General features: G+C 38.0%; 2 protein-coding genes and 5 non-coding genes across 11 annotated transcripts; 3 read left to right on the forward strand and 4 right to left on the reverse strand.

Annotated features, from left to right (window-relative positions):
• Window positions 1-3468: 3468 nt before the first annotated feature.
• si:ch1073-224n8.1 (zinc finger protein 628) lies at window positions 3469-11345 on the forward strand. The gene is made up of 2 exons (XM_007261034.4): window positions 3469-4676; window positions 6657-11345. The coding sequence occupies exons 1-2, from the start codon at window positions 3950-3952 to the stop codon at window positions 7634-7636; spliced, it is 1707 nt and encodes a 568-aa protein (XP_007261096.1). The 5' UTR covers window positions 3469-3949; the 3' UTR covers window positions 7637-11345.
• A 23559-nt stretch (window positions 11346-34904) lies between these two features.
• Window positions 34905-110714, forward strand: ltbp3 (latent transforming growth factor beta binding protein 3). 5 transcript variants are annotated; one of them, XM_007261023.4, is made up of 30 exons: window positions 34905-35628; window positions 74381-74529; window positions 75774-75894; window positions 76224-76384; window positions 77881-77986; window positions 81754-81840; window positions 83186-83305; window positions 85211-85360; window positions 87733-87858; window positions 88174-88187; window positions 88293-88356; window positions 89058-89144; window positions 89435-89560; window positions 90324-90455; window positions 90877-90999; window positions 91439-91558; window positions 92108-92230; window positions 92424-92546; window positions 93753-93872; window positions 93989-94117; window positions 94469-94639; window positions 94810-94893; window positions 96411-96539; window positions 97617-97754; window positions 102313-102453; window positions 103321-103473; window positions 103938-104099; window positions 105624-105713; window positions 105851-105982; window positions 107089-110714. In XM_007261023.4, exons 1-30 carry the CDS (start codon window positions 35361-35363, stop codon window positions 107232-107234), a joined length of 3795 nt encoding a protein of 1264 aa, XP_007261085.3. In that variant the 5' UTR covers window positions 34905-35360; the 3' UTR covers window positions 107235-110714. The 5 variants fall into 5 exon arrangements, with proteins under 5 accessions (XP_007261085.3, XP_049332407.1, XP_007261084.3 ...); XM_007261022.4 differs by having other exon boundaries at window positions 34906-35628; window positions 97617-97763; XM_007261024.4 differs by having other exon boundaries at window positions 34906-35628; window positions 97617-97763; window positions 103345-103473.
• Window positions 98038-98110, reverse strand: trnam-cau (transfer RNA methionine (anticodon CAU)). The gene has a single exon. It is a non-coding gene; the product is annotated as a tRNA-Met (tRNA).
• trnam-cau (transfer RNA methionine (anticodon CAU)) lies at window positions 98577-98649 on the reverse strand. Its single transcript has one exon. It is a non-coding gene; the product is annotated as a tRNA-Met (tRNA).
• trnam-cau (transfer RNA methionine (anticodon CAU)) lies at window positions 99297-99369 on the reverse strand. The gene has a single exon. It is a non-coding gene; the product is annotated as a tRNA-Met (tRNA).
• On the forward strand, window positions 99723-99795 carry trnam-cau (transfer RNA methionine (anticodon CAU)). Its single transcript has one exon. It is a non-coding gene; the product is annotated as a tRNA-Met (tRNA).
• trnam-cau (transfer RNA methionine (anticodon CAU)) lies at window positions 100350-100422 on the reverse strand. The gene has a single exon. It is a non-coding gene; the product is annotated as a tRNA-Met (tRNA).
• Window positions 110715-121896: the final 11182 nt, after the last annotated feature.

A 121896-nucleotide genomic window follows, 5' to 3' on the forward strand; every position in this document is an offset into this window, starting at 1 on the left:
TAAGTTTACAGTGTAAACAAATCATTAAAAAAAGAAAGAAAACAGATTGAATGAGAAGAAATGTGTCCTAACTTTTAACTGGTACTGTATATCCGCTTTACTGTATATAGTGGCTCCCTGTAGACCCTATTTACAGCTGGTTTATGGAGAGCCTACCCATTCCATCTCTACCGTTGTTTCATAAAATGACTGCGAACCGCTAGATGGAGCCCGCGAGTACGACCCAAGTGAAAGGGGGTAAATGGAGCTAAACGGCTAAAACATCAAATTAAAAATAGCAACTACTTGTCCAAGATATATCTTTAATTTTGGAAAGTATAATTGTGTATTTTACTAAAGAAGCAAAAAAATGTACCTTTGTGTTTCAGTTGTTCTTGAATTAACTAGGTTTACTTGGTAAATATGCTAGAATTACTGCTACTGTGAGCTCTGGAAAAAAAATAGGCACATGCTATTTGCACCCGGGTGTATGCAGCAGTGTGTGCTATTTGCACCCGGGTGTACATAGCAGTGTGTGCTATTTGCACCCGGGTGTACATAGCAGTGTGTGCTATTTGCACCCGGGTGTACATAGCAGTGTAACCCTAGCTAAATTAATCAGAATAAGCAACAAAATACAAAACTTTTTACTTAATAACTAAGATAAGGTTAGATACAAGTTACCTAACTGCCTCAAACTTTAATTCAATCAAATAACTTAAACTGAGATCCACCAAAACACTAGCTTAGTTTATTCGTTTTCAGTCAACAGTGTTCGATAGATAATAATTCTCACACTCTGTCTTAAAAATTTATCTTAAAATGTAGAGTTAAATTGAGTGATGGGCCTTTTATACATAAATAATAACCAAATTCTGCTTACCATTTCCTATGGTCTCCGTTTCCCCATCTGTGAATTTGCGCCTTTTCGCTCCCTCGCATTGAGTTCTCTTTCTTTTTTTTTTAATTAAGGGGTGAAAATAGCCTTGCTGTGTGGCACGTGCTATTTGCACCCGGGTGCAAATAGACACTCCGAAAAAAATAAGAGACCACTTAAAAATTATCAGTTTGATTTTACCAAATTGAAAACCTCTGGAATATAATCAAGAGGGAGATGGATGATCACAAACCATCAAACCAATCTGAACTAGCTATAAATAGCAAAATCAGAGAAACTGATTCAGAAACTGAAGTGCTCTTATTTTTTTTTTACAGAGCTGTATATAAAATTCAAGTTAAAAAACAAGTGCTTAATCAAAAAGTGACCTAAGTAGAAGTTGATGTGTTTTTTAAAGCTCCACATTTAAGTAAAAAGTAAAGGTTTTTGCACATAAGTATTACAAGGAGTTAATTCTAAAATATAGTACTGAAGTACTGAAAGTAAAAGAACAGTACTGTGTGATGTAGTTATTAAAGAAAGTAGTAGTTTGCAGATCTAAAGGCAGCACGCTCTTTTTTATAAGGCAGCTTGATCACTTGATTCACTCAATGATAAACATATTCATCAAAACCGGTGATAGTGCAGAGCATCTACCGCTCTGGCTTTAGTGATAATGTGGGTATAGAACGATTACTAACATTTTTAGAATTGTAACGAGTATCGATGCAGCACATAAAAAATGTATCAGAGTAAAAGTATTAAACTCATCGAAAATATGTAGTAAAGTAGAAATGGAAGTAGGAGAAAAGATTTAAATAATACTCCAGTAGATACAGACACAGCATTTTAATACTTAAGTACAGTAGTAAAGTAGTTCTACGTTGTTACTTTACATCTCCGCTGGAGCCAGGGCACTGAGTTTAAAAGGTTTATAACCTTAAAAGTTTAAATGCTTTAAAAATATGTCTGCAATGCTAAACCGTTTGGTGTGTTTAAAGAAAATGAGAAACATTTTCAGCATGAAATGTTTGTAACTTTTATAAGATCTGGTTTTGCCCAGATTTTCCTATATATTAAGCACTGTCAATGTGTATGAACTGTACTACAGAAATATATTTGCCTTGGCTACTAAAGTTCTGCCAAAAAATAATGATTTTGCAAGTATCCACTGTATTCAGTACTGAAACTGATATTTTAAATATTTAATCATTTTCATTCTGGAAATTGTTCACAGAACAGTATCACATAAAATTAATTTATAAACATGAGTATTATGCTATACCATATGTCTGTCTTTATTAAAGAGCATAATATAAAGTATTTAAGCATGAAAGCTCATATTTGTAATGTGTGACAGCGTCCTGAATCATTACTACATCTCGGCTGTTTATAACAAACCAAACTGTGTGAAAATCGGGTAAAAATTGGTTATGATTATTATAGTTGTATTAAACACCTTCCTCAGTGTAAATTAATGCACTCAGGGTGCAGGGTTGCCTCCTCCAATATGGCAGCCAGGCAGGCACGCCAGGAGGCAGGGTATGCGCATCTACGTATAAGATATCTATAGACCTGACTACCCAGGGCCCAAGTAGGGAGAGGATGTCTATGGTAGTGGGGGGAAAAGTGGACCTGACCACGCAGGGCCCGAGAGAGGGGCCCATTAAAATCATGATTTTTTTTATTTATTATTAAATTGGGCCCATCATTGGAGCTTTCAAAATCTTGGGCCGGCAGGGTGGAAAGGAAATTCTCTAAAACATTTAACTAGGTTGATTTTTTTATTTTATTAGCTAAAATAATAATTCATATGCTATGTTTAAAGAACACAACAAAAATATAAGTATGAAAAAACAACAATTGTGTATTAAATTAAAAATAAGTATTTTTCAGTCTTTATCATTACTTTATACAAGTATAACATTATTTTTTTTTTTTACACACATAGGAAGATGTTTAATCAAATTATTTTAATATACTTTAAATTCTTTGAGAATACCTTTTCATAAAAGTACCAAAATTCTTGTAACCTTTGCTGGCACTATTCCTCATATGTCACATTGAAAACCTCTGAAATGTAAATCTATAATTGTTTGCATGAACATGGTTTTTTTTTGTATTATTTGAGGTCTAAAAGCTCTGCGTCTTTTTTGTTTTTTTCAGCCATTTCTCATTTTCTGCAAATAATTGCCCTTAATAACAATATTTTTATTTGGAATTTGGGAGAAATGTTGTAGTTTGTAGAATAAAACAACAACGTTCATATACCTACATATAAGTAAAAATGTAGCAAAACCAGGGAAAATTAAGAAGTATTTTAGCATGGAAGCCGGTATGTGTGATGTGTAATAGCGGCCTGTATCATTACTACATCTCTGTGGTTTGTAACAAACCAAACCGTGTGAAAATCAGGGGTAAATTGCTGGAGTTGTGATTATTATAGGTGTTTTTTACACTTTCTTCAGTGTAAATTAATGCCCTCGGGGCGCAGGGTTGCCTCCTCCAATATGGCGGTCCCGCAGGTACGCCAGGAGGCAGGGTATGTGACGTCTACGTATAAGATGTCTATGGTCTGATCTGCTGTGCACGCATGTGTGTGTGTGGCGCGCCTGGTTTATGTCATCGCTGTGCGGCGAGGGTTTTCGGGGCCAATCAGAAGTCAGAAGTGGCCTCGGCCGTTTCTGTTGTTGTGGAGAAGGGTCGTGTTTGGGGTCGAGGCGCGGGGTTATTGGGGTATTGTTGGTGGAGTGAAAGCAGCGTGTTGACGGCGGGGCCGCGCTTGAGGAGCGGGGGGTCGGTGTGTTCGCGGGGCTGTGTGTGTGTGTGTGTGTACGCGGGGGGACTGGAGGCTGGCTGACGCTGTGGTTGAGCGGACGGGCGGGCGGGCTGTCTGTGTTGATTTGGGTTGACGGGTCTGAGAGGTTGTTTTTTTAGAGACTGTGGGCTGATCTGCTGGTCAGTGCTGGACGCTGTAAAGACTCGCAGGGCGCTGCTGTATGGCTTTATCTAGGTTAGCCAGTTAACTGCTTTATTCACACTGCAGCACGTCGAGGCGAGGCCGCCGCACTGAGGAGAAGCAGCAGCACCGCGATGAAGCGGTCCAGCGCTGGAGAGAACGCCGGGGGAGCGGCCGGCGGCTCCGGCTCCCACCGCAAGCAGAGCATCATCAACTCCTCCACTAAATGCTGCGGGAAAGCCGAGCGGATCGATCACTTTCACGGCACGCTGTCCATCACCTCCCTGCGCTCCCGCCTCGGGCCCACCATCCGCTCCACGCTGTCCGCGGCCGTGGACACGCTGCTGGGTGAGATCGTGGCCGTGATGTCGGAGACGCACGGCGAGCTGCGCTGTAAGGAGCAGGAGAACGAGAAGCTGAAGGTCCGGCTGGAGGTTTCTGAGCGGGAGCTGAAGACCCTGCAGGACTGCCTGTGCAGCGCGCAGAAGCTCATCGATCAGCTGCAGGGCCCCTTCACCAGCCCGCCGCTGCCTCCCCACCATCACCACCACCACCACCACGGCTACCCGTCCCCGCAGACCAATCCCGTGGGCCCCGGCCGCCTGGGCCACCGCGGTGCGGGAGACGCCACCCCCGCCGCCGACCCGCGCTGCTTCGCCGCCGCCCCCGGGCCCCCCGGCCCCGCTCCCGGGGAGCCGGAGCTCAGCGGGGCTCTGGGAGACGCCATCCACGGCTTCGACTCCAGGGACGACTTTAAGAGCTGCCACCTCTCCATCCAAGCGGACGGCACGGTCACCAACAGCTACTACGACCCCATGGCCGTCCACTCCGCCGGCATGTGTCACGATGTCAACAGGACCGGTAAGACCCTAAAAGTATTATCCCTTTCAAACCACGTGTCCATTAAAATGGACATCATACATTACCTTTTTAATGTTTGTTGTTCATAACACTAATTGAGACTAACTGTTGTCCATTAGAGAAGAGCATGAACCAGCCAATGAATAAGCTTACAAGCCATGAAACAGTAGCGTAGCCCCGCCCACTTTACTGGGGAAAAACGGCAGTTCAGGCATATACTAATATTATTATTAATAATAATAATAATAATAATAATAATAATAATAACAATAAGAGCATGACAACACTCTAATGCCAACAAGGCAAAGTAATAAGAGCTATTTTTGGTAATTATTATGTGATTTAGAGTTTATTTTACTGTGTAGGAATGGTTTGTGACAAAAAAAGGTCAATATCAAATTTAAAATAAACATTAAACACAGGCTTCCAATACAGTAGACATAAATATTTTAGTCAATTGGATTTAACTGGAATGTTTCTATTAGAGTACTAGATTATTCTTTTGTGTGCATTACAGGCAGAAAATAAAAACACTTCTTCACTGGAATTTAAGGCTAAAGGCGACTGTTTACCTTACAGTTCAGGGCCGATGTACTGTCGATTTGTGCTACCTTGTCAAACCGTGCTACCCTAGTCTATATTTAATTGTAAAAATACAAAAGAACATCCATCCATCCATCCATCCATCCGGTCGTTACAAACTGCTTTGGTATTTGTTTAAAATAATTATTATTGTATTTATTATTATTATTAATTTACATGTACGCTTCTATGCAATGACAGTGAGTCCAGGTTGTTCAATGCACAAAAAAACATATTTATAGTAAAATTTAAATGATCCAAAAAGTAGGTCAGCACCTTGCCTTCAGGAAGCATGTATGGATGGGTAACATAACTCAACAGAACACCCTGGGTTCCCCTGCCTTAGTCCTTAGTTAACACTTAGTTTCACTTAGTAAACAGTCAATTTAAAACTCTCCGTTTACTAACTCCAGCTGCACAATAAACCCGTATATCGTGTTTTATATCGTAGTAAAAAGTTGCAGATTGTCACTTGTACAGGACAAAAACAAATATATTACATGTCAATCAGCACGTTGCCATGGAAACGTGGCATATATGAATGATCTGTTAGCGTTATCTTGTGTTATAAGAAGTAGCCTGTCTATCAACACCTGGAAAGTGATTTGTTTATTCATACTACTCATATTTAGGATCATTATATATCATTAGCTAAACGTTTCAGTAATAATGCTATGCTTTTTATACGCATGTCTGATATTTCAGAATATATTATTTACATCATCCATCACTGTCTGAGTTCATTGCATACCTAAATTTACCAGATTACCTCTCCTGGATTTCCTGTTGGTACTGTATTAAATAGAATATTGCTAGAATGATGTTTAAAGTGTCCATTAGTTTTTTTACAGAACTAAATTAAATAGCACATTCCCTGAACATACATGTATCTTTTTATTCCCTTTAATTCCCTTTGTTTAGCAAATTTGTTTCTGTGCACCTTTCATACACTTCAATCATGCAATTCAATGTGCATAAAGGAAAAAGGTTTTAAAATATTCCAGAGATGAACATTTCAGAAAGGCTTTATCAGAAAGCAGTTAGTTACAGCAGTTAGCAACATAAAGTGCTTTAAAATCTTGGAGCTAACATAAAATTATTGTTAAACAAACTTAAATCCAGTAAAATAAGTTAAAACATAAAATGATTTTCAAAAGGTGCCAAATCAAGACCTCAGTTGTATGCACGAGAAAAGAGCTTTTAAAGGAGTTTTTAAGTTGAATTTGAACATATTTTGTGCACATATATAATACTTTCTGGTAGTCTGTCCCAGTTTTTCTTCTTCTTCGAAATTCCAGGGAAGACTTTTCTCTGTGTCTGTAATCACATCACCTTAGTCAACAGAGTAGTTAAAGATGAAACTGTACAGTGTTAACAATGACTCTGCTCTGCTTTCAGGTGAGATGAGCGATAGGCGACTTTCCCACCCTGCCTCCCACCCACCTTACCCAGTTAAAGAAGAACAGATTCCCAGTACGTCAGGACCGGTGTGTGTGAGGGGCAATGACAGCGAACGCTCAGCTCAGAGCGTGTGCGACCTTGGCTACATCCACGTAGTTGAGGAAGAAGGAGGTGGCTCCCGTCCCCACAGCCATCCACCCAAACCTACGCCCACTCCCCCGTCCTCTGGCTCTCACAACGGCCCTTCTTCTCAGAGCCCACCTCCACAGGGGCCGTCCGGACTTGGAACATCCCAGAGGGACGCATCTGGGGCAGGAGGACGGAGCCCAGGCGCGTCTCCTGAAGTCCGCAGGCGCCGCTCAGCCTCGGAGTTGATGGGTGAGGCACCGGGGGATCGCCCCCACCTGTGTATGGAATGCGGCAAAACCTTCCGACTAGTGTCCAGCCTAAAGAAGCACTTGCGTATCCACACGGGCGAAAAGCCGTACCCCTGCGCAGTGTGCGGCCGTCGCTTCCGTGAGTCTGGAGCCCTCAAGACACATCTGCGCATTCATACCGGGGAGAAGCCCTACTCCTGCTCTGAGTGCGGCACTCGCTTCCGTCACCTGGATGGCCTGCGCAAGCACCGCCGCACACATACCGGCGAAAAGCCCTACGTCTGCGCCGTGTGCGGCAAGCGTCTCAGCCGCCTCCAGCACCTCAAACAGCATCAGCGCATCCACACGGGCGAACCCCCCACACGCTGCCCGCTTTGCCGCCGTGCGTTCCAGGATGCCGCTGCGCTCAGGAAGCATCTGCGACACCACCAGGGCGAGCCAGGTCTGGAGGAGGTCCGGGATAGGCTGGGACTTGAAGCGGACGAAGAGGAGGATGGTGACCCCAACCTCCAAGGCCCTATAGAGGATGAGGAGATGAGGTTCGGGATGTGGGGTGAGGAGGAGAGGGAAGAAGGAGAAGCGCCAGTGGATTGTGTGTAGGAGCTAAAAAGAAAACAAAACAGCATTAGTCACCAGCCTTGCTCTTGGATTCCTGACTTTTTGTGGGGTATATTTTGAACTCTTTTCTGTTAAATCCGATCAGCTTCTTCAAAAGTACTTAAACTTGGAGGTATAATGCTTGGTGCACCTGATCTCGCTTCAGAAAGGCCTTTCAATTATGTAATGTGTTACATTATGTGTGTTAAGGTAGAGAATATTTCAGTTTCCAGCATCAGGCTTAGGAACCACAGTTCTATCATAATCCAGTTTCTTCTGAAGAGTCTAAGGCTATGTTCAGACTGCAGGCAAAACATATATTTTTTTTGACCCTTCAGACCTGTGGAGATGATTTGCAAGTTTTCAGATCGGGTTTGTGTGTCTAGACATCACAAACATGCAGTGAGTAGATTTTATGAGGTTGTTTGTTGCTGATTTGAGCAACCAAGACGAAGTCCAGATGGAGGCACAGCTGTATAAATCCACTCTAAATGTGGTTTAGATCAAATTGTTAAAAATCTGATTTACATGGTTTGTGGCTGCCCAGACTATTAAAAATCAAGCTGGATACATTCTAGATATGCCAAAAAATTAATTTGGTCTGTCAGACCTGAACACAACCTTATGCACCTTGATCAGGTGGAACAAATCAGGGTTCAAACTAAACTCTGCGAAACAAAGGCTGATCTCCAGAAGGAGGGCTGGTAACCGCTGTCTTAAAGCTTTAAAAAAATGTCTAAGGTTTGTGCAAAGACTATGGCTTTTTGTGACTTACTTATGAACCGATCATACAAAAGTCACTAGCCATAATTACGGACACCAGGCCTTTCTCTAGTTTAAAAAGAGGGTCTTCTCAAAATTGCGACGATTGCTGTTCCCAACACTGTGTGGACACTGACCATGTGGGGAAGAACTGATGAGCCACAGCAAACATTCAAGCTTCTTTTAAAAGATTACATCTGTGTATATACAAATTCATTTTTTAAAGTCAAATGTAAGGAGGACATGTTTGGTTTGGTTTGGTTTTCCTGATGGACCAATTAAAATATTGTTCGTGTTATTGTAGTTGTAGCTACAGGACTTCACAAGTGAAAGCTCTAAACAGACATTCTGGTCACAGTGGGACATCTTGTTATGATAGTCATCTTGTCGTGATGACGTTAAATAGTTGCAATTGGCATGTTAGATTAATGTTATAACAGAAGGCTGGAGTTAGTAAGCATGTTTTTTTATTCATTATTTGTATTACATTCTGAGGAATGAAGATCACAACAGGAGAACTGTTGGTATACCTTGACAGTTGGAATTACTTTATTTGCTGGGTAAATGTTTCTAACAATAGTGGATTAATGCTTGTTGGTTCATTTTTTTGTGGTGACATGTATGTTACAAAGATCTTCCACTAAGCCCAAGAAAAGTCAAGGATCCAACTGTGGAATTCTGGTCTCAGCAGGTAAAATGGTTGGGGTTTTTCCCGAAATCCAGAGGTATTCAACTCCAGACCTTCAATCTGATTAATGGACCTGTGTTTTGTAGTAGCTGATTGGCAGCTGAACTTTTGATGTAAATTATCTGATCATCTGAATTTCATAGCTAAATTATTCAAGTGTTGGATTAAGATAATTGGGTTGGGAAATTTTAAGACCTAACCCTAATAGTTCTAATGCTGGAGCTGCAGAACCTCCATTACCCTTGACATCCTGTCAAAAAATCCAGGACAACCAAGAATAATTACATGAGTACATGTACTCAAAAATGTACACATAATCAGATTATTGCTGTTATGAAACGATTTAATTTGTCAAGTTAATCGTAAAGTCAAATGTCTTAGATTGCAGTATGATCTAAAATGCAATTAAGAAATCCAAGAATGAGAACTGGATTTTAGCTCAGTAATCATATTTCCCAGTGCATGCATACTGTAAAGCAGAGTATTCTGGGATTTCTCATTCTGTAGATGTTGGAAACAGATCCTGGTACTGGAATGAGCAAGCATTGTTTAACACAGCACCTGCAAATTGGTGAAAATAACATTTTTTAAAATATTTTTTACTATTTTAAAAATCTTTTAGCTAATTTATGTTCATATTGCAGTTTGATATACAGCTTTAGTAACCACTTCAGTTTCTGAAAGAGTTTCTCTGATTTTGCTGATTCTCTGATTATAGGTTTAAGTAAAATGAACATTGTTGTTTTATTCTATAAACTACAGACAACATTTCTCCCAAATTCCAAATAAATATTGTCATTTTTATTCAAGTTTTAAGAGTTCAGAAATCAATATTTGGTGGAATAACCCTGTTTTTTTGCATTGCATGTTCTTTTCCATCAATTTTACACATTGCTTTTGGATGCCTTTAGGTCACTTCTGGTGCAATAATTCAAGCAGTTCAGCTTGGTTTGATGGCTTGTGATCATCCATCTTCCTCTTGATTTTATTCCAGAGGTTTTCAATTAGGTTAAATCAAAGAAACTCATTTTTAAGTGGTCTTTTATTTTTTTCCAGAGCTGTATAAAAAAAATGGTGTGGTGTTTTAACATGACGATCACATATTTAAACACTGATCTCTAAAAAACGGATTAAAATTGGATTCTAGGTCTGATGTTAAATGCCTCTGCAAGTTTCATTCAGGTGGACTTTAATGATGCTGTAAGTTTTGATGTTTCATAAAAGTTTTTGGATGGTCGTTTGTGGTAGTTAGTGTTGATGTAACATAGGTATTTGTGCAAGTGTGGGGGGAAAAAAAATAAATTTGACCAATTGACCAAATTTGATTTCAGGGCGGCATGAGAGCCTTAACTGTAGTTTATCTGATTTCTGGCTCCCCTTCTCTTTCTTCACCCAGTTGTTTTTTTTTCCCACACACAAGAATGAATAAGCTGTCAAAGAAAAGGATACTTCACTTCATAATGCTAATGCCCCTGTTATCTTTAGATATGTTTGGCTATATACTTTTACTATTGATCCATATAGAGAGATATATGTATGTATGTATATAGTGTGTGCGAAATGTCATGTTATCTTTATTTTTTTTTTAAACTCCTGGATACCTGACCATTTTAAGTAGAACTTAAACCTGTAATGTATTTTTGAATTTAAGTTACTTTTTTATGCTGTTTACTTTACTAGTTCACATCAGCCATTCAGCTGTACAATGATGTGTTGATCAATCAGATGGATATTAAGTTACATTCAGTGAGTAAAACCCTTTCCAGAAATCAGTAAACAAAGTGGTGTGCCAAATTGAGAAGCAGAAGAAATCTGCTGCCCTCTTGTGCTCAGAAAAAGGCTTTGCAGTTGGTATTGGTTTTGACAGATTAAAGACTTGTTTTAAAGATTTCTTTGTTACCATTCATATTGCCGTTCATACTGTATTTTTTGATGACGTTTGCCTCTTGACCCAGTCTTATGGATAAAGAAGACCCTTCTAATGTCACGACGACAGACTTCGGATGCATTTGTGAAGCGTTTTGGACTCATAAGTGTTTATTTTGTTGTTGTGGTTTCCTACACTTCTTTGTATTGAGAAATGTCCCCCCTGTATATGGGGTGTAACACATGTAAACATCATTACCTAGTGGATAGTCAACCCAAGTATACCTGGGGGAATTAATAACTCTTTCAAATGTTTCAGTAACTTTTCATGCTTTATATATATTCACATGTTCATTAAAACTAGCAAATAAAAAACTTTTATATTGAAACCTTAAATCCCTGTTGTCCCAGTGTTGTGTTTTTTTTTTTTTTTTTTTTTTTTTTTTGAGATACTACTTCATGTTTTTACGTAATTAATTTCTCAAAAGGTGTTTTATAATCATATAAAGTCCATATTAATTGTCTTCATGTTATGGCTAATGTATATAGTTTTTGTCATCTTTTACACAAAATAGCACATAAGGATAATGTTTTTTTTAATAGGAAAAAGGGAGAACAGAAGTGACTGAGTGCAACGTTTTTGACAAAGCCAGTTAATAACATTAATACAGTTACAGTAAGTCAATTGCTTTTTTTGTCCATTGTTTGCGTGATTAATAAATGATTGAAGGCAATGTTTACACAGGCTTATTTTGTTCCTAAGTTAAATATGTTTAAGTGCTATAAGCACTGTATAAATAAAGTAAAATTGAAAGAGGTTGATAGGGCATTTTGGATAAATTAGGCCTCATATTGGGTATGTGTGCACAACAATCCACATTTTGGACAATTTTTAAGCAAATTGAAAATTCACTACCATGTTATTTTTTTTTTTCCTAACTGTACACACTGTAATTAATCTAGATGCGTTCTGGGGGACTGGCATTTGCTTGCATCATACATAACCTGGGCTGTTTTTCCACTGCAGAGACAAATATTTACCACTTTGTACCTTGCTGTACCATTCGGTAGCCCACTTACACATTTTCTTCCTATTTAATCAGGACTAGGAAACGGTCTTGTAATATTTAGGAGATAGTTGCTGTTGCTGGATGTGTCCAATCTCATATTGCTGCTCTGATTTCACATTTAGCCAATTAGCATGATGAAAAAAGTACATCTGCAGCCAGAGTTGCCAGGTTCGCGGTTTTCCCGCCTAATTGTGCTTGTTTGAAAATCCAGTCGCGGGTGAAAATTCAGGGGTGTCTTGACTGGGATATAAAACTTATAAAATACACTATGTTACAATATCAGTAATGACTTTAAGATAAATAGTAATACTGGTAATAAATCCCTTATAAACAAAATTCTACGTCGTGCACTTGGTTGTTTTGACTAGTTAGTTTTGCGTGTGACAGACATATCTTTGGGCTAGTTTAAGCTTCTGAAGGGCGGGTTCTAGACTGAGTTTGGGCTGGATATTATTGTTGGACCTGGCAACCCTGACTGCAGCTAGCCAATTAGCCCTCATTTACGAAAGATCCTGTTGAGGTGCACTGGTTCTGCTGAGGTACAACCTTCAGGAGACGTTTTCTGATGTTGTGATTGTTGAATATTACAACTTCTGAGAGAATAGAGAGATTCCTGTGAAATGAGACAGGAAGGAAGGTCTGAAGGAACTGGGCATGCTTTCTGTGAAGAGGTTACTAGTCAGTACCGTGCTTGACTTCAAGTGAGATGGTAAATAATCACCCAATTTCAATAAAGTCAGTATTCATTTATTGTATCTCCCCAACTCATTAATTATACATCTCTTAGTCATTCCACATCTGCCAATTTTATTGCCATTTTTTTCTCTGCTGCCCCTAAAATAAAACCAGTCCTCTGATAAAGACAGAATTTAATAAATGTACAATAGTTTTACGACAAAATTATAGATATATCAGTCCCCTACAAATACTGTACAGATATAAAAAATATAAAAAAGTATATTTATATTGCCATGCAGTGGTTACTGGAGGTAAAACTACATAAGGACACCAGAAAAAAAGCAAACAAACAGGTCAATTCAAGGTGCCTGTGTTAAATAAGTCATCTAATTAATATGCATTGTGTGATTTGACGATTATCTAGTAAGATAGATGTTAATATAGCAATGTTTGCCTTCCCGAAAGACTGGACTAGATCCTCCACCTCATCTTCAAGGCATATTAATCACACACTCCACATTTATGTCTTCTAAATGATGATTCAGATCTCCAGGTATCTTTAATAAAAAGAAAGAAGTTATTTGCATGTTTCACAGCCACCAAGAAAACGATCCTGCAACTTTGTATTTTTTCCTCAGCTTTCAGTTATAAATTTATGGATCTCTAGTTTTTCAAAATATAGTCAAAATGAAATATTTAACCGCTAACTTTAACAAAGCTACATTTCTTAACAACAATTAGTAACTGGGTGAAATTATATGAGTCTATCCAGGATTGTGTAGCTTCTTGATGAGCTTTTTGATTTATATTCTGTTATCTGATGGTTCTTTAGTAATAATTTTATCTTGAAACTGTATATTGTCAGTGTTAAATGTACAGTATGATTTTGTCTGCTCCCTCTTCCTTGTTGTTAAACATTTATAAAACATAAAAAATGCATATTAATCAGTGACAAATGAATTATTCTCAGACTTAAAACTTAAATATTTGAATTATCTCCAAAGTTTAATCAGTCTCACTTTAATCAATCCAAAAAGGTTATTCTCGTCTATAACATCCAGATGAGCACATCCAGGGTTGGGAATTCCAGGATTTTTTTTCTCTCCTTTAAGGAATGTCAGCAAGTTTATTTACAGGAGCACAATAGCTTTTCCATACAGATCTAGGTGCTTTCAGCTCCCTCATACCCCCATTCAGTTCCTTTCAGAAACTCACAGACTGATTAATGAGGCTTACATACTCTGGCACACAGTCATCTAAAACATCAGTAAACCCTGTTTTTCTTTAGTATAGAATGAGGGATGCTTGGTTAATGTTAGTAACAAACATTAAAGGTTCACTGTACTAGACTAACACAGCATGACCAGCATGATCAAACACTCAGGAGATGGTCAACCAGTTACAGGAACGTCCTCTACCGGCTAACCAGCTTTTCAACCATCTTGCTCATCCAGAACCAACTACCAGTGTTCTGTCTGATTTTAAGATGAATCCTTTGGTCCTGACAAAATGTTGTAGTTTAGAACTTTATAGTAAGACTCGCTTAGGCATTAAATGTACTATAAATAAGTCTTAAATTCAAATCGGTCATAACATTAACACCACATTGTTTCTACACTTTCTTACTCATTATGCACATTTTATTATCCTCTTTTGACTCTGTACTTCACTGGTCAGGACCATCACAGAGCAGGTGTTATTTTGGGGGTTTGATCTTATTCTCAAAACTGCATTGAAACTGACACAGTGGTGGTGTGTGTTACTGTGTATTGTGCTGGCATAAGTGAATCAGACACAGCAGTGCTGCTGGGATTTTTAAACGCCTCAGCTTTCCTGCTGGACTGAGAAGAGTACATTAACCCTTTGAACCCCTGCTTATGTTGGTGTGTTTTTCTCTGTTTTTGGCAGTTCCCCTTTTACTTAACACAGTTATGTAAGGAGACAGCCACATGCTATTTTGTTTTATACCAGAAGACATCAAGCTGCTCAAAAATTTCATCGTTTGAGATGTAAATGCTTCCAGAAAGCTTGCAGAATTTGTACATCTTTAAAGTATTGATCATGTTACTTATTTTTGAATGTACTGCCTTCAAATAAGTTCACACAAGAGTTTTCTTTTCAGTAATAGTTAGATTACAGTGTATAGTAAAGGGTTTGATGATAGTTCATTAGTTAACTGTTTTGGTGTATTGATTATTAAATTGTAATGTAATTACATTATTATTGTACAAAAATACAGAAATAACTCAAATAAGGATGTTTTAGATTTATGTATTTATTCAGGGGCTCTATATAAAGTCAAATAAAAATTTGAATGCAGACTAAAGGAAAACATTTTGCATATGGTTCTACAGCTCACCAAAAAGAATTCTGCTTTAGTTACAAGTTGTTTTTGCTTAGAGTGCAACTACTGACCTTGAAATGGTTGTAGAAAATGTAAGATAAAGCGTTTATTTTATTGTTCTATTAATTTATTATTATATTGAAAATATAAAGGTGAAAATGTACATATGAAGTGGGTGTGTAGCTGCAAAAGCTACTTTTAAAAAGCTGCTTTTTGGAGTTCCGGGAGCTTAAGGCAGAGAAAGTGTTTCACAGAATACTTTCATGGAAGGAGTTCAAAACAACATAAATAAGTGAGGTGTGTGTGTGCATGTGTGTGGGTGTAGAGGGCGGGAGAGTGGTGATTACTCTGTGTTGGAAATCTTTCCTTCCTCCCCCAGTGCTGACCACAAACCTCTCTCTCTCTCTCTCTCTCTCTCTCTCTCTCTTTCTCCCACACACACACAAAACGACTGAGATTTGGCACACCCATCTCTTTCTCTCTCTTTTTAGGTCTGTGTTGGTTTGGTTACACAGACAGTATTTGACTCACAGGATATGATGCCAGAGGAAACGACCACATGACTCTTATTTTGAAAAACCATAATAGAGGAAAGGGAATGCCTGTCTTCTCACAGTCACACTATATATAAATAAAAAAAATCCATCCATCTCAGAGTTCCTTCATTGCAGTTCTTAACCAGTATGATGTCACACTTAACTTGATCTTATGGTCAACATTAGCCCTATCCGGACGGGATTCGTTTCTCAGGGGGTCCTGGTGTAATTTTCTCTTTTATGGGGGGTCCTCTGTGATTTTATTTCGTCCGGAATGACATGTATGTTGTTTTTCTTAGTTGTCCTCTGACAAAATTACAGGCTGAATTACCTCCTGTTTTTCGCTAAACTCTAAACGTGGAGTTTCAGCACCTCACATTTTATAAAATAGCTATTTTACCACTGCCACGCACTGTAATTACACTTTGGGTGCGCGTTTCCATGGAGATCCACGTAAACGCAACAGCGAGTAGAAATGGAGAAGGTACTGAATGCGATGTCATGTGACAAAAAAGCCAAAAAACTCATTGATACTCCTGGTTTTTTTTTTTTCAATTTGAGTCCTGATGCAGAAGTTTCATCACTGAGTAGAAATATTTAATATTTTTTTTATATAATATATATAAAATATATTTAATATATTTTTCTCACACGTCCCTGAAAATAAATATTTTTCAATGCAAATATAGTAAATAAGCTTAGTTGGCACATTTTGCTCAGACCATCTTCATACTAGACTACATACGTCTGCAATGTCCTTGCTGGAGTATGGGGCATGACGTGTGCAGGTCAGGTTCACTCTGGATGAAGAAATTTATCTGGGTGTTTTTTTTTTTGCTGGAAGTTAAAATGAAATAGGAGTAACAAGGCTATTTTTAAAAAGGAATGCAAGGAGAAGAAAGTACAGATGATTGTGTGAAAATGTAAGAAGTTGTCATGATGCCTGGCACCTAAAGCACCCCTGTCTCTCCCACACTCAGCTCGGCCTGAGATCTCCAGTCTCCAGACTACACTACCCAGAATGCACCATACAGTGATATCATGCACTCACCTTTAAAAAGTAAAGAAAGTTTGATAAATAATTACTTGCGTAAAGTTGTAATTGTAAAGTGTATAGAAGTTCATTAATGTTATTTAAGAAAGAAACCATGTCACATTTTACAGTGTATCCCTCTGAACAGTGTAGTAACACACATAAAAAAGAAACAAAAATGATAAGTGAACCTTAAAGAAAAACAGTCGAAATAATGAATACTAGTAATTTACAAAATAGTTTGTGGCCCTATTTTGAATGGTCTTTACAAAAATATATGAACACACTCCTCAGTATTTGAAATAGGTTGTAGTAATACCAGACAGTAAAGCAGGAGCACAGTGTTTATACTGGCTCACTCACACCCTGAGCAAGTCAGCAAGAGCTTCAACCCCGGTGTTTTATCTTAGACAATGAGATGTTTAGCCAGCGTCTGACCAGAGCTGTTTTCTCCTCATTCTGCGGTGTGGCTTATATCCGGATAGCCTCAGAGAAGCCTGCCTGTGACGCTGTGGCTGTTCCTCCCTCTGTACCCATGTTCAGACCACATACCCTCTTCATATCCCTGAGGCTCATCTGGTTAAAATACACTCATGCCACAGATTAGTGTTTTGTCCAGTTGTGTTCAGAGTAGTGTTGAGTCAGGTCTAGTAGACCACAACAAATTGAGGACTGCACAGGACCACATTTTTCCTTTAAACCTCAATTAAAAAGGTTTATAATTATGAATAACTGAAAAACAAAAAGCGTCATTAAATAAGTAATGGTTCATTCTTCTGCAATATTTCTAATATAAGCAAATTTTTTTTTATATATGTTAAGGACTTTATATGAAATGACTTGGATCTTGTTTGTGCACAAATGTGCTGTGCTGTTATTTAAAATTAAAGAAATACCTATTTTTTATCTGTAATTTAAATTCTCTCTTTTTCAAATTTTCTTTCCAATTTACACAGGTTATTATTCAACCCACTCATTATGACTCCCCCTATCACTAGTGATGCAGCAATACCTGGAGGGTGAAGACTAGCACATGCCTCTTCCGATACATGTGACGTCAGCCTCTGCCTCTTTTTGAACTGCTGCTGATGGGATATTGCCGAGTAGCATCACAAGGAAAGCTCAGCTACTCGGTTCCGATACATCAGCTCACAGGCGCCTTGTGCTGATCAACATCACCCTTTGGAGTGATGTGGGGAGAGAGCACCATCTACCCACCCAGAGAGAGCAAGGCCAATTGTGCTCTCTCGGGGCTCTTGCAGCCGATGGCAAGTGTAGCGCTCCCTAGAGGTGACTACAGGTAAGTTTAATTTTAGAATGGACAAAGGGAACTGATGGACCAGTTTAGGTTCGCTCGTGAAGCAGCAATAATAAAGACACAAAATTAAACTGGGGTAAAATTACAGAAATTGTATTAAAACTTTAAAAATAGGGGTCTCAATAGGTAAACAGGGTAGGGGGTAAGGAAATAAAATAAAAAAAAAGATCAAAGAAAACACAGTATCACAATAAAACAAATAATAAACAATGGTATTCACCAAGAGGTATGTATCAATTTTGTTTCCCTCTTTCTATAAATATTTTACATAATACCCAGTGTTAGACGTTTATAATATTTTAGATATATATTTAGAAAGTATTTACTATTTTATTACTCAGTCCTCAGTGTTAGTATTTTAGGTTTTATTAGGGTTTTTAATCATCGGTTTCTTTTCCTTATTTTAGGTTTTAAGTTAGGGGTTTTGGATCAATATCTAAGGTAAGTATAATTAGGGAATTATGGTAAGTATTTAAGGTAGGTATTGTCTATTTTGCAGGTTAAGAGGTAAGTATGGTATTTATATTATTCTATAATATAATTTACACAGTTTTCAGTCTCAGATTTCTTTTTCCAACAGAATAAATGATTCCCAATGTTTCACAGTAACAATATAACCAAACAATTAACCAAAATAACAAAATAACAAAAATAAATGATTCAACAGTAAATTAAGTTCAAAAGAATTCAACCCAATCATTCAATTAAATTCAATAAAAGAAATATAGTAAAGGTGTGGATTTCAACAAGATAAAAGTCTCTAGTGAAGGTTTAGCGCTTCCAGTAACCTTTAGAGATTAGAGAACTTCAGTCTATTATGTTTAGCGCAGTGTAACTCACTCAGAGTAGTTGGAAAAACAGTCCAACCTCAAAAATATGGGATACTCAGAATCAATGCTCGGGTACGAAGTTCCGTGGACCGTGGCTCGCCAGCTCGTGTCCCACTCGACTGGACTCTCGCACCCAGGCGGCAGGTCAGAGCAGATCAGTAAGATTCATCCCCAGGGAAACTGGCCTATTCATATGAAACATGGCTTTTAGTGCTCAATCAGAGTTTTTTTCCTAACATTTAACAACTATTTACAGTAGCCTTTTAGGTTCTTATGTCTCTGGTTACACATCTAACATCCCAAACTTAGCGTTAATATATCACAGCACAGTAGTATTAAACATTACAGAATTACAGCCTTAACTCATCAGAAAAAAAAGGGTACAATTGAAAAAGATTTGCTTAACCCACTCTTATTAGCTTAGCTAAACAGTTATACCTTCACCTATGCACGTAAAACCAACCAAAATACCAGCTTTTAAAGTGTAGAACTCACCAAATCCGATCCGGAATTCTTTTATTTTTTGTTAGTCTGGGATCCGCGTCAAGGACTCGGCTCCCGCTCGGGCGACGAAACGATTCACAGCGAAGAATCGGCTCCTTGCGGTGATGACAAAGCGATCGCGGTGAAGACTCTGTGTCCCGCAGCGATGACTAAGCGATCCGCTGTACAGACTCGGCTCACCGCGGCGATGACTAAGCGATCCGCGGTACACTCGGCTCACCTCGGCGATGACGAAGCGATCCGCTGTACAGACTCGCTCCCCGCTCGGAATAACTCCGTCTCTGTTACAAATCCTCTCGCCGGTTTACACGACCGAACTGCTTGTTAGCCGTCTAGCGTTAGTACCGATGGCTAATAAGCATTACTCACGTATGAGGTACTTATATCTCAACGTAGCTTTCTATTCTCAGCGCGATAGCTGTGCCGCGATCCGCACGGTTCAGCTTCCAACTCAAGAGTGAATACGTTTTCCACACAGGGGGTACTAGACTAACTTACTAAGCTGCTGATTGGTTGGTCTTCCCGCGCAGTAGGCTGCTTCAGAGTTATCTATTGGTTAAAATAGTGGCGTGATCTGTTTCAGGGTTTCTACTGGATAAAATTGGCGCGATAGGGGTTGTCCTATTACCACTGCTGGTCAGATTTAAAGAAATAGTTGCCTTATTTTTAAAATAAGTATTTTCTGAAATAATTATTTAGTTCTTTTTTTTTCTAATTTCAATTCACAAAGAAATTCCTATTAATTATATTTTTAGTTCTTTAATATTTTAATTAATTAATATTTTATTATTTTCATCTTATTCGTTAGGACTTGATAATCTATAATACTTACTAGGGGTAATTTCTCTAAAGGGTGTCAGCTTTAGTAACCTGGGTTACATCCTCCCGCCTTAAACGGTATGCACGTCCCTGTGCATGCGAAGGGCATGGTAATCAGGTGAATCTGGGTTCCCATAAGGGGTTTCTAGGAGGGACTGGGTAAAGGCAGTACTTAGGCCTTGAAATAGTGACTGTACTACGGAGATGAGGGGATTCCCTAACTCAGGGTAGGTTAATCTTTTGGCTCTTGTTCTAGACCTAGTAGAGTGTCTCACTGGGTTTTCCATTTCATCCTCTTCAGCTATACAAGACTGTTGATGAATTTCTGTCTCTTCTTCCATCTTGCTTTCAGGTTCCACTTGTTCGGGTGTGTCCTTGGAGTCAGTTTGGTGTACAGTAGGATCAGTAGCTACAAGTGTGATATGTGATGTTTCTCCTGGTAACTCGGGAAAGACATCCCTATCCTCAGGTGGGTTTTCAGGAATCATTTCAGGTAAGTTTTCAGGAATCATTTCAGGTAGGTTTTCAGGTAAATCCTCAGAGATTACTTCAGGTATGTTTTCAGAGGTTGTTTTTGGTGGGTTCTCAATAGAGCATGTTGCTTCTATTGGATTGAATCTGAGTGGGTATGTGTAGTAGTGAATGGGGCTTTCATCAAAATCTGAATCGACTTCAGATTCTTCAGGGTCATTTATATGTGATGCTGCTCTTGTCCTAGGTTTTGTTACCTTGATTTTGGGAGTTACATCTTCTGTCGACAAGAAGTTACAGGGTCGCAACAGATCCCTGTGTAGTGTGCGCAGCTGTCCTTTTTGATTTTCAGGTCTGACAGTGTACACAGGAAGTTCCCCTGCTCTCTTCACAATAACATGGACTGTAGGTTCCCATCTGTCAGCCAGCTTGTGCTTGCCTCGTAGCTTTACATTCCTGACCAACACTCGATCTCCCTCCTCCAAAGTAGACTCTACCACTCTTTTGTCAAATCTGGTCTTGTTCTTTTCTGCCATCTTAGTTGTGTTCCCCATGGCTAGCTTGTAACTCTCCTCTAGTCGCATTTTGAGATGTTTCACATATTGAGAGTGAGATTTCCCTTCTGGCTGACCAGGAAAGATATCAAAGATGAGGTCAATCGGTAATCGTGGTCTTCTCCCGAACATAAGCTCGTAGGGTGTAAATCCGGTGCTTTCATGTTTGGTGCAGTTGTAAGCGTGCACTAGAGGTTTTACAAAGTCATGCCAGTGGGCTTTTTGTTCTTCTCTTAGGGTTCCAATCATACTTAGTAGTGTTCGGTTGAACCTTTCTACTGGATTCCCTCTTGGATGGTATGGTGTGGTGCGAATTTTGTGTGTACCAATCACTTCACATAATTCTTTTATTGTCTTTGATTCAAAGTCAGGACCTTGATCGCTGTGGAGTCGTTCTGGAATGCCATAGTGAACTATGAAATGTTCCCACAAACATTTAGCGACTGTCTTGGCTTTTTGGTTTGGGGTAGGCACGGCTACAGCGTACTTGGTGAAGAAATCGGTGATGACCAGCACGTCTTTTGTGTTGCTTCGGTCAGGCTCAATCGAAAGGAAATCCATGCAGACTAACTCTAGAGGTCTGGTAGCTCGGATGTTGACCAAAGGGGCAGCTCTCTCCAGCGGTGCTTTACGTAGGATGCAGCGGCGACAAGTTCTAATCTTGTGGCTGATGTCATGTGCCATTCCAGGCCAGTAGAATCGTGACCTTACTAAATCTAAGGTGCGTTCTACACCTAAATGACCCATATTATCATGAAGGCTTGTCATGACCATGTCTCGCCACTGTTCAGGGAGGACCAGTTGGTACTGCATCTCCTGTTCTCCTTGGCGTCTCCTATACAGTATGCCGTCTTTCAAGAACAGTTTGTTCCACTCTCGACACAAAAGGGACAACTGTGGGATCTCCTTCTTTACTGACGGAGATGGCACCCCTCCCCCCTTTAAAGAAGAGATTATTTCTCGAATAGCCACATCCGAGTTCTGTTTCTCACGGACTTCTGCTGCAGGCACTCTAGAATTTAGCGGGAACCCATCAAGGAATTCATCTTGTACAAAGTCATCTGGTAGGCAATCCGGATTTGAAGCCAATGATTCTACAAATGGGATTCTGGAACCTTCTGAGGATTTATTTGAAGACTGGCGTACTAAGCGAGCTTCACAGATGGCGTGAACTACTTCAGTGTCAAGTTTGGTGTTGTCAGCAAGCTCTGGCAAATGCTTCAAGGTAAACTGACGGATTCTATCCTCTTCCTTCTGTGAGATGGGGTCATCTATTGTATGGTCGTGAGGACGTCTGGAAAGAGCATCAGCGTCTAGGTTCTGTTTTCCAGGTCGGTACCGAAGGGTGAATGAGAAAGTGGATAAAGCAGACAACCACCGGTAACTTGTGGCATCTAGTTTGGCAGAGGTTAGGATGTAGGTTAAGGGATTACTGTCTGTGATGACTGTGAATGTATTGCCATAGAGATAGTCGCTGAACTTCTCAGTTACAGCCCACTTGAGGGCTAAAAACTCCAGCTTGTGGGCGGGATACCTAGACTCACTGTGTGAAAGTCCACGACTAGCGAAGGCGATTGCTCTTAGTTGTCCATCCTGTTCTTGGTAGAGTGCAGCTCCTAAACCTGTGGTGCTTGCGTCAGTATGTAGAACATACGGGAGTTTGGAATTGGCATACGCTAGCACAGGGGCTGAAGTCAATTTGTCGATGATTGTGGTAAAGGCGGATTGACATTCCTCTGTCCAACGGCATCCAAAGGGTTCTTTAGGCTTAAAAAGAGGAGATTTCCCAGAGTTCACTTTGCTTCTCTTCGCAGGACCATAACCAATGGTTAAGGAGTTCAAAGGCTTCACTATTTTTGAGTAGTCCTGTATGAATCTTCTGTAGTATCCGGCGAATCCTAAAAACGATTGTAGCTCTTTAAGGTGTCTCGGACTTGGCCAGTCTCTAAGAGTTTTGATTTTTTCAGGGTCAGTTTCAACACCATTCCGGGATACGACATGTCCAAGGTACTTGACAGATGTTTGGAAAAATTTACATTTTTCGGGGGACAATTTCAACCCGTACTCTTTTAACCTTTGAAGGACCCTGAGCAGCCGTTGCTCATGTTCTTCCAGGGTTGCAGAGAATACTATAAGGTCGTCTAAAAAGACAATGACTTCTTTTAAATTCAGGTCAGATACGCATCTCTCCATGAGCCTCTGGAAAGTACTAGGGGCGTTGGTAATCCCCTGCGGCAGCCTGTTAAATTCCCAGAACCCTAATGGACATACGAAAGCGGTCTTGTGTTTGTCTTCTTCTGCTAGTTCTATCTGGTAGTAACCAGATTTCAGATCTAGCACTGAGAACCATTGGGAACCACTCAGCACCGAAAAAGTCTCTTCAAGATTTGGCAGGGCATAGGCATCCTTCACTGTCTGCAGATTCAACTTGCGGTAATCCACGCAAAGCCTGATGTCACCATTCTTTTTTCGGACTACGACAATGGGAGATGAAAACGATGACTCAGATTCTCTAATCACTCCAGCTTCTAGCAGTTCTTCCAGGTGTTGGCGCACAGCATTGATGTCTTGGGGGTGTATGGGTCTGGCCCTTTGTTTAAAGGGAGTCTCATCATTTAGTCTGATGTGGTGTCTTATTTTGCTTGAATGACCAAAGTCAAGATCGTGGTGTGCGAAAACTTCAGGGATGGCATTAAGCTTTTGAGTTATCCTTTCTTTCCATCTTTCGGGAATGGGAGAATCAGCAAAGTCAATCTGCACTCCTGGAGTAGGGGTAGATGATTGGGATTTTGAAGCTAATTTCTCTGCAGGGGTTACACTAGGGACAACCTGCTGCACTGCATGTAGCTCAGCTATAACTCGTTTGGGCATAAGCACTATGTCGTGATCTGATTCATTCCTCAACATTACTGGCAATCTGGCACGGGGCTTGCTAGGTAAGGTAAGTAAACTACTTGTGATTATCAGCCCTCCTGGAAGAGGAGTAGTGGGTTGTTGTATGACGACTCTGGTCTCTGGGTTTTTGGTGGTCACTGAACCCTCTAACACTAAACTTTGACGTGCAGGAATGACGCGTGGTTCTTGGCTGGAGAGTCGTACATCTCCTACTCGGCTGTCGTCTGTTTGCTTGTGTCGGATTTCAAGCGTTTGCAGTACCATCTTATACCCATAGCGATGTGGAAGAGTTTTTTCTGGGCTACCTTCACAGTAGCTCTCATAGAGGGCATCTAAGGTGTTGGTACCGATCAGTACAGAAGACTGGGTTGAGCCATTTGCATCTGGAACTACCAGGGCTAGGGTGGGGATAGTCAGAGTGGTGCCCAATATCTCTTTGGGAAATGTGATGGTCAGTTCGATGTATCCATGATATGGTACAAGCTGTCCGTTCGCTGCTTCTACTTCAAGCAAATCACTAAGGGGTTTAACACTTATGTGGGGCAACCAGGTTTCATGAAATGACTGAGGAACTGTGGTGACTTGAGATCCGGTGTCCAGAAGGCAATCGTGGCTGTGACCATTGATAGTTACTCGGGAAGTACATTTGGTTCCTACCAGCCTATGCGGTAGTTGGTTTTGTGAAGTTGCATGAACAGCATTACTCTTTGCTGACATCTTGTAAGGGTGGGGACTTTTCACATGGTCAGCCTCCATCCGTCCCTCGACAGAGCCTGACATCAGTTTAAAGAGGGTTCGGAGGTTTCTCCCAAGTCCCACGCTCGTTGTTTTTCCTTCAGATGTTTTCTTTTAGTGGCCACTAAAGATGGATTCGGGACAGACTGGCATGAAGCAGCTATATGTCCATCTTCGCCACACGAAAAACAATACCAGGCTCTGGGCCTCCCATCAGCTGGCTTAGAGACAGTGGTTGGAGGATTATGTCTCACAGTTTTGTTAGGTCGTCTCACCTTGTCATCCTGGCGTAGTTCTTTCTTCTCAGAGGTGCAACTGGTTTGTAGACGTGCTACTTGACTCTGAAGCTGAACAACTTGGTTTCTCAACTCGGACATATCTTCAGAAGGAGTGGGATTCTTTTGAGATCTTAAGGCCTTGAGGTGTCCATGAAACTCACCCATCTGTGTCTTTAGCTCCTTCACCATCTTGGTCAGTGATTCTTCTTTTCCTTCAGCCTCATTCGTTGCCTGAATAGCATGAGAGCCAATGCGGTGCTTAACAGCTCCAAGGTGTTTTTTCATCCGTCTCTCCTTGGCTACTTGCTTCTCTTCTTCCGTACGTAGCAGGAGTAACATTTCAGAGAGTGGTGGGGGCTCATGTTTCCTCTGCTCTAACTGGAGGTCAGCGATCAACCCATTGTCCCAGCATCCGCAACAGAACTGACGCAGTATCTGTTTATCAGCTTCAACAGCAGGTACAACTCCTTGCTTCGTAACTCTATTCATCACTGAATGCAGCCTCTGGAAATATTCTGATGGCTTCTCGTTTGCGTCTTGCAGAGTATTTAGAAATTTTGCAAAAAGTTCATCGCCCTCCTCAATCGTGGCAAAAGCTGAATCAAGCAACTCGAGGTAGGCCTTGGGTGCAGACATCGGGCCTAAATGCTTTACAAGGTGGGCGGCTGGAGGCAGAAGACTATCCAGAATCTTACGGGCTCGGTGTAAATCTGACAAGACAGGGTCTCTCAGGAGAAGTTCGACATTGTTACGCCAAGTGTCGTAATCTACCTCATGAGCGGGATGAGGAATTCTTCCTGAGAAGGTTCGGAGTTTTATGGTTGCATGGGAATGAGAAGCAGCTTCTTCACTTCTCACTATATGCTCAACGACGACGCGCTGTACTGCAGGTGGGTTTGCATCGCACAATGGGATGTTTACACTTGCACTGGCTTGTGTTCCAGAGTCAGTTGATACGGCACTTGGGCGGTGTGAATAAGAAGGTGCTTGATGAATCGATGGAACATCACTCACAACAGCAGCTGCTGGGTGTTCTACACTGGTATCATCATGAACTGGTTTAGGTATGCTCGACTCACTGCACAGGGAGAGGTGTTCTTGTAGGAGTTCAGAGAACGGTTTACCACTCTTATTTGAGAGTTTCCTTAATTCTTCCAGGAAGCAGTGGGTGGCGCGTTCAGCGGCTGAAGGTGCATACACTGTGGCTAGGGCTTTTAGGTGATAAGCAACACCTTCTTGGCTAGGGCTATGATAGGTGTGTGGAAGTGCTTTAAGTGTTTTCAAAGCATGAGCAGTTTTGAACTCAACTACTGCAGCTCTATGAAATGAGGATGTTGGGTCATCAATGCGGAGTACTCGACTGATGGGACCATGCTGCTCTAAGTAGGTAGTTAGATCATTATCAGTTTCAGTTTCGGTTAGACCACTAACGAGGACTGAGTTTGCCACCACAACAGCTTCTTGTTCTATTAATTCCATGTTGGCTATTTAGGTTATCTGTTAGTTGACAAGGCACTCTAATTTGAATAATTATAGTAAGTTGGGCAGAGGCTTTTATTTTAGTGTCTTTTAGTGTTAACTGCTCCTGGCTGGCTCGCCAAGCTCTGTAGCGCTCCCTAGAGGTGACTACAGGTAAGTTTAATTTTAGAATGGACAAAGGGAACTGATGGACCAGTTTAGGTTCGCTCGTGAAGCAGCAATAATAAAGACACAAAATTAAACTGGGGTAAAATTACAGAAATTGTATTAAAACTTTAAAAATAGGGGTCTCAATAGGTAAACAGGGTAGGGGGTAAGGAAATAAAATTAAAAAAAAGATCAAAGAAAACACAGTATCACAATAAAACAAATAATAAACAATGGTATTCACCAAGAGGTATGTATCAATTTTGTTTCCCTCTTTCTATAAATATTTTACATAATACCCAGTGTTAGACGTTTATAATATTTTAGATATATATTTAGAAAGTATTTACTATTTTATTACTCAGTCCTCAGTGTTAGTATTTTAGGTTTTATTAGGGTTTTTAATCATCGGTTTCTTTTCCTTATTTTAGGTTTTAAGTTAGGGGTTTTGGATCAATATCTAAGGTAAGTATAATTAGGGAATTATGGTAAGTATTTAAGGTAGGTATTGTCTATTTTGCAGGTTAAGAGGTAAGTATGGTATTTATATTATTCTATAATATAATTTACACAGTTTTCAGTCTCAGATTTCTTTTTCCAACAGAATAAATGATTCCCAATGTTTCACAGTAACAATATAACCAAACAATTAACCAAAATAACAAAATAACAAAAATAAATGATTCAACAGTAAATTAAGTTCAAAAGAATTCAACCCAATCATTCAATTAAATTCAATAAAAGAAATATAGTAAAGGTGTGGATTTCAACAAGATAAAAGTCTCTAGTGAAGGTTTAGCGCTTCCAGTAACCTTTAGAGATTAGAGAACTTCAGTCTATTATGTTTAGCGCAGTGTAACTCACTCAGAGTAGTTGGAAAAACAGTCCAACCTCAAAAATATGGGATACTCAGAATCAATGCTCGGGTACGAAGTTCCGTGGACCGTGGCTCGCCAGCTCGTGTCCCACTCGACTGGACTCTCGCACCCAGGCGGCAGGTCAGAGCAGATCAGTAAGATTCATCCCCAGGGAAACTGGCCTATTCATATGAAACATGGCTTTTAGTGCTCAATCAGAGTTTTTTTCCTAACATTTAACAACTATTTACAGTAGCCTTTTAGGTTCTTATGTCTCTGGTTACACATCTAACATCCCAAACTTAGCGTTAATATATCACAGCACAGTAGTATTAAACATTACAGAATTACAGCCTTAACTCATCAGAAAAAAAAGGGTACAATTGAAAAAGATTTGCTTAACCCACTCTTATTAGCTTAGCTAAACAGTTATACCTTCACCTATGCACGTAAAACCAACCAAAATACCAGCTTTTAAAGTGTAGAACTCACCAAATCCGATCCGGAATTCTTTTATTTTTTGTTAGTCTGGGATCCGCGTCAAGGACTCGGCTCCCGCTCGGGCGACGAAACGATTCACAGCGAAGAATCGGCTCCTTGCGGTGATGACAAAGCGATCGCGGTGAAGACTCTGTGTCCCGCAGCGATGACTAAGCGATCCGCTGTACAGACTCGGCTCACCGCGGCGATGACTAAGCGATCCGCGGTACACTCGGCTCACCTCGGCGATGACGAAGCGATCCGCTGTACAGACTCGCTCCCCGCTCGGAATAACTCCGTCTCTGTTACAAATCCTCTCGCCGGTTTACACGACCGAACTGCTTGTTAGCCGTCTAGCGTTAGTACCGATGGCTAATAAGCATTACTCACGTATGAGGTACTTATATCTCAACGTAGCTTTCTATTCTCAGCGCGATAGCTGTGCCGCGATCCGCACGGTTCAGCTTCCAACTCAAGAGTGAATACGTTTTCCACACAGGGGGTACTAGACTAACTTACTAAGCTGCTGATTGGTTGGTCTTCCCGCGCAGTAGGCTGCTTCAGAGTTATCTATTGGTTAAAATAGTGGCGTGATCTGTTTCAGGGTTTCTACTGGATAAAATTGGCGCGATAGGGGTTGTCCTATTACCACTGCTGGTCAGATTTAAAGAAATAGTTGCCTTATTTTTAAAATAAGTATTTTCTGAAATAATTATTTAGTTCTTTTTTTTTCTAATTTCAATTCACAAAGAAATTCCTATTAATTATATTTTTAGTTCTTTAATATTTTAATTAATTAATATTTTATTATTTTCATCTTATTCGTTAGGACTTGATAATCTATAATACTTACTAGGGGTAATTTCTCTAAAGGGTGTCAGCTTTAGTAACCTGGGTTACACAAGCTACATGAACAGGATTCAAACCGTGGCATAGTGGCAGTGCTTAGCCCACTGGACCACTCAGAGCCCCAGACCTGTTTGTTTAAAAAAAAAAAAAAAAAAAATATATATATATATATATATATATATATATATATATATATATATATATATATATATATATATATATATATATATATATATTATACACGACTTAAGCATAACATTATAACCACTTCTTGTTTCTACACAAACTATGCATTTTTTTCATCTCCAGTGAACATATAGATTGCAGTCCTTCTGTTTCCCTGCATACTTTATTAATCTCTTTTCACCCCCTGACCACCACAGAGCAGGTATAATTTGGATGGTGGATTATTCTGTTAGTGTCTGCATTGTAGTGACACTAACGCAGCAGTGCTGCTGGGGTTTTTAAACACTGTGTTCACTCACTGTCCTCCACTTTTTAGACACTCTTACCTATAACTGCCCCATCTTGTAGAGGTAAATTCAGATTGTCAGTTGTAATGATAAAACTACAGATTTCTCCTGTATGTTCAGAGGTACTAAAAAAGGTAGATATTGGGTGTCAAAACAAGGAGGTGGTCAGAATATTATGCTTTATCTGTTTTTACTGAATGAGAATTATATTATTGAGTTCAAGTAAGGAAACAAAACTTGTTCTTCTGTCTTAAAGCTAAAAAGTAACAAAATGATTCCATTTTCCGAAAGTAGCAATATCTTGTCTAGACATCTTCTGACCTTGAAGAGCCAAGAGTTCTGACAGTCACTAGACAAAAAAATACACACTTCTGAATGAAGAATGTAAAACTTGATCCAGACCAGATAATAAATGTGACAAAAACTCTGGCTAAGATTCTTTTGATGGACATTGATAGACATTATTGCCTATATGCAGTCATGGGGCTCACCCAACTACAAAATAGAACTCAGCTTTAAGATAAAAACACACAATTCAATTTTTTGTGAATTGTGACGCTGTGTATTTTTTTTTACAAGCCCCTATATGTAGCACCACTGAGTAATGAGCACTCATGTGGAGGAGGAAATCGTGTGTCAATAAAGTCCAGAAGGTTCTCACTCAGTATGAAATGGCCTTAAGTCTCAGCATCAGCTGCTAATATTTATTTGTTAAAGTAAATCCATACAAAAAAAGTCAGATTCAATACAATTTGAAATATCAAGCTTTGGATAAAGAAAAAACTCTTCAGTGTGAAGAACAGAGCAGTAAAAGCAGTGCTTACCAGAAAGTAGATTAAACCATTAAAATAAGAAGTGTTTTGGTTTGTATAACTGGAATGCTAGCCACTTAGCGTAACAGCTAAACTAGTTTAAGCTAGTTTAAGTCAATTTTAAGGTTGAAAATGAAAGGTTTCATTGCATTATTTAGGCTAGAATCATACTGTCTTTGTTCTAAGTCTGAAACCTTTTCAGTGTTGAGACCAAGTTGAGTCACAAGTCATTTCAAACTGAATCTTATTTTAGGCTTTACTGGATGACTTGCAGCAGCACAAGGCCACCACGTTTTAGCATATTTATTTTTCTACCGACTCAGCAGTGCCACTGCTTTCTTTTTTAACCAGTATTGCCGCTTTAAATACTACTTATACTACTGTCATCATTCTGTAATGTCTGTAAAAGCTATAGGTTCTGAGTAAATGTTTGCATTATGCCCGCTAGCTGTGTGTTTATATAGCCTGCTACCTGGGGCAAAACATTTCACATGAGCAGCCAAAACCATTAAAAAATGGTAAGGCGCTTATCCCAGTGGAGTGTGTGGGTCAGTAGGCTGAAGCTCCTGCTTTGAGTCATCTGGGCGGCAGGTGTGGTGGTCAGCCCACAGTCTGCCGCTTTTCTTGTGTGATTGACCCAGTTTTGCTCCATCCACTATGACTCAGATGCCCACTGACGCTTGTCACAGTGTGCCTAAATTTGTCCCGTCATGTGAACTGTAGTTTTGAGGGATTCTGTTTTGATGATGACTAGGGGTATGTCTCAGACTGATGCGTTTTTTCCACATGTAGGGAGGTGATTGAGGTTTCGGATATTATGTATTATAGAGTGTCCACAAACAGTGATTATGCTAGTGCTCTGGAGCTTTACTACTTTAAATAATATACCCACATAATATATGAAGGACAACAATTTCAAATTTCATGGCATTTCATTGAATTTAAATGCTGAAATATGTAATATAAACACAGCTCTGGAAAAAATTAAAAGAACACTTAAGTTTCTGAATCAGTTTATCTGATCTTACTATTTATAGGTACATGTTCATGTAAAATGAGCATTGTTGTTTAAATCTTATAAACATTAGACAATTTTTTTTCCAAATTCAAAGCATTTATTTGCAGAAAATGAGAAATGGCTGAAATAACAAAAAAGATGCAGAGCTTTCAGACCTCAAATAATGCAAAAACAGTTGATATTCATAAAGTTTTAAGAGTTCAGAAATCAATATTTGGTGAAATAACCCTGATTTTTAATCACAGTTTTCATGCATCTTGGCATGTTCTCCTCCACCAGTCTTACACACTGCTTTTGGGTAATTTTATGCCACTCCTGTTGCAAACATTCAAGCAGTTCAGCTTGGTTTGATGGCTTGTGATCATCCATCTTCCTCTTGATTATATTCCAGAGGTTTTCAATATGGTGAAATCAAAGAAACTTATCATTTTAAGAGGTCTCTTATTTATTTCCAGAGGTGTACATATATTGGTTAGATGTAAGATTCGTAGGTTGTTTCCCCAATGTTTGATACAATAATCTATATAGATAAAATCTGCTTCATTTATTGCTTCTTGAAGGGTATTAAAAATGTATCCCCCCACCCCAGTTCCCCAACTTGTCCTAAAAGTATTGGTTGGTGCCAACAGGTTTAGGTTTACTTGCTTTAGAGAGTCCTATTCTACTGGCAGCACTTTACAAGGTCCAGACTTCTCTACAGGGACTGTTTGTTGGCAGTTGCCCATTAGCAGTGGGTGCAGTGTCAAGTAGCTGAATGTATTCATTAGAAGGTGTGTTCAAAAGCATTCAGATGCCCAGTGGTCCAATGGTCTGAAACTGACCAATGATCTATCACTGAAGTTTAAGACTTTAAATACTGTTCAAACTTTCACTTAGGCTGGTTGCCTGGAATCAGAATAAGCTTATTTTTCACTAAAAGGGTATTTAATTGGTAAATCACATTATGGTTTGTGTATTTCTTCTGTCTGGCATTAGAACACATTGGGGATTTTTGTCTTTTTATCCTTCAGGAGAAGTTTAAACAGTTCAGAGTGTTGGCAGACACACACTGCTCTTTACTTACCTCAGGCGAAACGCTTGACTTCAATTTAAGAAATAAACACAAGGTTTATGGCTAGAAAAATAAATGTCTGAGGTATATAGGAATACTGTAGATATTTATAAAGAACATTTTCATTTCAGCCGAATGTAGGTCTGAGTTATTTGCACAGTTCTTTAAGAGAGGTTTAGATAACGAGTTACTGGATTATTCAAGTCTTACATTGCTGTGTGCACAGTAAAACAGGCAGCTACACTGTATAATGAATTTCTTACTTTTAAAAGTAGATATGTGCTATATGTGAAAGTAGACAAAAGGTAGACACTCATTGAAAGAAGCTGGCATTTAAAAGAACATGCAATGTTAGTGTGAAAGTAAAGACAGTTCACTGCTATTGATCTCTGGTTGCATTATTGCAGGAGCTGCATGACTCTGCAGGCAAAAATGTGAGATTTGTCTGCGAACTCTCTCTTCTGTGTATATTTGTAAGTATGTGCATGTGTGTGTCTATGTGTGTGTGAGAGAGAGAGAGAGAGAGAGAGACTCTCTGGATCCATGCCGTCATTTCCTTAGTGACTGCAAGCAAACACTCTCACTTTTCTCAAAGGAAGTGACTCAGTTCACTTTCACTTTGTCCAACTCCTGCCCTGTCTCCATCTCATTCTTTTTCCTTGTGTCTGTCTGTCTGAGCACATTTAGCATCTTCAGCATATGTGCTATTTTAAGGAAAATTACAGCACTAAAATATCTTAATCTTTGTAAGCTTCTGTGCTGAACCATGTCCATGTCGAAAAGTTATTTGGCCCTCCAGTAAAAAAAAAAAAAAGACGCCAAAGGTCCCCTGGGATAGTAAATGTATTAATGTCTCTTTTTTAGTTTAAAACTGTCCTAGAATGGAAAATTTTACGTGTACTGTACTTGTACTGTACTTGACCTTGGAGAAGTTGAATAATAATACTTCAGTACATGGAAGTGACCCACCGTAAACATTGGAAGCAGCCGTGGTGTCTGGCAAATCACAAAATTAAAAAGATATATAACAGTCCAATGACAACAATCTCTATTTATGGTGATTTTAATATCTGAACACACAAACTGTCACCTAAGTTTGCCCCACTACATAAAATATTATTCCATTTGCCAATCTAACCTTGAAATCTAGACTGGAGTAAAAGAACAAGTGCTCTGTCAAAAAAGTGACGAGTAAAAGTTGAAGTGTTCTTTAATCGCTATACTTAAGCGGAAGTACTAAAGTATTCAACATTTTTGATACTTGTGTATTTCAAGAAGTTAATTCTTAAAATGTGCACTGAAAGTAAAAGTAGAGTACTGTGTAATGTAGTTATTACAGAAAGCAGTGGAAAGTGCTCAGAGCTCAAGGCAGAACGGGAGCAGCACAATCTTCTTCTAAGATCAGCTTGATCTCTTGTTTAATCTTAATGATGAGCATCTTTATTCAAGGAGATTTTATTGTCATTTTACATCACATGTGATACATGAGATGGAACAAAATTGTATTGTCACGGTCCAGTTTACACCCAAAGAGCAATTTTAAAATAGATAAATATAAAGACAAAATAAAATAGAATAGAAAACACAATAATAAAATAGATAAGAAAAATACCCAAAATATGAAGCAGAAGGGAAGTAGCAGCATCATAAAATCCAAAATGCAAATTGATATAGCAGCATGGATGATTATGAATTGATATCAGTAACATGAAAGGTGATAAGCTGTCCCAGTGAGAGTAAAGTGACAGGGTTGTTGTAAATATTAATTGTCCTTGTAAAGTGTCAGTGCAGTGTGTTGGCTAGGTGGAGTATAAGAGTCTTACAGCTTCTGGAATTAAGCTGTTTCCCAGTCTAGTCGTTCAAACCCAGTGACAGTGCACAGAATCTACCACTCTGGTAGTGGGCCACACCGCAGAATGAGGAGTGGAAAGGGAATGATTCCTAACATTTGTTGTAACAAAATGTAGTAAATGTAGTAAATGTGGAATAGGAGAAAAAATAATACTCCATTAAATATAGATACAGCATATTAGTACTTAAGTACAGTATTGAAGTAATTCTACTTTCTTATTATACATCGCTGTATTTAAATATCCACAATAAAAAGCTTAAGTCTTAAGAAGGGGAAAAAGCATGATTTATCCCAATTAATTAGTTTTAAATAACTTGTTTAAGCCCCAAACATTCACAGCCTCGAAATGAAAATTGATTCAATGTCAGTATTTCAACACTTTCTATAATGCCTACTAGACAATGTTAAATAAGGTCGTTTACAGGTTTTGTTTCCATCATCAACATTAAAAGATGATGGAAAAGACCCAATGTTCTTTTTTATTAGAGAGGTTATCTGGCTAACTGAGAGTTTCTTGTTTGTGAAACATCCCCTGCTTTGCTGATAAACTTTTATTATCGCAGGTAGCCCAGTTCCCTCTGTGTGTGTGTGTGTGTGTGTAGCTGATTGCTGAACTTTTCCATTGCGCTGAGAAACAACAACATTACCACTGTCTGTTTCAGCGGCTTTAATCCTAAACCACTCGTTTTCCCTACGACGCCCTGCTGCGCTCTGATTGGCCGGTGTGTCAGAACTGCCCTGTGCTGGACCAGAGCCGTACAAACCCTCAGTCCTCACAGGCGTGGCTCGAGTTGAGCTCTCAGCTGATTGGCTGCTGCTGATTAGCTCCGCCCCTACAGCTCGACTCCTCCAAATCTGAGCTCCTCACAACTACTGAAAGAAGAAGAAGAAGGAGAAGAGAGAAGAAGGGAGGAAAAGAGGAGAAGAGCGGGCAGGAGAAGTGCAGGAGAGCGGGCTGTGGAGTTGAGTGGTTCGCGTGTTTTTTCTGTAGGATGAAGTTCTTACAGGTTTTTACAGTTTTTCGTGATTTGATCAGCAGATGACGGCGCGCGAGTGCTTTTGCGCACGTTGGCCTACCTGGAGCGAGAAACTCACAGTCTAACTTTTTACACACACGCGCACGCACACACACACACACACACACATAGACACACTCACACAGTGTGTTACTCCAACCCGGGACTTCACACTCGCTCATGTCTCGCGCGCGTGAGCTCGTGCGGCGCCCGTGACCGGAGGGGACGGGTCATCCATCCATCCATCCATCCCTCCCACCCTCCATCTTTCCATACATCCCTCCATCCCTTCATCCATCCACCCGCTCCGTCATGTTCGTTCCGCTCGCGCTCCGTCTGCTGCTGGCCTGGCTCGCGCTCCACGGGCTCGGCGGCGCGTGGGCCGAGCAGCAGCAACAGCAGCAGCAGCGCGCTCTGGCCACGCGCGAGCGCTTCAAGGTGGTGATCGCGCCGCTCATCTGTAAGCGCACGTGCCTAAACGGACAGTGCAGGGACACCTGCGAGCAGGGCAACAACACCACCCTGATCTCGGAGAACGGACAGTCCGCGGACACGCTGACCGGACACGGCTTCAGAGTCGGTGAGTGACCCGTCTGGAGGCTCTGCTGGGGTGTCTAATCTTCCCAAATCAGTTTTCCCAACAGGGTCGGTATTAACCTGCTGTATAAATGGCAATGTGGGCGGTATGAAAAGATAAATGTAGTTTATTACTCTGCCTGGCAAAAAAAAAAAAAGTAACTAAGTAAATGATGTGGGTTGATGCTGGTCAGGTCTAGGTTCAGCAACAGTATGTGCTGAAAGAATGAGGTCAGCTGACTAAATTACCTTTGTATACTGAATATAGACCAGGTTATTCCATCAATGGATTTTTTTCTCATGATGGCACAGGCATATTCCAAGATGACAATGTCGGGATTCATCACGCTGGAATTGTGAAATGTGATTCCGGGAGCATTAGATCATCATTTTTTTTACATATGGATTGTTCCCCACACAGTCCAAACCTTAACCCCATTGAGAATCTTTGGGATGTGCTGGAGAAGACTTTGTGTAGCGGTCAGACTCTAACATCATCAATGCTGCAAGATTTTAGTGAAAAATTAATGCAACACTGAATTAAATGAAATCTTGTGACATTGTAGAAGCTTATCGAAACAATGCCACAGTGAATTCTATCTATCTATCTATCTATCTATCTATCTATCTATCTATCTATCTATCTATCTATCTATCTATCCATTGGCGTAGCCAAAAATATTCATACCTAGAAAAGTAAATTAAACAAACTTTTAGGAATGAAAATACAGTGCAAATAGTAAGACCCACTTTCTCTCTGCCATGTGCTGAGTGTGCACTCACATGTGTGCTCACTATAAAACAGCACCCTTTATACTGTCACTGTCTATATGTACTGTATGTGTGTGTTCAGTTTTATGTTTTCTTTTGATGAAAAAAGTGAAAGTAACACACCTGATGTTTGTGTGTCTGACCATTTTAATCTAAATTATTTTATTTCTTTTGCTATGACACACACTTGCTCTAATATCATAAGGAAAGTCCATAGTTATTAAATAAAGGGGGGTGGGAAGGCTGCGTTCATTGGGTGATCATTGGGTGAGCACTCCTAAAACTGATCCTAGAATCATCCCTGTTTCTGTGTACCCCTGTACACGTCTGTCTGTCTGTCTGTCTGCTTCTTTTTGGATGACTGCTGCAGTTGCTGCAGTCCAATTTTTCTTATCTGGAACATTTTTCATTCTCCTTCAGCCGTTCAATTGTCTGATGCTTTTCAGTGAAGCAATTGCGCTGCTTTAGGGAACGCCTGAAAACAAACTGTTCTTGGTCTGTGCCGTGCACTGAAGTTCCTGTTTGGGTTGTTTGCTAAATTAAGGGCTATTGAATGTGGTGGAGAGTAAAAAAAAGAGCTACTGAGACCAGTAGTGAGTGAACAGGAGCAATTGAGTTTGGTAGAGAGTGATTCATGCCCTACAACTCAAGTTTCCTCAAGAAAACAGCAAGAGGAACACTTACAGATACACAGAAGAAGATGGAGACTCAGTGTTTTAAAGTAATTGATAATATGAGAATATTTTACAATAATTGGTGTTGATTAAGAGTATTTCAGAGTAACTGGTGTTGGTTGAGAGTGCTTTAGAGAAATTGTTGATGATTAAGAATGATTGAGTATTGATTGAGAGTGTTTCAGAGTAACTGGTGTTGATTGAGGGTGACTTGAGAGTGTTTCAGAGTAACTGGTATTGATTGAGAGTAACTTGAGAGTGTTTCAGAGTAACTGGTGTTGATTGAGGGTGACTTGAGAGTGTTTCAGAGTAACTGGTATTGATTGAGAGTAACTTGAGAGTGTTTCAGAGTAACTGGTGTTGATTGAGAGTAACTTGAGAGTGTTTCAGAGTAACTGGTGTTGATTGAGGATGACTTTTGAGTGTTTCAGAGTAACTATTGTTGATTGAGAGTGACCGAGTGTTGAATGATGGTGTTTCAGAGTAACTGGTATTGATTGAGGATGACTTGAGAGTGTTTCAGAGTAACTGGTGTTGATTAAGAGTAACTTGAGAGTGTTTTAGAGTAACTGTTGTTGATTGAGAGTAACTTGAGAGTGTTTCAGAGTAACTGGTATTGATTGAGGATGACTTGAGAGTGTTTCAGAGTAACTGGTATTGATTGAGGATGACTTGAGAGTGTTTCAGAGTAACTGGTGTTGATTGAGGATGACTTGAGAGTGTTTCAGAGTAACTGGTATTGATTGAGGATGACTTGAGAGTGTTTCAGAGTAACTGGTGTTGATTGAGAGTAACTTGAGAGTGTTTCAGAGTAACTGTTGTTGATTGAGAGTAACTTGAGAGTGTTTCAGAGTAACTGGTGTTGACTGAGGATGACTTGAGAGTGTTTCAGAATAACCGGTGTTGATTGAGGATGACTTGAGAGTGTTTCAGAGTAACTGGTATTGATTGAGGATGACTTGAGAGTGTTTCAGAGTAACTGGTGTTGATTGAGGATGACTTGAGAGTGTTTCAGAGTAACTGGTGTTGATTGAGGATGACTTGAGAGTGTTTCAGAGTAACTGGTATTGATTGAGGATGACTTGAGAGTGTTTCAGAGTAACTGTTGTTGATTGAGAGTAACTTGAGAGTGTTTCAGAGTAACTGGTGTTGACTGAGGATGACTTGAGAGTGTTTCAGAATAACCGGTGTTGATTGAGGATGACTTGAGAGTGTTTCAGAGTAACTGGTATTGATTGAGGATGACTTGAGAGTGTTTCAGAGTAACTGGTATTGATTGAGGATGACTTGAGAGTGTTTCAGAGTAAATGGTGTTGATTGAGAGTAACTTGAGAGTGTTTCAGAGTAACTGGTGTTGATTGAGGATGACTTGAGAGTGTTTCAGAGTAACTGGTGTTGATTGAGAAGGAAAACCAGAACTCAGTTCTGAACGACCTCTGAAGCCCACTGTCATCACATGCTGTTAGCACATGGTGACGGATGTTTCACCAGTGGCAGCACTGTGGGCAGTTCTGTGGCACTACAGGCATCTAGGATTCATTTCAGGATAAAATTGTAACTGTAGTTTTTACTTTTTTTAATAATTTGCATTTTTTTTGCTAGCGCTTAGTCCTGAGTCTCCATCTTTGTCTTTTTTGTCCTCACTCTTTTTCTTATTTTTGTTACTCACTATCTCTCTCATTCTGTATTTCCATTTCTTATGTTTCTGTCAGTGTTTCTCTAATTTACTAATTTCTCCTTCTCTCCATTTCTTTCTCTCCTTCTTTTACCTCTGCCTTTCCTTCTCTATCTCACCCCTTTCATCTCTCTTTCTCTCTCTCTTTCTCTCTGTAATTGTTTCTCCATATTGTGTGTGTGTGTGCATGCTGTGTCAGATTGTGCTGGTGGTGAGGTGTGGTGCCACAAAGTCTACCCAGCAGGGTCTGTGCTCTTACACAGACACACACACTGCCTTAAGTACAGCCAGTAGTCTTCTTTCATTTAATTTCCCTTTTTTAATGTTTATTCTATCGCCGCTTCTCCAGCAGCAGTTTCCACTGCAAGAGCACTGAAATCAAGTCTGTGTTATCTTAGTGTGTAAATGTTGTCACAGGGGGCGTGTCAGAGGGGGACATGTCAGACTTAATCTGTCCCACCACTGTTATTTAAAGCCATGAATGTCTGGGACCAAGGAAGAAAGTGTGTGTGTCTATGTGTGTGTGTGTGTGTGTGTGGTAATTGCCCTCTGTGATCAGACTTGCCATGAGGGGAAGTTTTATTTTGCTTTCCTTTCTCTCACAGGGTTATTTTGGCTATTCTCTCTCTCTTGCTCTCTCTCTCTCTCTCTCTCTCTCTCTCTCTTTCTCTCTTTCTCTCTCCACCTTTTTCTCTCTCTCCCACACACACATACATTAAATGTAAACCTATGTTTAAAAAAAAATTACCTATATACAAAATGATATACTATGATATACTACGAAATATTACAACATCAAATCATACATGTTGGGACCATATGAAAAAACATTAATTTTAATGTTTAACTTTTTAAATAATTTATTTTTTTTAGCTTATATTATTTAGCTAGTAGAGGTGTGCCAAAAAATCGATTCACATAAGAATCTTGATTCTCATTTACTACGATTCAGAATCGATTTAAAATGTCCCAAAATCGATTCTAAGGTCCAATCCCATTTCTTCCCTTGGCCCTACCCCTCACGGTAAGTTCACACTGCAGCGGCACGAAGCGTTTTTCGCTCCGCCTCCCACTGCCCAAAGCGACCGTGGCCGCTGCAGTTTGAACTTACCGTCAGACCCACACAGAGCGTAGGTGTATGAGAATCACCGGTAAGATGGCAGAACAAGCACTATATTACCTTAGATTAACGTGTAGTTTTAATGTTTTATGGCAGAATGCTTCATAACAAGCATAAAAAAGATCGCTAGTAGTTTCAGTTTCTGTTAGCTAGCTAACTAGCTAACTTTCCAGTTCCACCTTAAATAACGCTACAGGTGGCAGCGGGCTGCAGCATTTAAGGCGGAACGGAAAAATAACAATAAGCTAATCAGAGCTAATTTCAGCTCCCCATCACAGAGGAATTAAGGAATGGACAATATGAATTAATTTCTCCACCTCCTGCCCCCTTTCTGAAGAAATACAACGACCTTAAAGTTAACTAGTTAATCAGCAGCTGCTCCTGAACTTTAGCGCTCCACTGCTATCATCACATCAGCCCAGCAGCGTCACCTACACACCACCGCTAGTAGCCTTATAATAAAGCAGTGTTATTTATTATTTATTTATTGTTCATTAACGTCATTGTGATATCCCAGTGATTCCTCTGTCACTGAAGACCCACATTCCTGCACATTTTATTGTTTTTGTAACACATTACCTTCTCCAGGACCAGTGTATATTTTGGAGGCTTTTTTTTCAATAAGTTTTCAATAAATTTTTATAAATCAAATCGTTTTGAATCAAAAATCGATTTTGAATCGAATCGTGGCCCCCAAAATCGGAATCGAATCGAATCGTGAGATAGTAAAAGATTCCCACCCCTATTAGCTAGGCTAACTGTCCCATCTATTTAGCACCATCTATTCACCCACAGAGAGCAAGGCCAATTGTGTTCTCTCAGGGCTCCGGCAGCCGATGGCAAGCTGCATGACCGGTATTCGAACCAGCGATATCCTGATCATAGTGGCAGCGCTTTAGATGGCTGGAAGTTTACATCGTTCCCCTGACCTCTGACCCCTCGGATTACACTGCATTAAACAGGTCAGAGCCTGGGATAGGCCATCACATGTGTGTTGTGGTCAGATGAATCTGTAATTCAGAGTGTTTATGGAAATAATAGTAGTTGTGTGCTCCAGACCAAAGATGGTATGCAAAATCGATTATCAGTACAGTGTCAGCTTGACTTCTGATACATATTTAAGTTCAGGTTCTACAAAGGCATGCCTGTGGGAAAAAATGGCACAAATCTGACTATGATTACCTCATACTGTTGCATATTTGTTTTGTTTTGAGGTTGTATAAATATCTAGTCCCATATAAAAATGCATCTCCCAGTGATCGACATTGACACTGGTTGGTTTGTTGAGAGCTGTGTGTCTAATGTCAGCTAGTTGCCTTTCCAGGTGTTGTGCTGAACAAATTACGCTCGGATTATAGTGTTTATAAACAAGTGTTAATCTACAGTTACAGTGGATATGAAAACATAGTCTGTTGTATCAATACTGCTGCTTGACTCGCACACATATGAAGAGTCAGATTTAGGCGTAATAATAGTTTCTTTCTCTCTTAATCCCCCTAAAATAGTTAAAAGTATTTTTTCAGTATGAAACTTCTTCTGCTTGCTTTAATTAGTTCAATCAACATATAATATGAAAATGCTTCATCTCACACATTTGCTTTCACTCCCTGCAAAAACAAACACTAAAACAACATTGTTATGTTATGTTTCAATGTTATGTAAAAGTATTGTGTTTTATATGTTGGTCTTTCAAAAGTAATAAAGTAGTGAACATGTAACTTTTATGAAAAAGGAGTGAATTATCCTAATTAAATCATTACCTGTTAGAGGAAAGGAACATCATTTCAATAAATATTGATAGAAGATTCAAAGAGTTTCTTATCATGTGCACAGTAAGAAACAAGTTTCCTCCTACAATAAAATTCTTTCTTTGCTCCTCGCCAAGTATGCCGCTAACTAAATATAAATATTAAATTGGTGTTAAATTGGTGTTAATATATACATTAAAACAGTAATGTTTTTTGGATATTATTTACAAGTAAGTACATGTTATCTACAGCAGTGGAATATGAAAAAAGTGCAAAAAGTTTGGTAGAATAATTATTAATGGTGTTATAAATGAAATATTCACACTGCATGTTAAGATTTATTTGGTTTTAGGCATCTTTTGGACAATTAAACATGCACCGGGACAAATTGACTCGGGAACATCATTGCTGTTCCTGAAAAATTAACATAACATGAGGGTTAAATTGTTTAATTCCTGTTAAAGGTCTCATTCTCTAAAACATCCCAAAAACACACCTTTCACACCTTAAACAAAGCGAACCTTGGTTCAGTTGATCCGTACTGAGACACTCTTTTTGGCTCTTTCGAAGGGTCCAAAGGGACTGTAGTCTGCGTCACTTTTCACTCCACACCTGCTGTTGGTTCAGAACAAATTGATAAGTCTGAAGATCTGAACCAAATGGTACTTTCAGGCCATTAACTTACTGAAAGTAAGAGAAATTTTATTAAAAGAGTAGATTCTGAACTTTAAATCCATCCTTTTGTATATAAAAAAAATAATAATTTGGTGAAGTCTTGCTTCTTGTTAGTGAAGTACTGCTACATACCACAACACTAACAGATCTCGACTTTAGTGGTTTAGGTAAATTTTCTGCGCTGTATCTGAAACCCTCTGGCTCTCTGTGGGCTGCTTGTGTTGAAGTTTCACTGCTTGTCTAAGCAGTTGAGTGGGCTGGAAAACAAGGCTAAGTTTGCTGCAGCTAGCCTACTCCACATAGTCTCCATTACCAGACGTTGACTCACCACCACTACACACACATCAGCAATCCCTCCCAAGGGAGGGGAGAGGCTATTTTAAATATCGTTTCTCACCAGCCAATCACATTACCACACTGGCATGAGCCAGGACCTGGCAGGCGTGCTCCAGAACTGTGTTCATCACGCCCAGTCCTGCAGGGCTTAGTGTTTCCCTGCTGTGAGTCTGACACACCTGATTTAGCTCATTAGTGTGGCTTCCGAGAGCTGAGTCAACTGAATCCGAGTGGTGAAAATGCCAAAATATGCAGAGAGGAATGCTGAATTGGGCATGGGTTATGCGCACCCTGCTAAATGATTAATTGACCCAATTATGTTTTATTTGTTTTTGTAATTATTTTGGGGGTTTAATAAAATGCAATGTGGTTATATTTAGTTAACAAATGTTAATATTTAGTTTAATACAGAGCATTCAGGATTATAAAAGTAGGGTTTATGAAACATAATCTTTGTCACAATACCAGAATTTTGACTTTGTTACCGATACCAACAGTAGTATCATGATTCTCAATACCAAAACGATACTAAGAAGAAGAAAAAAACACAACAATAAAATTGTCCAAACATTAAGTAATTTCTGACAGGGATGCCATGCTTTCCGTTTAACTGCTGTATCAGATTTCTAAACCTGATTTTCTCTACTGTATTACAGGCACTTGGTCCATGCAGATGTATTGAGCTACAGCTCTGTTCAGTCTTTCTGCTTTTTTGGAGGATTTATCACATTTTTTGTGTCTGTGCAGCAGCAGAATGAGCATAATAAATCACCTTCAGATTTTACAGTTTTACAAGAAGAGTTAATCTACAGTTATAGTGGATTCTTCTTCAATTGTTTAATGGGTGATGATAATCTGCCTCAACTTCTTGTTATAGGTGTGAAAGTCTGAGCCATCAGAGAAATCTTTTCACACCTCAGACTAAGCGAACCATGGTTCAGTTAATCCAGACTGAGCCAGCCTTTTTGACTCTTTTAAAGTGTCAAATAAAGAAAAACAATGACCAGGTGAAACATCTCATTTTAATATTGCTGTAAAAAAATTCTGATTTAAGAAGCTAATTGAGGCCCTGTTCACACATATTTTTTATAGATTTTTGTAGATATTTGGTTGAGAGTTTTGACCACTCTCGACTGAGATGGAATTGATGGATTAGATTTTTTAGTTCTGTCAATGTTCTCCCAATAGTGCAACTGATATTTTGATTGGTTGCTGAAAATTAGATTTTAATTAATTATTTTGCTTTGTTTGACCACCCCTTAGCGGTAATGCAGATATTTAAGTGTCTAATCAAGCCCCTTCTGTTAATATAGGCCAATATTGGCTAAAATAACCAGAATACACACTAGAAACTACACAGCAGGGTTTATATATATGAGTTAAAATTACGCTTTGAGTGTGAAAATCAACTCTCAGCTGTTTAACTCTGAAATTTCAACTCTCCTGTTTTTGCTGTGTACACATAGTCTGAAGTCTGGTGTGTAAAATTACTTAAATGTAATGCATAATGTCGTTAGGACAGTGGGGACCTGAAGTGTGGACACGCTTCTCCTAGTTGGACAGTGCTAGGCTGTTTAGTCATTTACACGAGAAGAGAAAATGACAGAGCTGTTCAGCAGCTCTTGAGGTTTTTGCTGAAGTGGGCTGTGTTTGCTTTGTGTTTGGATTGGTCAGCTGCAGATCCTCTCTGGCTTCCTGCACATAAATGGTGCAAAAAATACACTCAGCCCAATGTTTAGTGCGGCTGTCAGTACACACAACCTGCTTTCTTTTGCTTATATAGAAAAAAATCACATTGAAGAAAGCACATACAAACACAAACACACCCACACACACACACACTCGGTCAGTTCTCTGTTTGTGCAGGTACTGTCTCAAAACATACACACGTCCTTTCTCCCAGTTTTTGGGGTTGTGGTAGGTGTTTGATTGAGTGGTCAGTGTTTTCCCAGCTGTGGCTGAGCTGCTAGGTGAGCTGACCCCACATTGGCCTGAACGTCAATGGTGCGTGGCCAAGGGCTTTTTCTCTAAGCCACTGGTGTACCAGGAATTTTAACAGCTTTGCTATTTTTTGTTTTAGATGTTTGTTATTGAGCTGCTGATGGTCTGCTGAGAAATGTGTGCTTTCGTAGGTTGGATAAACTCTTTTGGAATTTAGATTTGTTATATAACATCTTAATGTTGACTTTAAAATGCTACAAATTAGGTTTAAGCTAACCATACATACACAAGACGACTTTGAAAAGACTCTGACAAGACTTCTGTCTTCTGTGTCAAGTCTGACACCCTTTCACATCTAAAGACTTTTTAGACACATGCTAAGATTTTGCAAAGACTGAGGATCTTGCAGGTTTACTATTTTGCAAGACTGCAACTAGATGTTTTCTGAGGTTGTTTTACTTTTATTTATGATTCTTAAAATCGTGTCACCTTATCAGGGCTGCAACTAATGATTATTTTAGTAATGGACCTATTATTATTTTTTCATTATGAGTCGATTAGTTAATGATCATTTCTGCTATGCCCGCCATTGCATTTAAATTAAAGAAAGAGCTGAACAAGGGATTTTAGCAACTGCTATTTAGTAAGTCAATATGTAATCTGTTGTGTTTGTGCTCTTTCGGAGACACAAACCAAGTTAAGTGTAAACTGTGTTGATTGAACCAATTACCCCTCTCCCATCTTCCAACCACAGCACTTCATGTAGTGCTATGCTGTTACAAATTAACAGTTAATCAACATTTTTTTTTTATAATTGACATCGTTGATTATATTGACTAATCATTGCAACCCTACCCCTGATAAGAAAATCGTGTTAAAAAATAAAAAGGTGTGCACGGTATATTCAGGGTTATGGCTGCCGGTGCCAGTGACTAGTAAAGTTAAACACAGCAGTAGCAGCCACCTAAAGCTTGAAATTGATTTGTTTTTATCCATAATTATAGATAACCAAATGCTATAGTGTCAGAAACCACAAAAGCACGTCTGGTGGAGATTACAGAGTGAGTGTATCCATATTTAGGTTTACAGTTTAAACAGTGCTAATTAAATTAGCCTTGTGTCTTTGTTTCTGCATAAAATGTACTGTATTATTTGCACAACTTTAAAGGGTAATGTTACACCACATACTTGTATTTACCAGTTTAAAACAGTCCTGACTTCCCGAGTTGGCGGTGTGTAAAATTTAATAGAGATTTATAATGGTTTACCTTCACCCACACATGGAAAAATCTGATAAGTGATACTTTTACTAATTGTGATTGGTGGCTCACCATGTCAGTCAACTGTGGAGCTTCAACAGTGGCAATGGTAAGCAGGGATACTGCAAAACTCACTGGCTAATGATGGAATTGCGCTTTTAAGAATAGTAGATGTGGACAGACTTCAAATACAAAAACAACTGATGACGTCATGGCAGTAGAAAAATATGCAAATAAATGTAAAAGTTAAACACATAATAATTTGGGATGGACAGTTTTTAGTTTGGGATGGTTGACATATTGCTTTGGAAAGGTTGTGGAAAAAAGTTGGTCTAGAGCCCTGACATCATACGTACAACCTTTAAAGTGATAAGTACAAATTTCTGAGATGGACTGTAATGTAGCATACATTTCATAATGCAGATTTTGTAGAACACATCGAATGCAGATAGTTTTGTTCCAGCTTTCTCTCTCTCTCTCTCTATCTCTCTGTCAGTGTGGTACCTGGTCAACCTCCTGTAGTGTTTAGGTTTTTTTTTTTCTCCTGCTTATTTCCACTCTCACACATCTGCTCTTCTTCACACATATATGCTACATACTTGCTTTTTTGGGTCCTCTTTTCTGGGACCCATTGCTTTTTCCAGCTTCTATATTCTACTGATCTGCCTCTATCTTTTCTACCACCTTCCTCTTTCTTTTCCTATTTCCATCCTTGCACATTTTTAAGGGAATCTCCTTCTCTCTAACTTTCTTCAGTTTCTCTCCCTTTTCTCTTTCCACTCGCTTCCCTCTCCCCCTCTCTCGCCCCTCTTCACTGCTTCTGAGTAATATCTAAAAGTTGTGTTCATGGAAAAATTGCAAGCTGTTCTGAGCCTGGAGAATCAAGCAGAAGAAAACAGAAAAGTGCCTGCTTGTATGTGTTTATGTATGGTGTGTGTGTGTGTGTTTGTGTGTTTGCTGAGCGTTCTGCACTAAATGAGATGCCGTGGGTGTGTTGAGTTGCTGTGTCATCAGCCTCTGCTGTAAGCTGTGTTTAAAGTCTTTATGAGAATGAATTTGGCAGTGCTTTACACACAGACACTTGCATGCATGCACAGAGATTAGCTGATATGATAGATGTTTGTTTGGGTGGGGGAGGTTCTCCCACCACTATCCTCTACAGAAGTTGAAAGCCATGCTTGTTGGGTTAAGATCTTGGGAACATCCCATGCTAATACCTTCCATTTTTGCCTACAATTACTTTTAGTTTATGTTTAGTTGGCTCACTGCTCACAAAATGTTTTCCCAGTTAGTTTTGGTAAGTTTCTCTGTATATTGGTAGTGATTTATCATTCCAATTATTTTTTAAATGTGTCACAGGCATGAAATGCCAGAATGGAAATTAATGTATGAATGAGTATGAATAAATGAAATAGGATTGAACACAAAACTTGAAATATCTTGGGATCATATTGTCTTTAATGAAGTGTTTCAGTTGCTTTACATTGTACACAAGTTTCATGGCTGGACATAACTCAGACACCCACAAATGCAAACAATGTACTTTATTAAATAAAGTAGAGGGCAAAAGAGTAATCAAAACAAACAGGGTCAACAACAGCAAGAGAGAGTAAACATTCCATACATGATAAACAGTCCAAGGGTAATACACAGGCAAAGCAATATCAGAAGGCAGGCAAAAATAAGGGTTGGAAAATACAAAAACAAAACAGGTTGGAAATGAGAGAGCTAAAACAGGCAAAAGCTATTACTGTCTAATACTAGCAAAAAAAAAACTTAGTACGAGGAAAAAAATGTCAATACTCTGCGAGGAGTAAGTGAAGTAAGGAGGTATATATAGTGTGTGTAACACGTTAAATCAATATTCGGGTGATTGACTTCCTGAGAGTGCCATGTGCAGTGTCGTGTGATCGTGAATGGGAATGATGTCAGTGTGTTGTGCATTCTGGGTATCGTAGTCTGGAGAATGGAGATGGCAGGGCAGCTAGAGCTGAGTTTGGTAGAGACTGGTGTGACAATAAGATTATTTATTTCTTAGACATTTAGTTTGGGGCATTTTTCATCTTGCATTTTTTATAAAATTATTATATTATCTACTCAGTGTATTAAAATTCATATTAAAATTAATTCAAATTAAAATATGTTGAGAATGCCAGCATCTACAGATAGTGGCAATTTAAACTAATCTTTGTGTTACTTTGCTTTATTCATCTGCAACCAAACAATGATCACCAGCCAGTGAGAAAATTAAGGTATACTTACCTGTATTACTTCACAATATCGGTGCCAGTGTCCCGTAGTATAGCTTTCCATTTTGTGTATTATTGCTCAATCATGTGACTGAACATTTTGATGCTGCTGGTGCTTTTGTTAGTTTTATTGCTGTTGGTATTTGCTGTTGGTGTTTGTTTTGTGTTTCGGGTGGTGATAGTGTTAGTTTTTATTGGTGTTCGTAATTGGCTTTGTTAGTGTTGCTGGTTTTATAGGTGCTGCAGCTTTATTGTAGCTCATTAGCCAATGAATAATGTGTTATACTGCAGCTTGCAGCTTGTTTAGAGTGTGTTAGATTGTAACATTAAACATAGCTTTGGTTTCAGATGTTGTGCTTTTGTATATTTACATATTTAAAAATATATATACATTTCAAAAACATATTTCAGCCACATTTTCAGGTTTGGGTCTCTCTCTCTTTCTCGCTCTCTCTCTCTCTCTCTCTCTCTCTTAATGTTTACTGATATCTTACCAGCCCCCTATCTAGGCCTGCTCCTATGAACTTCCCTGTTTGTGCAGGTTTTAAAGGGGATTTCTCAAAGGCCTCTCAGCTTCACTCCCAACCACAACTCCCTCCTTCAGATTCACAGGAAAATTCCTACCAGCTTCAGTAAAAACAAATCTTAAGGTTGGAGGGGGAAGGTTTAGTCTGCTCTGTAAGGATCTAGGCTGTAAACAGCGTCAGAAACCAAATACAGACAAAAACGCTCTCTCAAGAATATGGGAAAGGAAATGGGTAATGGTATGTACACCTGCTGGGAAAGATATTAGAAAACATTATTGAGACCAAAGCTTTCTCTCAGTCAGAGGCTGCTTTCTCAACACTAGCTGCTTTGCCCACAGAGGAAAAGACCAATTATTTACAGCATGCATTAAAATCTATAGGGTTGCTGCCATGCACATTAGCAGAAATTTAAAACGTGTGGTAATATGGTTAAAATGTATTAATATGGTTAATACTATGTAGATTAAGGTGTATAAGAGTTTATAATACACTGTCTGTCCCCTGAAATCTCCATGTGTTAGTGTTGTCATTATTATTGTGCTGATGGTTTTGTTAAGTTAACTTAAGTTTTACTGCACTGATCCATCTATTATGCAACAGGTATTTTGCAACCTAACAATGCTCTGTTTACTTGCTGTACCAGCGAACACTACAAACTTTGTTTGGTGCTGCTGACTAGGGCTGCAACAATTAGTCAACATACTTGACAATGTAGATGTTGGCGAAAGATTACATATTTTCTCATTAAATATCAGAACATTACACATTTAAATATCTTAAGGGCATTTAAGGGGCATTTAAATCCTATGTGCAGCTCTTTCTGTGATTATTAAGTGATAGAGAAAGCTTGAAACAGGAGTTGTACCCACAGAAATAGAGTTTAGATTCTCTGCTTGAGCCCAAGCCCGAATCGATGCTCTGGCCGGGTCAGGCCAAGATTTCCCACCCCTTTCCTCATGCCAGGTCAGGTAGGGCTCAAGAAATTGGTCTGTGACATAGGCTGTATTCATTTTCTATAAAGCTATTGCGTGATAATCAAAATATCGCAAAGTAACAAATCAAACTGTGCTTTTAAAAAATAAATAAACTGGCTTACAGGTTGTGGAGTGAGTGTTTTTAAAAACAAAAGTTGCTCAAGTTAGAATGTTATAATCATGCAGCTCTGGTCTGCACACTGCACACATGTGAGCTCCTCCACTTGTCTGCAATACTCACTTGACTTACATCACTACTGTGTGTAGGTAGCTATGTAGCTTCGATGTTAATTAACATCATTCTGAACAGATTTTGCTCTTTAAACAGCCTGAAAATGTTTTTTTAAAAAGCTCAGTTTTTACGCTCTACTTACAGAACAAAAAGTATCAGATTTAAATCAGGCTCGTAGTATGGCAGTTTATGGGGCAGTTTATTGAGCTTAGGCAGAACGTGCACAGGCTTGGGCCAAGTCAATCTGAATTTTATGGGCTCGGTCCAAGCTCTACACAGAAAGCATAGATGGAGGGCATGGCAGGGATTTATCAACACACAAAATAATCATTAGTTGCGGCTCTATTGCTAAAACTTTGCTTACATTTTTTGAGTTCTAGTATAGCTGGTGTTGGATGTTGATGGATGGTATTGCCATTGTTGGTATCAGCTTAGTGTGGCTGGTCTGATGTTGCTGCTTTTGTGGATGTTGCAAGTGATGACCTTGTTAGTGTTGGTTTTCCTGGAGTTGATGGTGTTGATGTTGTTGGTGTTTCTAGTGTTGGAGTTGCTGGTGTTGCTGCTGTTTGTAACGCCAGACAGAGTGGAGCGACGCTTGCCGAGTAAAATGAACAAACAGGTTTATTTACAGGCAGATAACCAGATAGTACAGATGTTAGAGCCCAACAATCAATAATCTTACCAGAAACCAAAGCTGTAGTAGTATAAACAGTCCGTGTTCGTAACCAAAAGACAGTCCAACCGAGCATTTAATCCAAAAGGGGCAAAACAAGAGACATAAACCGATAAACCAGAAAAGAGGGTCGTAACGAGAAGGCAATAGAAGAAACCATGAGAAACGCTTAGTATGCAACCAAAGTCGACAATACCTCGTGAAGACAGAAAACATAATGCAGCCTTAAATACAAAACACATGATGAGCATAACCCGGAACTTCCTCAGAACACAGGTGAATCTGAGCGTCGGAGCGTAACGTGATTGGGCGAAGGAGAGCGACTGACGGTGACGTCATAAATCATAGGATTCTGGGAAACGGAGTCCGGTAGTGTGGAAGGAGACTCAGGCTGCGTAACACTGTTGACATTTCTTTGATGTTTCTAGTAGGGGTGGGCGATATGGCCCTAAAAAAATATCACAATATTTCATGGTATTTTTGCAATATGGCGATATAACAAAACACTGAATTAAAAAAAAATATTTCAAGAATACACTACTGCAACAAAATGAAAATTAAATTTTATTATTGCAAACAATATGATGTGACACACCCCTAACTGAGATATTAAAAAATACAAGACTTTTTTATGAGATTTGTAACAGAATGATCCAGTGTCCAGTGTCCAATGATCCAGAATGTCTTGATACTAATAATAATGCACTCCATATATCTCAATATGTCCAGCATTAAAGTAAAATAAATGATACCGGACAGATAATCTGTCTCTAGTAGATATATAATATAATTTTTCTTTTGTGAAAAACAGCAAAAAAGAAGCACCCTGATGTGATAATTAGGGGAGGGTGATATGGCACGATATTTCATTAAAAGATGTTGGCGATATTATTGCGCAATTTGGCACACGCCTAGTATCTAGGGTTGGCTTTGTTGGTGTTTCTGCTATTGATGGTCCTAGTGTTGGCGTTGTCGATGTTGGCTTTTGGTGTTTCCGTTGTTGGTGTTGGATGGTGGTATTTTTGATGTTGGTGAGTGTTTTTGGTGTTGTTAATGTACAGTAGGTATTGGAAGTGGTTTTGATACTGTGTCACTAGTGTTGGTTTTGGAAATGCTTTGTAGATACAGTGATTAAATATAAAGGTGAATGCATGAATGAATGCATCAGGAAAGACAGACTTCAACAGGATATAGGACTGTTTGGAATGTTAATTATTAGTGTGTCTTATTAGGCTTAGGTGTTTTATTAATAAGCCTTATATTGATAACACACTGCAGCTATAGCCATACATACATTCATTCTTCCTTTCATCAACCTTTCTTCCTTTCTTCTAAGTGGCTCACACCTGCAAGCACTAACCTGACCTCACTTGTGCAGCTGTGCACCAGGTTCTTAGCTCTGGAACTAGAAAGAGTGGACAGGGCAGATGGCTTTGGTTTAGGAGTTAGTATGACACCAGGTTAGAGCAGCAGAGTGCTAACGTTTATGGCCTGGAGTGAGAGCAAGTTAGGTCAATTTAAGAGAGCATTTTAATGCTTTAGTAATTGCTTTGTTTGCCTGCTTGTGTTTTTGATGTGGCTGAAGTGGGAATTGATGGAGAAACACTGTGAAGTCCTTCCTTTTCCGTGGTGTTTCCAACAGAAGTGGGGGTCATTTTAAATATCTCATATTTTGGAAGTCAAAGAGAGCATTCTTTATTTGTACTGTATGTGAGTGTGAGGGTATGTGGTGTGTGAGTGAGTGTGAGTGTGTGTGGTGTATGTGTGTTTGGAGCACACACTGTTTAAACAGCTTACTCACTCTGTAGTGCTTTCCCAGTCTCCACCGGATACCAGAGCTTCTGAGAGAGAGTTTAGTGTTTCTGTTTGAATGTATGAGTGTGTGTGTATGTGTGTGTGTGTGTGTTTTTATGTACTTTCTACCAGGGGCCACATTGATATATTAGTGTGATTTTGAGCTTCCACAGATGTACTGCTGTCATGGAAAGTTCTTTTAAGTTGTTTGTTCTTTTTTTGATTATAATAAAATTCTAAATTATATTATAAATTATCATATCATTCTGCAGTAATACACAATACATTAGTAATACATTTGTACTTATTAACTTTTCACATATTTCTTTACTTGATTTCTTTCTTTCTTTCTCAATGTTTTTTTTCCCTTCTTGTTTTTTTTTTTTTACTTTTTTCTCCATTTGTTCTTGTTTGTTCTATTCATATTTTTTTGCTCTTTCTTCTTGCACTTCTAATTGCTTTCTTTTGCATTATTGTTATATTTCATATTTGCTTGCCTTATTGTTTTCTCTTTGGTACTTGTTTTTTCTTTTTTCTTTTGCTCTCTCCCTCTCTCTCTCTCTCTCTCTCTCTGTCTCTCTCTCTCTTTCTTCTGATAGCTGACGTATTATTTGTGCTGGTTGTAGATTAAAGAATATTTGTGGTGAGTGTCATTCTAGTAATAATTAAATCGATAATCACATCACTGTGTTTTGTTAATGTTAATGTTTTTTTCTATTCATGGTTGTAGTGAAATTGGCACAGCTGGATGTAATATGCAGATCAGTTCTCTAACCAAACATTGTTTTGGTGTAAAGGCGTTCTGACCAATCACGGCTCCTGTTTTTGGGGGTATTTGTGCATTAGGTAATGGGTGTTATGTTTGTTTAGTTTGATGCTGTTAAGAATATAATCACTGTACAAGTATTTATATTTTTCAGGACACACACACACACACACATCTTGGGAGATCTGTTTTTGTTGCTGGGCCAGTAAGAATAGAATGTAGCAGTGACATCATGAGAGGGGAATGTCCCTCTATTAGAACTTGTTGTCCAGTTCACAGCACTTAGCCACTGTGACTGAGAGAAAGAGCACCATCATATATACACATATACATTTGTACAGTACACATTACATTGTACTGAATTATTTGTATCTCAATAAAACAAGCAATGAAATAGTGTGAAAAGTGCAGACAAGATACTTTTAATCCACATTCATATTTGTAGTTCGAAAAGGTAGAAATGTATTCTGCATACATTTGTTGAAATAGTTATTCATCATGAAGTTGTGTAATATATAATATCTAACAAAAGTTTCTGGTAATAACAAATTGACACACCAAAATTAGTAGTACCTAATTAAGTGTTCAATCTCAAAGACATCAATTTTTATCATCAGTACTCAGGGTAAGCAGTGAAAACAGCTGTACTTGACTGTCCGATACTCTGTCTGTACTGGAGGTTAGCTTAGCTTGTAAGCTTCAGAACCCAACACCTTGTAAAAAAGATGTTAATGTTTGTGCTCTGTCCGTCTAGTCACTTCTCATAATTCCATCATTCTCGTCTAAACGTTTTTAAGTGGAGTTTCAGTCAGACAGACTTGAGTTTGTTCTGTGGTGAACAGAATGTTAGCTATTATGCTAGCTAGGCTAAGTGAAGTCCTCAAAATAGCTGTGCTAAACATTTTTTATCGTCAAACTGGTGGTTTAACTATTACTTCATGACTGACTTAAACATGTGTGCAGTGTTCACTTAGTCTATAAACATTTTAAACTCAGTATATGATAATTTTTTCAGTCAAAATAAACCAGAATGGGACACGGTATGACGGAACGAAAAAATGGGAAAACACCCAACCCTAATGAGAGTTCCAGAGACATGGTGATGTTTTTCTGCTCCTGAGGGTTCTATTCTATTGGCAGTGCTTCTCTACAGGGACTAGACAAGCTGTGTGTGTGTGTGTGTGTGTGTTTGTCCACAAACATTTGCACATATAGTTAGATGTGTAACTACAAGGGCAGCGTTATTAATTGCATTCTGCAATTACTGGTGCATACTGGTGCACACCATACTGCTCTGCTTGTAATAAACTGTAAAAGCTCTCATAACGTGAGCACGCTCTGTATGTCTAGTGTTCTGCAGGAGAACACAGTAGCCCCCCACCCACCAAACTCTTTCTTTCTCTCTCTCTCTCTCTCTCTCTCTCTCTCTCTCTCTCTCGCTTACACACACACACACACTGCAGGTGTTCTGGCTTATCATCCCTCTGAGTTTAATTCACCAAGCTGAGGAAACATGACTGGTATTAAAATAGTGTGTGTGTGTGAGAGAGAGAGAGATAGAGAGAGTGTGTGTGTGTGTGTGTGTGTGTGTGTGTGTGTGTGTGTGTGTGTGTGTGTGTGTGTGTGTTTCGAAGTTGGCAAGCTTTGTAATGGTGGCAGGGTTTATAAGAATGGCCTGAAGTATTCCAAGCTTGGGAGATTTGAGAAGAATGGCTGTGTGTGTGTGTGTGTGTGTGTGTGTGTGTTATCTCCATCTGAAGTGAGAGCTGTCCTGCTGTGCATAAATAAACCAATGAAAACAAATCACTCTACGCTTTACAGGATATACTGTATTTATGTGGCTGGGAATTACTATAAATAAATTAAAGATTTAGTAAAGATTACTGATTTCATATCCACAAAACTGCACTGTGAAACTGTTCATGCTCAGTAAGTGCTCTCTAAACAGGCATGAAATATTCAGTTAAAAAAAAAAAAAAAAATATATATATATATATATATATATATATATACAACTTTGTGAAACCTATTTTAACAGTTCTATGACAAGATTACATTACATTACATTACATTTCATTTGGCAGACGCTTTTGTCCAAAGCGACTTACAATAATGAAGTACAAAGTAATAGGAATTTAGATAACCCATTTTTAGATAGGGCTTAGGGCTTGACATGTGCCTAAATGGGAATTAAGCCTCATTTTCTTACCTATGGATTTTAATAATCAAAGCAAATGTGCTGTTTGGTAAAATACAACAACAAATAAATAATAATAATCCAAAATGTAAAATATTTTATTTAGTTAGTGAATGGTGCGTGCACTTGAGAGTGGTAGTAGCAGATTTCATGTGCTTTAAACACTTTTGGACCAAACAAATTTGGTTCAGTACAAGTTTGGAACATGTCCACACATTGTCGTTAGATGAAAGTATTTAAAGTGAAAAATTAAAGCCTGAATATCTTTTTATTTTCAATGTTTTTAAATCTAAATGTACGAAAAGAGAGAGATAATTAATAAATAGGCATAAAATTGAGTGTATAAGTCACGCTCTACACACTGCATCCAGAGGAAGAGAGAAGAAATTAAGAAAAGGGCGGAGCAGGGCAAACTAAATTATTGTTAGCATAGCAACACTGCTCAACCATTACAGTTCCCACAATATTTGCAAATCCAGGAGGCATGCACACATGTGTACCCTGTATACGCTGTGACTTCTGTAACATACTCAAATCTATTTCAGATTTTTATTGGAAGCTTTACGGTCAGCTTCATTCATGTGAAATGGGCTTTATATATCTATATTGGAGTATTATTTTTCTCTTACTGCCACTTATACTTCACTACATATCAGTTTACTACTTTTACTCCAATACATTTAATATGTGCTGCATTGTTACTTGTTACTATTATAAAAATGTTACAAATCATTCCTAACCCATAACTTCATTATCACTGACTTATCAGAGCAGTAGATGCTTTTCACTGTCACCAGGTTTGATAAAGCTCCTCATTATTGAGTAAATTAAGAGATTAAGCTGATCTTATAAGAAGACCTCGCTGCTCCTGTTCTGCCTTTAGCTCTGCTGCCTGCCTGCAAGATGATATTCAAACTTTCTGTAATAATTACATAACACAGTACTTGTACTTTTACTTTTAGAATTTGAGTATTAAAGTTTAGAATGAACTACTTGCAATACTTAAGTACAAAACATTTTAAATACTTTAGTACTTCTATATTAAGTTTTTCTCTTCTATATTCCTTCATCAGTTTATCTCCCTTCTAATCTTGCATTTTATGAATCTGGCCCTGTGTCACAAAACGCGTGTTGTTAGCACAGTGATTTTCATCAGATAGCTTGTTCTAACAAAATGATACCATGATATTATGAGATAGTGTATGTAAACATGCCAAGATAAATATTATAGAGTGTGTGTAGAGCTGTCTGAGCATGACTGCCTGGCAGTATAGGTATGCCAAGAATGTTGGCCTAAAAGCCGAAGTCCTCTTTCTTTCAGTACAGTTGATCAATTATGACAGTGTTCAATGACTTTATATGGTGTAATTGTCATGTAATTTAAATGTATGGAAGTTAAATGATAAACACCTTTTCAGGTTTATAAATCAAGGTTTGATGATTTATTTGCATTAAGTGATAAGAGCCTTAGTGAGATTAGGATGTTGGATGATCATCACCCAAACTCATTCCTAACTCAGTGGTCAATGCTGGGGGTTTATATCTTTCAAGCCTGTCATTAATCAAACAAAGTCCTATTCTTCTGGCAATACTTCTCTACAGGAACTATCCATGCTGTCCCTATCTAGGCATGGACCCTTATTTAGAAATAATTCACTAATGTCACATGAGTGTCACTCTGTATTAAACACAATAGATACTTTGAGAATATTGAAGTAAAACTATGGGTACTATCGTACACCCTGTGCAAGACACAATGCAGTGCTCTTTGCTATCTAATACACAATCAACAGTCTATTTTCATTAAAGTTTTGATTTCCAATACAAAAAATTATTTTCTACCAAATAAATAATTTAAAATATCCCAAAAATCATTAAATTGACTTTTAAAATGGTGCAAGATCCCCGTTAAAGGGAATGACTACTGGCACACTGATTGGTTTATTTCACATTACACCCAAAACACACCCATGAACACCCTAAATCCAGCTGTGAGATCTGCGGTTGACCAGTACAATATAGATCGCAGAAATAAATCTAATGCTAGGCTGATTGAATAATTCATTGCTAAGCATTGATTGCTATTTTCCTGCAAAACTACAAACACTATATGGATACAGATTTTGGAGCATTGCTGTGAGGATTTGATTGCTTTAATAACAGTAGCATTACCAACATGTTGGATGATCATCACTCCAACTCATCCCCAACTCTATCTCCTATTCCAGAGAACACAGTTCTACTGCTCCACTGCTCAGTGCTGATAAGCTTTATACCCCTCTAGCCCATGACTGGCATTAGACATGGTGCTAATAAGTTCATGTTAATCTGTTGTAGAAAGGCAAAACTTCTTCTGCTACACTTTTCATAAGGAATTGCTTAAAGAGCAGCTCCTGCAGGTTGACAGAAGCAGAGTAGTGTGTTTGATGTACAGTACAGTGAGTGAAGCTACATGTGCATACACTTCCCCTGCTCTCTCCATTACAGTAAAGCTGCAGAGCAACTGGACCTCTGCTCCAGCTTCACAACCTTCATACCTGCATTCTTCTGAATCTTTAACCACATGTGTGTGAAATACTTCAAAAAGTAGCATACTTTCCTCCTCCGTCCACCCTGTTCACACACACTCACACTCACAAACTCTCCCTCTCTTTCCGTTGCTCTCACCACTGAAGAAAAATATTCAATCCTGCTTTTATTTTGGAATGCACGTCCGCTGCCAGTTTTTCAGCTGGAGGAAATCTCCTTTAAAGATTTTTAGGTTCTATTTAAAGACCTACAGTCATTTGCTCAAAACTGCAGCAGAATTAATGAGGGCTGGTGTATCATATGTCAGTTCTATTTGTTCTATGGTCAGAACCTTTATAAATGAAATATTGGGAGTGTGTGTCTAAGAAAGAGAGAGAAAAAAAGAGGTTGGGTTAACCCAGCTGCTAACCCTACTGCTGTTTTTAGCTCTGCAGTGTATATTTGTCCATTTTTCAGATGGCGTACAGTGTGAGAATGCACATACACTGTCTGTTTGAGATTACTTACAAACTCCACACAGTTTGAGGCGAGTGAGTGATGATTTAGGCGTGTGTTTAGGTATGGTGGCCATATTTTTGTAATCACTGTGGTTAGGTTATTGTGGCCAGGAGACTTCAAATAGGCCCAAGTTTTATAACTGTGGTGAATGTGTGAATGAGTTAAATAATACTGTACCTCTAAAACCATGCAATATATATATACTATGTTACTGGAGAAGCTTCCAAATTGAATCTCAGTAGATAGACATTTGCTTTTGTCAGAAACCTGTAAAGAAATCTTTTAAGTGACAGTGATTTACATATTTTACACTAAGTGAAATATAAGGAGGTTATGCTTGCTTACTTAAAGGCTGCATGTACATTTGGAAAAAAAAAATAATGTAAGGAAACAATAAGTTGTGCGTCAATTTAAATGGCACTGTCTGTTTCTAAATGTTATGTAAGAACAATTGTAATAGTATAAAATTTGTATAAAAATACAAATACAAAACATTACTAACAATATTCAGCCCTGCTAGTGTGGAATTGTGTGTATGACAGAAATTCATTTCAGAATATATTGACTACTTGGTTTCACCGAGACAAAACCTCAGGTTTGTTATCTAATAACTGATTTTAGTTTTTTAGTACTTGTGTTTAGGCATTTTTAGACTGTGGTCAGCTTTCCTAGTAATGTTTGGTCACCCTAGCTTAGCACCATGCTAATATTAGCTTCCGCTACTTGTTAACTACATTAGCCTCTTAGCTTCAGCAAAAAGCTAAAGAAGCAGAATTTAGACGTCAATCATATCGTTACTGATTAACTGCATTGAAAAAACAAGTAAAGAATATTGCTTTATTATATATTTAAAACCTGGTGCCCTTATTGTTCTGTCCTACATCTTGCACAACTTTTCAGACCTCAGAACCAGAAATGCTGCATCAGTTTGGATGGGTATCATACCAGTGTCAGCAGAGAATGCTGGCTGGGATATCTGAAGAAAAAATGAAATTTCCTGGAACAAATTTACCTTAAAACAGCCCACACTCACACTGTGTTGCTCTTAGCTGTGTGTATCTTCCTGTGCGGTGTTTGTATTCTTAGTAATGAAGAACATCAGATAAAAACAGCTCATTTATGTGTTTTAATAAAAGAACACTGGATCTGATTTGGCCAATAGGTTTCCTCTACATTGTAATATCATGCCATGATATAATGATGTTAATATAATCATACATTTATTCTAGCCTTCAACAAGAATGTAAGTACCGTATTTTTCGGACTATAAGGCGCACTTAAAAACTTTTAATTTTCACAAAAATTGACAGTGCGTCTTATAATACGGTGCGCCTTTTGTATGGATTTTACTCGTCAGGTTGTAAGGAGCAGTAAACACACACTCCGTGCAGCGTTATAGAGAGTTTCAGTGCTATACAGAGTCCAGAGCCGTGCAGCTCCGAGGCTGAGCAGCAATAGCATTAGCTAGATGCTAACCGCTAAGCTAGCTAGCTTATTCACTGAGATCAGTATTATCTAAATTTTACTCGTCAGGTTGTAAGGAGCAGTAAACACACACTCCGTGCAGCGTTATACAGAGTTTCAGTGCTATACAGAGTCCAGAGCCGTGCAGCTCCGAGGCTGGAGCAGCAAATAGCATTAGCTAGCTTATTCACTGTTCAGAGATCAGTATTATCTAAATTTTACCCGTCAGGTGTAAGGAGCAGTAAACACACACTCCGTGCAGAGCCGTGCCGCTCCGAGGCTGGAGCAGCAATAGCATTAGCTAGATGCTAACCGCTTAGCTAGCTAGCTTTTTCACTGTTCAGAGATCAGTATTATCTAAATTTAGTACTTTTAATACTGCTGGAGCAGTATTATTAGAGTTAGATGCTAATCGCTAAGCGTTCACCGTTCAGAGGTGAGTTATCGGCCTGTAAGTCTGTGCTGCTTTGCCTGGCTAGCATTAGCTAGATGCTAAGCGCTAACTCTCTCAGAGGTGAGTTTTATCAGCCTGTAAACTGCTTGTTTACCGTGTTAAAACAAGCTACGGGGGACAAATCGCTAGCTAATATCTCACTGTCTTACCAGAACACGCAGGATTACTCAGTGTAACGCTGTCGTTTAAGTTTGGGTTAACTTTACTAGTTTAGGTGACTAGCTAGCGTGCTAGCGGATAGCTATGCTAACGCTGGTGCAGCAAGCCTTAGTGGACATCTGGAAATCTAAGCTTACTGTAAATAAACTGAAGCACGTTACTCACCCAAATAAACAGTTTTCAGGAGAGGAATCTGTGTAGATTAATATCCAGCACTCGTTTGACTTTGAAATAGCTAGATTTGTATACTGAGACGCTCCACCGGCAAGCGACCACCCCCGGTGGGGGAAGGGAAACATGGCGCCACCCCTGTTCACTTTGATATAGGCACCCTTTCTAGTGTCACTTAACGCGCCTTATAATGCGATGCGCCCTATGTATGGAAATATAGCAGAAAATAGGCGTTCTTTGATAGTGCGTCTTATAATACGGTGCGCCTTATAGTCCGAAAAATACGGTAAGTTAACCTACAGGTAGTTTATGTCAGTGGCATGAGCTTGGTGATGCAATAGGTATCATCTTACAGGGCTTAAGATTCCATACATTGTGTTATATTGCAATTCTGTAAGCTAGTATTAAATATTGCTTTTATTTATTAAATTTAAGGTCTTAGTAAAAAAATTGTGGGATCTAATATCAGAAAACAACAGAGATTTTTAGCAGTCTACACACAACACAAAATAAATCACTGTCATCCACCGGTCCTGTAAGTACCTATTAATTAGAAAAAAATACTTTGGGCCTGTGTCATATCCTTGCCCTCTTCCTGTCATTTCCCTTTTTGCCCCTAACCCTAAATCTACGTCTAACCCAAATATTCACTAAATCTTAATCCTAAACCTACCCCTAAAATGTTAAAGAGGCACTAAACCTTCAAGCATTTGTTTCAATAGTAGCAAAAATGTGTTCTTTTAAAGTATTGAAACATTTCTGATGCTTAAAATTTTATAAACATTTCCAAATCTTTAAAAAACGCGTTTATTGCAGTCATTTTCACCTTGGTAGCACCCTCTCAGGTTCACTTCTGTAATAAGCAAGGATAATGTTTCCATGTAGTTTGGTACGCTGACACTTACAATATGCAAATCAATCAATCAATAATGCCCCCGCCCCCCTGCTGACAACCAACAATCTGTGTCTCACCACCACGTCTCACTGCTGCTGCAGCTCAGCCAATCACCTCTGCTTCCTGCCCTGCCTCTAAACCCATACATCACTGCAGTGCCCCTCCCAAACTTCCCCTCCCATTTTTAAGCTGTTTTTTAGCTGAGGGTAGTGACCCTTTAAGATATGAGCCCAGGTTATAGTAAGGTGTATTGCATTTAATAGACATCCAGTTGAATAATAATTGAGCATCTATGAGGCGTATACAATGGATCATCCAAATAAAGTGCTACTGTTTTCTTATATCTCCTATTAAAGTGTAATGACATCTCTAGCCTCTAAAATATTTATTTTAAGTTTACAATTACAATTAACCAATAATATCATATTTCACTTCTAAGTATGACGATGGCATATTATTTATCACGCCATCGTGATACGGTGCTTCTCATGAAATACATCATGGAGTACGGAAGGAAAATGTGCTCAGATTTCCCATTAAGCTGATCACAGTTACGCAAATGCATCCTGAACAAAAAACCATATGGAGTCTGTCTGTCACACACACACTGATGAATCACGCTATACTCTTTATAGTGTCGCAAGTTTTGGTTCACAGGAGAAATCTGATCCTAAATATTACTTTTACTCTCAGATGCTTCGTGAATTCTGTCCTTGACTTTAACCTGGCAGACTTCTGTTGCACCCCTCCCGTCCCTTCTTTCGCTCGCATTTACACACACACACACACACACACACGCACAGCCTGTAAAATCCATTAAATCCAGTTGTTGGCTCAAAGTTAGAGCTAGAAAATTCAGCCTGCATCATCCTGTGTGTGAGTCTCTGTTTGCAGCAGAAAAGCTTCAGATTCTAAAAGTAAGCTTACATTTGATCAGGGCTCTGAACCAGTTTCAGGAATAAAAACAGGAATTAATCAATATTTTGCCAAGAGCAACAAATTACATGTATATTAATAGCTTCTTTCCACAGGCATACTTGTGGTCAGTAGAAAAAAAATGCTCTATAATTTAGGCTCAAACCATGTATTACAATATAATAAAAATATATATTTTTATCCACACTGAAGTGAAAAAGCAGGTGGAAAAAATGGATTTTGAATCCAAACAGAGTTTTATATTTTTGCAGGGAAATAGTATTTACATGTATTCATACTCCCAATATCTAAAATCTAGTGCTATCTCTGTGTTGATATTGTAGATTTAGGAGTTTTGTAGTTAATTTTGCAGCATTTAAAGATGTATATGACATTCAGCCAGATACATGCATTGTGATGTCAGCATTTTCATAAAGCTCCATTTTCCCTGTCCACATGAAAACACTTTAAACCTATTTTTTTTATTTCCTTTTCGAAAAGCTCTGTTTTCAGTGACCAAAAACAAAACATTTACATGGACAAAGGCTCAAAACACAGACAAAAAAAAACATTTTTTTTATATTAGATTTTTTTTTATTTCCAGTTCCCACGCCCTAGTCAGGACTCCTGTCGCATTATGTTGCCAGCACTGGAAGGTGAAGGCTTTCACGTGCTTCCTCCAAGTCAAATAAAGCCAGACAACAGCTCCTAATGCAATGTTACTGGACAGCCGAATGCACTTGGAGGAGAACACCAGTTCAGTTACATCAGCTCACACTGAGCAATAGCAGAAAGAAGGAGGCCCATCATCAACTCTGTCATCATTTTTCTTATTGCTTATTTTGTTCAGCTTATTGTGAGTACTTCAAAACACATAATGGCATATGTGAATTGCTACAGAAATTAATATTAAAAGCATTGAAAGTTAGTCATATACACACAGTCTTATCTCATGGCTGCATTCCAATGGGTATATTTGTGGTGTGTAGATGATAGTCTTTTTTTTTTATCTCGTTAGGATTTTAGCTCGGGGCTTCAGGCTTCTGGTGCAGTGTGGGTGTGTGCTGGATGTTGGTAGAAAAACCACAAGCTTATCCCACACACATATTTTACACACCTTATTTTACAACTGAAATGTAAGTTAGTAAGGAAGGTATCACATATAGGGAAAAAGCTTAATATGGACCAGTACCTATATTGTATCCTGATAAGATTTTAGTCACATATATTTCAACTTGGTAGTCAAATGTGTTTTCAGTTAGTCAGACTGAGGACCCTATTTTAGCAATCTATAGGTGATTTGTCTACAGCACACCATGCAGCTAAATTTAGGGAGTGTCTGTGTGTTTGCTATTGTGAGGACGCAAAAACATATGTCTCACTGGGCTTGAAACTTGCAAAAGGCATGAAGAAATTATTTTAAATAATCACGGATGAGTTTTGTGCATAATTGTGAAATAAACAAGAATCAGTGTGTCACTTGCCATTACCTTTAAGAGCCAGGTGCGCTGTGACCTGGGCAGATTGATATTTTCACTGCGCAGCACTTCTGCACTTTTCCTCAGCAGAGGAAACTGAGCTGCTTGCTCACACTGTGAAGGTGCACAAGCAGGTAGTTTAAGTGATCAGTAATGTTATTTTATTGTATATTCTATTTATTGTTGATGTAAAGGTTGGGTTTACGCACTGCAACGTGTCTGAGTGTGTGTGTGTGTGTGTGTAACGAGTGGGGTGTACACACATTAAGCTGAAATATTATTAATTGTCTGATGGTTGACTGTTGTGAGGGTTTTAATCAGTCAGTGGCGCACCTGTGTTTAACACCATCAAAATAGCAATACACCAGAAATTTACCTGAACACCTTACTTCCAGACTGCCACGCTCATCAGTGTAGATACAGTATACTCCATAGAAATACTCCATCACTATTGTAACCGCACAGATGCAAGACGTGAAGACTGCTGACAGGGTGTAAGATAGCAATGAGCATCGCAACACGTCTTAAAAGCAGGGTGTATAATAGGGCCCTGAAATTTACTTGGTGTGTGGAATGATACACACACATTTGCTTTTTCACATACGTTTTTTGTCTGTTTTAAATGTGTTTTGGAGAGAGGGATGTTATAATGTAACATTATCTGTTATATATGGTGAAAATGATCAGATTTGGGCCATTTTTACTGGTTGTGTGAATGTGGCCTAAGAGTAAGCTATGATATTTAAGCTACAATATCTTTGTTTTTTGTTCACAATAATTTTAGAGAAAACAAATAAAAGTTTCTTTTGTACTGTAATAGAGTAAATACAGTGGCAAAATCAAAGAAGCAAGACATTATTAACGGAGAAAAGATAGAATAAACAGCAGAATTGTAGATAATGCCTTACATTTAACTACATTATATTTGTTGCTGACTGAAGTTCAGAAGTTCATTTACTCACTTTAACTCACTTTTTCTTGTGGGTTCATGGCTGGAATATAGAGCTTGGAAAAAAATAGTCTTTCTCCAACCCCCTTCTTTCTCTTTCCCATTTCTTCTTCTTCTCTCTTTCTCTCTCTTTCTCTCTCTCTCTATCATGTCTATGTGGTTTTCATTCATGCATGAAAAAGGCTTTTGGGAGGAACACCCAGTTCAGGGAATATCTGGCTGCTGTGTGTGTGTGTGTGTGTGTGTGTGTGTGTCAGAGTGTATTAGAGAGTAATAGGCAGACACACACTGTTATTTGTAGAAAGTGGAATTCTTTTGATATGTCTTTATGTCTTGTTTCAGAGAGAGAGAGAGAGAGAGAGAGAGAGTGTGTGTGTGTTTGTGTGATTGAAAGAGGTTTAAAGCTGTAGTTTAGAAAATTGTCTGTCTGTACTGAACACAGTAATTAACCAGCGAGGGTGCGTGCTCGCACACACACACACACACACACACAGGCTGTAACCACAGTCTGACAGCAGAGAAACACCCCGGTTTTCTTGCCACTCTCTTGTGTCTGTGATCTCTACACCACTTTCACACTGTGACATCACAGGCCGATGGGCGGCCATATTGGTTAGGCCTCAGTGTCTGGAAGAACTGGAGACAGTTAAATTAGAAAATGATGGAGTGTTGGGGGCTTTCCTTTCTGTTCTCATCTTTCTGTCTCTCCACAAATATAACCACTTTCTCTACTCCCTCCTTTTCTTCTTTTTCCTTCTGTTTTCTTTCCCTCTAGTCTGCTGGCTATTTCTCTAGACCTCTGCGTCTATTATTCTTCATGCCCCTTAATCCGCTTAAACTGTAGACTTCTGTAGACTTATTTACACATGTACTTTCCAACCTAATCCAAACTTTCCAACCTAATCTCTGTCCACATTCTCATTACTAAAATATAAACACTTTTTTGGCTGAATATACATTCAGATGTCATGGGATAGCAGTCTGAACAGAACCAGTCAACTGTTTGGACACACCTTCTCATTCATGTTTTTTTTGTCTTTATTTCTTAATTTAATTTCATTTCTACATTGTAAATTAATGATTAAATGAAGACATGAAAACAATTATGTGACACAAATTGAATAAGTTAGTAAACAAAACAAGTGTTTGGCCTCCACAATCCCCTGATCTAAAACCAACTATGATCGGTTAGAGATTTGGTGATTTGGGATGAGCTGGAGGTTCACAGTGTGAAGGAAAAGCAGCAACTATTGTTCAGCACCTCCAGAAACTCATTTAAGATGCTGAGAAAACTATTGTTAGTGACTCTCCCTAAAATACAAAGAGTGTTCAGATATGTCCTCAAAGCTAAAGCTAAATCTAAAGTATAAATCAAATTCGTTTTTTTATGTTAAAAAGGTAACGCAGCATGTGTTTTTGTATAGCTTTAATGTCTTCATTATTAAATTTATAATGTAAAAAATCATAAAAAGAAAGAAAACACATTGAATGAGAAGAGGTGTTTCCAAACTTTTGAAAAGGTACAGCACAGTGGGAGGTAATGATCTGTACATGCATGTCTTGCAGGTCAGTGCAACGTTCCTTTAGCTTCCAAGAGACATGGAAGCATTATTTTACAAAAATAAGCATTTGCAATTTGTCTCCTACCATCAACATATTAGAATAGGTTTTTACTGTACTGCATTCAGAAAACCATTCATACTTTTATTCATAATAACTGACCATACAATACAGAAACAACAAAAAGAGACTGGGTTGAAAAGCATTACAGGGTTATTCCTGTAATCACATGATTTTTAAACTGTAAATTCCTCTTTTGATTGTAAGAATGAGAACGAAAAGTGTAAAACCATATCCAGGGCAGGTTTCCTATATATTAAATCTAGTTATGGGGTAAATCTCAGGTCAAAATTCTTTTCAGCCCAAGAATAGACCTTATTCATGTCTGAGAAACTGACCTTTGTTTTTTTATTGGGTTAAACACACAAACCAGTAGACTATTCTCAGCGGTATTATAGGGATTATTATTGTTTTATATTGGGATAGGATGTGGAATTGATTGGAAAGAACATGTAATTAAAAGCTAAAATTACATTTGTACACAGAGATGTTGACTTCTGTGGAAAGGGTCAAAAAAGGTTAAACCAGACTGTAATAATCATCTTACTTAGGCCTGGACAATAATTCGATATCGGTATTTATCGCGATAAGAAATGTTTCAATAACGGTGATATCATTTTTGTGGTATATCGATATGTATTATTTACAGAATCTGTCACGGACATGCGTTTTACTGGCGTCAGCTCGCCGCACAGCTGAACACAATCAGGTTCCGTAGCTGGACTATCTCTGTGCGTGATGACGTAATCACATAGGCATGTAGCCAGATAGGCTAGGCTAGGCTAGATTTGGCTAGGCTAGGCTAGGCTCGGGTCCGCTACGCATCTAAAATGCCTCGCGCTGGAGCCAAACGGAGCCGGCACGAGCGGATCCAAGGTTAAGGTAGGCTCGGTTTGCATCTGAAATGTTCCGCGCTGGAGTGGAACGGAACGGAACCGAGCCTAGCCTAGCCTCGGGTCCGCCCACGGGTCCGCTCGGTCCGCTCGGTCCGCCCACGGGTCCGCTCGGTCAGCGGTCAGTCGCGGGTCCTCTCGGTCAGCCGCGGGTCCTCTTGGCTCCCAGCGCGGGACATTTTTGATGCAAAATGAATGCCCCTGCCGCTTCCACAAGTGATTAATTGAAGGAGGGAGGTCTAATTCAGTGGTGAGGATTTGGTTCGACTCTCGAAGGTCTGCTAAACTTCAGTTTGCTGCTAATTGTGCCGGAGAGTGGAGCCGACCAGCAGCGGTAACGTTAAAACATCTAATCTGTTCCACCACCTCAATCAGTTCCACTACATACAATATTTTCCTTATACTGGCTGAAGCACTTTTATAGCTTATGTTGTAAGTTATTTAAGTTATTTAAAGTTTATGAATCCTTTAGGTTTGTTTATTTGACGGGGATATCATGTTCCTTTTATGTTCACAAAGAGTTGTATTTTGGCTGAAGCACTTTTGTAGCTTATATTGTAACTAAGTTATTTATAGTTGATAAAGCCTATAGGTTTGTTTATTTGACGGGGAAATCTTGTTGCTTTTTTGTGTATAAAGGCTTCTTGTGTTCTTTATCCTAGTTGGAACACTTTTGTTTTGATCTGTTAAATTTGTTTACAAAAGACTAAGAAGCTCTGCTTCTATCCTAATTTTAAGTTATTTTTTATTGGTAATAGTTATATTGGCTTATGTTTGACAGGGATGTCATGTTTTTATTTTGCTATATGCAAATAAAATTGAGCATTGATTTATCTTGACTATTGTTTATTTCTTAAGTATTATAATGTTTTCGTGAAAGGAGGTTTCAAAGACTTAAATTAAGTAGACAGTAGTAGGTACTAGGGGTGTGCCATATCATATATCACGATATTATACTCTGAAATATCGTGCCACATCACTCACCCCTAATTATCACATCAGGGTACTAATTTTTTTGCTGTTTTAAGCAAAAGAAAAACTCACACATTTCTAATTTCCTATTAAATATCTACTAGAGACAGATTATATCTGTAAAGTGTCATTTATTTTACTTTAATACTGGATATATGGAGATATTTGGAGTGCATTATTATTATTAGTATCATGTAATTCTCAATTATTGACTTATGTTATAAATCTGCTAAAATAGTTTTTTTTAAATATCTTAAAGGTGTGCAATATTATATGGTATACAATAATAAAAAAGTTTTTTGTTTTTTTGTCATATCGCCAAGAGTATCGTTCTCGCGATAATACCATGAAATATTGTGATATTATTTTAGGGCCATATCGCCCACCCCTAGTAGGTACGTATTTCCATTGCAGGGATTCTTAGCAGTTTTCTGAGGCCTTCTAAGTATTTATATCGATATCGGAATTATATCGTATCGACCGAAATTAAGGAATATATCGTGATATGAATTTTGGCCATATCGTCCAGCACTAATCTTACTAAATATACAAGTTAAGCCTTATTTATTGAATTTGTTTGAAATTTCCCAAAATAAAAGTGTGATGCAGGGAATTTTGTTCAATTTATTCTTCTGTGATCCTCAAATACATTACTTCCCCATAATTAATAGCAAGATTAAGTAAGGTGAGATACAGTACATCTTATTATTAGTATTAAACATTTAACACATGAAAATGATACTTATTTTAATCAAGCAAATTATGTCACTAGTGTTTTTAAATGTCAGCATATTAACAGCAATAAGAGCCATAACATTTAATACATAACATGCATGGGATGTACATATTAGACAGCACATGAAGAGTCAGTTAAAGTTGAGTTGTGGAACTTAAAGAACCTGCTGCTAGTGTCGCAGTATCAGATACCACAGGACATGTTCAGATGTCTTGTGCTGTCCATGACTTGAGTTGTTTGGGTGGCATCAGGGGGACCTACCCTAAACTGGAGGCCTCTCAGTATATTATATTAGAATAAAGACAGTGGTCAGTAGTCAGAATATATGTTTTTAATGAAAGTACTGATATGTTTGTTAAAAAAAAACAAATTTGGTTGGTTGTTAGTAAATTATTTGTTAGAAAATGGCAAAAAGCTCTTTCAGTGTTTGGTGGAACAAAGTAAATTGACTAGATTATTTATGTCAAACATGACTAGTTTATTTACAGTAATATTGCAGTGATTTTTTAGCAGAGGCAGGCCCCTACACCAGCACCCTCCTCCCCTCATGCTAGATATCAGTTTAATATCTCTATATCCCTTCACAAACCTTTACAAACCTCCAGCTGAAAGATGTCAGCTGTACAGGGTTAGGATAGTAGTTTTAGCTGAGCTAAGTTAGCATTAGCAATTGTTTGTTTACCAAAGACTGCCTTTTTCTATGTGAATTTCAGTCACATGTGACTTGAGTAGCATTACTGTGGTACATTTTTGATTAGAATAGCAGTGCTGAGGAAAACGTATTGTAGTTTTCCCATATGTCTGCTGAGACATAAAAGACAAAAAAAATTTAGGCTATTTTATTTTTGCCATGTTAAATTTCAAAATTAAGGAAACTGGCAAAGAAAAATGTTGGCTTCAGCCAAATGTTTAATTTTGCTTGATTTCATTTCAGTACATCAATAAGTGTCTCACCTGTTATACTTTATTGACGTTCTAATGAAGTGGAAGGATGAGAACTGGATATACTGGACTTCTTTCAAGAGAGCTCTGGAAAACACACAGCACCCCCAGTGTACATGTACTTATCATTTATTCACTTTTGACAGCAGAATGGCAGTCAAAAGGAATTGCTCAGATGTTTGTATGTTATACACTGATGCTTAGCAGCTGTGAACAGCAAAAAAATCCTGATCTGGAAACAAGACAAGACCCTACACTGCTCGTCAAGTGATGGAGTGGGTTAAGGTGTGAGGAAGTTCAGGTGATGTCTTGGCAACACACTCGGCAGATTTTTTGATGAGAGCTTTAAGATTTTTGTTCTCTTGTTCTTGTTCTTGTGTGGCTGGGCTCAGAAATGTGTTAAGAAGAAAAAATCAACTGTTGACGAATAAGAGAAATAAGCTGGTGTGAGGTGGTCATTAAAGTGTGACCACCAATGCTGTCTTATTTTTTGGATTATTGTAAGATTATTTAGGGTGTATTGAGGATCCTTACAAATGTGGTGTAAAGTTTATGTATTAAAGTTTCAGATGCAGTTTTAGAGATGCATGAATCAGACTTATGTACTATTCTTGTGCTCCAACTAAGCGCCCACTAGGCTCTGATACAAACATCTGGTACCTAGTGCACATTGCTGTGCTAATGAAGAGACAACTTGTTTCCAAAAATGTATTTGCTCAAGTCCACATTTTAAATATACACTCCCAGATCCACAACACAAGGGATGGCACAAGCAAGAGAATGAGAGAGGGATTAAGACAGTTATCAAGAGAGAAAAAAGAGAGTATTGTGTCTTACGACTTTTGCATATGCATAATGTACCATTAAAACTAACTAATGCTGCACTGACCTGCAAAATAGGCAAAATAGACTGCACTGTCCACTGTGGGTGGTAAGGCCTTCTATGATTTATTTTATGATTTATTATAAAACACTTGTGATGCTGTGGATCTTAAGGAATCAAGAAATGTTAAATGTCTGCACATCATCAGAATGTAAAATGTCCCATCTACCTGCACCCAACACCAGGCCTCATACAAACTCTAATAATTCACGTTGCCTTGCCATGAGAACACTTAAAGATTTCCTTGAATATTGAACTTTTTAAAGAAGTGAAATTACAGCTTGAAACTCACTGCAGCGCTCCATTGAGGTGTAATAGGAGGAATAGCGGTGCTCTCCTGTCTGTGCCGGAGCTCCTCTGAGCTCAAACCAGACTCTGTAAGTTTTCTGAGGCGGCCGCGACCAACGCTCATGAGAACTGCGACCTGCTTTTCGACCTTTAGTTCTAAGAGTACTACCAGGACTACTGGTTCATTCTTTAAAACTAACATACAGACATTCTGGCAGAAGCTGTAAAAAGATCCGATTATGTCTGTGAAAGCCAGAAAACGAGAAAGAGAAACTAATCCGCCTGAAACATTTATTACACTCTACAACTGTAGGGGGAGCCCACGAGCACAACATCTCAATCCTACCTAGTGGAGCTTTAACTAGTGTTCCTCCTCCCTTTACAAATTATACAAGTGTGTGCACTCCCATATCGTCTCCTGAGGTAAAACTTCATGCTTAATTTACATACTACTTTCCCATGACTTTTGGCATGTCAGTAGTTACAGATGAATTCCACTCTGATCCACTGTGTACCTGCATCTGTTTTTGTATACATGTATCTATACGTGCCCACACATGTACACGTGTGCCACACACACGCTCACACACACAGTTTGTACATAACGGCATGACGAAATCTCTTGCTAATCTTAGTAATCAGTGACCATGGTAACATATCCACTAGCAGTGCTGACTAATGACTTTAAGTGGAGTTTTAACTAAGGAAGACCAAAAGTCAGCAACACGCTAACGCTAACACTCCCACCTGGCAGGTGATTATCTTGAAGTCGAAGGCTCGCTTTAGTAGGATTAAAATTTAAAAAGGTAAAAGGCTGTGTTTAATCTGATGTGTGGAAACAGCCGTTTTGATTCATTTGTCTTTCCTTCACATGTTTCAGCTGTGGGATTTGTTCTGATGTGTACAACTTTGTACACAAAGACGTTAACTAAGGATGACTGAATTGTGCAAGGTGGTGATTTTCCTCCTACTCAGAGCGAGGTCAGGGAGTGCACGCTGCCAGCTTTCCTCTTTACCTCAACTGTAATTGGTCAGCTGAGAAAATTATCGGTCTGAATTTATATATACAGTGGCATGAAAATGTTTGGGCAATACTGATCATTTTCATGATTTTTCTTTATATTTCATTGGATGTTCGGATCAGCAATTTTAGTGAAATGTATCATATAGCAGATGTACACAGTGATATTTGAGAAATAAAATGTAGTTTATTGGATTTACAGAAATTGTGCAATAATTCTTTAAACAAAATTAGACAGGTACATGCATTTGGACATCTGTTGGACAATGTATTAATATTTTATTGTATTGTGATTAAAATTATTATTTATTAAAATATATAATATAATAATAATAAATATTATTATATTGTTATATTAATAATATAATGTTGTTATTAATATTATTATTGTATATATATATATATTTATTATTGTATCAGCAGTATGCCTATTAAGGATATCATCACTACATCACAACAGTACATGAACCAACAGCATATCTAATTAGAGAGTCTAAAAATCCTATTAATAGATGATGATTATTGATTATATACCGTAATATAAATTTTGGCCATTTAGCACTATCTAATAGGCTTCCTTTTGTGCTTTTAGACACTGTATGAATGTAGTGATGTATCACTTAGCTAGCTTAAATGCTAGCAGCAACCATTTTCAAGTCTTTACCTGTACTTTAGTCCATGTTTTTATATATATAACACATATATAATTATATATAACATTAGAGATTACCTATGAATTTCCCCCAGTATGAGGAAAGAGTGTGTGCTAATTTAGGCATTTACTGTTTCCACATTGCTAGCAAGTTAGCATAATGCTTTCACAACCTGATAGCTAGCTCGCTACATTAGCTTTGTAGTTCAGGAAAATGAATAAAGCAGTAAACTTTAGACATCAAGCGTGTCTTGGCTGATCAGCTTCAATGGTTGTAAGCGGAGGGGAAAAACTGTGAACTTGAACTTTTTAAACTTTAAAAGGAGTCACAGTGCTCTGCTTCTCTCCTTTTCTTGCTCAGCCGAGCAGCACAGATTCCAGCACAGTGACCGATGAGGCCAGTTTACTGGCTGATCCCCGCTGGAGCCTGTGCTGTGTGTGTTTGTGGTTGCGTGTGGGTGAGTGGTTGATTTTGGCAGTGTGTAAAAGTCACAAGGACGTCAAAGAGGTTTATTATGACAGAGAGGGTGTGGGTCTGACTCACAGTTGGCTAATCTGTGTCTCTGGCTCCTTTTTTCTTTGTCCCACAGTGACAATTTTGGTTGTTTTGGTGCTGTACTACAACACGCCGGATCTGAAAGCTTTTACATCTATACTGAGTGAAGTACAGAGAAGATTAAGAGCCCTGTTTTAACGATCTATAGACACTGTAAACTGTGCACCATGCAGCTTGATTTAGGCTGTATCAGTCTTGTTAGGTAACGTTAGGACACAACAATTATGCCTTGCGCAGCTTGAAATGTGCAAAAGTCATGTGCTTCTCTTAATTAAGAGATGTGCTCAATGCTTTGACGTTGGCAGATTGCAATTCTACCAGTGTAGCACTTCTGCGCTTTTCAGCAGAGGAAACTGAACTGTGCATTCACACTGTGAAGGTGCGTGAGCAGGTAATTTGCAGGAACACTAATGTTATTTTTATTTAGTATTCTGTCAATAAAGAGTGGGTTTGTATGTGTGCAGTCAACTGTGTTGCTAAGAGCAATAAACGTCTGACGGTTGACTGTCAGGGTTCAGATCAGTCAATGGTGCACCTGTGTTTTTTCCGCTGCCAAGATAGCAATACACCAGGAATTTTCCTGAATGGACACACCTTACTTCCACACCACCACAGATCTTCTTTTTACACAGATGTTTTAGGGGATTATACTGTAAGACTATCATTATGGAATGCACCCTCAAAAAAAAAACACTATCCAATATTATTATATTATTTTTGCTGCTTCTTCGGCATATTTAGTTTTTTTTTTTTTTCTTGTTATTTACTTTTTTATACTTTTTATACTTTTTTATAATGTTTAAATGTTTTGTACATATTATTAAGCTAAGAAATACTGACCGTATTCGTATCCGTATCCATATAAAATGGTGAGCACAAATGAACTGAGTGAAGGGTTGGTGTATTAAAGTATTTAATGAACTTCATTAAATCTTCTTAATGTAGATAGATATTAAAATCTGATTTTAATCCTGATACATTGATTGTGATTGTGTGAATTGTCTTTATAACTGTCATATTAGTTTTATAGTTTTAACTCTCATGTTCTGTTTCTGTTTGTCTCTCTGCAGTGGTGTGTCCTCTGACATGTATAAATGGAGGTGTGTGTAGTAACCGTACGCACTGCCTGTGCCCGCCGGGCTTCACTGGACGACTCTGCCAGTTCCCCCTCCGCACACAGGCGTCCCGCGGCAACAAACAGCCCGTCTACACCCTGCAGGCTCGTACAACTTTCTTTTCTTCATCATCCTGTTCACCATCTTCATCATGTCCAAGCTCATCATTGCCATCATTCTGTTTCAGCCTTTGACTTTATTTCCTCCTAGTTTTCTTTCTCCTTTTCCTTTTTTTCATCATATTTTACACCCTTCTCAATTCATTATTGGCATTCTCTTCCTCCAGTCTGTGTGAATTATTAGTGGATAGATGGATGAGTGGAGCAGTAAAAAAAATTATAATATATATAATACATGTTCTAAAGTACGCATATCATTTGATCTCACATTTCACCATGTCTTCCTAAGTTTATCTGTTGTGAGTGTGTTTACATCCGCTCATGGTGTCGCATTGGCTGCGTAGCACTGGCGCTAATCCAGCTAGCCATTCGCTACTTTCATCTACGCTTCATTGTCCTCCAAACTGTCCACACACCGTCACTGTACTGAAGACTATCACACTCTATATGGAGCTACACTAGAGTTTATTTCCTCTATTAAAGCTCTCAATTAAAATGCAAAGTCTCCTTCCCAATAATACAAGAAAATAGCAGAATTTGCAAAAATAAATCATGAATCATTTCATTATGATTAATTACAGAAAATTGTGGTTATTTATTTTTTTTTTATGAGTGACACCACTAAAATAAATATAACTTTTTTAAATATAACGCTGTTTTTTTTTTGTTACATTTAAACTTTATTAAATAATTTATTGAAAGCTAAAGAATATCTGATATGATTTACAAATGAACGTGAACTGTTTAATATTTGCACTGATTTTTATTTTTTGCATGTTGAAACTACATAAAAAAATGTCTTAAATATATAATTTTTCATTGAACATTTAACACCGGGGGTGTGAGGGGGCTGTGTCAGGTTGGCAGGTCTGCATGGGTGAACTCTAACTGATGATTCAGTTAAAAGTTTACTGTAGTAAATAGGTCGCTGAGTGACAGGCGGGTAGAAGAAATAAGTAAATGACATAAGTACTCGTGTTTAAGGACCAATTTGTTCATGGATAAATGAATAAAGTGTTGGTTTTAATAAATGAAGCCATTAAAGTTGAGTCAGACCCACCCCGTCCCTGCTATAATGAGGGCCTTACAGCTTTCACACAGTTCTGAACTCGACTGCTCACCCACACACACACTCACTCATTAATGAATGAGTACATAAATGGAGTAACTGAGTGAAAGAATATGTTTATAAATGTTCGAGTGGGTGAATATACAAATGACCCTTGCAGGTGATGCCTGACGGTCCAGGACTGTCTGAGTCGAGTGGTCCAGGTGGGCGGCAGCAGCTGACTCAGACACACTCAGTGTTTACCCTGCCGCTGGCGCAGGGCACTGGACACTCCTCTGAAGGTAATACAAATATACAAACACACTCACAAACATATATATGGTGACTATATGGAGGTGTTTATATACAAAAGTCGCCACAAAAAAAAAAGGTCATTCACTCTAATAATTAGTTGGACCACATTTAGCTTTTATTGCCGCACACATTCACTGTGGCATTGTTTCAGTAAGCTTCTGCAGTATCACAAGATTTATTTTTATCCAGTTTTGCATACATTTTTCAATTTTGTTTTCTTCCAGGTCCTTCTATTCCAAGCGTTGATGTACTATCAAGACAATTTTCATTTGTTGATGGAAATTAATGATCCACCTCTTTCTCTTCATCTTTCCAGTGCAGTTTAATGTCCGGGTCCACCACACGCCAGACACTTCAGTAGTCATTCATTCTCTTGACCAATCAGACATCAAGACTCAGAAAGCAGTGGCCCGACATCCTTCACAGACACAGAAGCCCAGGGGGCGGTGCTTTCAGGAGACCACGCCCAAACAAGCTGTGAGTGACAGATAACATATTTTAATAAACATGATTGAACTGATGTGACAATAGGCTTTATTCATGTTTTAAACCCTAATTTCTATCTATCAAATCTGAACGATTTGGAGACTTGTTCTAAGGCAACATCAGATATGAAAGGATACAAGGATTTCTGTGCCGAGATTAATAATTTGCCTTTATTAAACTGTAATGTTGTAATAAGCATATTCATGTAGAGAATAGTATATTTGAAATAGTGAAATAGTGTGGTGGAAGATTGGTATTTGAATGCTTTTACCACCACGCTATACTAATAAAGCATTTTAGGCAAAACTTCTAATACTATATTTATCTACATCGCAAGCCAAAGGGCTTCTGTAGTGCATGGAAAAAGATTTTTCAAAGTCTTCAAAGCAGGGGACCTACACTATTTTACCTATACTACTACATATACTTCTCTACTCAGATTTTTAGATTTTTTTATTAGATTAATTTGGTACCTGGTTCTATCAAGCTGCCGGCGCTCAGAGGGAGCAAAATTGGCCCTGCTCCCTCTGGGTGGGTAGATGGGGCTCTCTCCCCACATCACTCCTAGGGTGATGTCTGCAGCACAGGGCGTCTGTGAGCTGATGAATCAGAACCGAGTCACTGCGCTTTCCTCCGAGCACGCTGGCTGCTCGGCAATGCTGCATCAGCAGCAGCTCGAAAAGAAGCGGTGGCTGACTTCACATGTATCGGAGGAAGCATGTGTTAGTCTTCACCCTCCTGGTGTTGGGGCATTACTAGTGATAGGGGGAGTCCTAATGAGTGGGTTGGGTAATTGGCCGTGTAAATTGGGGAGAAAATGGGAAAAATTAGAAATAAAATTATTAAAAAGAAAAGTAAGTACCTGGTTTCTAGAATCAGGTATGTTTTTATGACCTGTTCGATCATGGATTTAAGTGAGCTGAGTAGGGAAGAAGTCTTTGGTGGGGGGTTGTGGGGGTGGCTATAGATGTGGACAATGAACCAGACACCTCCAAAAAGTGGTTTGGGTCCAGTAGTGTCAAGTATTGCAGGTGCCATGCAGTGAAAAAGTACATTAATTCAGGTACTTTTTGCTTCTATAAAGAGCCACTTACCAAGAATCTTAACAATTTGTGAAGCACCAATGAACCAAAAAACAACCAATAAGGAAATCCCTCTATTTTTTTTAGAGGGGGCATTTAAGTAACGTGTTTGAACTGTAAGTTGCTGTATATAAGATTGTCTTCTAGACTTTTGTATGACCTGTGTAATGCACAAAACTCTTAGCTTAATTTAACAAATATAAACCATCATGTGTGGCTGGTGGAAAATCCATGGTTCAAATGACATGCTACTTTTTCCAATATGCAGCATCAACAACTAAATCTAAATTATGTAAAAAGTGTGCAGAAACTTCCATATTTGAGGGTGTATACATTTTTCAATTTTACCTATATCTGTCTTTTTTATTCTGTTTCTGTCTTTCTCTCTCTCTTTTTCTGCTGTAGTGTAGCAGTAACCCTCTTCCAGGACTGACCAATCAGGAGGACTGCTGTGGCAGCGTGGGAAATTCCTGGGGTCAACACAAATGTTACAAATGTCCCAAACTCCCCTGTAAGTGTACGAACTCATCAGCATTTCAAAATAAAGGGCAAAACACCTATCCGTGACTTACCCATGCTCCGCCTACAGTGTATTCTGTCGTAGTTACTATGGCTACAATGGACAATTTTTACACCCACTAATAACATAAAAAATTTGGGAAAAAACTGAAATTTCAGCGTAGGACTCAAGCAGTTTTTTACACTTAATACACAATATGGCCAAAACATTGTGGACATGTGTTCATCCACAGTTTCCTATAAAATCAAGGGTTTTAAAAATAGGTCTTGCCTCGTTTTGCTGCAGAAAGATTTTATTTTGCATTTTAAATATATTGCTTTGACTTCCATCATGTCAGAGAATGAATTGGCAAGGTGTCTCCATCCAGTGCTTGCCCTTGGGTATGGTGACCTTAGACCCATGTGACTGCTCTAGAGAGTCCTTATCTAATTGGTCAGTGTCATGAAATGACCCAGGCAGGAAGACAAGGAAAGCGGACGCAAGTGCAGGTAAGGGCGAAACGAATAATTTAATAAATATATGTATATAAATAAATAACAAAGATAAACAAATAACAAAGAACACGGAATAATAAAGTAAACCAAAACAAACGAAAGAAACTAGTGAACATAAACTAAACAAACAAGAAGTACTAATGATAAACAAACAGGGAGGCTAACAAAACAAACTAGGAAAACAACAAGGAACTAAACTGGATAGATTATAACTAACAAACAAACTGGGGGTAAATAAACAAAGAAACAAACGAGGGACAGAATAAATACTAGAAGAATAAAAACTAAACAAGGCAGGGATATATACAGGGAAAGAACACTAAGCAGGGAACTGGGGAAACGAGGAAGAAACAAGAAACTAGAAAACTAAAAAAGAAATAAACACGGAGCAAGAACTAGGGCTATGAAACACAGAATAAACACGGAGAGACAAAACAACAGGGGTTAGTGCAAAGACCGACGAGGGACAAGTGGCACAGGGGATCTATTTAAAGAAACAGGAAACACACTAGGATTGGAAACACCTGGGGAAGGGGCGGAGCTACAAATGAGACATGTGGTGGAAAACTACTGAGACAGGAGACACAGAGGAGCACAGGTCACGTGGGGAAAACACACAGAGACATGACACAAGGCCAGGACGTGACAGTCAGTGTGTGCTTAAATAACTGTGTATTTAATTCCACAATACTGTGTGTCCAAATGTTTTGCATTCCAAATGCATTCCATTACTTTAAATTGAATCCTTTGCAACAAAGGCATTAAAAGGCAAACTAACACTCTGTCGATTCCCCAAAGAGAAGTATTGCCAATAGAGTAGGACTCTCTGGAGCAGAATAACCTACTAGACCTATAAGCACTATGCCTAATGCCATGCATGGGCTAGAGTATATAAAGCATTAAAATCCTTCTGATTTTACAGTTATTTTCTCCTTAGGTTGTAGCTGAGAAAGGGATGTCCTGAAATGCTTGGACTCACAGGTCGTATGGTAAAAGAGGTGGATTACGACAGACAAGCTCAGGCATTTTCTATTTTTCCTCTCTTTCTTTTTTTGTCATTAGTCTTATATAATCCTCCCATCACAGTTTGGCTGGTAGGAGTGCGTCACTGCAGGCCAGCAGATTACATTTCAGTACGAGCTCCAAGAAAAACCTTCTTTTCCCCTTTTCTCATTTTTTTCCTGCTGATATTCATTCTTTCTTTTCCCCGTCACTCTCTCTGCCAGCTTCCCTTCTTAAAGCCCCAGCACACAATATCAGCTCTGTTGGACGAGCCAGGATATTAAAAAAACAGCTCTGACCACCTCTGAGGCTCCCTCTGTGTGTGTGTGTGTGTGTGTGTGTGTGCTGCTTCATTCTTTTTTCCTATGACACACCCTCAGAGTCAGGAGGATACAAAAGCAGCAGATGAGAAACTACTGGAAAAATAATCACTACAGCCAAGTCTCTCTCTCCATCTCTCCTTCCCTGACTGTGTGTGTGTGTGTGTGTTTCTGTGTCTCTCTCTCTTTCTCACTCTCTCTGTCTGTCTGTCTGTCTGTCTGTCTGTCTCTCACTCTCTCTTGCACCCTCTCCCTGTCTGTCTCTTTAGCTCTGTATATCCTCTATCCATTTCACTGTCCTGAGTATGTATGTGTATGTGTGTGTGTAACTGTGTGTGGTGTGTGTGTGAGAGAGAGAGAGAGAATGAAAGAGAGACAAAAGAGAGATAGAGATATATTTAGCGGTGTCTATTTTCCAGACTTTTGCTAAACTTTCCTATTTGTTTATTGGCCAACTCTTTACTGATTTTCCTGCAAGCTGATTGGCTGGAGTCTGTGTGTTCCTTAGTGCCAAACGGAGGAGCAAAACATTTGGAGGAGAGAGAGCAAAAGAGTGAGAGTGTGGAAAAAATGTGGAAAAATCTAAAATCTCCCCATTCCTCTCCAGAATTCTTACAATTATTCTCCTTCTTTCACCCCCCTTTCTCTCCCCTCTCCTCCAGACCTTTCTTTTCTTTTCTGTAGTGTAGTTTATATTTTTGTTATTTTTGTGAATACAGTCGTCTAATCAATCAGACGTGATTAAAAGTAAACATTGAACACTTTAATTAAAAGACATCTGCCTAATATCAGTTTCAGTATGTTGAAATACTTTTTTGCACAGTCCCCTTTCATTAATTTTGGGGCACCAGAATATTTGGACATTTGTTGTAACATGTGTTAATGATTACTCAGCTGTGTTCCATTGCTTCATTACTGAAGACAAACGGTACCAAGCATGCTGTAAGATTTCAATCACTTTTGGAGTCTGTAGTTCTTATTGCTCAACACGAGGACAAGAACTGTGCCAATGAACAAGAGAGATGTGGAATATCATTAAGGAACACAACATTAAACTCAGTAATGGTAAAATAACTGCAGATACCGTTAAATTAAAGTCTGAATTGTGTATTTTAATCTGTCTGATTGATCTGGAAAATGTAAACTGGAGCATATTTTTTTTAATGTTTCTTTATGTGACATTCAGCTCTGGAAAAAAACTTTTGAGTTTCTTTGATTTTACCAAATTGAAAACCTCTGGAATATAATCAAGAGGAAGATGGATTACAAGCCATCAAACCAAGCTGAACTACCTGAATGTTTGCACCAGGAGTGGCGTAAAGTTGTCCAAAATCAGTGTGTAAGACTGGTGGAGGAGAACATGCCAAAATGCATAAAGACTGTGATTAAAAAATAGGGTTATTCCACCAAGTATTGATTTCTGAACTAAATGTTTTAATTTAATTGTTTTCTTTGCATTATTTGAGGTCTGAATCTTTTTTGCAAATAAATGCTCTAAATGACAATCTTTTTATTTGGAATTTGGGAAAAATGTTCTCTGTGGTTTATTGAAATACATTTTACTCAAACATATAACTATAAATAGCAAATAATTGCATTAAGGAAAAAAATTGATTAATCATGAGAAAGAGAGAGAGTACATATCAGTCAGAGGTTTGGACAAACTGAATGTATTTGTTGTTGTCAAAGAACTTCATTATTAAAATATAATATAATAATAATAATAACTATGAAGTACTTTTCTGCCATTGTTTTTAACTGAAGTCCGGTTTCTATTACAGACCCTTAGAGTTCAACAGATTAAAGGTTAAATTAGGATTTTTTTTCTTTCATGCTTCATTAACCTTCTTGTTTTCCTTCTCCCTCTTTCTCTCTCTCTCACTCACACACTCAATCTCTCTCTATCTTTCTCTCTCTCCCTTTCTCACACACACACCCCTAGATGCCGGAAAGCTGCAGACGATAATCGAGGAATTTGGCTCCACATGCCCTCAAGGTTACAAAAGACTAAACAGAACACACTGCCAAGGTAAAGTAAGTGCATGTGGGAGAGTGTGCATGTGTGAAGAAAAAGAGAGAGAGTGTGTGTGTGTGTGTGGGTGTCCATATGTTTTTGCTTGAGCACATTTAGATTGCTCAGACTAAAACACACATTAATTTCAAACAAATATCCAGTCCTTCTGTTACATTCAACGTTAAACAGGGTTCTTCTTGCCTTCTTCAAGGCAAGGCACATCATAGTGCTCATTCCTATCTTACTCCTCGCCACCAGTCTAATTTCACGCTTTGCACCTGTTGGATTTTAGGAATAAATTTACACAGATGGGCGTGGTGGGCTGGAGGTGTGTTCGGGTAAAAATCTGGTGTGTTTCTGTTTTAGAGGTGTGAAATACAGGTGCACCACTGACTGATTAAATCCCTGATAACAGTCAGCCACCCAATCCTGTCTTAGTCATACAGGAGCACAGAGCACACTGTGCACCCTCAACACACCCTCAGCATGAGTACAGTCCTGCTCGTTAAACACACACTGCTCAAACACCGCTCAAACACGTTTTTTACCTGAACAATTAACAGAATACAGAATAAAAAAACATTGCTGTTCACCTAAATGAGCTGCTTGCGCACCTTCTTAGCATGAACGCACAGGTCAGTATCCTCTGCTGACGCACAAAGCAGCTCGCTGTTAAGATACGAATGTGCCAAAGTCAAAGCACATCTGGTTCTTAAAGGAAATGAAGACTGGCACACTGATTTCTTTCATGTTATGCCCACAATTTGTTTCATGTTATGACCACAACACACCCACAATTAATTAAGAGAATTATTACATGCCTTTTGAGCTGCACAAGGTGTGCTTTTTGCACCCTCACGATACCAAAGACACACAACACATCCTAAATCCAGCTATGCAATCTGCAATGCACTGGTGCACTATAAATTGCTAAAATAGGACGCAAAAATTTTGTTTGTTGGGTTGGATGTGTATTATAAGTTCTGCTGACTGTCCTTTTGAATCAACTAAAAAAATAAGTTGCGTCGTTTACACAGCTTACAAAACTGTATATTTTTGCTAATTTATTTAGACCAACTTTTAACAAGAAACGTAAAAATGTTAGTTAAGGCAATTCATTTGCTGTAGTTTACAGTGCAGTTCAATATGTTTTGTTCAGCTGACTTAAAAAATCACATTAAAGAGAACTTTTTTTTTTTTTTACAGTGTACATGAAATTGTCCTTGCCAAACAAACAAAGACCTGAAAGCATTCTAAGCAGATTGATATATGATGTTGAGTGTTTATTTATTATAAGTAAAATGAATGACAGTGTATTATTGCCTAATATTCATAATTTGCTCTATCTCTCTCTGCGCAGATATTAACGAGTGTATGATGCAGGGAGTGTGTCAGAATGGTGAATGTTTGAACACCCAGGGGAGCTTCCGCTGCACCTGCAAACCTGGATACGTCCTGGCCGACAGAACACGCTGTGTTTGTAAGAAAACAAAAGACACACTACAGACTACACACTAGATTAGTGTTTACCAAACTGTTTATTAGACAATCTAAAACAGTGTTCTTTTCACGATGATCTTGATATAAGCACTGCATATTAAGAATCCACTATGATATTGGTAATTGGCCCTCTAGATTGGAAAATGTTCTTATCAGTCATATGTTTCTTTTTGATGTTAAACTTTTGATATTTTACTATACATTACCAGTCAAAAGATTTTACACACCTGCTCATCCAATGTTTGATTTTTTTCTACATTGTAATTTTAATACTGAAGTCATCCTGATATGAAGAAACACATAATGAATCAGGTAGTAACTTAAAAGTGTTAAACAAACCATAATACTCTGTGAAGCAAGAAAACTTGCGGTTTCTAAGGCTGATAACTCTGAATAACTAATCCTGTGCAATAGAGATAATTCTTGGTCCTCCTTTCCTGGGGCGGTCCTGATGTGAGCCAGTTTTATCATAACGTTTTTAATGGTGTTTGTGACGGCACTTGAGGATGCTTTGAAAGTTCTTGAAATCTGAAATCTGTAGCAACTTTAAGCAAAAGGTGCCCGCTTTCAAAAATCTAAAATATACACTTTTGTTTCTGAATAGTTCCATATGTTTATTCCTTATAATTTGTATGACTTTAGACTTTAATATACAATGCAAAATATAATAATAAAAATGACTGAATTTAAAGTTCCACTAGGTATGATTGAGATTTTGTACTCGTAAGCTCCCCGTACAATTGTAGAGTGTAATAAATGTTTCAGGCGGATTCCTTTCTCTTTCTCGTTTTCTGGCTTTCACAGACATATTCGGTCTCTTTCCAGCTTCTGCCAGAGTGTCTGTATGTTAGTTTGTAAAGAATGAACCAGTAGTCCTTGTAGAACTGTTTGAACTAAAGGTCGGAAAGCAGGTCGCAGTTCTCGCGAGCGTTGGTCGCGGCTGCCTCAGAAAACTTACAGAGTCTGGTTTGAGCTCAGAGGAGCTCCGGCACAGACACGAGAGCACCGCTATTCCTCCTATTACACCTCAATGCAGCGCTGCAGTTTTAAGCTGTAATTTTACTTCTTTAAAAAGATCAAAAATCAAGAAAATCCTACCTAGTGCTGCTTTAGTGTGTCCAAACTATGGCTGCAACTACTGATTATTTTGGTAGTTGACTAATCTGCTGATTATTTCTCTGATTGGTCGATAAGTCAACGATTATTTCTGCCATTCTCTCCATATTTGCTGTGGGTACGGCTCCTGTTTCTAGATTTCTCTATCAGTTCAAAATGATATCAACAGCTAAACATGAGATTTAAATGCCGAAGAAATGTTTAGAACATTTGAATGTTATTTAAATGTGGAAAGTGCTGCTATTTAGTGAGAAAATGTGTAATCTGTTGTGTTTGGGCACAGGCTGAGTTGATTGTAAACTGTGTAATTGAGCCCATTACCCTATTTCCATTGTGTTTCTGTCCACAGTACTTTGTGTAGTGCTACAAATGAACAATTAGTCGACAATGAAAAATTGGAGTCGACAATAGTATTGTCGATTATATCGACTAATCGTTGCAGCCCTTGACCAAACCTTTTACTGGTACTGTATATTCAATTAACTCTTGAAAGTTGGAGTGACACTGTGCTACTAAGTAAAACATCAACAGCAGAATATTTTACATATTACCAAATATGTAATCTCACAGTCATAAAAGCCTCTGCAGTGTTAATATCGGTAAAAAAAAAATAGAAATATTTATATATTAACATATAATCGACTTGACAACTGGGGGTCTCCAAGGCTTATGTCAAAATTTCACAATGCCACAATAACTGTAGTTATTAAATAGGTTAAATAGGATGGACTGTGACTGTTTGTGTGTGTGTGTGTGTGTGTGTGTGTAGTGGAAGTGCAGGGCCCGTGTTACCGCATGCTGACCCAGGCAGGAAGATGTGAACTCGCCCTGCCCACCAACCTGCCCCAAAAGCTCTGCTGCTGCACTGTGGGAAAAGCCTGGGGCAGGAACTGTGAGAAGTGTCCACAGGACGGCACAGGTCAGTGTGTATCACAATGTGTATTGTTTCTAAAAACAATATTAATCACATATTACTGTTTATCATGTGTACACAATATGTAATAATTACACATGAAATGCAGATTTAAACCTCTGATGGATCATAAATCCAAGTAGGTATAGTATGTTACAGTTATAATGTGTGTCGTTTGTTGGATGCTTTAAACATGAAGAATCATGACAAAATGGATTTTCTACCCCTTTTTACAATCATTTAGCTTGGTGCATCTTGTGTTAACATTGTTAAACCTTTGACATATAGAATTCATCCCTTTAGCCTTCTAAACATCTAAACTACATTTCTCAGATTGATTGTATTTTTTTATGTCAATAAATGTTAAATCAATGGTATACTTTCTAATTCTCTTATATCAGGATGGATCTAGTTTGATTTTGTTCAGTTATTTTTGTGCTTCTCATCTCAGCCTCATGTCTGTTAGCTGAGTCATCTTTTTGGCTCTGGGGAACTCTGGGGGAGTTTTGTTTTTGTTTTTGTTTTGTTTTTTTATATCTGCCCTTTTATATGGCTAGACTGTGGTCAGCATCTGCCCTTATCTGTGTCTGCACTGAGCCCACATTCTGCCTGCTTTGTGTTTTTTATGTACAAGTTATACTTAGATGAATCGTGATAGTGATTTTATGGTTCAATAACGCTGTAATTAGTGGTGTTGTCTTAGTATTCCAAATAAAGCTGTTTGGACTGTCTAATAATGTGGTTTTACTGTAAATGTGAAGCTGTTGTGTCCTTGGGCTTTGAGGATTAGGATTTATATACACCTGCTTTAAAAATGCACATTGGACTGGCTAGCATTGTGATTAACATATTTGGCTGTTACGTTGATGTGTGGGGATGCCAAGTCTCAAGCTTTTAGGTCTTTTTCCAAGCTTTCATTCTGAGCAACGTAATCCCACAGTAGTGACTGACCAACTAACCATAGCGCTCACAACAATCATGCAGCTGCTGATGTTTTTATTCTGTTTGCAAGATAATGTCTAGATTGGGTCTTTTTGCCAATTTAAAAGACATTATCTCCCCATTGTCTCCTACAGCTCTGTATTTTTATTCAAAACTAGTGCATTAACAGGTGTGAGCAGTTAAGTTCAGAAGCAACATGTCACTTTTTCGTCTGAAGGTAAAAATGGCATATATACAGAATTTAATAATGGGTATTTTTAAAGGAAGCAACTTTGAACAATTTGATCATGTACAAAGCCTTAAATAGAGGTTTGAAAAGTATATTGATTTTAATAGCAGGTGGAGGAAAATGTTACATTTCATATCATGTTTATGTTTATTGTTTCTTTTTAATTTAAAAAAGTAATTTCAGTAATACACTACTGCAACAAGATAAAAATTAATGATAATATTGCATACAATATGATATGAAACACCCCTAACTGAAATATTAAAACAAGAATTTTCATCAGATTTGTAACAGAAGTCAATGATCCAGAATGTCATAAAACTAATAATGCTCTACAAACATATCTCCATATATTCAGGATTAAAGTAAAATAAATTATACCGGAGAGATATAATCAGTTTCTAGTAAATATATAATGGGAAATGAGAACAGTGTGAATTTTTGCTTTTGCTAAAAACAGCAAATATAATGTACCCTGAAGTGATAATTTGGGGTGGGTGATATGGCACGATATTTCAGTGTATAATATCATTCACAATAAAATGTTGGCAATATTATTGGGTACGATATGATATGGTACACCCCTAATACCTCATAGGACATTCAATCCCCAGTGATGCCACAGTCATCCGTGGCAAAAAGTCAAAGCATGAGAGCATAATCATCTTAGCTGCACATCTTATATTTGTTAATAAAAGGGCATTCATTTGTCTTTAGATGTCTTAAATCCATCTTGCAAATGTTTTAAAAATCCCACAGACAGTAAATGTAGTTTTAGTGTTTTTTTGTTTTTTGTTTTTTTTCATCCGGTTTTTCTCCCAATTTTTGTTGCCAATTGTCCCACCTGTTCAGCTGTTTGCCAGCTGTATATTGCCCATCACTGGTGATACCTCAAAACCAGAAGGGTAAAGACTACCATCACATTGTGCTTGGAGGAAAGTGCAGCGACTCGGTTCTGATACATCAGCTCACAGACGCCCTGTTATCAGATGCCTGAGCGATATCACCCTTTGGAGTGATAAGGGGAAAGAGTGCCATCTACCCACCGAGAGACAGCAATTTTGCTATTATGAAAGTCTATTAAAAAGTAAAAAAAAAAAAAGAAAAGAAAAAAAGCTAAAAAAAAAAAAAACAGGATTCATAATTCAAATATATATTTCAATAATTTGTCTCTTTGTCTCTCTTCCCTTCTGTTTATCTTCTCTAGCCTCCTTTAATGAACTCTGTCCTGCGGGGAAGGGCATGTCTGTCCTGCACTATCACGGCACTCTGGCCATCCAGCCCTTCCAGACCAGCATAGAGCAGAGCCCTATCCTTACTAAACCTGAACAAGGTGAAACACACAAGAATGCACCTTTTCTCAGCCTGAGCAAAATGTCACTTAAATGGACACTCTTAAATAATTTTAATAAATAACAAACTATAAAATATTACTCAAAATAGTTTTGTCTTCTGCACCTACAGAATTATATCTATACCTTAAATAGTCAACAATGTCTGTTTCTTTAGCTAAACTTCTTATAACATCTAACTAACGTAGGTTAGTATGTCTGTGGTAATGTAATTTATGATTATATGCTTGTATTTATTCATATTTTGATAATAAACTGAAATCAGCTTATACATTTATTGTGTTCTTGTGTTTCAGAGCCCAGGCTGCCGGTAAGCTTTAAACAAACACCAGTACCAACATAAAAACACTATTTCATTTTAAGTTCATTTTGTATTTCTGATGTGTTGTTGAATTTTAACCATTTGAATCAACAGGAAGTGCCTGCCCAGGTGACCACGCCCATGCAGATCGCACCAGTCAGCACCAGGAGAGTACCAGGTTCTCTCTCTTGTTCTTATTCTCTTCCCTTGTAAAAGAAAAGTGTATAAAGTATATTTTTCAAAGTATGCTTAACAAGGAAACATACATACTTTTTCAAATAAAAACAATTATTTAATACATAATAAGTGTACCATTTTGCAACAACTTATGGCAACTTAAGTATTTTTTAGTTGTAATTAAGCTATATTTAAACACAACATAAAACATAAGCATTACATTGTACTTTTGAGTTCTTTTTTCGTTACTTTTTCGAAATTAAGTAGATTTATTTATGTGTTTTTAAACACCTTTTTAATACCCATAAAGTATACTGTAAATGTACTGCTTTGTGTATTTATGTGTACACCTTAATACAAAAAATTCACTAAAATGCACTTTAAGCAGTATTTAATGCCACTATATAAATTTTCTATTAACACAATGTATAATTTAAAGCATTACATTTTATGGAAATACAGAGAAAGCATATGGAATGCATATTTTTCATAAAGTGTATTAAATTGAGAATGCACTTTTAGTATTCTTTACCTAATTAGAACATACTTTTAATGCTCTTAAGTATACTTCCTTTACACAAGGGTTGCTGTGCCTTTTTTTCCCCAGTACCACATGTTACTTTTTTACATTTTGTTTAGCTAAACCACTGCCTCTCTCTCTCACCTTCTCCCTCTCTCTTTCTTTTTCTCTATTTTCTCTAGTTCTGGTTCCCAGTCCAACGACACGTCCCATAATCCGTGTGCCACCAGAGAGGGATTCGCTGGAGGCGGCACAGACGCAGGCCTCGCGTGAGTTCCATGGCAATCACAGATCACTCTTCACACTGAGAGTGATTATTCACTGATTCGGACGTACAGATACATTACTTTTTTTAGAATCATGTTTGAATATTGATTAGACTTACAGATTAATTACATTATCATTCAATACTAATACAATTTTGAATCATACACTTGAATAATTTGATGTAACAGTGATATTACAATCAAACTAAATCACGATGAAATGTAGGATATTGTGATGCATTTGTTTCCAGCCACACTGTGCATTTACTAATAGATGTGTGTGTGTGCTGCAGAGATGGATGAGTGTAGACTGAACAGGAACATTTGTGGTCATGGAGAGTGTGTAAGCACACAGACCGGTTTCATGTGCCACTGTGACGCTGGATACCGGCCGCACACACAGAGGAAGAACTGTGTAGGTAAGTAAACACACACACATGCACACAAAAAACTAGGGCTGCACGATATATGATATATGGTTTAAGCATTATCTCGATGTGCGCATGCGCAATAGCCAAATCGCAAGATGTAGTCTCACCTACGGTAACTAAATCAAACACGTCATGTTACAATGTTTTGATTCTTGACACAAGAAGTAGATACACAGCGCTGTCTCTGTGTCTGTGTGAGTGACAGGCTGCTGCTGCCTGAGATGCAGGGGGGGAGGCATATCTAGCCAGGTGGATGGAGGCCATGCGGTTACCTGCTTGTGTTGAAAGCTGTGCACCTCAGTCCAGTTACAGCTGAATTCACGCTTTTGATCCCAGAAAAACGCTCTTATTTACCTTTTAAAAAAAACATTTAAATGTCTGAATGGCAGATTGTTTTCCTCGGGTTTTGAGTGCTTGGCGCTCACTCAGCTCTTGATTGGTCCGAGCGCTGTTGGAAGAGACAGCACTCGGTTGGGGCGGGGCTGGTGATGCTATGGGCCCTGCATTTATTAATATAGCAATATATAGCGCCGAAAAAAACACACACACACTTGCCCATAGTACAGGTGAAATGCGTATTTTTATTGCATATTTGTAAACCAAGCTCAGATGATCAAGAAGCACACACAGTAATATTTCAGATGTTTAATATGATATGTTTGGAGCATGATTAATGTGTTCTCTGAAGATGGAAATGAATATTGGATTGTAAGAGAGCTCTCTCTCTCTCTTTCTTTCTGTTTCTCTGTAGATGAGAACGAGTGTGAATGGGAGCCATGTGGTCAGGGCAGAGGAACCTGCATCAACACAGTCGGCTCCTACCACTGCAACTGTCTCCCTGGGAACAAACTGATGGTGCATCATGGGAAACGGCGCTGTGCGGGTGAGTTACACTTCTATGTACACTTCCTGAAAACATTTCCCATAATTTTATTCTCTACTGACTCGCATATAGTGCTTGGGACCCATGATTGCCACAGAAAACTTTTGAAAAAATCCGGTTATGAGAAAATTAAAACAAAATCAGTGCTTACAAAGTGTGTCTATGTTTTTATTTCACATAAATATATTAAATACTACCTACACTGTATGTTTAAATATGTGTGGACATCCCTTCTATTGTAGACATGTACAAATGCACACACACACACACACACAGTTTGTCTAATCCCTGTAGAGAAGTGTTGCCAATAGAATAGGACCCTCTGGAGCAAAAAAACAGAAGCAGGACTTATTTACACCATACATAATGCCAAGATCAATTAGTTGTCACACTTTTTTAAACATATTTCTCTGGATTTCAGACATAAACGAATGTTTCAAACCAGACATCTGTGGCGTCGGAGGAGTCTGTGTGAATCTGCCTGGCTCGTATAAGTGCGACTGTATGCCAGGTTTCAGGAGCAAAACACGCAGACAGTGTGAAGGTAAGAGCGCAATTTGTCCTAAAGATTTAATTTCTAAACTAAGAAAGCAATTACATGCACCAAATATACCAGACCACTTTATATTTAGAATGAATATATTACTCATTGCTGGGATGGTCACGCCAGGAGACTGATGTCATTAATTAGATTAATGTGGTTGTCCTTAAAAAATGAGAGTCTGCTACTTTAAGAGTAAAATGAAGTGAAAAGCATTGCCATTCTAATGGAATTGGCATGGCATTCAATGACATTTTTCTGTGCTTGTTAAAATGGAATTAGGAGATTTGTTCTCTGAACTAGAGGGCGGATCACATGTCCAGAGCATAAATAAACAATCCAAGAGTAATTTGGATTGCCATCATTTTCCATTTGCATATATAACAGACTGTGAAATTTATTTTTTTTTATTCTCTCTCTTTCATGATATATTTTTTTTCAGATATTGATGAGTGTTTGGACCCCAAATCATGCCCTGATGGTCAGTGTGAGAACACTATTGGATCATATGAGTGTATACCCTGCCAGCCTGGACACCAGGCACAAGGAGGAGTGTGCTATGGTGAGAATATTCTCACACACACACACACACGCACATTCATACAGATACTCCAAGTACTCCAAAAGTGTGTATGGCACATGATTGCATGATGAGTTTTGTATACTTTTCAACATACATCTCATGTCTAACATATGACACACACACAAGTTTGCATTTGGGGAAAAAAATATAGTGTGTATCTTCTTAATAGTAAACGCTAAAGCTTTGTGGAGTTTTTTATTAAACTAAAATTAAACTAAAAATAAGTAAAATAAAACACAGACCATACATAGAACATATGTATAGCATATACAGCAGGGTCAGTACTGGTGTACACATTAATAGCAAAAGTTGTAGATGCAATCCTAGATTGTTCACACCTTTTATAATAGCATTATTATATTAGTATTAATAGTGCATAGAGGGGATGATCTGAAAATAGCCATGAACATATAAATCATTTTCATAAACCTTTTAAATTGAATAATTAGACTGCTTAAGTTATAGGAACTTATTCATAAAGATTTCTGAAGCTTCTCCTAATCTTTTCTTTTTTTGGTGATCTCACAGATGTGAACGAGTGTCAGAAGAGAGGAGTGTGTTTAAACGGCCGCTGTGAGAACTTGCCGGGGACGTACCGCTGTCTGTGTAACGAGGGCTTCCTGCCTGAGGCCGACAGCAAAGGCTGCAGAGGTCAGAGGCAGACGCTGATGACATCACAGCATGTTTCCACACAAACTAGCCAAACTGTGTTAATGAAACCATTCTGTTACTGTCATCATTCTTCACAGTGAAACTCTAAATGTGACACTAATGCATCGGGTACTCAGTTACAGGCAGCGTGAGCTTATTGTGTGTGTGTGTGTGTGTGTGTGTGTTACCTCAGATATTAACGAGTGCCAGGACAACCGCCTGTGTGCTAATGGCCACTGCATAAACACAGAGGGCTCGTTCCAGTGCCAGTGTTACCCAGGATACCAGCCCACCCAGGAGGGCAGCCACTGTGAGGGTGAGTTCAGCTTGCATACTGACACGGATTAACTTTAAATAAATAAAACGGCATGGATTTAAGAGGGATAAAATGATTTAATAAAGACAACATTGATCCTAATTGAAATGATCTGAAAATTAGTGAAATCATGTGGTATAGTTTGGGATGGTTTTGAATAGCATAGAACATGATGTCTTCTATAGAAATGAAAAGGAATTCTGTGGAATTTAGTGAAATGTGAGAGTTGTGTGGGATTTGATGAGATTGGGGATGCACCGAATTTTTGCTAATCAAAAATATTTGTCTGAAAATATAAATGCAAAGAAATGCGCTTTCAGTGTTAGGCCAAATTAAAAAGTAAAAAGTTAGATAAGCTACATGCTGAGGTACCTAAGGTAAATGTGTGACAAAAATGACAAAACTGAGGAAACTAAATTATTAAATACATTTATGATTAGAGTAGCACTTGTAAAATACTTGTATTGTGCTTGGTTGGTATGCATATGTATGTATTCTTTAAGCTATTATGTAATTGTTAGTTGAAAAGCAAGACAAAATTAAAGGTTGGTAAATAAGTCTTATTTATTGTCATTTGTTTAAACTATAATTCTGCGGTTTCTGCAGAACATAAATATAGTAAATAGCAGTATTAGTGTTAATAGTGTATAGATGCAATAGTGCAAATGAACTAAAAATCTGTTAAGATATTATGTTATTAGGAAAGTGAGACAAAAATACATTTAGTCTATGCAATTGATTCTGTGTTGAAGCAAGCTGCAAATTCAATAAAAACCTATGAAAACACTATGAAAAATAAATTTGGTCCATTTCTAGATAAAATACGATGAAAAGGGACGATTAAGCATAGAATTAAGTGAATAGGTATAATAGGATTGGATGTCCTAAAACAAACTAGAATAAATTCTCAAGACAAAATGCGGAACCTAATGAAAAGTATTTTTTTGCAAATGGATGCAAAATGGAATATAATATATGGAATATATGGAATAACAACACTGAATGTGATACACAGCTGAATAAGTTGGAATGAATTGAATTGGCCTCAGTTGAATTTCAGTTACATTTTATAGAAATGTGCTCATCTGAACTGAACTGTTTGATCTGTTAATTGAAAGCAGTTATTTGTTCTGTGTTCCACAAAATCAAGGTAAAGTAAGTCGTGTGTTCTGTAGTTGCTCCAGCTGTCCTCCTTCTGTTCTTCAGATATAAACGAGTGTGAGCGCGCATCAAACTGCCAGAGGGGGCGCTGCATCAACACCATGGGCTCCTACCTCTGTGAGTGCCAGAAAGGATACATGCTGGTTAGCGGACGCAGATGTCAAGGTGCTTAGGCACACACACAATTTCACATGCACACACACACACATAAGAGCTTTTTCTGAATGTATGAATGTCTCTTTCTCTCTCTCTCACTCTCTCTCTTTCTCTCTCTCCCTCAGACATAGACGAGTGTGAGGTGGACAGGAGTCTGTGCCAGCCTCATGGAGTGTGTGAGAACAGGCAGGGGGGTTATGTGTGTGTGTGCAACGATGGCTTCATACTGTCTGAAGACAAGCACAGCTGTGAGGGTAAGTGTGTGTGTGTGTAGATGTGTGAAAAACTGAAAGATTTGTTCAGCTCTGTGCATAGCAACTGTTTCGTGTGTGGGGTGTGTGTGTTGAGGGAAGAGTGGCTGGGTGGGTGTAACTGTGTAAAAGTTCTTAATAGGCATTTATATACAATTTATATGGAGTGCATTATTGCATGCAGATACTTATATATCATCGCCGTCCAATGAAAAACAAGTATCTCCATTTTTGTCCATTTTTTGTTTACTACATAATCTAAACAGATAAACTGTCTGGACGTACAGTATTTACCACATTTTCTTGTCGGGGTGTAAAATAAAGCATGCTTGTGTGTGTTTGTTTTCTTTACAGAGATGGAGATGGATTTGAACTATAAGAAGGAGTGTTATCTGAACCTGGATGACACTGTGTTCTGTGACAGTGTCTTAGCCACTAATGTCACTAAGCAGGAGTGCTGCTGCTCAGTGGGAGTGGGCTGGGGGGATCACTGTGAAATTTACCCCTGTCCCGTCTACCACTCAGGTACTGCACACTGAGAGAAGGAAAGATAGCTGCTCAATATGACCAGATAGATATTTATATACACTGCCATAGATGAATGGATAGAGAAAGATTAGTTAGTATTGATACACTTAAAGAACATGAAGTGTAAATGGATGCATATATAACAATGTGTGTTTTGTGGTGTGTAGCGGAGTACCACTCTCTGTGTCCAATTGGTCGAGGCTTTTATCATCAAGAAGGGGTGACGGAGTATGGCCTACCAGTACACAGAGGTACACACACACACACACACACACACACACAAACATCACAGACAAGAGCCTTTTTTATTTTAGATAGATTAAAAGCATTAATTTGTAGCATAAATCTGTTCTGTCCTGTCCTGGGTGTTTGTGCATTTTATTTATCTTTATGGTTAACCCCAATTTTTCCTGTTCAAATTAGTCATTCCCATTTCCCCACCTCTTGTTGGGACTCCCCCACATACAATCATACCAGTTCAATCATCCCACTCACTGCCCATTTAGTTGCCTCAGCTAACTGGTTCCTATCTGATGTGTAAGCTGATTAGTTTCTTACTTTAGCTCCTTTTCCACCAAAAAAATACTGTTCTGAAACTTGTTCTGTTCAGGCTGATAAGACCCCTGCTGGCTTTCAGTAAACAGGCCCACATTTGCACCAGTTTTAGTAGAATAGAGCATGGGTCTCACCTCCATTAAATATCAATTTTATCCCTCCCACATTTAACATAAAATATAATGTTGCAGTGTTGAATTTCACTATTTACATAAAGTTTCAGAGGAAATAAAAAAAAGTGTATTTTTAAAAGTATATATTTTATTTATACAGTATTTTATTTGTGCCACACACTTTAAGTCATTTTGTTGAAATTTGTTTTTCTTGCAGCTGCAGGAGAGACTGAGAGAGAGAAGAGAGAGAGAGAGAGAGAGAGAGAGAGAGAGAGAGAGAGAGAGAGAGAGAGAGAGAGACAGACATAGAGGAATAGAAAGAGAGCACCGAACAACACAAATGCTGAAACAATACAAATAATTTTAAATAATATTTATAATATTTTTGCTGTCATGATTTTCAAAATTCAGAATTTGGTATTACAATGACTCAACTCCAAGGTCTGATAGAGGTGCCTCTACAAACTGCTAATGGTTTTCATTATTACCCTAAAAAAAATAAAAATGCCTTTTTAAAAGTACACTATTGGAAATAGTGTTGTAGTGTTGTGATCCACTGCTATAGCTAATATGTTAGCCAGTCCTGCTAATCACAAAACAGTTTTGTGCAGTTCTATACATTGTAATGAATTCATTTTTTCTGTATACCTGGAAAACGTGAGATTTGGGGGGACACCTCCCTCTAGTGTTCACACGCTTACTCTGCACATAACATTTACTGTGTTCTGTGGCCACAAGGAGGCAGTAATTCCTTTTAAAGGCAGTAAAGGTCTTTCAACACTGTTGGAAACTAACAACAGTGTGATCCACTGCTGTAGCCAAAAGCTAATATGTTAGCCCTGCATGCTAATCACATAACAGTTCTGTGCAGTTCTATATACACTGTGTTCTATGTTAAATAAATGAATACTCTTGTTAGAAAGATGAATGTTTGCCTGTATGTTTAAATGTAGTATTGGTCCAGAGTAAGCTTAAACATGTCTTCAACTAGTCAAGACTAGTCTGACATGTATATTTCATTTATATTTCATGTTTGCCTGCATCATCTTTCTTTCCCCCTCTCTTTTCTTTCCTCCCTCTGCCTCTCCTCCTCTCTGTAGACATAGACGAGTGTGTGTTATTCAACAATGAGATTTGTAAAGGGGGACGCTGTATGAACACACAGCCAGGATTCGAGTGTTACTGTCAGCAGGGCTTCTACTATGATAGCAACCTTCTCGAATGTATAGGTAAACAAACAAACAAACACACACACACACACACACACACACACACACACACAGTATTTTCATACACAGTCTTGACACAGTCTTGACTGGCACTGATAAACTATTCAAGATCAACATGTTTTTGTTTTTTGTTGTTTTTAAAAGACACTCTTATCAACACTCTTGTTCTACTCAGTAAAAGTGTTACACAAAATATATCAGCCATCAAAATTTTAAGAATCAAAAGAAAAAGTATATGTTGCGAATATATATATATTTTTTTTTCATGGTTACTTTTTTGATGTTGTTTGAACATTATTATTACTTTCTGTGGATTTTGCTGCTAAAGTCTTTTGCTCCTGGAATCTCTTGTTTGTTTCTGCTTTATTTTTTGTTTCTATATGTATATAATCTGTTATTTTAATTGCGGATTTCATATTTTTGTGTAAAACTTTTGGCACAAAATTACCTCTTCTAAATTTTACATGCATTTTTACTGTACATAGACAAAATACTCTGAAACACACAGCATGTGAGAAAAAGTGAATTTATCTCATTTCAAGAAAATAAAGGTTGTTTTCTCTGATAAGATTTTTTTCTTACTACAAACTGGAAGTGTATTATTTTGCTTATTTTAGGAATAATTATATTAATCAGCCTTTATTAGAATGTTCCCTTATTTTAAACTCAAAATAAGCACAAACACAGTTATAACAAGAGTTATTCTGATCCTTATGTTCAAATTTAAGCCAAAAAAGTGATTGTTGCTTGATTCTTAGTTTACTCATTTTGAGACTTTTTTTTAAGATTATTAAAAAAAAAAAACATGCTAAGAAAATTTTGTTTACACCTTTTGCAGTGTTCTTGTATGGGTTTAAGAAGAACACTGCCCCCTAATGTCCAAATGCTTAATCTGAAAATAACATTTTCTGTGTTGGCCACAAGGAGGCAGTAATACCAGTTACAGTCTTTCATTTTGGTCTTTTTTTAATTCTGGAATAAAAAAGTACTGAAAGGGATCTTTGATCTTTAGGCAATATTTAGAGCCCTGTTTAGTGAAAGCATTTTTAACAGCAGTGTCTCTCTCTCTCTCTGCAGACGTTGATGAGTGTCACGATGAGTCTCTGTGTACCAACGGTCACTGTGTGAACACGAGAGGATCCTTCTACTGCACCTGTAACGCCCCCTGGACTCCAGACGCCACCAACAAGAAGTGTGTCTACCCTACAGTCACAAGTAGGAGAAGTACGTGTTTTCATGTGTTTTTGTATTTGTGTGCGTGTACCGTCTTTATGTGTTCATTTTAATCCTTGTGTTGTTGTGCTGTCTCTGTCTCTCTCTCTCTCTCTCTCTCTCTCTCTCTCTCTCTCACACACATACATAAATAATTTTCTACACAATTTAAAATATAATGATATATTTTACTGAGCTTCACATTCTGTCTGGTATAATGTACATACAGAACTCACCTTTTCTACTATATCAGTATAATGACTATAATGGTGTATTGAAAAACTTGTGCCCCGTGTGAGGCTCGAACTCACGACCTTCAGATTATGAGACTGACGCGCTGCCTACTGCGCCAACGAGGCCTGTGGGAAAGATGCAAACCACAACCACACACACACACACACACACACACACACACACACACACACACACACACACACACACACACACACACACACACACACACACACACACACACACACACACACACACACACACACACACACACACACACACACACACACACTGTAAACAGCAAACAAACAAAAGACAAGATCTTGCAAGATCACTGAGATCAACTGTGTGTGTGTGTGTGTGTGTGTTAGTGCTGTAATGCACATGATTAATTTGTTTGATGCTAAACAAATTTAGCTAATTTAGCAATTGTTAAATGCTAATTCAGCACATTAGCAAATTTGTGGAGAACCAAATTATTCTTGTTCTAATACAAAGTACAGTGCTTTGTAGTTTTTGCTCTTTTCCAGCGTTTTTTAATAGTTACAGCTGGTCTTGCATTAAATGTAGTGTAGGAGGTGTGTTTAAAACTTGTGCCCCGTGTGAGGCTCGAACTCACGACCTTCAGATTATGAGACTGACGCGCTGCCTACTGCGCCAACGAGGCTTGTAGAAAATGACGAAAACTGCACACAAACTCACACTCGCGGACACACACATGTAAACAGCAAACAAACAAAAGACAAGATCTTGCAAGATCACTGAGATCAACTGTGTTAGTGCAATAACGCACATGATTAATCTGAAAAATGTAATGCATTCATTTTTTTTATACACAAAATAAATTATTGCACCAGTTTCTTTCTGTAATTCTTTTCATGCTTTTAACACAGCATGTTTGATGCTAAAGCTCTTTAAAAGCTCTGTTAAATGATAATTAAGCACATTAGCAAATTTGTGGAGAACCATATTATTCTTATTTTAATACATACTACAGTGTTTTGTAGTTTTTGCTCTTTTCCAGCGTTCTTTAATAGTATTCATTTTTTATACATAAAATAAGTCATTGTACCAAGTTAGGCACCAATTTTCCATAATTCTTTGTAAATAATGCTTTTAACACAGCATGTTTGATGCTAAACCTCTTTAAAAACTCTATTAGAAGCTAATTGAGCATATGAGCAAATTTGAACAATAATAATCTTATTTTAGTACATGATGCAGCGATTAGTAGTTTTTGTTCTTTTCCAGCATTTCTTAATAGTTTCAGCTGGTCTCGCATTGAATGAGCATAGGGTGTGTATTTAAAACTTGTGCCCCGTGTGAGGCTCGAACGCACGACCTTCAGATTATGAGACTGACGCGCTGCCTACTGCGCCAACGAGGCCTGTAGAGAAGATAGCAAACAGCGTGCACACACACATACTCACATGCACATACATACACATAAATACATATACGTACATATAATCATATAACTTATGAAATTATTTTATAAGAAAAGTAAAATAGAAAGATGTTTTATTAATTTGAGTTAAATTCCTCCTATTCTTGTGTAAGTACACCATTGAATTCCACTATTATATGTAATAAAATGATAATGCATGTGTTGTATTATCAGAGAAAAGGGGATATTTATAGATGAAAGAGTGTGTGTGTGTGTGTGTGTGTGTGTGTGTCTGTGTGTGTGCGCGCGTGTGCGCACGAGTGTGTGCATGTGTTGTTTCCTCTTTCCCACAGGCCTCGTTGGCGCAGTAGGCAGCGCGTCAGTCTCATAATCTGAAGGTCGTGAGTTCGAGCCTCACACGGGGCAGAAGTTTTTCTGCTTGTACTCACACACACATACACATGTGCTACATTCAAAAGGGGACCAGCTGAACTCTTAAAACTTTATGAATATAAACTTGTTTTCTTTGCATTATTTGAGGTCTGAAAGCTCTGCATCTTTTTTTATTACTTTAGCCATTTCTCATTTTCTGCAAATAAATGCTCTGAATGACAATATTTTTTATTTGTGGGAATGTGGGAGAAATGTTGTCTGCAGTTTATAGAATAAAACAACAATGTCCATTTTACTTAAACATATACCTGTAAATAGCAAAATCAGAGAAACTGATTTAGAAACTAAAGTGGTCTTTTATTTTTTTTCCAGAGCTGTATATGTATAAGTACATACATATTTTAAATACTTGAAAAATGATTAGATACAATCTTATCATATTGTCTTCCTACAAGATTAGTAAGATGAAGTACCTCTACAGTGTTTCTCAGATTCTCTTTTATTTAATATAATATTTTGCAGTTTTCACCCTTTTTTAATGTTGCTGGTGTGTGAATGTGTGTGTAAGTAAAAGTGGGAAAAACTTCTGCCCCGTGTGAGGCTCGAACTCACGACCTTCAGATTATGAGACTGACGCGCTGCCTACTGCGCCAACGAGGCCTGTAGAAAAGAGGAAACAGCAGTCTATTCAAGGCTTGTGCTGTAGGGGGAGGGGTGAGAGCAACTGCTCTAGGATCTGGCTGGGGTGGCTGTGAGTGTGTGTGTGTAAGAGAGTGAGAGAGAGAGTGTGTAAGGGAGAGAATGCACTCGCTCAGGCATGCGTTGCAACACTATTAGTCATTGTGTGTGAGTGTGTGCGTGTGTGAAGTGAGAACACGAAAAGAAAGGCACCAAAACATGATCAAGACGTGAGAAAACCAGAGTGGGAAACATGAAGAATAACAGAAACAGAGTCTACAACCCAAATAATCAACAAATTAATCTCCCAAACAAAAAGAGACAAGCTAACAGGGAGAAGTAGAGACTGATATACAGGCTGACTGAAACAGGAAAACACTCAGTACACAACAATGAGGGGTAGGCAATACTTTACAAAGAGTTTAGCATTACAATGAGAAGTGTTCAGGAGGAATCAGCGTCCCCCAAGAAGTCAGCAACATGTAACCTTCCTCAACTGGGGGCAGAGGTGGAAAGTAATGAATTACATTTACTCATATTACTGTAATTAAGTAGATTTTATGAGTAATTTGTACATTTTTAAGTAGTTTTTAAAATAGGTAATTTTACTTTTACTCAAGTACATTTTGATACAAGTAATTTACTTCACTACATTGGAAAACTCCCCATTACTGAGTAAATAATTAAATGCTGGGCGAAAAAAACTAATTGTCTGAATAAAAAAACTTGAGTTTTGTTCTCCATGGCAGCGCAGCTGAAATTTTCCCAGCAGTGTTTATAATGGTTAGCGGGAGAGACGCTGTGTGAATCAGCTGTGCTCGGGGGAACCGGTGTTCTGTCGAGTTATGCTACCCATCAATATGTGCTTCTTTATGGCACTGCGCATGCGCGACAAACAGTTTTTTTGTATGCTTTCATGTTTTTCATGATAATTCCTTAAATTTTTATTGGAAAAATTAAACAATCTGCTTAAATGTAACAAAAAAACATGTAAATAGCAGTTAAAGCATAGCAATGGCAAGTAAAAAAATAATAATGAAATGTAAAACTATAAAATTACAGTTTATAGTCACCTATATGACCATAACTTTTTAATAGTAAAGAAAAAAAATGGATCATAGAAACCTATGCCACTTGTTCTTGAAAATGTTTTATGGGGAGGTCTGAACAAATACTGCCTGAAAGATCCAAATTATTATGTGAAATAATAGTTCATAAAAAAGATTTAATTTATGATTTGTACTTTTTTACATCAAATAATTAAAAGTAAGTATGTAACTTTTACTCAAAGTACATTTTAAATTGAGTACTTTTTTACTTTTACTCGAGTAGATTTTTAGATTTGTACTTTTACTTGAGTAGAATTTTAGCAAAGTAAAGGTAAAATTTTTCAGTACTTTTTCCACCTCTGACTGGGGGATATTTTTCCCAGGCACAGTGGTGTAGCAGAATGTAGCATGAAGCAGGACGTGACTGTTGACGTCAGTGAAAGAACTGTCCATCGGGCCTGTAGCCTTTCCAATCCACCAGGTTCTCTAGAAGCACCTATTCTCCTGGAGTCCTACAGCTGATACAATGGCGTGTCTTTAACAGCAGCCATTTTGGGGAGATTATTAAGCTGATGGAAATACCTAAACCTACCTCAAAAACGCTGTCTAAACCTAAGATGTAAAACTATTTTTTGGGATACAAAAAAAACTTAATACACATTAAAACAGATTTTAATTCGTTTTAAATGCACTGACCTTCCAGTCATCCATGATTGTAGTATGTGGTATGTTGTGGAATATATTAGAGACCACAATATATCATAATAGATTTATTTATCTGTGTAAATACCTTGTATGAACTGCTGTGTGTGTGTTCTTCTAGGTATTAATGAATGCCAAGACCCATCTAACTGTAAGAATGGACACTGTGTGGACACGCAGGACTCCTACTACTGCATCTGCACTCCTCCCTGGATCCTGGCCACTGACCGCAACAGCTGTGTCACACCAGAGGAACAGGCCGGTGAGTGTTAAGGACAGGGTTTAGGTGAGTGTTTAGAACAGGGGTTACACCCTTGAAGCAGGAGAGGGATGCATCGTGGGTAATGTAGTCCTATTATGTAAGTTATTTAGTTTGGTACATTGTACAATAGGTGAAAGTGTCGGTGAGAGCTTAGAACAGGGTTGAACCGAAAATGGTCATTCTGAGCAGCTGGGATGTATCAAGAGATTAATTAATAAGATTCTTTTAATCAGATAAAAATCTGATAAATGAACATAGGTGTTTGATGGCACATGTAGTTCTGGGTTTACTATTCTGGCAAATGAAAGGTGTATGATGTATTGTAGTCCTATAAATATAAATTGTAATAGATAAAATGATGGTATTATATGATGGTATTATAAATTTACGAGTAGAAGCTGTGGTAGTTTTATTGTATTGTAGTTCTAGCAGTAGAAATGGTAGAAACAGATGATATGAAGTACTTGAAATGTTGTTTACATTCCTACGAATAGAAAATCTAATAGGTTAAATGGTAATGTAGTTCTCAGAGTAATAGGTCTGATACGGGATGTATGATGGGTAATGTAGTTCTATAAAATATATATATATTTTAAATTTGTTTCTGGTGAAATGAAATTATGTATGTAAAGAATGTTCAATAAATATAAAATCATATACTTTTAAGTACTCAAGTACTTTTTTTAAGTATGGAATTCAGTGTTGTAATAGAATTCATAACTCACCAAAGACTGTGTGCTTCTGATGCTACTTTCTCGTTCTTTTTCTCCCTTCTTTTCTTTCACTCGTGTTCTCTTGTTCTCTTTCTTATCCCCATTCCGTGCTCTCTTTGCTTTGTTCTCTCTGTACTTCTCTGTTCCTCTCTAGTAATGTCTGTGGTGACCGTTTCAGATGTGAATGAGTGTCTGGACCCGTCGTACTGCAGGAACGGGAGGTGTGTGAACACTCCCGGCTCCTTCCACTGCATCTGCGCTCAGCCGCTCACCTTCAGCGCGGCCCTCAAGCAGTGCGTCTATGATGGTGGGTAGCACAGCCAATCAGACGCTCCGCTCACCGCCAGTCGGCCAGTCAGATTAATCAGCTACATAGCTAGGTTAGCCACTGGCTAGCTAAGCATTAACCCACTAGCTAGCTAGAGTCAGCCATTCAGCTAAAAGCATAGTCCTGAAACAGCTGATCAGGTCTCGCTTAAATCCCTGATTGGCCAATCAGCTTCAGCGCGAGTCCCACATATGGTACACAGCTAGGTCCCTGCCTCTCCATGACATGTTGTACATGGTAGGATAGGACCCGTTTGTGTTTATTGTGTCTTTCTCTTCTTCCCAACACCCCCTTCTCTGTACCTCCCCTTTTCTTCCTTATCACTTCCTTCCTTCCTCTCTGTGTCTGTTTCTTTCTTTGCTCTTGTTTTTCTCTATTTTTCCCCATTTCACTCCCTCTCTACACTCTCTCTCTTTGTCTCTCTCTCTCTCTTTCTCTCTCAGATCGTACAGCGGCCCACAAGGACGTGTGTTTTCAGGAAGTGGACGAGGATCTGATATGCAGCATACCCCGTAATGGCTTGACAGTCACCTACTCAGAGTGCTGCTGCCACTATGGCCGTGGCTGGGGTCCCGAGTGCCGCACCTGCCCGCAGAGAAACTCAGGTGAGCCAACCGCAGTACTCCTCCAGCCCTGTTGGGGGCAATGTTTTGTACTGAGTAACCCACACAGACTAGCTGACAATATTCTCCATATTATTAAGTGTTAATTTTGTCAGCAGGTATTCTATTATTGTAACTATAAATTACAGTGAATATAAAGTGTATAGTGTTGCATAGTGTAAATATACTAGAAAAATATCTCAATACTGTCATTAAAAACGATACAATACCATTACTGTTATTTAGTACCGGTACTTTAACCCAATGAGCACAAGGCTCTGCACTGTCATCTTCTCAGCTTAAGAATACCCCAGAACATCAGCATAAACCCTATATATGCCTGGAAATAAATCCTTAGAAAGAAAGATTTTAAAGATTGCAGCATCATCGCTCTCTGTTTCAGTGATCAATTCATTGTAGAAAACACTCAATAGTGAGCGCTACTTCAAGGTTTCTTTCAAAAACTTTCTATGACTCGTTTACTGATTTATGTCTCAGTTTTCAGTCACAAACTCACATTCTGAAGTATAATCCAGTGTCTAAGGTGAGCTCTGTGTCGTCTCTGAGTTTCCCCACTGCTGTCAGAGCATGATGTCAATGCATGGGTTTATAAACATTGTTTTAAATCATTGATTGAACCGACCTACTGAATGAGTCAAGTATACACTCATTCCATTGTGTAAGTTCGTCAAGGCATCCCAACACCACACAAATCACGTGATACTTCAGATTTAAAATTTTAAATGTCTCCCAGCTTTTAAATGCCTTATTTTTCAATTTACTTTGCTTTATACTGATCATTTTTACATTTTTAGTTCCATGTTTAATCTTCTATTGTTCCATTCATTTCTGATGTTAAGTTTTTGTTGTGGTATCTTTTGTTATCATATCGAAAGTCATTAAACAAATTAAGCGTCTGTAAAATGGCTCAGTTACAGTGTAGAAAGATGAAAATGAATAGAATGAAAGTGAATGGGTTTAATACAGTGTATAGTGAAAAACGCACTGTATAATGAGGAGTTTTTTCTATGTCATTGAAAATGTAGTATCTGTGTATAATTACCACCTTACCATTTAAGCGACATGTAACAATTGACACCATTTATCAAAGTGATTTAGAAAACTTACATTAGTAAAATACATTTTAAATCTTATTATGCAGTCAGCATTTAAATGTGCTTACCCTACATTAATTATTTTTGAATTTGAGTGTTCTGTTTATCTTTCAAATAATGCATCTACCCCATGCGAGTATAGAGACGTCTTATCAAGTCATTTTTATTGGATATTCCACAAAATGTATAAAATGTGTATTGGAGCTTAACTAATGCTACATTTTTGACTGAGGAATAGAACAGCATTATCATTTATTAACTATACCTACACCGAATTATCTTATTCACATAAATTCTGCCTCTCTTTCTGCTTTAAATGCGATCAGTTTCACATTTACATTTTTTGTGTGTTTTATTACTGTGTAAGCATGTTTTTGGAAAGATGTCATTGAGTGTCCTGTGTTTTGTACAGTGATCTTTAACAGGCTCTGTGAGATGCACCTGGAGACAGAATCAGACGGAGAGTTAGATTTCCTAGCAGCTTTCTCCAATTACAACCCAGGTAATGTATCCAACAGCCAATCAGAGAGCTTTTATGTTTTTATGGCAGAAAAAATAGCTACAGGAACTGAACTGAATGTAATTTATTGAACTGTGTTTATATTTTATATATTTTCTTTCTCTTCTGCACTCTCTCAGAGGGAGACAGTTCAGAGGAAGATTCTGATGAGTGTAGTTGTGCGAATGGGCGCTGTGTGCGCTCATACCTGGGTACTATGTGTGAGTGTAACTCCGGCTTCAGAATGGATCATTCACGAACACGCTGTATAGGTCAGTATACACTCTTACACACACCATTTCTATAACATTAAAACCTCTTTTAATAATTCCAGCTTCCTTTTTTACTGTGTAAAAAAAGAAATTGATCACTGCAATTGTGCATCATACTGTAACCTATATGCCTTATTTTGTGTGTCTGTGTCTAAGCTTAATTTCTGAATAGTGAATTCTGAATAGTGAATTTTCACATTCTGTGGTAAATAATGTATAATGATGTTCAGAACAGAAAAAATGTACAGGGTTCAACCATAGTTACTTACCACAGAATGTAATAGAAATGAGTTTAAAAAAAGCACATTCCCGTGGTCTCTGATGTTCAAAATGACATGCAATATAAATTCTATCATTTCACTTAAGATTTTTCCTCTGTGTCATTAAAAAACATTGTTGTAACAGTGACAGCATATTAGATATTCATTACTCAACCTATCATCTAGCAGTGCTGATTTTAGATAATCGTAGAAATGTAGACAATTTTCGAATAAAAGAGTTCAGCTCTGTTATTCCCAAGCCGTTGATTTTTTTTCTTTACTAGCAAGAACCTGGTGATACACTACATATGGCACAGAGGTTACAGTTCAATTACCATAGTATAAAACACACCACAACATGCATAAAATCTAAATAAATAAAAAAAAAGTGAGATCTAAACACAGAGTACATCTCTTGTAATATCCTTGCGTAATGTATTTTTTTTTTCTGCATTTTCATGCATTTGCAGACTGAGAAATCTATGGAAGCCCATTTCTGCCATTTGGAAAAAATAAGGGTCCTCTACTAAGTAAATTATGAGATACAAAGTTAGTATCACATAATTATGATTTAGTATTTCATAATTATGACTTAGTATATCATAATTATGATTTAGTATCTCGTAATGATCATTTAGTATTTCATAATTATGATTTAGTATCTCATTATTATGACTTAGTGGAGGACCACAGAAATCCCAGGTTACTTCAGTTAAGAGTATACATGCACAGAGAAATATGATTACTAAGCTAAAATTCTTTTTAGAAGATTTCTTTTTATAAGATCAGAATATTAAGTTTGTTAATCGTAATGTGTGTATGATTTTCCTCTTCCTGTCTGTGCAGATGTAGACGAGTGTGTGGAGAGGCGAGTGAACCTGTGTAAGAACGCTCGCTGTGTGAACACGATGGGGTCGTTCAAATGCTCCTGCAAACACGGCTTCATACCCACGCGCAGACCCAACGTGTGCAGACAGGCCAGGGCTTCATAACAGCACGAAAAATTCAACACACAATGCAAAAACTACAATGCAGACACACACACACACATCACCCTGCAACAACAGTTCCCTGTGGTCAGTTCATTTCTTTCTTTTTTTTAGCTTTTCATTTTGTTTTTATTTTAATTCAGAGAATTGAACTGAAGTGTCTCCAGCTGTTTATAATAGTAGTTCATCTTTGTTCTTGTTATTTTTTGTTTGTTACGTGTCGATGCATTTTCCCCTCCTCATCCTTGAGTCCTTCTTGCACGGGTTTGGTCACTTTGATCTCTGTGGATGTGGGAAAGTCTAGTGCCTTATTACATGGGAAATGTAGGACGCTGCTTTGGATTAAGTACTGAAATGAATAACTGAAAAGTTGTTTTTTTTGTTTATTGTTTCCTTAAAATGCCTTAAAAAGCCATAGCCTAATAATGACTGGGGAAATACAATGTTATTCATTTTACACTAATATTCTTCAGCTGGTATTATATGTTGCATTGATTGTTGATTGTTCAACACTGATGGTTGATGGAGATGTTTTATGTATACTGTATATGCTTCAGTTTGAATATAAGACCTCAAAGGTGTTCATCTTTGATTGTGCTAAGCTACACCATTCAATGGACAAAAGATACTTGCAACTAGTGGACAGTGTGAGGCCTAATTTACATTTGTAAAGTGCGTTTAGAGTACGCAGATTATTTTTGGTACAAAATAAGCACTGATTCTAATGTGCAAATGCACTAGAGGATCTAGCCATATGATTTTTATTTTATGTGATTTAATCTCTCTGCTCTTCTCATGGTTTACCTGTAGCTACTGCACATTTCCATCTAGTGGATTTTTAACAGTGCTTGAAAAGAGTTCATTAATGTCAGCAATAGAAACATAAATGATCTGTAATATTTAATAAATTGTCAGTTTTCTTCTGTTCAACTTTAAGTTTTCAAGTTTTTTTAATACCAGATATATTAGGATAATCTACTTTAAAAGTTTTTTTACAGAGAAAAATACTTAATCCCCTCCAGTAGTGCATATATTAGTGCAGTGAATGAGGTGTAAAAGTAGAAAAAAACAGCCAGACAAACACAGTCAGCCCAAACCAGGAACACATATGGTATTTATTATTGGCTCACATACCATTTGGAATGATGGTCCAGTGGTGGTACAGTGATTGTAATAAAATTCTTAATTGTTATAATTGTTTAAAAATAGTTAGGGTTCTTTTTTCAATATTTTTTGGGTAAATGCTACTGTTTATATATACCGTATTTTTTGCATATAAGGTGCACTTAAAATCCTTCCATTTTTCCAAAAATCTTCAGTGCGCCTTTTAATCCAGTGTGAGTTTCAGTTTAGTTCTCCAGCACCGGGGCTGAAGTAGCATTGGCATTAGCCGCTAAACGCTATTTCCCTGTTCAGAGGTATTATCAACCTGTAGCCTGCTGCTAACCCTGGCTAACACTGCTGGAGCAGCATCAGCATTACCCGCTAACCAGTTAAGCGCTAGCTCTTTAGCCGTTCAGAGGTGAGTATTATCGGCCTGTAGCCTGCTGCTATCACCGGCTAGCACTGCTGGAGCAGCACTAGTATTAGCCACTAACTGTGCTAGCTCCTTCGTCGTTCAGAGGTGAGTATATTGGACTCTTGTCTGTGTGTTTACCGTGTTAAAGCAAGGTACGTGGGACGAACCACTAGCTAATATCGTACTGGCTTACCGTAACACTCATGGTTAGCCTAGTGGTTAGCCTCTAATGCTAATGCTCAAGCACTAGTGCTGGAGAAATTTGGGAATCTAGGTTTACTGTAAATAGGCTGAAATTATTTACTCACCCAAATAAAATTTTCAGGAGAGAAATCTGTGTAGATTAACATCCAGGGCTTGTTTGTTTAAAAGAAAGTCTTTTTTTATTACACTTTTTCTACTTAGCTTAGCTTTACTTAACTTAGTTAGCTACCCCCTCACCCCCTATCACCACCCAGCGGCAAGACCTGCTAAATTATAAGTTCCTTATAGTGTCTCTTAAAATGCACTTGATATATTAAAATAGAACATAAAATAGATGTTTACTGATGGTATGCATTATAATGTGAAAAATACAGTATAAAGATTTGTATTTTCATTCAGCAGATCAAATTAAATACCTAAAACAATATAAATATATAAATAGGTTCTACATCTGCAGTGTGTGGGCCACTATTTAATACCAGATATTTCCCAGGTTTGTTGCTGTAATGTTGTTATTAGACAGATATGAAGACATCACAATTCCAACTATTTATATTTTGATAAAGCAAATATTCTATGTTATCAGTCTTTTACAAAAAAATAATTAAGTATATTAAGTAAATTGTTTTTTCGTAGTTCTCTATTCATAGTCAAATGTACAGATGGTCAGTGATAAATCCATAATACACTCTATAACACAATGTCATTATACTGTTCAGCCTTTGATACAAGACTCAAGACTACTCTTATAGCAATAGTTTAGCAAAAACATTACAGTAACCCAGCTTTCCTATTATATGTATATGAGCCATGTTGTTTTGGTGTCTAAAGTGCAATTGTTTAGAAATGTTGGAGCTAATTTAATTGTAAATTCAGACAAAACTAACATTAGTATTAGTATCAGTAGTTTCTAATTTCATCATTTTCATCATTTCTACTAGCTACAGTTATTATTTAGGCAGACAGCTTGTACATTTTATCCAAATAAATATTGTGAATGGGTAGTGTTTTTGTCAATTTGTTTAAGGGAAAGGCATGCACTTTTAAAAGAGTTTATGGGTCTTACAAAAACCAAAAGAACATGAACTTCTGTTTGTTAATTTGCCAGCTGAATGCAAGTATGAACAGCTAATTAGACAATTTGGCAAATGTTGTTTTTTATACTTATACTATTTGCATACAATTAAAAATACAGTAATGTTTTTATTCTTAATCATTTGTATAACAGTTCGAGAACTCCAGGCATGTATCTGCTGATGGACTGTATTTAGGGTAAGAAGAAAGTTGTACACTGAAGAAAATTTATGGCAAAACTGTGTGTTCAAATTGGGCTTCCTAACTAATAAACGCAGCCTTCGTAACATTTCAATGATCTCGTTGACAATTTATTCATATTTGAAACCTGGAAACAAACAAGGAGAGCATTTAAGTATCACATCTTCACATCTAACATATCTCGTTCCAACAGGTCGTGTATGTCATATTTATTTTTCCCCTGGCAATTTTGTAATTTTTTAATTTTTAAATGTGTTTGCTGTACTGATGAGGGTGCACCGTCTGAACCTGCGTTTGATGCATAATTGACATGACTGGACCTAAGAGGTCAGGATTAAGAGACTTTAAAGAAAATAAACACAAGGAGGGTGAAATAATGGATGTTTTATTAACTCTCAATGTTTTGTCAGTGCGATTACAGAAACAGAGATGCTTTTTTTTTTACCAAAGAAAAGAACAATAAATCTAAAACGACGTGAAACAAACATGGCTGACTGGAGTGTCTTTATTTTTCTGTCTATATATATATGTGTGTGTGTGTGTGTGTGTTTATGGTTGTTTTTTTCTCTTTTGTTTTTTCTATTTGTGATACAAGACTGTACTAAGCATGTAGAACAATAGTATTAGACAAATTCATATATTTATATACCGGTATTTAACTTTTACCAGCTCAATATTGTTATGATATGTGTATGCCATGATTATGTCAATGTTATGTAGCAGGGTTCATGTCAAGTTAAAAGTTAAATAGATTCTGTATCATTTTCAAGGTGGTTTTCAGAGTTACTGTCCTGCTTAACCCTTTCAGACCCTGCATCCAATACAATCGACATCATGTCTTTTCTTATTTTTTTTTAAAATGCTTTGTTGAATATAACACTAATTGTGAGCTGTTTTTAATCAGAATAGACTTTAAACAAGCCAAAAGAAATTGTTTATAAGCAAATGAAGTAATAGTTTAGCCCCGCCCACTGCACTGGAAAAAAACAGCACTAAAGCCAAAAAGGCAAATTAAAATAGCTATTTTTTACTAATTATATGTCATTTAGAAAACTCTTTTTCATGTTTATTTTTATGTTTAGGGATATTATCAAAAATCTATATCAAGCACAGGAATCCAAACCAATATAAATAATAAAAAACAGTTACTTATTTTAGTTACGATTTAACATTAATATATGTTTTATATTATATATATATATATATATATATATATATATATATATATATATATATATTTTTTTTTTTTTTTTTTTTTTTTTTTTTTTTCTCCCAACACTGGCACATAATTCAGGTCTGAAAAGGTTAACAATGAAATCAAATTAATTTCACTGGTCAACAACATCCAGTTTCTCAGCTCCTCAAATGCCCATTGCCCAATTAAATGTACTTTATTTATAATTTAAGTAAAGTATAAAGGTGGTATTAAAAAAGAAATCCTGTGTGAAATAAATGTTGAGGTGTAGTAAAATATAATAACAATGATAGTTTTTTGTTGAACCTCTATTTACCCACTCTACCCATTAACTCCACACTTCATTGGTGGAATAAAACAAGGCACTGATAACTTTGGAGGTGCAAAGGTAGTTTATTAAGAAAGACTGAATATACACACAGTATATTGAGTTAGTTCTCTGGGTGCCATCATCTTGGAATTAGATTTGCAACCTGTTTCCCTATCCTACATATTGGTGTTGACTTATCATAAATTTCTAGATGGCACTGCCAGAAAACTACCTGTGTAAATAAACAGTTTTTTTTTTTAATAAACTACCTCTGCACTTTCAAAGTTCTCAGTGCTTTATTTTAAATGTGAGGGCTCTCAGAATTCTACCAATGAAGTTTGGAGCTACTTTGAGTTTGTTAATAGTTTAAAAATAATGATTTCTTTGCATGGGCAACTCTATGCCCCCATCACTAGCATTGTAAGCTTGTTGCAAGCATTGCCTAAAAAAGCTGTATTTCGAAATGTTGGGGTTGAATGGAGGTGGGCTATTTAAGAAAAGTTTGGACTTGTTATCATGTTTCACTACAAACCAAGTTTATTTCACACCGGATTTCTCCTTTAATCTCTGTCTAATGTATGCTTAATGATTATTTTATAGACATAGTCTATTAAAACTTTGCAAGTCTTGAACTTCAATAAGCTGTCTGAGAGACTATACAGAGACATTCTTTTCACAGTGGTTACTAAATAAGTAGTTATTCAGTCATATGTTAAATATTTTTGCAAATGTAATTTACATTTGCTTGACCTAAACATCAAATAGTACTATATACAGCTCTGGGAAAAATGAAGAGACCACTTTCTGAATCAGTTCCGATTATGCTATTTATAGGTTCATTTTGAGTGAATTGAACATTTTTGTTTTAAACTACGGACATTTCTCCAAAATTCCCCCCCCCAAAATATTGTAATTTAAAGGATTTATTTGCAGAAAATGAGAAATGGCTGAAATAACAAAAAAAGATGCAGAGCTTTCAGACCTCAAGTAATGCAAAGAAAGTTTTAAGAGTTCAGAAATCAATATTTGGTGGAATAACTCTGGTTTTTAATCACAGTTTTCATGCATCTTGGCATGTTCTCCTCCACCAGTCTTACACACTGCTTTTGGATAACTTTATGCCACTACTGGTGCAAAAACTCAAGCAGTTCAACTTGGCTTGATGGTTTGTGATCATCCATCTTCCTCTTGATTATATTCCAGAGGTTTTCAATTTGGTAAAATCAAAGAAACTCATCATTTTTTAAGTGGTCTCTTTTTTTTCCAGAGCTGTATGTTCATATTCTATATGTTGTCAGTTTAACTAATTGTAGCATAGTCTTAAAAGTGTTTCAGCAGGAAAACTACATAAAAAAAAGCAAATGCAGTAATAAACAACTTTATAATCTTTTTAGAATATGCACTGAACACTTTCAGCAGCCTATTGTTAAAAACAGTCCTTTAATATGCGTCCACATTCCTTAACATTCTGCAAACACAGCTCTTATAAAGATCATGTATGTCCCAAGAGTACTGACTGCCAGTAAAATGACAAGCGTCATAGCCACATAGTTATGAAGATCAACAGGCAAGCGGGACTTTGTTGTATTGCGTCGTACCACAGGCTTCTTCATGGTGGTTTTGTTAGCGCTGTGTATCGGTGGTTTTGGCACTGTGACATGCAAAGTTGAACTAGGTGGATTTACAAATGCTGGTTTGCTGAAGTTCTTAGTTGCAGGTTTAGGTGTTGATTCCTTAAGAGCTGTGCTTAAGAGCTGAGTCTTCATGATGGGGTTAGTTGTAGCTGCTTTTGGGGCTGTAGTTGTTTTGGGTTCTTCAATTGGAACTGGCTCTTTTTCACTTACAGTTGGTTTTGTTGGTGTCACTTCACCACTAGCATCTGTTTTTTGCATTGCAGTTGTAGTTGGAACCTCTTGCTCTGTATTTGTACCATGGTTTACTGCCTCTTCACGTGTTGTTGCCTTTGGTGGTGCAGCAGAACTTGGCACCTCTTCACCTAGAGTTGCTCCGGTGGGTGCAGCAGAAGTTGGTACCACCTCAGCTGTAGTTGCCTTTGGTGGTGCAGTAGTAGTCGGTACCTCTTTACCTAGAGTTGCACCTGCTGGTGCAGCAGTAATTGTCACCTCTTCACCTGGAGTTGCCTTTGTGGTTCCAACAGTAGTTGTTACTTCTTCACCAGTTGTTGCCTTTGCTGTTGTCAAAGAAGTTGGTACCTCTTCATCTGGAGTTGCTTTTGCTGTTGGCGCAGAAGTTTGCACCTCTTCAACTGTAGTTGCCTTTGCAGGTAAAGGAGTAGTCGGTACCTCTACACCTATAGTTGTCTTTTCTGCTGCCACAGAAGTTGGTGCCTCTTCACCTGGAGTTGCCTTTTCTGCTGCTACAGAAGTTGGTACCTCTTCACCTAGAGTTTCCCCTGTTGGTGCAGCAGTAATTGGCACCTCTTCACCTAGAGTTGCCTTTGTGGTTCCGACAGTAGTTGGTACTTCTTCACCAGTTGTTGCCTTTGCAGTTGCCACAGAAGTTGGTACCTCTTCATCTGGAGTTGCTTTTGCTGTTGGCGCAGAAGTTGTTACCTCTTCACCTAGAGTTTCCCCTGCAGGTGAAGCAGTAGTCAGTACTTTTTCACCTAGAGTTGTCCAAGCTGTCCAAGTTGGTATCTCTTCACCTGAAATTTCTTTTGCTGTGGCAGTAGTAGTTAATGCCTCTTCACCTGTAGTTACCTTTTCTGTTGCTGCAGAAGTTAGTACTTCTTCACCAGTTGTTGCCTTTGCTGTTGCCACAGAGGTTGGTACCTCTTCACCTGGAGTTACCCCTGCTGGTGAAGCAGTAGTCGGTAACTTTTCACCAAGAGTTGCCCCTACAAATGCAGCAGTAGTTGGCACCTCTTCACCTATAGTTGCCTTTTTTGTTGCTCCAGTAGTCAGTACCTCTTCAGCTGTAGTTGCCCTTGATGGTGCAGCTGAAGTTGGTACCTCTCCACTTCTTGTTGCTGTTACTTGTGCAGTAGTAGTCGATACCTCTTCACCTATAGTTGCCTTTTTTTCTCCTGCAGCAGGAGTTTGTAGCTCTTCACCAGGAGTTGGCTTTGTGATTGCAACAGTATTTGGCACATCTTCTGCATTAAATGTTGCAGCATGTCCTGGTTCTCCTCCTAATGTTATTTCTTTAGTTGTAAGAGGTTCATTAGTCACTTCTTCGAGCTCTGTTGGTTTTGCTGTTCCAGATGATTCCAACACTGTAGATGTTGGAGTCCCAGTTTCTGCTGATGGTTCAACAGAAGGTGAGGTTTCACCAGGCTTGTCAGCAGTTTCTTGGGTTGTTCCAATTGTTTCTTTTATCCCAGCACTGGTTATTGTATCAAGTAGGCTAGATGTTGCTGTGGCCATTACTGTAACATCCACAGCTGTTGTTGTAATTGCAGATGCTGGTATTCCATGTGTAGTTAAGCCTATTTCATTTGCTGATGTTCCTCCTTTGTCAACTGTAATTGCAGCTGTTTCAGCTGCAGCCCCTGGCAAAACTGCACCACAAAGTCCTGCAATTAAGCAAAGGGTAGGTTATTATTATATTTTATTATAAATTATATAATATTATGATTATTAATAGGTAACATTTCTCTATTGTTCACTTCCTCTCACTTTTAAATATGTTTTGGGAATTTCTGTTCCATGGTCTGGTGTATTCCAAGCCAAAATGCTGATCTAGAATCAAATTTTCAAATTTTCCTTTCCCAACTAATTATATCCCTTATAAGCTCTTGAATCATCCATCTCAGATTCCTAGTGATTAAAGCCTTGGGGGTACAGTTCAAAAACTGCTGTGCCATGGTAGTCCCAGCTCCTCTCCTCCCAAAGGTTTATCTTATTTATAGGCCATGTGGATGATATTTTAATAATAAAGCTCATGCAGTTCTATGCTATTCTGTTTAATCTTTTATTCATGCGTTTGCTCCTTCATTCTATTATTGATATTAGTAGATTCATTAGTGCAATTGAGATCGTTGGGAAGACAGAGGAATGTTGTATTGAAATAAATGCATAATTTTCCCAAGTCTCAGATTTATCCTCTTGCTTTGCTAATAGGAAGTTAGTATAATAACCGGTTTTATAATCCAAATGAACAATTTTCTGCTTTATATCATTATTTCATCCTCATTTGAGTGCATTTTCCTTAAGAATCTGAAAGTAACAGCTTACCTGCTGCAATGAGAGGGATGTAACAAGCCAATTCCATCCTGGTTCCTGTTTGATTGCTGTCTTGTGTGTTTATTGTTTTGACGTTTCTGTAAAAAAAGAGGCTGATGAGTATATAAAAAAAAATTGTACATACTTCACAAGAATCTAAATATAGATAGCGTACTCATGTGGTCTTGCCATGAGCATGCTGGCCATAACACCTCACAACTTATACAGACATGTGGGTTTTAAATCATCCCCAGATGATTAGTTTACATACTGCTATCCTGTGACTTTTGGCATGGCAGTGTTTACACACATAAATATTTATGAGAGGTTAAAAGGTGAAGTAAAAACTTTTAGAAGACGTTCAATGCATATTGATATAATAGTAAAGATACTTTTTATACTAGTAATCATTACTGTTATGGTAAAACAAAATAAATTCGGATATTAATATTTATTGTCTGTAGATATACAGCTCTGAGAAAAAAATAAGAGACCACCAAGAGTTTCTTTGATTTTACCAAATTAAAAACCTCTGTAATATAATCAAGAGGAAGATGGATGATCACAAGCCATCAAACCAAACTGAACTGCTTGAATTTTTGCATTTTTTAGGTATCCAAAAGCAGTGTGTAAGACTGGTGGAGGAAATATGCCAAGATGCATGAAAACTGTGATTAAAAACAGGGCTATTCCACCAAATATTGACTTTTGAACTCAGAGAGAGCTTATGAGTGCTTTCCTCCTCACCCCTTTAAAAAAATACAATTCCAGGAGGAATAGAATAATCAGAATAATGTAGATTAAAATCAGACAAACAAACAGTTGACAGGTGTCTTAATTTTAAAGCTAGCTACAGCTGCATTCTATTCTATTTTCTTGTCTAACTTATTTTAAACACACAGGCGACCAATGCTCAATAGCTAGCTTCATAGCTAGCTTCTCTCACGCTAATTTAAGCAGAGGACAAAGGGGCTTGCTAATTGGAAGGCTGCAGCATAAGCTTAAAAAATTAAGAGAAAGTGCATTTTGGCATAGTTTAATTAACTTTCTCAGGACTATACATGTGTTTCAGCTTATCAGTGAAGGACAAACAAATAATAAACACAACTAAAAAGGGGCTAGCTTACAGTACATACCTGTCTTTACACAACTGTCCACATGCTCCTGAAGTTCTTGGGATGTTGGGTGGCACGCAAAGCTGCCATCATGGAGCCGTGTCTAAATGTAGCTGTTTGAAAGAAAACTAAAAGAACTGCATGTTAAGGATCAAATCAATTGCCCATAGATTCTTCCTTTCATTAAAACATATATATTTTTTAAGAGATACATTCATTTTGCTCAGGAGTTACTAAAGACACAGACAGTATGCTTGTCTGCAGCACAGGCCATAAATGTTGCAAATATACAGATATAAGATGCAAACATGCACTCTATGTCTCAGAAGAGGATGTGAATTTTGGGATGGTTAGAGTCTAGAGCAGGGGTCACTAATAGGTGGACCGCGGCCGCTCTCTCTACTCCTAAAACAACCCTACCGCAACACTAAGGCAACCCCCAGGGGACAAAAAGCATTGGCAAGTTTTCCCATCAGTTTTACCCACAACATAATAAAGTTTGCGACAATAATAATTTATAAATAAAATAAAATGATTGTTTTAAAAAAAAGCTGATATTTTGGCCAAGTTCAGCAAACATTTCTCCATATACAGACAAACCAAGTCTCCCTGAAGCTGTGGGAGTCTCCCGCATTTCGGTAGTGGCTCCCTGATGCCCGCGAGTCACATAATCTCCCGGTAACCTATAAGGGGGTAACCTCCCTGAAATCAACTTTTGCAACTTGGGATGTCTGCATATATTGTACGATTTATCATTAATGTAATTATTATCATGACAGGCAGGCCTAAATCTAATATAAATAAAATCAAATAGAATAAATATAGCATTTTGAAACAAAGTGAACATACAGATTCACATTATCAGACTCGATATGTTAAATTACTGAGGGTGTTTCCATTTATTTTATGATAGGTTGATAATGTAATTATTGTGACAGGCCTATTTAAAACAATACATATTGTTGAAATATACTAGTTTGTGTAATTTTGTCATTCAGTTGTTGATAAAACACTGACAGAACTACTATAGGCTTCTTCAGTAAAGAGAATAAAACACTGAATAATAACACAAGTTAACATTGGTGACGGTCCTTACCTTAACCTGATGAAATTTTCTCTAACTGGACCAAACTGAATTCTAATTAAATACCCCTGCTCTAGAGGTTTTCTGGGGTATTTTCACAGTATCATGCAGTTATACATATACACTTTAGAATTAGAAGAACCGTAAAATCTTGTGCACGATAACAGCATTCGTCTTTAAAAAAAAACAGAATGCATCCAGAATTAATCAACCAACGCTACCTCTTGGAAAGTACAGTGATATAAAAAGGTTTGGGCACCCCTGATCATTTTCATGATTTTCCTTTATAAATCATTGGTTGTTCGGATAATCAACTTCAGTTAAAATATCATATAGCAAACGAACACAGTGATATTTGAGAAGTGAAATGAAGTTTATAGGATTTACAGAAAGTATGCAATAATTCTTTCAACAAAAATAGGCAGGTGCATAAATTTAGGAACCCCAACAGAAAAAAATATCAATATTTATTAGACCCTTCTTTTGCAGAACTAATAGCCTCTAAATGCTTCCTGTAGCTTCCAATGAGAGTCTGGCTTCTGGTTGAAGGTATTTTGGACCATTCTTCTTTATTTAACATTAAAAAACACAAAACACCAAGACCAATGGTCTGTTATCGAGGTGTGGCATGCAAATTTGTAAGATGCCAAATTACCTCTGGTCTTCTTTACAGGCACTTTGGAAGCCTAATGTTAAGGTTCTAATCAGGTCAAGCAACAAGTGGCCCTACCATTTTTTGTAGTGCACTTTTCTGTTCTTTGTTCCAACAGGACAATGCACAGCCACATACTGCTGCCAGCTTTGCAATTTCTGCAAAAAACTGCCTGAGAATATTTGAGCTGCATGGGATGAATTATCACGAGACACCATTAGTAACTTCTATAACTCTTTGCGAAGATGTCAGGGATTTTGAGTTACACATGCATTACACACTATTTCTCTATGTGTTGCACAGTAATAACTATGACCAAGTGTTGCATGTATTGTCTAATTTTTCAATCATTTATTCTCCCTGCTAACTTTTATAGTTTTTTTCCTAATAGTATTGTGATCCGACTTCCCTCTGCAATTGACTTTCTTGTGGGTGAAAATATTTTTGCAATTATTTCTTTGACAATTTATATATTTCTACTATAAAGGACCCAAGAAGGAGCACAGCATCAGTGGTTCGCAGCGCAGTCCAGCACAGTTATGTGCTGTCAATCCTTTAACACACCTAGTAATTATCTGGTGAGTTTAATTTGTATGTGTTCGAACAAGGAAATCAGCAAACTCTGCTTGACACCAGCCCTCAGGGGTGACGTTCAAGACGTCAAATACAGATCAAATTAACAGGCTGAATAATTAACAGTATAAGCGAAACACTGTAACCACTAATATTTCCACAATATTATGTAGCAACATGGCTGTAAACAGAACTGCTCTTGCAAACTATCTTTGAATCAAGCAGGAATTGACTTAGATCATAAAAATTCTTTCATGTCAATAAAATGAAAAGAAATAACCTAGGGTGTATATATTTTTAAAAATGGTTTGAAGGCAGTGGTCCTAAATATAACCATCATGCTTCTGCTCCTGTTTAAAGTTTCCTCACACTGCAGGTCGGGAAACCCTTCTGTAGATGGCTCTATATAGTACCACTTTCATCACAAGTCAAAGAACCATTTTTTTTAGCTCTTACAGACAGCTGTCAAATGCTATGTATTATCAGCCTAGTAGTGAATTTTATACTTGCATTAAATTGTCTAATTGTTTTTAGCAGAAAACAGTCATGCCTGCTGCAGTTGGTGAAGCTGGTCAAGAAACTGTCAGAATATTCAAGCTGCATGGGATGGATTATCACAGGACACCATTAGGAACCTCTACAAGACATCTTGCAGTGCGTTACACATACATAACACAATACTTCTGTATGCGTAACTAGACTAGCATGACCAGCATCACCAAGCTGGTAGACTAGCATGACCAGCATCGCCAAGCTGGTAGACTAGCATGACCAGCATCACCAAGATGGTAGACTAGCATGACCAGCATCGCCAAGCTGGATGTCTAGCATGACCAGCTCCGCCAAGCTGGTTGACTAGTGTGACCAGCATGACGAGGATCATTAACCAGCACCACCTGCATCACCAAGCTGGTGGTCAAGCATGACCAGCATCACAAAGCTCATTGACTAGTATCAACCGCATCACCAAGCATGTTGACTAGCATGACCAGCATGACGAAGCTCATTAATCAGTATCACCTGCATCACCAAGCTGGTTGACTAGTGTTACCAGCATGACGAAGCTCCTTTAACCAGCATCGTCTGCATCACCAAGAATGTTGACTAGCATGACCAACATCACCAAGCTGGATGTCTAGCATGACCAACATCATCAAGCTGGTTGACTAGCATGACCAACATCACCAAGCATGTTGACTAGCATGACCAACATCCCCAAGCTGGTTGACTAGCATGACCAACATCACCAAGCATGTTGACTAGCATGACCAACATCACCAAGCTGGATGTCTAGCATGACCAACATCACCAAGCTGGTTGACCACCATCACCGGCATCACCAAGCTGGTTGGCCAGCATGACCAGCAAGAACAAGTCATTGACCAGTATGACCAAAGCAAGACCAACATGACCAAACTGGTTGACCAGCAAGACTAAACATGACCATGGTGGTCAACCAAACACAACCAAAATGAAACAATACAATATGCTGGTTAATTGTTGGTTAACCAGCTTGTTTTGAAGCAAAGGGCATGTTTTTATCTGGATGACCATCTTTTCAACCACCTTGACTACCAAAGACCAGCTTATCTGAAAGCAGCTACCAGAAAAAAAAATGCTCTTGAGCTGGATGTTTAGCAGGATAGCCTTGAAATAAAGCTACTGTTCAGCAGTCTAACCTCTACATTTCTTTCTCATAGCATTAAGCTTGAGTTCAGAGTTCAAAACTAAGGACAATGTACCTCTGTCCACATACTTACTGAACACCACTGATCCTTAAACACTGTACATAAACCTAGGGGAGTGTTCTTCACCTATTCAACTGTGTTACATTTATAATTAACACAATTAACACAATAAACTTAGTTTGATAGGTTTTAAAATAGAACCATGTGGGACTCCAAATGTTCTAAACCAAACCAAGTCCACATACTTTATACCATAGTATATTCTGCATTATGATTCATAACAGAATTCTGAATCTAGGGTTCAAATTTTTTTAGCAATTGTAAACAATGCATACACAGAACCAAACAATAAATACAGTTAGTCGGTATAACTTAAATATAATAGAATAGAATTTACCTGATAGTGGCAGCTGGAAGGTTAATGTCTTCTTTCACAGTCAGTTGGAGTAACTTCATAATCTCTCTGCTTTGCATTTCAAACACAAGAGCTCACCTGTCTTCAGACATTGGTTATCGGAGTGTGTGCCGTGTGTGTGTGTGTGTGTGTGTGTGTGTGTGTGTGTGTGTGTGAGGGAGGGAGCAGAGATATGAATGTGGGCTTGCATATCTACGTATGAGTGTGTGTGTGTGTGTGTGTGTGTGTGTGTGTGTGTGTGTGTGTGTGTGTGTGTGTGTGTGCTCACAAGTGTGTCTGTGTGTGTTCACAGGCTGCACTAATACATTTTATTTAAACCACTTGTTCTATTGAGAGCTGCTTTTAAAATGCACCTTTAAATCATCCATCACTCCACTAAAGCTCTGGTGTTCTCTCAGTGAAGTCACTAAGTATACTGTAAATCATTCATAGGCCTCAATAGCTATGTAAA

This window comes from Astyanax mexicanus, chromosome 1 (genome assembly GCF_023375975.1).
Source record: "Astyanax mexicanus isolate ESR-SI-001 chromosome 1, AstMex3_surface, whole genome shotgun sequence".
NCBI lineage: Eukaryota > Metazoa > Chordata > Actinopteri > Characiformes > Acestrorhamphidae > Astyanax > Astyanax mexicanus.

Coding starts and splice junctions, on each gene's coding strand:
- si:ch1073-224n8.1 (XM_007261034.4), top strand. CDS start 3,950: ATGAAGCGGTCCAGCGCTGGAGAGAACGCCGGGGGAGCGGCCGGCGGC. Junction 4,677..6,656: donor TCACGATGTCAACAGGACCG/GTAAGACCCTAA, acceptor CTCTGCTTTCAG/GTGAGATGAGCGATAGGCGA.
- ltbp3 (XM_007261022.4), top strand. CDS start 35,361: ATGTTCGTTCCGCTCGCGCTCCGTCTGCTGCTGGCCTGGCTCGCGCTC. Junction 93,873..93,988: donor TAGCGGACGCAGATGTCAAG/GTGCTTAGGCAC, acceptor TCTCTCCCTCAG/ACATAGACGAGTGTGAGGTG. Junction 97,764..102,312: donor TACAGTCACAAGTAGGAGAA/GTACGTGTTTTC, acceptor GTGTTCTTCTAG/GTATTAATGAATGCCAAGAC.